Source organism: Giraffa tippelskirchi, chromosome 1, assembly GCF_054371585.1.
Source record: "Giraffa tippelskirchi isolate mGirTip1 chromosome 1, T2T-mGirTip1v1.2.pri, whole genome shotgun sequence".
NCBI lineage: Eukaryota > Metazoa > Chordata > Mammalia > Artiodactyla > Giraffidae > Giraffa > Giraffa tippelskirchi.
Window position 1 is genome coordinate 54,492,820 of NC_137275.1, and position 144,179 is coordinate 54,636,998.

The 144,179-nt window shown below is 41.4% G+C and overlaps 1 long non-coding RNA gene across 1 annotated transcript; it reads left to right on the forward strand.

Annotated features, from left to right (window-relative positions):
* Positions 1-67,757: 67,757 nt before the first annotated feature.
* LOC145546321 (uncharacterized) lies at positions 67,758-68,995 on the forward strand. The gene is made up of 2 exons (XR_014082749.1): positions 67,758-68,247; positions 68,807-68,995. It is a non-coding gene; the product is annotated as an uncharacterized LOC145546321 (long non-coding RNA).
* The last annotated feature ends 75,184 nt before the right edge of the window (positions 68,996-144,179 follow it).

Below are 144,179 nucleotides of genomic sequence, written 5' to 3' on the forward strand. Positions count from 1 at the left end.
TTGTGGCTACTGATTTTAAAATAAATTGAATAGGGCAAAGATGGAAGCATGAGAACAGGATACAAGAATCTAAGCAAGGAGGATGATGGCTTAGACAAGGGATTTAACAGATTCTAAATATTTTGAAGGAATAACTGGCAAGGTTTTCTGATGAATGGAATGTGAGCCTGGAAATAAAGGAGCAAAAAATGAGTCAAGGTCTTGGTTCTGAGCAGCTGGAGGAGTAGAGCTGTTGTTTACTAAGATGGGGATGCCTGGAGGAGGAACGCATTTGGAAATAGGGGAGCCAGAATTCCTCTTTGGAATTAAGTCTATCAGATGTCTAGTAGAGAGGTCTAATAGACTGTTGGATGCATGAGGGGAGGAGGGTGAGGTTAGAAGTATAAATTTGGGAATGGGAAGCACATAAAAGAATTGAAGCTATGGATGGGAGAATGTCACCTAGGAAGAGAGAGTATAGATGGAATGGAAAGTAACCTGGGGCTGAGCCTTGGGGACACCAGCATTAGTAGCTGAGAACATGAGAAGAGCCAGCCAAGGTGATAAGGAGGAACCAGTGAGATAGGAAGAAAGAGGAAAGTCCCAGGGACAAGGGGAGAAGCTATTTCAAGAAAAGTGGAAGTGTTAGTCACTCAGTCGTGTTAGACTCTTTGTGACCCCATGAACTGTAAGCCTGCTAGGATCCTTTGTCCATGGAGTTCTCCAGGCAAGAATACTGGAGTGGGTTGCCATTCCCTTCTCCAGGGGATCTTCCTGACCCAGGGATCGAACCTGTGTCTCCTGCTTTGCAGGCAGATTCTTTATCTTCTGAGCTACCAGGGAAGCCCCAAGAAAGGGCATGTCCTGATGGGTCAGAGGCTGCTGAGAGATCAAGTTCAAAGAGGACTTAAAGTTAGTCATTGTATTTGGAACATGGAAGTTGTTGGTAAAGTTCACAAAAACCAGTTTTAGTGAGATTGTGGGGGTGAAAACCTGATTTGGAGTAGTTTTGAAACAGAGTCAGAAAGGAATAAGTGGAAATTGTGAAGATATAGATAATTTTTCAACCAATTAAGTATAAAGAGAAGCAACCCCCCCACCCCCAAATTGAGGCAGTTGCCAGAGGGAGCAATGTGTCTCTAATATGGCCCTATCACATGCCAGAAGCTGCTTTTCAAATAGGAAGTCATTTTCCCCTCCAAAAGAGCTGTAAGAGTCTATGCTGTGGCTCTCCTATTGGGGCTTGCCAGAGACTCTACCCTGCATCCCTATCTGTCACGATACCTCTAGCATCATTGGATCTGTCAGATCACATGAGCTAAGGGCACCTCACATGGCAGCCTGGATCTACTGCAGAGCCCTCTCTTGCTCCAGACCTCACTCAGAACCATGAACGACTTCAATCACCCAATACATAGCAATATTCCCTATTATAGGTTATGTTTCTCTAAAACCTTAGCTAGCATTGTTATTTCTTTCTTAGTAGTAGTAAGCCCAATGTGTAATAATGTGTTCTTTATCATGTCAGGGGTTGTCCTGACATGCCTTAGATCACTGAACTCCTAAAGACTTCACTAGTGTGGGAGACATTGCTGGATCCTTTCTCAAGGGGACCCAGGTTAGGAGTCTGAGTACTGACTCAGATCTGGAAATTATGAGCACATCAACGTTCTTCTTGATAGCTCTTGACTTTTTTTTTTCTTCTTGTTATACAAGTCACACAATACCTTTATTGGTTGGTCTTCTATCCCAGTTCCAGGAACACCACGGTCTATTAGCCTTCATCAAAAACTTGTGGGTGGAGGCACCAGACATCTCTGGTTGTCCCTCTGGCCGTGTTGCCTTTGTGTTTTATGTCCACTTTGACTCTGGTGGTAAAGCACTGACTTCTTGGCCTTTGTTATTCTGGAATCCCATCATTCCCCCTGAGTCTAGGGAGCCCAGTTATATGGCAGAGTCACCTCTTCTCACCCTGGCCCACTATGGACAGTTATCTCCAAGCTTCTCAGGGATGTAGTTTCCCCTGACTGACATACTCCTTATTGCCCTAAAGCAGGGACTGTCCCCTGAACCCTCCCAGAAAGCACATGTCTCACATAAATTTGTTCTGACATTTCTGTCTCCCTGAACATTCTGATCCTATCCTCAATTTTCTGCCACGGTACTGCAGCCTCTCCCTGTAGTTTACTGTAAAGCATCATGCCCAAGCTTCAAGGAGCCATTCAGAAATGCATTCATTCTAGCTTTAACGGGGTTCCCAAGTCAACAACCCCTCCCTCACCTTTGTATTCTGCTCTCCTCCATCCTTTCCTGTGTATCATCCTTGAACTTGCTCCCACATGTGTCCCCCTAGCTCAGGCTGATACATCTTCACCAAGTCCTGCAGCTCTTTCTGAGGACAGGACGTTTTCTTCTGGACCAAACACTGCATTTCTTCACTTGGGCTACCTTGAAACCTAACCCCAGCTATTTGACCAGAGGTAAAGAATGGAGGTGGGGTAGATCATGAGGAAGGCAATATCTTTTTGGCATAGTCACTGTCAAGAATAGTCTCACCCAGATCTGCAGAAGAAAATAGAAGCAACATTCAGGTAAATATCAGGCAACTAATAGAATATTTTGGGTGAAATGAGAGAAGCCAGGGAATGTACCCTCAGGCTCCAGGCTTCTTTCTACAGGATTGGGAAGAAGCTGGTAGCGGCAAAATGTGGGTGAGGCAGGAGGAGACTGGGGAAGGAGGTTCAGATCTCTGGTTTTTGCAAATGAAACAACATGATTGATTCTTTCATTTGTCTCTTGGTTCACTCAGTATTTATTGGAAGCCTCTTGTGTCAATCACTCTGCTAGGTGCTTGGATTCAAAGACAAACACAACCCTGTCTTTATTTTTCAGAAATTCAGAGTATAATGTGACTGAGTGTAGGTGGACAGAAATGCGATTTACTATTTATTGCCTTACACATGATGGGAAGGAGGGATGTACAGGGTGCTATGGGAGTCCAGATGAAATAAAAAAACAAAACACTCTTGCCTGGTGTGTGTGCATATGAAGAAAGAGTTATATAAAGCCTTGTCTAGTTTCTTGTCGCCCCACACTTCCATTCCTCATTTCTAGAGCCACTTGACCATTGCTGGTCAGGGGTAATTTAAAGAATCCTGGTTTGGTAGCTCAGAGGACTATGAAACCAACCTTCCTTTCTGTTTTCAGCATCTGTATGTAATTTCTTAATCTGGTTTTGTGACCCATCTCCTCTTGTCTCCCAATTCCATTGTCTTAGATGTCTTTTGACTACTGTTGAGAAATTAGTTGTCAGTTTAATCATTGGTCCTTTGATGGAAATCTGTCTTCTTCCTCTGGCTGCTTTTCTCTTCTTTGTTCATGATCTTTAACAGCTTTGCTTTAAAGTACCCAAGTACTTTATTTTCAGTTTTGGATTTCCTGAATCTAACAGTTGATACATTCAATTAGTTTTAGAAAAGTTGCAGCTATTACCTCTTCAAGTCTTAATTCTGTTCCATTATCTCTGTCTTCACCCTACAGGACTTCAATTAAACATACATAAAACTTTTCATGGGTCTTTTATGTCAGTGCTATGGTCTGAGAAAAGTTAAGTACAAAACTTGAGAGTAAGAATTTTGAAGGTTTTATAGCAACTGACAGAGTAATTTTACGTCTTACAAATCTAACAAAATTTTGGCCTATATTTGAATATGTCTATTACTTATTTTATTGTTCTACTATGATTAAGTAAAGCCAATGCTTAAGAACAAAGAAAGCTATAGTTCAGTTCAGTCACTCATAGAGCAGCTATCAAAAGCAAGCACAAAAATCTCACAAAGAATAACCATTTTGGGACAATAAGTATAGGAACAAGTAGCTTTATCTGTTTTCCTAGACCCTCAGAACATGTCAGAGTCCACACAATGAGGATCATGAATTATTCATAAAAGGTCACATATTGTTTTTATTTCCTTTATTCCCTTTGTTTTTAAAAGATGAGAACAACACTGACACATATAATGCCCATTTTCTTATCTTCTTTAACAATGTGTTGTACTTACGGAAGTTTCAGTAGTCTAGAAAGTTATTTTCTCTGGAGCTGTAGTTCTCAAACTACCATGCATCAGAATTACCTGGAGGGCTTACTAAATACAGATTTCTGGACCCCACCTTCAGAGTTTTTGATTCAGCGGGTTTGCATGTTTAATAAATTCCCAGAGAGGTGCCAATGTTATTGGCCTGGGTGCTACATTTTGAGGACCTTTGTTTTGGAGCATTCTTGTCTCTGATAAATAAAGCATTGCAGTGCTAAAGAACCAGGAGTAGGAATATTTAGACAGAATATGGAGTAAAATAAAATTCAAATGCTTTGCTGTGATATTCAAGGCCCTGCATGACAGAGCCCTTGTCTATCTCTCCCACACTATCTCACATTGTGTTTTTTATTTTTTGCATTGGCCTCCATTCTGTTCCTTAAAGACAGCAGGCTCATTTCTGTCTCAAGGGTGTGCTTGCTGTCCCCTCTGCCTGGGGCTCTTCTCTGTCAGTTTATGGCTCTCTCTGTGTCATCACTGAAGGCTACGAATGTCTCCTTTTCAGAGAGGTGTTCTCTCCTTAAAGAAGCCATTCTCTATCACACTTCTCCTAGTTTATTCTCTTCATGTCACTTATGATCTAAAATTCCCTTTTTATTTCCTTGCTGGAGAATTCCAATATAGCAGACGTCTTGTCTCCTAGTTTCTTTTGCGATCTCCATTCTGGAGGCGGGCCTGATATGTTGTAGGTGCTCATTAAATACCTGTTGGTTGGAAACACCAGTGTTTGGCATGGGTCTTTTACTTTTTACTTTGTTTCTGAGGGGAAATGAAGGGCACTGAAAAAGGAGCTGATTAACCCGAGGAATTTAAAATGTGGTCCCTCCTCCATCTGTCTATATGTTATAGCTGCCAGGATTCTGCCTAGCTTATAATGTGAAGGAAAGGGGTCTGTATTTTTCCCTGCCCTTACTGTCTACCCTTGGTTGCCTCATAAGAAGACAATATGGTGACTTGGGTAGCACTCTTCATTTTCAGGGATTCTAGGGAGTTGCTAAATGGGTCATTTTTCTCATGCATCCAGCACACTCCTAACTTGTATAAGTGACTCTTTGCAGGATGGCTAGCCTCTGCCCAGTTGTCCTCAGCTTCAGGGAGGGAAGAAGAGCTGCTTCCCTACCTCTGTTGAGTGCCGGGTGGGCTCTGTGGTTGTTCCCCTCAGGCACCTCCAGCTATTTCAGATTCCAGGTTAGGAATGGACCTGATTGATCCTATTGGAGAAGGTCTGGGCCTCTAAGATGAATGAAAAAGTCAATTTGCTGACTCAGATATTTTAAAACTGTGTTTGTTTTCCTCCCAATGGTTTCCTCATTAAAAACTGAGTGCCTGTGCCCATGCTGGCTGCACACAAGGCCTGGACATTCTCTCTACAGACAACTGCTGGCGATCTGAGCTGACACATCCCTTCCCTTCCCTATGGCAATGCCCCTGGAGCCTGCTCTTGGAAGGCTGGTATTCTGGTAGTAGTCTCAGACTGCTGCCCTGAGCCATAGGCAAAAGTAACAGGGCTTTCCTTAGGGAATTCAGGAGTGAGCCTCATGGACTAGACACTGCCTTTTATTGCTATTTGCGTGAGGTTGGGGTGAGGGTTTATCCCAAACAGGGAGAACTGAGAGTCCTTTTGTTTGGGGGATGCTCTGGATCCCCATAGCACTAGAGTTGAAAATATTTTTACACAGGTATGATTTTATTTTATCTATCACTTAGATAAGCCTATAGAACATTCCAACTACACTAACTTCTTTCGCTTCTGCCCTTTATCTGTGTTAAAGCTGGTTAGAGACACTGGTACTTGATTGATGACTTTGGCATTGCTTATACTTTTTGTAGTGCTGGGAATGAACTGAAGATGGATTTGATGAGAAGCAGAGGTCATGGGTGGGAGGTTTTGACCGCTGCCAGAGGAGCTGCCTTGAGTGTTTTGTTAGGCCAGTTCACCTACTTCTAGAGCTTTCCATGTTTGTGTGGGAGTTCACACATCAACTTGTTAAGCACCTACTCTAAACCAGGCACTCCTCCCAGTTAGGTGCTGGGGGTACCAAGACTAATACAGAATTATCTCTTTGCCTTCAAGGACCTCAGCGTCTTAAGGGCAGAGGGACCTGTGGTGGTGATGTCAAGCTGGCTATACATTCTTTTTACTCCTTCTTTTGGATTTGAGCTTGTTCTATCACTTGCTTTGACTAATAGAATGTGGTGTAAGCAATGTTGTGTAATTTTCGAGCTTGGGCCTTAAGGGAGCTACAGCTTTGGCTTTTGCCACTTAAAATTGTTCTTCTTGGAAGCCAGCCACCATGTAAGAAGCTGATCCATCCTAAGCCCACAATCCTGTGACGAAGCCCAAGCTAGCCACACAGAGCAACAATGTGAGAGGACCGCTAAGGACACGTGAGTGCACCCATCATGGGCCTTCTGTTCAGTCCAGTGGCTGAATGAACTCAGCTGAGTAAATGACCTCAGCTGATGCCATGTGGAGCAGAAGAACCACCCAACTAAGCTTTATCTAAAAGCTTGACCCATAGCATTTTGAACAAATAAAATGGCTATTCTTTGACCCCATTAAGTTTTGGGGTACATTGTTATGCAGCTCTAGATAATTAACATATACACATATTTCCTTTCCTTTTTTTCCTCTTTTTGGTGGGAGTTTAGTTCCCTGACCAGAGATTGAACTTGGGCCCTTGGCAGTGAAAGTGCAGAGTCTTAATCACTGGGCTGCCAGGGAATTCGCTACATGTATTTTCTTGAAGGAGGTATGCATGGGATGTTATAGGAGCACAGAAAAAGATACCTGAGCCAGCATGTGTGAGGACAGGATGGACATGGAATGCCTCCCAGAGGAGGCTTTCTTGAGTAGAATCTTCTCTAAGGACCCAGATGTGAGCCAGACTTAGGGGAGGGTGAAGTCTGTCTAGATACAGGAGAATTGAGCAAAATATCATAGACGTGATTAACAGCATGGTAAAACATGTGGCAAGAATACACTGAAGAATTTTACAAAAAAATCCTAAAGATCCTGATAACCCCAATGATATGCTCACTCATCTGGAGTCATATATCCTGGAGTGTGAAGTCAAGTAGGCCTTAGGAAGCATTGCTATGAACAAAGCTAGTGTAGGTGATGAAATTGCAGCTGAGCTATTTCAAATCCTAAAAGATGATGCTGTTAAAGTGTTATACTCAATATGTCAGCAAATTTGAAAAACTTGCAGTGGTCACAGGACTGGAAAAGATCAATTTTCATTCCAATCCCAAAGGAGGAGAGTGCCAAAGAATGTTCAGACTACCATACAGTTGCACTCATTTCACATGCTAGTAAAAGTACACTTAAAATCCTTCAAGCTAGGCTTCAGCAGTATGTGAACCAAGAATTTCCAGATGTACAAGCTGGGATTAGAAAAGGCAGAGGAAACAGAGATCAAATTGCAACATTTGCTGGATCATAAAGCAAGAGAATTCCAGAAAACATCTACTTCTGCTTCACTGACTACACTAACGCCTTTGACTGTGTGGATCACAACAAACTAGAAAATTCTTTAAGAGATGGGAATACCAGGCTACCTAGCTGTCTCCTGAGAAACCTGTATGAAGGTCAAGAAGCAACAGTTAGAACCTTACATGGAACAATTGACTGATTCAAAATTGGGAAAGGAGTACGCCAAGGTTGTATAGTGTCACCCTGCTTATTTAACTTATATGCAGAGTACATCATGTGAAATGCCAGGCTAGATGAATCACAAGCTGGAATCAAGATTGCTAGGAGAAATATCAACAACCTCAGATATGCAGATGATACCACTCTAATGGTAAGAAAAAGTGAAAAGGAACTAAAAATCCTCTTGATGAGAGTGAAAGAGGAAAATGAAAAAGCTGACTTAAAACTCAATATTAACAAAACTAAGATCATGGTATCTGGTCCCATCACTTCATGGCAAATAGAAGGGGAAAAAGTGGAAACAGTGACATTTTATTTTCTTGGTCTCCAAAATCACTGCAGATGATGATTATAGCACAAAATTAAAAGACACTTCCTCCTTGGATGGAAAGCTATGAAAAACCTAGACAGCATATTAAAAAGTAGAGACATCAATTTGCAAACAAAGTCCGTATGGTCAAAGCTATGGTTTTTCCAGTAGTCATGTATGGGTGTGAGAGTTGGACCATAAAGAAGGCTGAGCGCCAAAGAATTGATGCTTTTGAATTGTGGTGCTAGAGAAGAGTCTTGAGAGTCCCTTGGATAGAAGGAGATCAAACCAATCAATCCTAAAAGAAATCAACTCTGAATATTCATTGGAAAGACTGATGCTGAAGCTGAAACTATAATACTTTGACCACCTGATGGAAAGAGCTGGCTTATTGGAAAAGATCTTGAAGCAGGGAAAGATTGAAAGGAACAGGAGAAGGGGGAGGCAGAGGATGAGATGGTTAGATAGCATCACCAACTCAATGGACATGAATTTGAGCAAACCACAGGAGATAGTGGAGGACAGAGGGGCCTGGTGTGCTGCAGGCCATGGGATTGCAAAAAGTCAGATGTGACTTAGCGACTGATCAATCACAACAACATATGTGAGGGTACTTCAAGGTCTGTAAGACAGGGAGTAATGGACAAGGTTGCAGAGATGTTCTTCATCATTATCATTGTCATTGATTACATTTCTTGAACTTTACTACGTGCCAGATACTGACCTATGGTTATATATATATTAACTCATTTAATTCTCACAACTCTATATTATTATTCCTTTATTACATCAGAAGAAAATGAGACAAAGAAATAACTTGTTCAAGGCTATATGGCTTGCAAGTGCACAGTAGAGATTTAAGCCCAGACAAGACTTGGAGAACTTTGTGTGCCTCATGAAAGAGCTTGGGATTTGTTCTGTAGGTGATGGGATGTGACCCCAAGGAAAGGTTTTAAGTAAGGGAGTGGAATGGCCGTGTTGAAAGGTTCCGTAGTCTTTGTAATTTCCCCGACTTTGGTTTTTTTCTTTGCCTGTTACTATTTCTCTACAGTGACTAGCAGTGAACTCTATAATAAGCAGAGCCTGTGAGCTTATCTATGAAGGCTACAAGGAAAGAGGGAGGTATGTGGGACACGTGCTGCTCCACAGCTGGTCATGGGGTGGAGGGGAGGACAGAACGCCCAGGGAGAGAATGGGTGTGGTGGCCACCAAGAGAGAAAGTGGGGTGTATCCTTGACCCCATGGCAGGAGAACAGCAGCATATGGGAGCCAGGCTGTTCTAAAAAGATTTTTTTAGGCCGAGGCACAGATAGGCTCATGGCTGTGCAGACAATCTGCCTTTCTCTCTTTCCTCCTCCCCATGGCCTTTCAGGTGATTAGCATCAAAATATTAAAAACAGCTGTTGAGTTCCCAGTGGCGGTTAGCAAAGAAGAGTGTGTTTCACATCGGTTCAGAAGTGCTCATCTGGCCGCGGCCATTCCTTTGTGAAGAAGCCCTCCTGGGTGAGTCAATGAATAGTTCCTCCCGCACACACCACACCCAGTTTCTCTCTGAGCCCTGCTCTGTCGACCATGGATGGTAGAACCATGGATGGTAGAACTGACTCAGTAGAGTCGTAATCTGTAGGCAGACTCGTCATGTTCTCACTTCAACAGATTTTGTGCAAGGAAAGAAGAGACAGAGTGAAGAAGAAAGAAGTCTGGTTTAGGTTCTAGCAGAATCTAGGAGATCCAGCCCTCAGACTTGGGTCAACTGACACTTGCTTTGTGTGATAGGGACAAATGTCTGAAAGTCTCTAGGTCTCAAGATCCTTGTCTGTAGTAGGAGGGTGTTGGGTAAAGACTAATCTCACCACAAATATTAAAAATAACCATAGCCAGTGTTTACTGAGCAGCTACCAAAAGTCTGACTCTGTGTTAAGCATTTCATACATCTTATTTATTTAATCTGCACATAACCCAAGCTCAGTGAAGTTCACTGAAGCCTTTCCTGATCATCCTATCTAAAACTCTGTATTAATTATTTATTGCCATGTACCAAATGGCTTCAAATCTTAGTAGCTTAGTGCACAGGGATGACCTGGAGGGATGGGATGGGGAGGGAGGTAGAAGGGGGGTTCTGGAAGGGGAAAACATGTACACCCATGGTGGATTCATGTCAATGTATGGCAAAACAAATACAATATTGTAAAGTTAAAAAATAGAAAATAAACTAATTAAAAAAAAACACAGTAAAAATGATAGTCTCATAGTTTCTGTGAGTCAGAATTCCAGCACAGCTTGGCTGACTTGTTATGGCTTGGAGTCTTTTATGAATATTCTAGGGTTGCAAGCATTGCTTTCAACATGGCAGGTAGACATCGGCTATTGGCAAGGTCGGTACTAGCTGTTGGCAAGGTCAGCACTAGCTGTTGGCAAGGTCAGCACTTGTCTTTCATCACCAGGTGATGACTAGCCTTTCATCACCACCTTGCCATAGGATTGTCCATGAAGCCATTTGAATGTTCTCACAACATGGCAGCTGGCTTCCCCCAGAGTAAGTGACCCAAGAAAGAGTGAGATAGAAGCTGCAATGTCTTTTGTGACCTGTCCTTGGAAACCACACACCATAATTTCCATAACATCCTATTGGTTACCTCAGCCAGCTCCATTCAGTGTAGTGAGAAGTATACAAGGAAAAATACCAGGAGGTGACCATCATGAATGCCCTTCTTTGAGGCTGGCTATCACCTCCTCCCTAAACTTACCTTATATTACTGTGTATTACTTTTAATAGCAATTCTCTGAAATTATCAAATTTGTTTCTTTGATGCTCATTTCCTCCCAACTGGAATATAACCTTGCTAAGAGCAAGAATTTCATCTTTTTGTTTGTTTGTTTTATTGTTGTATCCTCTGTACCTAGAACAAGGTCAGGTACATGGTTGATGCTCAATATTGAGCATAGGATAGGTACCATCATTATGCCAGTTTCAGATGCAGAGGCTCAGAGAAGTTAAATAATTTGTCTGAAGCCACAGAGATAGTGGAGGTAGTTGGAGCTGGGATACCAACTTATTCATAGGGACTGATAACAGTCTACATGGATAGCAGTCAATGAATAATTGAATAATTATAATCGAACTGGATAATTCCAGTGCTGCAATTATGCAAGTGAAATTATCTGTGGAAGTGGAGAGCAGGACAGCATGCAGGAGGACTGGGAGAATTCCTGGGTAATTGGGAGATACTAGCAGGAAATATGTAAGTGTGTATATAAATGGATGTGTGCATATGATTGAGATAGTCATGAGAAATAAATAGAGATAGGTAGATAGGTAGGTAGGTAGACAGATAGATAGGTAGATAGATAGAGAGGATATGTGGGCATGGTAGCTGGATCATTAAAGGGGAGATAATGTACTCAGAACAGTTGTTATGACATAGACCTAGAGATAATTCTTTGACCTTAGTCTTATTTGCTGCAAAATTCTTTGAAAAATTTGTCTCCCAGGAACATCCTTATTAAAATGACTAAGTAATTTTTCCTTTAAAAAATTCCCCAAAACAATTTAAGTCGTTATTTAACTAGGAAGCATATTGCCAAATTATACATGGATTGCTAACTTGATTATGTTTGTGGGAATTATCCATTTTCTGGATTACACACCAGAAAATAAAAGCACTGACTGTTGGCCACCCACTCTCCTTTCTTCTTCCCAGCCTCTTGAGGGAGGGGTCCTGGTATTTGTCAAACATACAATGGGTCCTCTTAGAACAATGCATCATCCACCCCCTCTCTTGGCCTGGGAGATGGAAATTTGGGGAGGAATGGAGGGAAATGATTATAAAAGTCCCTCACTTACTCTCCCTCCTCTGAAGCGTTCTGCATCATGAGTTTGGAGGCAGGGGGTCTTTGCTCTTAGGGCAAGTTGAGGGTGAGACTCAGGGGAAATGCTATAGAAGACTGATTCTGGTCTAGCCTTGAAGCCAAGGTGGTGTTGGTCCCTGAGTTTCAAGGTCCAGCTCAGCTCACCACAGCAAGAAAGCAGACAGTGATTCTATGCCAGAAGCCCACTTAGAAAAACAGAGTTTGAGTTTAGCTTGAAAGAATCCTCTGGAACCTGTGGGTAGCTGTGATTAGTTGGAGCAAACCAGACCTGGTTGAAAGATTGAAACAAGTTTCCCCTCAAATGACTGAGTTTCTCTTCATGAGCAGTATCTAGACAGAGACCCCATCGCCTTGTATGAAGGGGAATAGCATTCCCTGAGCTTTCCACTGAGACTTGCCACTTGCTTTAGTCAAAGCAGATTCTAGGAGGGCCCACCTTTCCCTTTTCCATGATTCCTTTAGGAGGGGGTATTTGTTGTTGTTCAGTTGCTAAGTCTTGTCTGACTCTTTGCAACCCCATGGACTGCAGCACACCAAGCCCCTTTGTCCTCCACTATCTCCTGGAGTTTGTTCAACTCTTGTCCATTGAATTGGTGATGCCATCCAACCATCTTGTTCTCTGTCATCCCCTTCTCCTTCTACCTTCAATCTTTCCCAGCATCAGGGTCTTTTCTAATGAGTCGGCTCTTGACATCAGGTGGCCAAAGTATTGGAGCTTCAGCTTCAGCATCAGTTTTTCCAATGAATATTCAGGGTTGATTTCCTTTATGATTGACTGCTTTGATCTCCTTGCTGTCCAAGGGACTCTCAAGACTCTTCTCCAAAGCATATTTCAAAAGCACCAGTTCTTCAGCTCTCAACCTTTTTATGGTCCAACTCTTACATCCATACATGACTACTAGAAAAACCATAGCTTTGACTATATGGACTTTGTTGGCAAAATGATGCCTCTGCTTTTTAACATGCTGTCTAGGTTTGTCACAGCTTTCCTCCTGAGGAACAAGCGTCTTTGAATTCCATGGTTGCAGTCACCATCTTCAGTGATTTTGGAGCCTAAGAAAGTAAAATCTGTCACTGTTTCCACTGTTCCCCTTCTATTTGCAATGAAATGATGGGGCTGGATGCCATGATCTTAGTTTTATTAAGGTTGAGTTTTAAGTCAGCTTTTTCACTCTCCTCTTTCACTTTCATCAACAGGCTATTTAGTTCCTCTTCACTTTCTGCCATAAGGATGGTGTCATCTGCATATCTGAGGTTATTGATTTTTTTCCCTGCAGTCTTGATTCTAGCTTGTGCTTCATCCAGTCCAGCATTTTGCATGATGTACTCTGTATATACGTTAAATAAGCAGGGTGACAATATACAGCCTTGACATACTCCTTTCCGATTTGGAACCAGTCTGTTGTCCCATGTCCAGTTCTAACTGTTGCTTCTTGACCTGCATACAGATTTCTCAGGAGGCAGGTAAGGTGGTCTAGTATTCCCATCTCTAAGAATTTTCTACTGTTTGTTGTGATCCACACAGGAAAAGCCTTTAGCATAGTCAATGAAGCAGAGGTAGATGTTTTTCTGGAATTCTTCTTCACTTTCTGCCATCAGAGTGTATTATCTGGATATCTGAGGCTGTTGGTATTTCCCCTGGCAGTCTTGATGCCAGCTTGTGATTCATCTAGCCTGGCATTTTGCATGATGTACTCTGAATGTAAGTTAAATAAACTGAGTGACAACATACAGCCTTGATGTACTCCTTTCCCAATTTTGAACCACTCAGTTATTCCATGTCTGGTTCTGTTACTTTTTGACTTGCATACAGGTTTCTCAGGAGACAGATAAGGTAGTCTGGTATTTCCATCTCTTTAAGAATTTTCCACAGTTCTTTGTGGTCCACACAGCCAAAGGCTTTAGTGTAGTCAATGAAGCAGAAGTAGATGTTTTTCTGAAATTCCCTAGCTTTCTCCATGATCCAACAAATGTTGGCAGTCTGATCTCTGGTTCCTCTGCATCTTTGAAACCCAGGTTGTACATCTGGAAGTTCTTGGTTCACATTCTGCTGAAGCCTAATTTGAAGGATTTTGAGCATAACCTTGCTAGCCTGTGAAATGAGAGAAACTGTACAGTAGTTTGAACATTCTTTGGCATTGCCCTTCTTTGGGATTGGAATGAGAACTGACCTTTTCCAGTCATGTGGCCACTTCTGAGTTTTCCAAATTTGCTGATATATTGAGTGCAACACTTTAACGGCATCATCTCTTAGAATTTTAAATAGCTCAGCTGCAATTTCATCACCTATACTAGCTTTGTTCATAGTAATGCTTCCTAAGGCCTGCTTGACTTCACACTCCAGGATGTCTGGCTCTAGGTGAGTGACCACACCATCATGGTTATCTGTGTTATTAAGACCTTTCTTGTATAGTTCTTCTGTGTATTCTTGCCACCTCTTCTTAATCTCTTCGGCTTCTGTTTCTTACTATTTCTCTCCTTTATCGTGCCCATTCTTGCATGAAATGTTCTCTTGATATCTCCAATTTTCTTGAAGGGATCTCTAGTCCTCCCCATTCTATTGTTTTCCTCTATTACTTTGCATTGTTCACTTACAAAGACCTTATCTCTCCTTGCTATTCTCTGGAACTCTGTATTCAATTGGGTGTATCTTTCCCTTTCTCCCTTGCCTTTCAGTTCTCTTCTTTCCTCAGCTTTTTGTAAAGCCTCCTCAGACAACCATTTTGCCTTGTTGCATTTGTTTTTCTTGGGGATAGTTTTGGTCACTGCTTCATGTACAATGTTATAAACCTCTATGCATAGTTCTTCAGGCACTCTATCTACCAGATCTAATCCCTTGAATCTATTTGTTACTTCCACTGTACTATCATAAGGGATTTGATTTAAGTCATACCAGAATGGCCTAGTGGTTTTCCCTCCTTTCTTCAATTTAAACCTCAATTTTGCAATAAGAAGCTCCTGATCTGAGCCACAGTCAGCTCCAGGTCTTGGTTTTGCTGACTGTGTAGAGCTTCTCCATCTTCAGCTGCAAAGAATATAATCAATCTGATTTTAGTATTGACCATCTGGTAATATCCATGTGTAGAGTTGTCTCTTGTGTTGTTGGATAAGGGTGTTTACTGTGACTAACATGTTCTCTTGACAAAACTCTGTTAGCCTCTGCCCTGCTTCATTTTGTACTCCAAGGCCAGAATTTCCTGTTATTCCAAGTATCTCTTGACTTCGTAATTTCACATTCCAATCTCCTATGATGAGAAGGACATCTGTTTTTGGGGGGGAAGGGTGTTAGTTTTTAATGGTCTTTTAGGTCTTCATAGAGCCTGTTAACTTCAGCTTCTTCAGGATTAGTGGTTGGGCATAGACTTGGATTGAATGGTTTGCCTTAGAAATGAACCAAGATCATTCTATTGTTTTGAGATTTCAGCCAAGTACTGCATTTTGGATACTTTTCTGATTATGAGGGCAACTCCATTTCTTCTAGTGGATTCTCTGACCATAGTAGTAGATATTATGGTGATCTGAATTAAATCACCCATTCCCGTCCATTTTAGTTCACTGATACCTAAGATACTGATGTTCATTCTTGCCATCTCCTGCTTAACCATGTTCAATTTACCTTGATTCATGGACCTGACACTCCAAGTTCCTATGCAATATTGTTCTTTACATCATTGAACTTTACTTTCACCACCAGACACACCCACAATTGAGCATCATTTCTGCTTTGGCCCATTCGCTTCACTCTTTCTGGAGCTATTGCCCTCTGTTCTTCCCCGGTAGCATATTGGTCACCTTCTGATCTGGGGAGCTCATCTTCTAGTGTCATATCTTTTTGCCTTTTTGTACTGTTCACGGGGTTCTCACATCAAGAATACCGTATGGGTTGTCATTCCTTCCTCCAGTGGATCATTTTTCTGTCAGCACTCTTTACTATGACCTGTCCATCTTGAGTGGTCCTGTGTGGCATAGCTCATAGCTTCATTGAGTTACACAAGCCCCTTTGCCACAAGAAGGCTGTGATCCATGAAAGGGATGAGGGGGCATAGCATGGTGGTTACAGAAAAGGCCTTAGAGTTTGCTTTAGTTTGTGCCCTTGACTCTGGCGCTTACTATGTGACCTTAAGCAAGTTACTTAACTTCTCTGTGCCTCCATTTTCTCAAATGTAAAATGAGAATAATGATTGATTTTACTTCATAGAGTAGTTGTGAAGATGAAATTGGTACAATATGCACAAAGCTCTTATAACAGTATGTTGCATCAAGTATTCATTTAACAAGCATATATGGAGCAATATACATTGCTGTGTCCCAGGTGCAGGAGAATAGTGACAAAGACCTGGTTCTGGTTCCCAGTAAAATTGCTATTTCAGTATGTGTGGAGGGGGGTAGGCAGAATAATGCCCCCTGCCCCCTAGATGTCTGTGTTTGAATCCCCAGAACTGGTGAATATATTAGGTTACATGGGCAAAAGGGAATTAAGACTACAGATGGAATTGAGCTTGCTAATAAACTGGCTTTAAAATAGAAGATTACTTTAGATTATCTATATGGGTCCAATGTAATAACAAAGATGGAAAGAGGCAGAGAGTATCAGAGGGATGCCATGTGAGCAAGACTTGACCTGCTGTTGCTGACTTAGAAGATGGAAGGGGGCAAATGCCAGGGAATGCAGATGGACATTGTGAGATGACAAAGGCAAGGAAATGAATTCTTCAAAAGGAACACAGCCCTGCTGATATCTTGATTTTAGCCCAATGAGGCCCATTTCAGACATTCAACCTCCTGAACTCTAAGATAATAAGTTTGCATTGTTCAAGCCAAGTTTGTGGTAATTTATTACAACAGCAATAGGACACTAATAGTAATGCAGACAAAAATAAATCAGCGAGTGAATATATATGTAATTTCAGGTAATGGTAAGTACCAGGAAGAAAATGAAGCAGATTAAATGGATAGAAGGTGATGGGGATGGGAGCTCTTTTAGATCGTCAGGGAAGGCATCTTTAGGGAGATGACATTTGAGAAGAGGCTTGAATGAAATGAGAAGACAAGCCATGGGTCTATACTCTAGGTAAAGGGAATAGAGCCTACAAAGGCATCAAGGAGGGAAGAACCTTGAATCATTGAAGAAGAGTCAGTGTGGCTAAGGTATAAGGGGCAAGTGGGAAAGCAGTAGGAGATGAGATCAGATGAGGCAGAAGTCAGATCTTACAAGCCCCCAGAGTTTTGATTTTATGGTAAGAAATTCAGATTTTATTCCCAGTGCAATAGGAAACCATTAGAGAGGAAACATTGGAAAGGGTGATATGAAATGATTTAAGTTTTACAAAGCTCATGCAGGCTGCTGTGCAGGAAATAAACTGGAAAGTGTTAAAGGGTGGAAGTAATAGGCTAAATCAGCAGGATGCCATGGAAAACAATGGACTAGTCTCCGCTGGTTGGAGAAGGAGGTGGAATCTAGGCATACCTTGGTGATTAGAACTGACTGGACTTTATGTTGGTTTGGATGTGGGGTTTAGGGGAAGGAAACAAATCAAGGACACCTAGCTCTGGGCTGGAGAAGCTGGATGAATAGACATGCCATTTACTTACATGAAGAAAACAGGAGAGGGGCAGGTTTGGAAGGTAAAAGTCTTGAATATTCACCTGATAAATGCTTAAGGATTATTTTCAGTATCTGATGCTCCTGACTCACTGATCTCTTTTTATTTCTCACCTGTATCTATGCTCAAGCTTCCCTGGTGGCTCAATGGTAAAGAATCCACCTGCCAATGCAGGAGATACAGGAGACACAGGTTCGATCCCTGGGTTGGGGAGATCCCCTGGTGAAGGAAATGGCAACCCACTCCAATATTCTTGCCTGGAAAATCCCGTGGACAGAGGAGCCTGGTGGGCTACATTCCATGGGGTTGCCAAAGAGTGGGACACGACTTAACAACTAAACAACAAGAACAGCATCTATGCTTATTATATTTCCTTCATCTGGAGCTTCTTCCTTCCACTCTGTTGTCTCAATTCATTCCCATCCTTCAGGGCCCACATCCAATGTCATCTGTTGCCTACTTCTGCTATAGAGGAGACCACTCTTGACTTCACAGAGGCTAGCGTTTGGGTCTCTGTTATCAGTTTGCTTTGGACCTCCTCTGTAATGCTTTATCTTCCCTGCTGGGTAGTAATCTCCTTGAAGGCAGGGATGTGCATTTCTCTTCTTGGATTCTCTGCTGCTTGATGACTAGCACGTAAGAGGGGCCCAGTAAATTATTGCTGAATGGAATTGGATGTTATGGAGAAGGCTGTGTTGTGTAAGGGAGCTGAACTAGGTGTTCTCTAAGGCTAGTTTCTGCTATAAGATTTCATGATTCATTTGAAACCATGGTTCAGAGGTTTCCAAGTTACCTAGTTTTGCACTTGATTAAGGAATGTATGGAGAATGAAATCTTCCCTCAATGCCAGTCCAAGGAACACTTTCATTAAGAAGGAAATTTGGGGTTTGTATTAATAGATACATTCAATGATGTTTTTCTGAGAGCAAATACAAATGGTTTCAGACTGTGTACAGTTTTATGCTATACCATGCCCACCCTTTCTTTCTATTCCTTTCCCTCTCCAATTAATGGGGACAATCTTACAATAGGTCAAAGATAGGAAACGAAAGTAGGATTCCAGCACTGCCTTCAATTATTCCATTTCCACAACTGTGCAAGAGTCTCACATGTACTATATATTTAATGATTTAATTTTGGCAGCACACATATGTATCCATTTCTAATGCCAAGATTGCTTAATGAAATGTGGTTAAGGGAAGTTATTCTTAGCAGCGATTTATACAGGAAGTTGTTCCTAGCAACAGTTTACATTTATGCATGTATCAGTTAGCTTTTGCTAGATGACAAATAATCCCAAAGCATCATAGCTTAAAATAATAGTCACTAATTTTATTCTTAATTCTGTAGTGTGCAGTTTGGGCTGAGATAGCCAAAAGTCTGGTCTGGGCTGGCTTGGCCAAGTCCACTATGTATCTGTGATCAACTCATGGGTTGGTCGGGCCTGGATGGTTTGATGGCTCGGTAGAGGTGGCCGGGAAAACTGAGTTACTCTCCACAGTTTTTCTCCTCCTGCGTAGGCTAGCCTGGGCTTCTTTATATGGTGGCAGCAGGATTCCACAAGTGAGAAGCCAACTGTGTAAAGCCTCTTCAGGATCAGGCTCTGAACTTTTCAACATTGTCCAAAGCAAGTCCCAAGCCCATATTCAAGGGGTGGAGAAATTATCTTCTGCTAGAAGGAGAAGCAAAGTTGCATTTTGCACAGGCCATAGATACAGCAAGTGGTGAATAACTATGGCCATTTTTACAATCTGTCACCATCAGTTAGGGTGCTTCTGGCCTAAGTAATAGAAAATTCAATTCCAGTTGCATAAATAATAAGGACACATTACCTCACAAAATAAGAAGTTTGGAGGAAAAGTGATTACAGGCTTATTTCAGCTACTTAGCAATGCCATCAGGGACCTAGGTTTTTCTTTCAATCAACTTTCAACTCTATCGTTCCCAACATGTTCATTTTTGTCCACATTTTAACAATATGTCCATGACAGTTTCAGGCTTTATTTATAGATGACAAAATCCAGAGAAGAATGGCATGTGTCTCCTTATAGAAATGAGAAAATCTACCCGGAAAAGGAATCTTGTGTCTCCTTTTAGAAATGAGAATCTACCCAGAAGCCCTTGTGGTCTTCCTGTTGGATCCCATTACATCATATGCCTGTGCCTGAGGATTGAATAGCCCTGCTTATTAATCTTATACTAGGAGCTTTTGGGCAGGAAAGATGGGGATTAGAGGTGGTGAGCTAGGGATACATTTCCCTCAATAATTATAGAAACTTAGGAATGTTGAATGGAGGGCAAGTAGTTCTACCCAGAAAGTGGCTTTGGATTTATCATTCTGCTATTCTTAGCATTTTCAGTGATTCCTTTCATCATCATCATCATCATAATAACAACAATAATGACAACAGGAAAAATTGATGGTAAACATGTGCAAGCATAAAACTAATTCAATTGGTAGGACATCTTTGACTCAAGGCAATTTCAAGTAAATTAAAACAAACAAAAAAACACTCTTATTAAGTGAGCCTTATTTTGACTACTTATGTGTGCTTCTTGAGCCATGTAACACAAAATACAATTCTTTAAATCTTAGAAGTCAGTGATAAAATCTGATTTTCACAGTCTTTAACAGTCAAAGAGTAAAGGGATGAAAAAAACAGCCACCAGCTAGGAAACTGTAAAGCTTTTGTTTACAAAGTACATTTGTCCTTAATTTAATTAAGTCAAAACAATATTTATTAGTCCTGTCTTCAAAATTTGACCTGGAGTGACATATATGGCAAATGCAAGTATCGGTTTTCTAGAAAGTTGTAAGTAAAATATGCCTCTCCTTTAACTATGCTCCATAAATAAAATGTCTTGTAAAAAGGCTATCACCTTAGCAACTGTCAACTGAATCAGCTTTATGAAGACAAAGTAAAACTACAAGTAAACCTGCAGATAAGGCCTGAGTAATTTTTTTTACCATTAAAGAAAGTGAATTTTTTAAAAAAAGTGATGTTTGACCATGCTTTGAGAAAGATTAAACTAAGTAATTTTAAAGTAAACACAGTTTTCAAAAAGAAGAAGTTACTCTGAAAGGCAAGCTTGAAAATCGCTTTGTTCTACAGTTTCCTTCCATTTATGATTTGTTTGACTATCTATTTTTTCTCCATGTTAAACTGCTTACACTTCAAAAGCTTTTCCTCTTTCTATAAGTATTACCATTAAAGTGAAATCAGCCAGAGCATTTAGTGAATCCCACACTTTGGATTTCTTTTATAGTGTTTTGATCCTTTGGTAGGATTTTGTCATGAGCATGCTTTTGCATATGGGGAATTGGGTTGTCAACCCTCCTGCCCAAACAACTTGAATATCTATGACAGGACTTTCAAAGGTAAACCACAATGATTTTAGAAAAGTATGAGCAACTTGGTTGATTGGTCAGTGATCTAATGTATGATCGACTTTTTTTTTTTCACAATCACATACTGCAGCGGTGATGTACTTCAGACACCAGGGTGTGATGCTGGTTAGGAGAAAATTTTGAGTAAATTTCACCTTAGAATATTCTTTCCTAAGAACAAAAAACTGCACTAAGAAATATAAAATCATCTTTTGCATTCTCACCCCCAGTGTATATGCACGGAAGAAAGCCTGAAAACGCTGCCTCCAAACTGTGTTAACTGTGATTGATCTCTGAGGTGATTCCTCTTTGGGAATCCCCACTATGTTGGGTTTTGGTAGAGTACCATGCCCTAGTTGTCTGTGGAAGTGAAAAGGGGAACCCCTTCCATGCTCACAGCCTAGCAACTAGAATGTGGTTGTATGAATTGGGCTGGTACACTGGAGCTTCCATCTGGAACTTCAAAACTTGAGTGTGTGTCACAGGACCTGGGGTAAGATGAGGCAAGTGAGGCATCGAGGGTGTTAGAGTGTAAAATTTAAGGAGGCACACATTTTCAAAATCTTTGAAGTGCTGATATGCATTTGTATGACCCTTAGGATATGTGCACTTGACCTGCATCCTCAAGTCCCAGCCATGGTTTGACATCTCGACAGTCAGAAAGCAGATCATCACAGTAGGGGTGGAGGTGATGGTAGTGAAACAATGATGGGGTTGTGCTTATGACAGAATAAATGATGATGGTGGCAGTGGCTGTGGTACTGCTGACTCCATTGGTGGCATCTTGTACCCTGGGATGAGCTTGGCACTGGATCCCATGGGAAGGACTGCTGGTTCTCCTGCCTTTGGATTTGTCATTTCCTTAATGATCCTTCCAATACATTACATGCATGCTAAGTCACTTTAGTTATGTCTGACTCTGTTTGATCCCATGGACTATAGCCTGCCAGGCTCTCCTCTCTGGGATTTCCCAGGCAAGAATACTGGAGTGGGTTGCCATTTCCTCCTTCAGGGGATCTTCCCAACCCAGGGATCCAACCAGCAGCTCTTACATCTCCTGCATTGGCAAGCAGGTTCTTTACCACTAGTGCCACCTGAGTGGAATGTTAGTCACTCAGTCATGTCTGACTCTTTGCAAACCCATGGACTGTAGTCTGCCAGGCTCCTCTGTCGATGGGATTCCCCAGGCAAGAATACTGGAGTCGGTTGCCATTCCCTTCTCCAGAGGATCTTCCCGACCTAGGGATAGAACCCAGGTCTCCTGCATTGCAGGCACATTCTTTACCATCTGAGCTACAGGAAAGTCCCTGAGCTACAGGAAAGCACCACTTGGAAGGCCCTCAATAGATTACATTTCTACTTAAATGAACCAGTGTTGGTTTCTATTGCTTGCAACCAAGCACTCTAATACAGCGAGATAGTGAGCAATTTATATTTTGTTCTCCTTTATCCTTTTCTGTGTTTCCATGTTTCACATACTTATAACCAGATTACTATTTCATGGAAGGCCAGATATTTTTATCAACTTGTTCTGTCATCAAGTTGACCAAAGTGTGTAGGATGCACTCCAGAGTGAGTTAATCCAGCATTTCAGTGATGTTAACATGAAGAATCTACATTCTTTTCATCTCTCCATTGTTCCGTAGTTGATGTTGGCTTTATCTTCAGGTTAGTGGCAGCCTGACAGTAGCAATTCCAAGAATTCCATGCAGAAATGACAATATCTAGAGGAAGAAGAGAAAGGATCTCTTTTTATGGTTCTCTCCCAGGATTGAGGCATGGTCTTTCAGAAGCCCTACCAATTTCACTCTCATTTTTTTGGTCCAAGTTGAGTCACATGCCTAAGGATGGCCTAACTCCTGACAAGGGCAATGTTCTCCTGAGACCAGTCAGACCCATTCCTGGAGCTGAGGTTAGTTTCCCCTGAGGCACATGACACTGTAGAGGAGAGAAGAGTAACTGAATAAAATGAAAATTCTCTTAAAGAAGAAGAAAGATATCAATGAAGGTTGGAGAGTTGACGTGCAGTATCCATAATTTATTTTGATTGCTTGTTGAATGCTTTTGCTCACTTTGGGGTGTGTGGCTACAATTTGAGCATTAATGTATATGTGTTCTCTTAAGCAAGAGTTAATCACATTTTCTGAAACCAGCTTGAAAATGCTGACCAAATCATAGTCAAATAGTGCAGTCACTGTGGAAAACCGTATGGCAGTTCCTCAAAAAATTAAATAGAATTACCATATGATCAAGTAATTCCACTTCTAGGTATTCAAAAGAATTGAAGGATCTCAAACAGAAATTTGCATACTCATATTCATAGCAGCATTATTCACAATAACCAAAAGATAAGAGCAACGCAAGTGCCCATGAATGGAGAAACAAAGTGGAGTTATATGCATGTAGTGGGATATTGGTGTTGTTGTTCAGTTGCTCAGTCATGTCCAACTCTTTGTGACTCCATGGACTGCAGCACACCGGGTTTCCCTGTCCTTCACCATCTCCTGGAGCTTGCTCAAACTCATGTCCATTGAGTCAGTGATGCTCTCCAACCATCTCATCCTCTGTTGCCCTCTTCTCCTCTTGCCCTCAATCTTACCCAGCATCAGGGTCTTTTCCAGTGAGTTGGCTTTGCATATCAGGTGGCCAAAGTATTGGAGCTTCAGTTTCAGCATCAGTCTTTCCAGTAAATATTCAGGGTTGATTTCCTTTAGAATTGATTGGTTTGATCTCCTTGCAGTTCAAGGGACTCTCTAATACCACAGTTTGAAAGAATCAATTCTTTGGCGTTCAGCCTTCTTTATCTCTCACATCCATACACGACTACTGGAAAAAGCTGAGTGGGATATTACTCAGCTTTAAAAAGGAAGAGAATTTTGACACACACCAAAACATGGGTGAACCTTGAGGATACCTTGAAGTGAAATACACCAGTCACAAAAGGACAAAGCTTGTATGAGGTACTTGTATCTGTGTGTGTGTGTGTGTTACTTGCTCAGTCGTGTCCAACTCTGCGACCCCGTAGACTGTAGCCTGCCAGGCTCCTCTGTCCATGAAATTCTCCAGGCAAGAATACTGGAGTGGGTTGCCATTCCCTTCTCCAGGGGATCTTCCTGACCCAGGAATTGAACCCCGGTCTCCTGCATTGCAGGCAGATTCTTCACCATCTGAGTCAGGAAAGCCTACATGTATCAAGTACTTAGTCAAATTCAGAGACAGAATGTGGAATAGCTTTTGCCAGGGGCTGGAGGAGGAGGAAATGGGAGTCACTACTTAATAGACACAGGGTTTCAGTTTGGCCAGATGAAAAAAATTCTGTACAACAGTGTGAATGTACTCAATGTCACTGAACTATACACTTAAAAATTATTAAAAAGGTAAATTTTATGTTGTATGTATTTCACAAGAATTTTAAAAGCCATAAATTTAAAAAAGAAAAAAAGCCCATTGTGAGGGTTAATTTTACTTGTCAACTGGCTAGGCTATTACACACTAGTTGTTTGGTCAAACATCGGTCTAGATGTTGCAATGAAGATGTTTTTTAGGTCAGATTAACATTTAAATTAATGCCTTTGGTTTTGTTTCTCTGGAGACTAATACCTCAGTTTTTCATAAGCATTATATGGTATTTACAGAAATTTTATGATTAAACAAATGCCTTCCTATTTGTGACTAGAGGACGTGGGACCCACGATTGTGAATCCCAGCAGGCCTGGACCTAATGCCCATGGAATGGGTGGAAGTCACATAGGAACAGAGGAGGAAGTGTGTGTGTTGGGAAAACCCCGCAGAGCTTTACCCTTGGCCTGGAAGTCCCTTGCCTTACACAGTCCTCTACTCTATTCTTTATGAAACTACTCAAAGCAATAGCTGGTATGACAAGCACTCAAACTATGTTAGTAACTTTTATTATGATTTTAGGGGAAGATGTGTCTTCCCCATTCATAATATTTCCTTTTATGTGGAGAAAGCTCCACAAAGGAAATAATCTGGCCTCTCCTTCCTCTCTCCTCTCACAGATGGTTAATTTAGAAGAAGAAATGGAGTTAGTCTCTGAGAATTGTTGTAACAAATTAGCACAGGTTGAGCGGCTTAAAACAAGAGGAGCTTATTCTTTTGCAGTTCTGGAGGCCAGGGGTCTAAAGCCAAGTTGTGGACAGGGTTGGTTCCTTTCAGAGGCTCCAAGGAACAACCTGTCCAGGGCCCCTCTCCTCGCTTCTGATGGTCATCCACAATCCTGGGCTTGTAGGTACATCACTTTATTCTCTGACCTTCTCCTCTCTATCTTTGGTCCTTTTCTTTTTTTTTTGGAAAAATATTTATTTATTTACTTCTTTGGCTGTGCTGGGTCTTAGTTGTGGCAAATGAGATCTTTAGTTGCAGCATGCAAACTCTTAGTTACAGCACTGGGATCTAGTTCCCTGACCAGGGATCGAACCCAGGGCCCCTTCATTAGGAGCATGGAGTCTTAGCCACTGGACCACCAGTGAAGTCTCTGCTCTATTCTTTTACGGATGCTTGCCATTTGATTTAGGGCCCACCCTACTACAGGACTGATCTCATTTCAAAATCCTTAATTACATCTGTGAAGGTTTTTTCCAATAAGGTCACAGTCATAGATTCTGGGTGGACATATCTTTTGCGGGCCGGGGCAGGGAGGTCACCATTCAACCTGCTATACCGAGCATGTATATTTCAGCCTCCTTCTCTCCTTTTATTTTTTTCTGGAGGGTAGGGAGTGAGCCTGCCTCGTGAGAATAAGTGTTCTGCTCTGATTCTCCTATTGTAGGTTTTATCAGAGTCTTGCTGTCCTTCAGAAAGCCTGTGTGGCAATGCAGTCCTTGTGACTGTATGGATAAATCTAATTCAGGGTTTAGACTTGGAAACCCACTTACCCACAGTCATAAAGCCTTATTCTTCAGTATCAACTTCATCAAGTAAAGGTGATAGTTTGGTCTCCTATCTACCCTATTCTTCTATTTCAACTAGTTTAGAATTTAGGGATAGAAGTAAGGTGCCCTTTATCCAGCTCCCTTGAAAACTCACTTAATATTTCTTAAGGCTCCCATCAGATGTCCACAACTTTCTAAATTGTTCCCTTACTCTCACAGGCAGAATTAGTCATCTTTTCTGGGCCTTAACCCTCCTTCGCATTATCTTCCGTTAGTATTTTTTCCTTGGGATTACAGTTGTTCACAGACCAGCTATCCCCCATTTTGCATCCCCTGAAATCCAATTCCATTGAGGTCTATGGATAAAGGACTGGGGCAAGCAGGGACTATATGTTGACAACCCAGACATCCTCTTAACAATACTACAGATTCGCACCGGTGGTTAGCCACCACCCCATTGTTCTGTTATGCTTTTGATTTCATTGTCATCTTTGTTTTCTTAGCTGTTACGGTCATGAATAAGAAAGGAAATCTCCCTTTTTTACTGGAAGCAGGATCCAAAGTATCTTATATGTATATTTTAATTTAATTAAGTTATTTATTTTTAGCTGTGCTGGGCCTTCATTACTTTTTTGTGGGTTTTCTCTAGTTTGGGAGAGCAGGGCCTACTCTTCAGTGCAGTGCACAGGCTTCTCTTACTGTGGAGCACAGGCTCTAGGGTGCACAGGCTTCAGTAGTCGCAGTACAAGGGCTCAGTATTTGTGGCTCGTGGGCTCTAGAACTCAGGCTTAGTAGTCGTGGCACACGGGCTTAGTTGTTCTGTAGCATGTAAAATCTTCCCAGACTAGGGATTGAACCCGTCTCCCCTGCATTGGCAGGCAGATCCTTATCCACTGTGCCTCCAGGGAAATCCCTCCTGTATTTTTTGTCAAACCAATTTGTGGGTTTTACCTACTAGGAAAGGGTGGTCTTTTATGCTATTTTATATATCTTACAATTGAGGTGTGTGGTTTTTTTTGCCTTTGAAACGTTGAGAAGTAAAAAAGTGCATATGAAAGAACATAAAACTCACACATCACCCTATCATCCAGAGTCCCTGTTAATTCATCTCTCTCAGTTCCAGAGGTGAATGTATAATTAATTCACTAATAATACTGTATAAATTATGTGTACTGCTTTTCATTTAACATTATATCAGTGAGCATTTTTCTTTGTTATGATATGTTCTCCAAATCATGATCCTTTGGAAGGGTGTATAGTATTTCTTCTCAAAAATACAATTTATTCAGCTATTTTCTTCTTGTAGAGGTATTCAAATTGCTTTTAATTTTTACGTATTTAAAGTAACTTTCAAAATGTGCCAACAATTTAATAATTGTTGTAACATTTTGTCTGACATTATTTGTAGCAAAGTTGAACAGCTGACATAGTCAAACTCGAGATGGCAAACAACACTAGGACATTGTTCTGGAGAAAAGTCAGTTGTGATTGCCAGGCTGAGCCACACCCTCTTGCCATGCAAGCTGCTGCAGACAGTGCTCTATGCATGGGTTGACATGATGTAAGTCAGAGCCCTGCTTCCTTGGCTATAGCAGATTGACCGAGAATTGATGCTTGACCCAGAGGCTGTGGTACTCGGGATGTCCAATAGCCAGTGAGACTGGCTGACGCAAGAACTCCGCCCAGTGTGGTCACTGTATCCTGGATGATGACTGGCCAATCAAACAAAGCCTCTTTCCCACAATTTGAATTTGAGACCTATTGGGAGTACTAAGCTGAAAGGTTGGGCAGAAATGGGCAGACACCCAGAGAGGAGTCTGGAAGCCCTGACTCCAGGCAGTGGGAGCCATGACACAGCAGGAGCAATGGAGTAGAGAAAGAAATACAGAGAGGCTGTGGCAGCAGGAGCAGAGGAAGCAGAGGCAGAGTGTAGCTGAATCACCATATTGGCAGAGCAATAGAGAGCAACAGATGCCCACTGCTGAAGCAATGTCAAGAAGAACAGGTGGCTGGAGATATACTGTGTCCTGAGTGACATTCCCAGCTCCGCCAGGCAGCTGCTAAAACTGCTTCCTGCTCTTTCCCACTTCCTCGTGTATCCTTACAACACACCACATTCACCCAAGTCCCCAGAGCACGTCTCTTCTCCTGGCAACCTGGAAGAGCCTCATCAACACCATGTAATATTCATATCTCTCTTATGGCACATATCAGGTGGCACTATGATGATTTGTTTTTATGATTTTCCCTGACTAAACTCCTGAGGTCAAGGACTATGTGTTCTATGCCTTTTTAAAACATCCTCTGTGACTAGGACATACATTATCACATAGTAGGTGCATATTAATTGTTTCTGAAAGCAGAAGAAGAGGGTGACAGAGGATGAGATGGTTGGATGGCATCACTGATGCAACGGACATGATTTTGGGGAAACTCTGGGAGATGGTAGGGCACAGAGAGGCCTGGTGTGCTTCGCAACATGGGGTTGTGAAGAGTCGGACACAACTGAGTGACTGAAAAACAACAATGCTAAGTAAAATTAGTCAGACAGAGAAAGACAAATACTGTATGATATCACTTATATGCAGAATCTAAAAAATATAACAAACTAGTGAGTATAACAAAAAATAAGCAGACTCACAGAGAACAAGCTAGTGGTTACTGGGCTGGAGTGGGAGGGAAGGGGAAAGGGGCAATATAGGGGTAGAGAATTAAGGTACAAACTATTGGGTATAAAATAAACTACAAGGATATGATGCACAATACAGGGAATATAGCCAATATTTTCTAATAGCTATAAATGGAATATAACCTTTAAAATTGTGAATCACTGTGTTGTATACCTATAACATAAAATATTATATACATCCACTATACATCAATAAAAATAAATGAATAAAATAAATGAAAATATTGTTGAATTTCTCATCATATACGGCAGATATATTTGAAAAACCTCTTCCCAGTGAGCACTTAAATTAGCAGAGGAGACTCTTCACAGTAGAAGGTAATCAAACTTTGAAATAGAATTGCCTATTACTCAAACTTTTGGCCTGCTTTCAAAATCTGCACAAATTTATTAAATAACTTAAAAGTATCCTAAATGTTCTAGTATGCTGTTTGAAAAACTTACTATTTGTAACTACTCACCTATGTGAATCAAGATTTTCTCAATACCGTGCAAATAAAATAAATGCAGAAGCAAACTGCCAAGTTAAGGCTGATATAAGCCTGCAGTTGTCATTTCTTAACCCAAATTTAGAACGTTTGCATATTATTTGCAAATTAGAATAGACTGTGTTATTTTAACCTGTCCAGCATCTTTCCTTCTTCTCCTGGCAATAGCACCTTGGTTTTCCTCTGAGATGCCATCTGTCCCCACTCTTAGTTCATGGAGACTCTGGGAGGATGAAGGACCCACCATGACCATTTCAGTGTGTACCATGGTCCAGGACACAGCGAACAGGTCTGAGGATGGGTGTGTGAGTCAACCGGGCCACGGAGACTTAGTTCTGAGATTGTGTTGGGTTCTGTTAAGAAGGAGATTGCAACTTGTAAAGATGGTTATAAGCCTAGATCTGCTGGGGACTGCCACAGGGAGGACACCCATCTTGCGAATGGAGCAGCCAACATGGAGGGACATGGAGCTGAGAAATGGACAGAAAGCTTTGATGATATTCCGTCAGCCCCTCCATCAACTGATTCCAGAATCCCAGAACCACTTCTAGATTTACATGAGCCTATTTCTCCTCCCTCACTTTTTGTTTTTCTTCCCTGAGTTAGTTTGGCTGGGGCTTTCTGTCATTTGTACTTGATTGATGTACAAACGTTTATTATACTTTTTTCTCATTAGTTAATTTAAGAATAAGCAAATGCAGTAAAGTTGAGATTATAAAAGTAAGTTTGCACTCATAAAACATCACTTCTCTTTGTTATATGGATTCAAGTTCCTCATAATAATTGCTTGACAATATAAATATTTGAAGTATAAAAATTTTAAAATAAATATGGAACAAATATATGAAATGTTTACAATTTGCAGACTACAAAATAAGCCCAAGTACATGTGTTGCGAGTCATCACAGGCCATTTGCAGTCTCTCCTGGCCTACTTTTCCAGTCTCAGGCCTTGAACTCCCTTCATGTCAGAATTCTAACATTCTCTCTCTAGCTGCCTCTGCCTCTCAATCTTCTGAGTCTTGCTTGGCTCCTATCCTCTACTCAGAATACCACCCTTTTCTAGATCTTGAATTTTTTTACTCATTCTTTATGGATCAGCTAAATAGCACTTCCTCTGTAAAGCCTTCTAGAATCTTTCCATGTATAGTTAGTTACTCTTTCTTCTGTTTAGTCCTCATCACAATCTGACCTGTACCGTGGCTGGGAACGCATAACTGACTTCCTTCTAGTCTGGAATTTCATGGGCTGGGCCTGCTTCTTACTCATCTGTGGATACTTCCTGCTTAAGCTCTGTCTGGCACCTGGTAGATGCTTGATGCATATTGTCAAATAAAATTTCAGTGCCAGGGCTGGGGGTAGGTATTGCTTTTTTTTTCTCTCTGAGGTGGGCTTCCCAGGTGGCACAGTGGTAAAGAATCCACCTGACAGGGCAGGAGGTGCCAGAAATGCAGGTTCAATCCCTGGGTGGGGAAGCTTCCCTGGAGGAGGAAATGGCAACCCACTCCAGTATTCTTGCCCGGAAAATTCCATGTACAGAAGAGCCTGGCGGGCTACAGTTAGTTCATGCTCAGACACGACTGAGCATGCACAACCTCAACCTCTCTCTGAGGTACAGACCCTTCTCATTTAGGGTGTAGAGGGAGGTGTATATATGGTACTTAGTAGTACTACTGTCAGCATTCCCAATCACCAAACACCATAAATGATCCGTGTTCCACTCATTCAGAGTCCTGGTCCAAGGGTGAGTCTTATTGGCTCAAACATAAACTCCTTGATTTTAATGGGTCCTTGAGCCAAACTTAGAAATGCACAAATCAAAAAGCTCCAAGGCCATTCAGTATTGTGGGTGGTTCCATTCTTCATCAGTTTTTATTTTGGCTTAGTGGTTTAGTATATTTTTCCCTTGATAATTTCCATTTATCACAAAAATTGGAGATGCTTACCCAAGTAGTTCACAAATATTTCAAAACACATTTAGCTATCAGAAGGCTTGCTTTGTAACCAGCCACACTGGGCGCGTCAACTTCTTTGGGCATCATTCATGACTCCTGTCACCTTCTTGGGCTGCTTAATTGACCTGCATGCTTTGGGCCATCTGACCTGGTAGTGACTTCCCATGTTGCTTTCCTGAGTAACTAATGATAGATACTATACCTACAAGTATTAACCACTCCCAATTTCAGTTGGACTTGTTGAACAGCATTAAATGCTCTTAAACTGGCCTTCTTTTGCTGATGGACTTTCTTGGGGATTGAGCACCTCATCCACTACCTCCCTGTTGAGGGAGAATATTGCTGTGGACCCTTTACCTTGTATCACAGGATACCTTCTATCCTCCCATCTGGAAGAGAATGCAGAGCCCATTCTATTGACCAGTGGGTAGTTAACTGTGATGACCTAGTTCCTACTGAATGATAAGGAACATTTTCTTTGTGGAAACAGCCACGCAGAGGGGAGTGACAATACAGATGCTAGGGTTGTTGGGCTGGCCCAGGTCAGTCCACAGATATCAAGACTAAGTTTGTCTCTTTGGGCTTGAATTCTGCTGGATTTTCACAGGGAGTAGGGAAGAAGATTGGCAACAGAGGTGATAAGGTTCTGTTCCCTTGGACCTTCCTACTTTGTTGAACAATGAAGGCAAATTATAGACTGGAGAACACTGTTTGGGATGCATGCTGACTTGTTAAAAAGAGTCAGCTACTCTGATTTTCCTGGAGTGGGAAATGACAACCCACTCCAGTATTCATGCCTGGAAGATTTCATGGACAGAGGAGCCTGGAGGGCTATAGTTCATGAGTCACCAAGAGTTGGACACGACTGAGTGACTGAACATTCATGCACTCTGCTTTTCCAGTAGTCAGTCCCATCTTAAACCATTTTATTTTCAAAATGACCTTTTCTGTTGATTTGGTTGTCCATTCATAGCCCTCTCTGAGTTTACCCAATTGCCCCTTCCTAGCATTTGGGGCTAGGTGAGCTTTACAAGAATCATAAAATCAAAGAGAGAGAGTGTGTTTGGAGTGGATGTGTTGCTTTTCATGATTAAAGTCTGAAAAATAAAGAAAAAAGACTTCCCTCCCATTCTCTAGAACATTTTTGTGTTGTTTTCCTGAAAATGTAGAATTACCCATATTTTAGAAGGTAGGATAAACTGATTAAGAAAATATGATCCTAAATGACTACTCTGGATCTCTGGAATCCAGTAAGGGACAGTCTGTTATTAAGGAAAGGGCAGGAGCCTTGGGGTCTGCTGGGCATGAGTTCAAATCCTATCATTGTCTCCTATTGCTGTGAATAGAAGGATTACTATGAGGTTCAGAGAGAGAATATGTAGCAAAGTATCAGATTTCTAATAGTGTAGTTTATTGTGTAATAAGAACATTTGAAAAAGTAAAATTAAGTATTCTCAAAACTTTGGTCAGTATATATACCATGCAAAAGTAAGCAGCTTGCTATCCCCAGGGATTCTGTTACTTTTGTAAGAAAAGGTGGTGGTGGGCAGCCCTTTCTTTGTTTGCAGTCTTTCTCTGGTGCATTTTGATCTTGAGATTGGTGGATGTCTTCCTGTATCCTCCAAGGACTTATGGTTTGGTGGACATTGAGAGCAGTACCCACTTGTTCCTGCAGAGATGGAAACAAGGGGCTTATTGGCCATGTCACTCAAAAGGCTCTAGACAGAGAAGGAGAAAGAGGAAGTGAAGAGGTTTAGGATTTGGAAGGAGATGAGTGCTCTCTGTATCTGCCTGGCGGAGTAAAAACTCGTAAGTGCAGAAAACATAATGACTGCCTTTGTTGGCTGGAAGGTTGTTGGTGCCTTTGGTTGTCAAGTTTTTGCCTGCTTCATAGAGGCAGGCAGAAAGCAAGAGATGCTAGATTCCCTTGAGTTAAGCACTTTGTAGTGCCAGGATATTAAAAATATTTTTTAATTTGTTGGAATGCAAATCTAAGAGGAAAATGTGGAATTGTTGCATAAATGCATGACATTTCTAAGTCTAATAAGTCCAAAGCATTATAACTTTGTGAGAAAACCATAAAACATAAATGCTATTAACCTAGCAAAGTCATCTTAATTATGTGCACTAATAATATTGCAAACATTTGTCTTCCCCACCTCCAACCTCATTTCTCTTAAAAGTAGGAGAAGGTACAGAAAAATTCTTCCCCCCACCTTTATGCATTAAAACATTTTAGTAGCTCCCTTTGTATAATTGATTATTGTATGAAGGTAAATGCATGGATGATGCCTCAGTTTGAGTGCCAGCTCCACCTTTTATAAGGAAATCCTTTAACCTCTCAGTGATGTGATTTCTTTTAAAATAGGATTATTGTAAGTATTAAATGAGTGAATACGTGAAGTGTTTGGCAAGTAAGTATTACATAAGTGTAATACTTTCTTTCTCTTCTTATAGGCCAGTTTATTTGTGAGGAAGACAAAGTAGGAGTTACTAATGTCCTGTGTGGAATATAAAGCTCAGAATGACAGAGTACCTTCTGTGGGATGAAATATTTAGTAAACTAAAAAAGTGGGATTCAAATTTAAGCATTCTAGCTTTCTACTCTATCTTCCTTAACTTCTAGAAATTTTACACTCTTGGTCTTCTCCTTAATGCTCTGGGAGTGAATTGAGCACAACTATTGATTGAATATGTCTTCTTCAAATATGTATTTATTAATTAAATAGAATAACTAAGGAGATATTGCCTAAAGGAATACTAGTAAACATTCTCTGATATAATAACACAAACATTCAAGCATTTTATAGAATTTTTTCCCCCTTAGAGTAATAAAGTATTTTGTTATTATTATTATTTTTAGATAAGATTGAATAAACACAACTGATGCTCAAGTTATCACTATGCTAAGTTCAACAACCAAGAGTGAACAAGTCCATATGCGTGATGAAATGACACAAAAGCCATGTTACAAATGATGCAGTCATTGAAAATGAAGCATTTGCACAATTTGAAAGTACGGTTAATCTTAACAGGAGATCTATTTCCATATCTTTTGTCCACACGTGGCTATCATTGCTTTTAATCAAAACACTGAAGCCTGAATCACCCTGAACAACAGCATATAAGACTGAGAACAAGATTTCAGAAAAAAATCCCTTCATTTTATCAATGTGTCTACTTGTAAGCTGTAGGAGTTGGAGAGGGAGTTGATGGCTATATTGTTTTATACATTGTTATGCTGAACAATTATAGAGGGGGCAGGGAGAAGAGATTGATGATAACCTGGAAGAGCAAAGATAAAGGAAAAGAGCTACTTAGGGCACAGTGCTTGTTCAGTTCAGTTCAGCCGCTCAGTCATGTCCAACTCTGCAACCCCATGAACCGCAGCACGCCAGACCTCCCTGTCCATCACCAACTCCCGGAGTTTACTCAAACTCATGTCCATTGAGTCGGTGATGCCATCCAACCATCTCATCCTCTGTTGTCCCCTTCTCCTCCCACCCCCAATCTTTCCCAGCATCAGGGTCTTTTCAAATGAGTCAGTTCCTCACATCTGGTGGCCAAAGTATTGGAATTTCAGCTTCAACATCAGACCTTCCAATGAACAGCCAGGACTGATCTCCTTTAGGATGGACTGGTTGGATCTCCTTGCAGTCCAAGGGACTCTCAAGAGTCTTGTCCAGCACCACAGTTCAAAAGTATCAATTCTTTGGTGCTCAGCTTTCTTTATAGTCCAACTCTCACATCCATACATGATTACTGGAAAAACCATAGCCTTGACTAGACAGACCTTTTTTGGCAAAGTAATGTCTGTTTTTTAATATGCTGTCTAGGTAGATCATAATTTTTCTTCCAAGGAATAAGCGTCTTTTAATTTCATGGTTGCAGTCACCATCTGCAGTGATTTTGGAGCCCCCCAAAATAAAGTCTGTCTCTGTTTCCACTGTTTCTCCGTCTATTCGCCATGAAGTGATGGGACCGGATGCCATGATCTTAGTTTTCTGAATGCTGAGTTTTTAGCCAACTTTTTCACTTTCCTCTTTCACTTTCATTAAGAGGCTCTTTAGTTCTTCTTCGCTTTCTGCCATAAGGGTGGTGTCATCTGCATATCTGAGGTTATTGATATTTCTCCCAGCAATCTTGATTCCAGCTTGTGTTTCCTCCAGCCCAGCGTTTCTCATGATGTACTCTGCATATAAGTTAAATAAGCAAGGTGACAATATACAGCCTCGACGTACTCCTTTTCCTATTTGGAACCAGTCTGTTGTTCCATGTCCAGTTCTAACTGTTGCTTCCTGACCTGCATACAGGTTTCTCAAGGGACAGGTCAGGTGGTCTGGTATTCCCATCTCTTTCAGAATTTTCCACAGTTTATTGTGATCCACACAGTCAAAGGCTTTGGCATAGTCAATAAAGCAGAAATAGATATTTTTCTGGAACTCTCTTGCTTTTTCAATGATCCAACAGTTGTTGGCAATCTGATCTCTGATTTCTCTGCCCTTTCTAAAACCAGCTTGAACATCTGGAAGTTCACGGTTCAAGTATTGTTGAAGTCTGGCTTGGAGAAATTTTAGCATTACTTTACTAGCAGTACTCTTGCTTGGAAAATCTCATGGACAGAGGAGCATGGTAGGCTACAGTCCATGGGGTCGCAAAGAGTCGAACACGATTGAGCGACTAGCGTATGAGATGAGTACAATTGTGCGGTAGTTTGAGCATTCTTTGGCATTGCCTTTCTTTGGGATTGGAATGAAAACTGACCTTGTCCAGTCCTGTGGCCACTGCTGCATTTTCCAAATTTGCTGACAAATTGAATGCAGCACTTTCACAGCATCATCTTTTAGAGTTTGAAATAGCTTAACTGGAATTCCATCACCTCCACTAGTGTTGTTCGTAGTGATGCTTCCTAAGCCCCATTTGACTTCACATTCCAGGATGTCTGGCTCTAGGTGAGTGATCACACCATCGTGATTATCTGGGTCATGAAGATCTTTTTTGTATAGTTCTGTGTATTCTTGCCACCTCTTCTTAATATCTTCTGCTTCTGTTAGGTCCATACCATTTCTGTCCTTTATCGAGCCCATCTTTGCATGCATTGTTCCCTTGGTATCTCTAATTTTCCTGAAGAGATCTCTAGTCTTTCTCATTCTGTTGTTTTCCTCAATTTTTTTGCGCTGATCACTGAGGAAGGCTTTCTTATCTCTCCTTGCTCTTCTTTGGAACTCTGCATTCAAATCTTTCCTTTTCTCCTTTGCTTTTCGCTTTTCCGGTGCTTGTTAGGAGTAGATAAAGTTGCCATAAGAAAGTTTGTTTTAGTTCTTTTAAGGTTTTAGAAAAGATTTCTAAGTTAATTTCATAGAATTTTATTATTGAGAAGAATTTTAGAACTTATTTGTCACAAGTTTTTCACTTTTTTGGTCAAGTAGACAATTGAGCTGTCTCTCTCTCACTGATGCAATGGACATGAACTTGGGCAGAATCTGGGAGATAGTGAGGGACAGGGAGGCCTGGCATGCTGCAGTCCATGGAGGCACAAAGAGTCGGACATGACTTGGCAACTGAAAAACAATAGGCGATTGAGATCTAGAGGGATCAGCAATTCCTCCAACGTCACAAGTTGAGTGTAAACCAAGTTGTGATTAGGTCTTTTGATTCCCCTTTTAGCTCACTATTGAATCCTGTGCCTGATATGTTGCTGGTATTCTGCAAATATTTGATGAAGGAAAGAAAGACAAAAAAGAAAGAAAAAATGAATGAATGACTCTATCTCTCATCCCTTTGTTTTTAGACCATTTTGTACCCCAAATTAAGAACAAGTCAAAAGAGATTGTCTTGTGCTTTGTAGTTGGGCATGGAGATGGGGAAAGGATAATTTCTAGTTCTGGCACAAACACATCAGAAAAATGACCCCATTTCTTTTTTATTTTCCTCTTTCTCAAGGGAGGAATCATTCAGCAGAGATGTGTCTGCTGGGAGGACCAGGTTCTGAAGTCAGCCACAGGATGAAAATTACAGATAAGCAAAACTTACCTTGAGGCAATCTTAGGGAGGTACCATGTTGGAGCTGGTGGACTATTTCTCATCCAGTTTTCCTTCTGTCTTTGGAGCAGACAACTGTTTTCTAGATTGAGTACCAGTGAAGCAGTTAGCTTAAATTTTGGGGTCATATATATGAAAAATGTTTCTTTTAGGCAAAAGACTGCACAGGGAAGGATCTGTAGGCATGGAGACAAACCTAGGGCAAGACACATATGCTGGTGGTTCTGTCTCATGTTCACTCTGGGGCATATGCTTTTTAAGACCAATACTCTCTTTCTCGCATATAATCCAACATGTATAAATTTAACGTATGTAAGATTTCACTCCACCATTCTATCTAGTACACTGGAAGAGCTGAATTAAACACTGACCCAGTATCTAGAATTAAGATCCACATTAAAGGTATTTCTTTTATCTTGTAGAACATCTTAGATAAAGATGAGATGGCTAAACTCTAGAATTAGATAATTTTGCTGACTATGCTATAAATTATTGTTACTTTTTTTTGCTGTGGAGGCTTAAAAAGGAATTTTTGGTATTGATATGCCTGGGAAAAGGAGAACATATTATATGATGACTGAATTCAGAGAAATTTAAATGCAAAAGGCAATCAGCTTCTGCCACTCTTGTCCCCCATCTCTGAAAAAAGCAAAACAAGATCCCTGGTTTGCTCAGACTCCCTCTTTAAGTCTTGGTTCAGACATCCAAGCTTTCTATCCTCAATAGGCTGTTTGTTGCTTTTTCTGCATCTCTCTCACTTCCTACTCATCTCTACTCCTAAATCTCCATTTCCATTCTTTTTTATGCTGCAGCTTCACCACGGACACAGACTATAGTATCAAGGAGGCTTTTGTGAGAATTTCTTAAATGTACTAAAAAGTAATCAACTCTTGCAGACGTTACAAAAGAAACCTTTGGACAGAGACACCTAGCTGATTTCCTGGAACAATACCTGGGGAATTATTTTTTGGCTCCCAGAGGATAATATTTTAAGTTGTTATATATTTGCTGATCTTGGGGGGATGGTTGGAACCATCCAGCCTGCAGAGGAAGCTTGGGCTCTTGGCCCAGTTGGCTCAGTCTAAATATTTGGAGGATGAATATTTGAAAATGCATTTAAACATTTAAAGCATTTTATTTGTTTTTCTAATAAGTTGCATTGTTAGTGCAATACACTTCTGAAGCAAGATTCTGTCTGCGGGAGGCATGAACTTCCTGGACAAGCCCAGGCTCGTCCTTAGGCTGTGGTGTGAAGCCAGAGATGTGCATGTCCATTGGTTAATGTCCACACCCATGAAGTGGGTTATTATTATAATCACTCACTTTCAATGCCTGTGTTCTAAAGTCATGCTAAGGGTCTGACCCAACTCTGCACTGAAGCCAGGAATGGAACTTCTCACATACACACACAGACACATACAGACACACACATAGACACAGACACATACACACACATGTACACACACACACCATTTTTCAAACCATTTGCTGCAGTGTTTCCCTCCTTTTGTTAGTGCAGTAGCTTTATTATTATTGCCAACTTTCAACTCTACACTGTGAGCTTCTGTGGTCAGTTTTCCTCTCCCACCTACTAGAACGTATCTTTGGACTGGTATGTGCTAAGAGAATTTAAACTAATACAACTGCATTAGATTATGTAAAACGTAATTAGGAAAGCAAATTTTCTGTAAAAGCAGCCTATGTGTTTATAGAACTTGTAACCAATTATAAGCAACTAGGGGATTTTCCATGTTCTTTAGACCCACGTATATATCCAAGGACCTCAATTATATCAACTATTTGCCTATCTAATCAAATGATATAGATAATTGCCAAATATCTACTTTGCTATGCTATCACATCCTAGACTCTCATTGTCTTGGTGGAATGGGAATGAGTGTCAGCTTCACTTCTGAAATTTGAAGTAGAAAGGTCTGGGGAGGCCTGGTGGGGTCGGGTAGCATGGGTGTGCACCCGGCCTGTAATTACCGTGGTAAGGTGTCTTAGACAACCAGATAATAACCCTCTCAATAGAACTGGGGATGCAGTAGCAACAGTAAAAATTATATTAAACTGGGCCCAATGCCCAGACTATCAGCCTCAGATAAACAAAGGGCAAGAGAAACATTTTAAGAGGGACTAGCTTGTGAATCAAGGAAGCTAAAACAGACCAGAGAGGTGCTCACTTGAGGAGCTTTTACCTCCTTGCAAAAGCCCTGCCCAAACTAATTAAAATGCCCAATCTAATTAGAAATCTAACCATAATCCCCTGGTGGCCCCTCACTCCACCCCCTTCCATTGTTAAGATGCTAATAGGGTCGCCTGGCTGAAAAATTATTGAACCGGTGACTGTGTGAGCACATACACATAATCCCCCGCCTACTGAGTTGGAGCAAAGATGCTAGTGATTTGTACAGTGATGGTGGTGTCTCCCTCAGCAATGATGTATGACATGGATTAATGCAGAGAGGCCATCTGCTGTTGAGGAGGGTGATAGAATCTGTTCCTCGGTGGCAGACAGCTCTGTGATGCCAGCCAGCTGGCTCAGGGTGGACAAAGTCGGACTGGGTAAGTGATGCCCCAGCAACCGTCTGGGGAAGTAACTCCAGGGCCTTCCTCTCAGGTGCCTATATTTGTCCCCATTGGCTTCATGCATACACATGCATCATAGAGCTGATACAACACAATCCACTTTGGAATGTGGAGAAGAGGAAAGAAGCACATGCCCTCCATGAAGGTTAAAAGTTGTTGGTCTAGAGCATGAGATGTGCGCTTGAGTTTCATGATTGTTGTTTGTTGTTCAGTGGCTCAGTCCTTTCTGACTCTTTTTGACCCCATGGACTGTAGCATGCCAGGCTTCCCTGTCCTTCACTATCTTCTGGAGCTTGGTTAAACTCATGTCCATTGAGGTTGTGATGCCATCCAACCATCTAGTCCTCTGTCATCCCTTTCTCCTCCTGCCTTCAATCATTCCCAGCATCAGGGTCTTTTCTAATGAGTCAGCTCTTGGCATCAGGTGGCCAAAGTATTGGAGCTTCAGCTTCAGTCCTTCCAATGAATATTCAGGACTGATTTCCTTTAGGATTGACTGGTTTTATCTTCTTGCAGTCCAAGGGACTCTCAAGAGTCTTCTCCAGCACCACAGTTCAAAGCATCAATTCTTTGGCGCTCAGCCTTTTTTACGGTCCAACTTCTTTATGGACAAAAAGAGGAAAACTGATAAGCACGTGGCTCATGTTATCTGGGAAAAGAAAGTTAGTTTCTTAGAAGAAACAAACTTTTTCTTACTTTTTCACATTTGACTTCATAAATAGGAGAAACCGAATTTCTCAGGGTGTTTATTACAAAAACGTCAAACTGATAGAGTGCTTGGCCTATTGACAGAGAAAGGACCTGAACGTGGGCCTCCAGTGACTAATGAAAAATAGGTAGCCCTCTGCAGTTCCCTAACAGGATCATGATTTTTACCTTTTGCTCTTTGCACATCTGTATTTTCTAAAATTTCCACTGTGAACATGCATAATATTTTCTTTTTTTAAAAGCTTTTATTTATTTATTATTTATTTTTGACCATGCTGCTTCTTCGTTGCCATGTGGGCTTTTCTCTAGTTGGGGCAAGCCAGGGCAACTCTCTAGTTGTAGGGCATGGGTTTCTCTTCGTGGTGGCTTCTCTTGTTGCAGAGCATGAGCTCTAGGGCGAGCACGCTCCAATAGTTGCAGCTCCCAGGCTTTAGAACACAGGCTCAGTAGTTGTGGTGTACGGGTTTAATTGCTCCACAGCATGTGGGATATTTCTGGAATAGGGATCAAAATGGTGTCTCCTGCATTGGCAGGTGGATTCTTTACCACTGAGCCACCAGGGAAGCCCCGACAAGACATTTTCATGCAGATGGCCTGGTTCTGGGTCTGTTTGACCTGAGATCCTTTCCTCACCCTTCTTTCCCTGGGTGTATTCAGGGGGCCTAACCCTTCAGACTGATGTTCTCAGGCCCCATGTCAGCTGGCTCCCAACTGGGTTTGGTCCATGAAGGCTCTGGTGGGAGTTTGGAGAACAGAAGGGAGGGAGAAGTCAGTGTATTTCTCTCTCTCTCTCAGTACTGGGTGATATCTCTGGCAGCTGCTGCCTTTCTTCCTTGGCTCCAGCTCTCACAGGAAACCTGCCATAGTTCCCGTTTCCTCTGGGTAATTCCAGGCCCAGGGCTTGGGTAGCATCACCTCCTCCCTTTGTCCCTCCAGCCTGGGAGTGGTGGCGACTTCCTGCCGTGGCTAGTCTCTGGATTGCCTCACTGTCCCTTGTTTGGCTTTTAAATTTCTTTCATCTCAGTGCATTAAACTTCCTCTGTTTTAAATATTCAGAGTGGTTTCTGTCTTCCTGGTTGGGCACTAACACAAAGAAACAAAAAGGTGTTTGAAACAAAAATGAATGGGGCAAAAGAATTTAGAGGAACATGAGTTGGAGAAGTAACCAAAGAAGCAAAAGACGACAGATTATGGCAGCAGACAGTGCAAAGTCCAGTCTTGGTATGCACCAGCCGGAAGGGACTTCCGGTCATGTAAGGGCCTTTTTAGGCACATTCACACACACATTAAAACTTCACTTTAGAGTTATCAACTCCTGAAGTGAAGGATAACAATATGTCTGTTTAGAGAAAAAACAACCTCACCCCAAACCCCCATAGGATTTAGAGTCCTAAGTCTTTCAAGTCCCGTAGAATTCAAGTCCCATAGAATTCAAGTCCTGGCTTATGGTGGACTCTGCAGCCTCCATTCCACTCTTCCCAAGTGGCATAGCAGCCATGGAATTTGGAGAGGACTGATCCAACCTCCAACTTCTGGGTTGTGGCCTTGATTGACATGGTCACTGGTTCCTGTACTCCAGGCCTGAGCCAATCAGTACATGGCATTCCTCTGGCCACTGGTGCAGTAGAAATGAAGCCTGGGTCCCATGTTTGATGACTGGAGAGAGAAAAGTCCTTTCTCCTTCTAGGTAGTGTTGTGGGCTCTGAAACTGTTCTAGCATTTGGCTACTAAATGAAGAAAGAACCTGAGAATAGAGCTGATGCAAAAAGAAGGATAAATTCAAGATAACCAAAATAAAACAGCTGGATTTCTGATCAAACTGTGCCCAAAGCCCCTGTACCGCTGACCTTTTCTATTACAGAGTTTCTATACTCGATTTACTGTTTAGTACATTTTGATTTGCGTTTTCTGTTACTTGCAACCAAAAACATGTGGTTTAGTGGTTAGGACTCTGCACTTTCACTGTTGAGGGCCTGGGTTAAATCCCTGGTTGTGGAACTAAGATCCCACAAGTCTCACAGTGCTCCTCCCTCCAAACAAAACAAAACAAAAACATGATGGTTGAGACACAGAAATGTTGTCTCATTGGCTGTGTGGCCTTGGGCTAGTCACTGAATCTTTCTGACATCACTTCCCTCATCTATAAAATGGAACTATCAAGACAATTTATCTTAAGGAATTTTTGTGAGGATCTAATGAGGTAATAAATGAGAAGGTGCTTTGTAAGCAATCTATAGATTCAATGCAATCCCTATCAAGCTACCAATGGTATTTTTCACAGAACTAGAACAAATAATTTCACAATTTGTATGGAACTACAAAAAACCTCGAATAGCCAAAGCAATCTTGAGAAAGAAGAATGGAACTGGAGGAATCAACCTGCCTGACTTCAGGCTATACTACAAAGCTACAGTCATCAAGATAGTATGGTACTGGCACAAGGACAGAAATATAGATCAATGGAACAAAATAGAAAGCCCAGAGATAAATCCATGCACCTATGGACACCTTATCTTTAACAAAGGAGGCAAGAATATACAATGGAGAAAAGACACTCTTTAACAAGTGGTGCTGGGAAAACCGGTCAACCACTTGTAAAAGAAGGAAACTAGAACACTTTCTAACACCATACACAAAAATAAACTCAAAATGGATTAAAGATCTAAACATAAGACCAGAAACTATAAAACTCCTAGAGAAAAACATAAGCAAACCGCTCTCCAACATAAATCACAGCAGGATCCTCTATGACCCACCTCCCAGAGTAATGGAAATAAAAGCAAAACTAAACAAATGGGACCTAATTAAAATTAAAAGCTTTTTCACAATGAAGGAAACTATAAGCAAGGTGAAAAGACAGCCTTCAGAATGGGAGAAAATAATAGCAAATGAAGCAACTGACAAAGAATTAATCTCAAAAATATACAAGCAACTCCTGCAGCTCAATTCCAGAAAAATGAACGACCCAATCAAAAAATGGGTCAAAGAACTAAACAGACATTTCTCCAAAGAAGACATAATGATGGCTAACAAACACATGAAAAAATGCTCAACATCACTCATTATCAGAGATGCAAACCAAAACCACAATGAGGTACCATTTCATGCCAGTCAGAATGGCTGCTATCCAAAAGTCTACAAACAATAAATGCTGGAGAGGGTGTGGAGAAAAGGGAACCCTCTTACACTGTTGGTGGCAATGCAAACTAGTACGGCCACTATGGAGAACAGTGTGGAGATTCCTTAAAAAACTGGAAATAGAACTGCCATATGACCCAGCAATCCCACTGCTGGGCATACACACTGAGGAAACCAGAATTGAAAGAGACACATGTACCCCAATGTTCATCACAGCACTGTTTATAATAGCCAGGACATGGAAGCAACCTCGATGTCCATCAGCAGATGAATGGATAAGAAAGCTGTGGTATATATACACAATGGAATATTACTCAGCCGTTAAAAAGAATGCATTTGAATCAGTTTTAATGAGGTGGATGAAATGGAGCCTATTATACAGAGTGAAGTAAGACAGAAAAGAAAACACCAATACAGTATACTAACGCATATATATTGAATTTAGAAAGATTGTAATGGTAATTCTATATGTGAGACAGCAAAGAGACACAGATGTATAGAACAGTCTTTTGGACTCTGTGGGAGAGGGCGAGGGTGGGATGATTTGGGAGCATGGCATTGAATCATGTATATTATCATATGTGAAATGGATCTCCATTCCAGGTTCGATGCATGAGACAGGGTGCTCGGGGCTGGTATATTGGGATGACCCAGAGGGATGGGATGCGGAGGGAGATGGGAGGGGGGTTTAGGATGGGGGACACATGTACACCTGTGGCGGATGTCAATGTATGGTAAAACCACTACAATATTGTAAAGTAACTAGCCTCCAATTAAAATAAATAAATTTATTTAAAAAAAAAGAAAAAGAAGGTGCTTTGTAAATTGCAAGCAGTTATGTGAATATTCTTATCACACATATAATTTATTTCAATTGTTAATGCTGTTCTATATCTCTCCTACATAAAATGAATCAATTTTATCAAGCATAAAGTTCTATAATACCTACCTCATTGCTGTATTGTGAGTGTTCACCAACATTAACCGGTAATAACCATTATTTCACTCTGGTGGTGGTTTAGTCGCTAAGTTGTGTCTGACTATTGCAACCCCATGGGCTGTAGCCCATCAGGCTGGCTCCTCCATCTGTAGGATTTCCCAGGCAAGAATACTGGAGTGGGTTGCCATTTCCTTCTCCAGGGGGTCTTCCTGACCCAGGGATCAAACCCAGGTCTCCTGCATTGCAAGCAGATTCTTTATCGATTGAGCCACCAAGGATTTCACTCTGTGTAGTCCTACATAGCTTACTTTTGAAGTCCCTGGTGACCTATGTAAACTTGAAAGGATTTACCTCAAAACCCTCAGCCAGTGAACATGAGTTGAGTCACCCCTCTGCGTGACCATGCATCACTCACTCGGAGAATGTGTGGTTTCATTGCTCCCCTGGAGCAGCCATGAAAGCGGGTATGCGACATTCCTCTCACGGAGTGAAAGTTCAGGCACATCCGAAAAGGAACAGCTGGTCAGTTGTGCCCTTGCATTTTCTTGGAGTTGCTGCCCTGAGGTTGTTTGGTAAGCTGAGAGAGTGGTTTAGGCATGAACCTTTAAAAGGGCTGCAAAACTGAAAGCTTCCCGGGAAACAACACTTAGTGTTTAGATTTTTGTAATAACAAAAGATTGCTGCTGCTGCTAAGTCGCGTCAGTCGTGTCCGACTCTGTGCGACCCCATAGACGGCAGCCCACCAGGCTCCGCCGTCCCTGGGATTCTCCAGGCAAGAACACTGGAGTGGGTTGCCATTTCCTCCTCCAGTGCATGAAAGGGAAAAGTGAAAGTGAAGTCTCTCAGTCGTGTCCGACCCTTCGCGACCCCATGGGCTGCAACCTACCAGGCTCCTCCGTCCATGGGGTTTCCCAGGCAAGAGAACTGGAGTGGGGTGCCATTGCCTTCTCCAACAAAAGATTAAGAGTAATTAATTTATCAAGCCTAGTTAGATAAGCTGTCTAACATTTAGGGCAATGAAAATAGAAGTGCAAAAGAAGTATGTTTGTTTGTCTTCCAATAATGGTATATCTTAGGACACGACTTTGGATGGTCTTGCGGGCTATGATGGGATCAGGACAGACCCATAATGACTGGAGCTAAGAACTTGACCCACCCACCCACAGGCTGGGACAAGCCCAGAGAACAGGAATTGCAAGTTCAGGCTTGATTTTTCCCACCAAGGACTGTGAGTTCTACCTCCTAACTTGACCTCACGTCTCTCCCTTCTCTGTCTGCCTCATCACTGAGCTGGGTCAAGTGCTTTATTACATGTCACCTGGGTTAGTCTCTCTGCCCCCAGATTTAAACCCCTCAAGTTGCCCTCAACTCACCTCTATTCATCCTCCACCCTGCTATAGGAGTCACCTTTTAAAATTACACTATGTGGCCCCACCCCCTTCCTCCCTTAAAGCTTTTCTCTGGTTCCCTGTGGGCTGATCCTATAAAGCCCAGAGCCCTTAGCATGTCAAGGAATTGTAGGATCTGACTCCTCTTAACAATCAATCCAGCTTCTTTCCTTCCTACCTCCCTTTCAACTCCCTACCCCCTCTCCCCACCCAAGTTCCTTCTGAACTGAATCAGAGACCTGGGTCACAGCTCTTCAAGGCTGTGGTTATCAGGGTTTGATGGTCGTAAAAATTACTGGATCCTGTTTAAAATACAAATTCCTGGGCTATATCCTCACATGATTATGATCCAAGGGGCCTTGTCTAGGAATGTGAACTTTCATATGAACTTTGGCAAAGTCAGGTGCAGCTGGGAAGACTTGAAAGTCCAGGCTCAACTGGGAATGTTGATTGAACACCTACCTGTGGCCCCTGGTATGGCTGGATTCTGAGAGGGACCATCTGGAGATGGAGCTCTGGAGAGTAAGTGCTGTCAGAGGACCAGGCAGAAGCAAGGAGACCTCCCTATCTAACCTGCCTTTAGAGGCAGGCAGCATCTCCCAACTACCCTTCCAGTGAGTGGCTAAGGCCAGCACCAAGCCTAGAGAAGTGAATGTACACTTTACCTCTTATAGGCAAGCTCACCTAAAGGCATTTCTAGAAAATGCAATTTGCCACAACTGACTATTAGATGGTATTAATAAATGATTGTCATTTTTTTTCTTGTCCTGTTTTCATGGATTTTTTTTTTTGAAGTATTTATTGAATTTGTTACAATATTGTTTCTGTAATTTATGTTTTGGTTTTTTTGACCACAAGGCATGTGGGTTCTCAGCTCCCCAACAAGGGATTGAACCTGCGCCCCCTGCATTGGAAGATGAAGTCTTAACCACTGAACCTCCAGGGAAGTCCCTTGGATTTATTTTTTCAAAAGTCCTTGATATATTAGAGAGTCACGCTAAGTATTTATGAGTGAGATGATATAGTTGATATTTGCTTTAAAATCCTACAAAAAACTACCTGCAATTATAATTACTCATGTTTACCTGATTGTTGTTGTTTAGCCACTAAGTCATGTCCGACAGTTTTTGCAACCCCATGGACTATAGACTGCCAGGCTGCTCTGCCCATGGGATTTTTCCAGGCAAGAATAACTGAAGAGGGTTGCCATTTCCTTCTCCAGGGGATCTTCCTGACCCAGGGATTGAACACACATCTCCTGTATTGACAGGCAGATTCTTTACCATGGAGCTACTAGGGAAACTCTTGTTTACATAGTATCATAACTTAAATGTGTGGTAACTTATGATTTCTGAACATTTATGTTTAGAGCGTTTTCAGCTTTTTGATATTAAGCATATTGACTGGGATAAATATCTTTGTTTCAATATTTAGTCTCAATTTTATTTCCTTAGTGTAGACTCTAAAGCTACACATGGTATTATAGTGAAAGAACATGACCTATAAAACGACTCTTGATATATTGCCAGATTTATCTTCAAAGAGTTTCTGTTCACTTATGGTTTTCCTCCTCACCCCCAGAATGTAGGAGTATCAAGTCTTAGGTGATATCTCAGTCTCTCATGGTCGCCTATTATCTTTCCAAATGAACTTCAGAATAATCTAACTAAGTGGAAAGAAAGAGAAAGAGGGAGGGAGAAGGAAAGAAAAAGAGAGCTAGAGAATTCCTACTAGGACTTTCATTGGGTTAAAAAAATCCTGTGGTGCTTAAAAATCTCCTACATAATGCATGAATACACACTTCCTTAAGAAATCAAATCAGAACTATATGGAGAGGTAAACATTTTAAATCTCCTTTCATTTCTATTTACCTCCCCTCTTTCAATTGCTTTTCCCTCCAGAGATAAAATTTTTAATGCTTATCATATCAGGCTTAAAAAATCCTTATGATTTTATATTTATATATGCAGATACATATACTTATTGTTAGATTGATTTTTTGTTTCTTGTTTCTATTTTATTCATTATTCATTCTCTAGTCCTCTAATGATTATTCTTAAAAACCTAGTACATTTATTTATACATCTTATTCATTCAATGTCTAAAGTTAAACCCTAGTTTGTCCTTGCCAAGTAATAAGACAAGTGTCACAGGAATTTCTTAATTCTCCCTTCTCTCCATTTCCTACCATAAGGAAATCATCTGGGGTTTTAATTCCAGATTTCATTAATTTATTATACTGTGTATCAGAACTATTTAAACTTAAGTACCCATCTTTCTACACAAGATTTTGTTTAAAATATATATATATATACATTGGCTGCTCTGGGTCTTAGCTGTGGGATCTTAAGTTGTGGCATGTGGGATGTAGTTCCCTGATCAGGGGTCGAACCTGGGCACCCTGCATCAGGAGCTCAAAGTCATAGCCACTGGACCTCAGGGAAGTTCCTATACAAGGGTTTTTTGTGCCCTGTTTTTTTCCTTCCTTACGAGTCTCATTTGTCTGAAATATGTTCTCAAGTATTTCTTTCAGAAAGGAGCTGAGCATGTTATACTTTCATGTTCAAGAAAATCTGTTTTTTCCTTCCATTTGAATGCTGGCTGCTGGGGTATATAATTTTAGATTAAAATTCTTTTGTCTGAGAATTTTGAGGATTTGCTCTATTTTTTTCCATCATCCAGTGTTGTTGACAAGAAGGTTATTACCAATCAATTTTTTTATGGTTGTTGTTTAAAACAGGTGATTTCCCCTCTCTGTAATCTTTCCAGCTTTATTTTCATGGTGTAAAGCATGAATCTCAAAGTGAGTCCTCCTTACATCTCTGCCCTTGGCCCACCACTGAAGCCAGGCACTGCACATATGTTCTCTAGAAATAATAGAAAACAAGGTAGACTCGGTCTCTGTGTGCATGGAGAATATATTTGAGGGTTGGGGTTATGGAAGACAAGACTGTAAACAAATGTATAAACAAAGTAATTGATGTGAAAAGAAGGAAAGGAACATGTTGTTATAAATGAGAACAATAGATTGGGTGTATAGCTTCTTAAAATGAAGGAACATTTAGGAACATGTAGAATTTAAAAAAAACAACAACTGTATTTGATGTGTCTCTTTAATTTGAAGACTTGTGATTCACTTCAGCTCTGGGAAGTCTCATTTTTCTTCAAAAAACTCCCAGTTTTGCTACCATATGCCTTTATTCTATTTAGGACTTTTGGCTGGGGGCAACTTTAAAAAAATATTTATTTATTTGGCTGTGCAGAGTCTTAGTTACAGCATATGAGATCTTTTAATTGTGGCATGTGGGATCTAGTTCTCTGATCAGGGATTGAGCCCAGGCCCCCTGCATTGGAAGTGTGGAGTCTTAGCCACTGGACCACTGGGAAAATGAAAGTGTAAGTCACTCAGTTGTGTCTGACTTTTTGCAACCCCGTGGATTGTGCAGTCCATGGAATTCTCCAGGCCAGAATACTGGAGTGGGTAGCTGTTCCCTTCTCTAGGGAATCTTCCCAACCCAGGGATTGAACCTAAGTCTCCAACACTGCAGGTGGATTCTTTACCAGCTGAGCCACTAGGGAAGCCTGGACCACTGGGAAGTCCCTGTTCAATACAGCTGGCTGTCCTTTTTTTGTCTACAATGGCATATCTATTAGGATTTTTCATTATACCCTCTGTCTCATGTTCTCTTTCCGTCTTCAACCTTTTGTTTCACCATGCTACACTTTGGCCATTTTATTCTTATATATCTTTTAGTTCACTAATTCTTTACTGCTTTGTCTAATCTGCTGTTAAACATGTTTTAAGAACGAAAGTTCTTAATTTTGGCCATTGTATTTTCAGTTCTAGAATTTCTATTTGATTGCTTTTCAAAGCTGTAGTGTCACTTTTATAGTTTACAGATCTTTGCCAACATTTTAAAGCTTATCTTTTATCTCCTTGAACATAGTAAGCATTGTTGTTTCAGAATCTATGCCATATCTATTAGAATGTGGAGGATCTCTGGGTCTGTTTCTGTTGTCTGTTATTTCTGTTGGTTCTCACTTATGGTGTTTTGTCTTTTGTGTGTCTGCTGCTGCTGCTGCTGCTGGTGCTAAGTCGCTTCAGTCGTGTCCGACTCTGTGCGACCCCATAGATGGCAGCCCACCAGGCTCCCCTGTCCCTGGGATTCTCCAGGCAAGAACACTGGAGTGGGTTACCATTTCCTTCTCCAATGCATGAAAGTGGAAAGTGAAAGTGAAGTCGCTCAGTCATGTCCAACTCTTCGCGGCCCCATGGACTGCAGCCTACCCAGGCTCCTACCTCCATGGGATTTTCCAGGCAAGAGTACTGGAGTGGGGTGTTTGTGTGTCTAGTTATTCTTAATTGTGTCCCAAACATCTTATTCTAGATACTTGTAGAAATAATTTAAGAACTGAGATATTTTCTTTTTACCATAAGACAAGTTTTATTTTTGTATCACATGAGTATATTAGCAGTCTGGGATCACCTTAATCCAAGTATGCATTGACTGATATTTTTTAGCCTCTGGATGTTGTAAAACTAAGCTGCAGTCAGTGTGACAGCTGATTTGCTTCCAGTTTACCTTTACACTTAGTGTGCAGGTCTTCAGGGTCCTACTTCAAAGTAGTGGGAGAGCATAAATTTTATCAGAGAACTGAGCTGACCTTGTTTTTTGACTTTTTTTCCTTGTCCCTGAGAGGCTGTCAGTAGCGGATGTGTCTTCCCAGCCTTTTCTTCCAGATTGGCACATGCCCCCTCCATAAAAGCGATTTGAGTTCCAGGATCACTTTCCTGGCTTCATTTCTTTTCCCAGATCTTGTTTCTTAAAGTAGAAGTCTTTCTCTCTCTGGTAAACTGAACGACAGTTTTCTTTGCTGAAAGGAGAATAAATTCTCCCTATGTAATCTCTCTATGAAATGGAGAACTCCTCTTGCATTGTAAGCAAAGTCTTGCAAACCAGGTAATTAAATCACTAGAGGAACTTTTAAAATGGCCCAACTCTGGGATGTGTATATGTCACTAAGTGAAGACTTTCTCAGGATCTGTGACCACAAATGATTTTAAGGTAATTTACAGATCCCTAATGTCAGCAATATGTGAACCATGAACTTCCAGATGTTCAAGCTGGTTTTAGAAAAGGCAGAGGAACCAGAGATCAAATTGCCAACATCCCCTGGAACATCGAAAAAGCAAGAGAGTTCCAGAAAAATATCTATTTCTGCTTTATTGACTATGCCAAAGCCTTTGACTGTGTGGATCACAATAAACTGTGGAAAATTCTGAAAGAGATGGGAATACCAGACCATCTGACCTGTCTCTTGAGAAACCTGTATGCAGGTCAGGAAGCAACAGTTAGAACTGGACATGGAACAAGACTGGCTCCAAATAGAAAAAGGAGTACATCAAGGCTGTATATTGTCACCCTGCTTATTTAACTTATATGCAAGGTACATCATGAGAAATGCTGGGCTGGAAGAAACACAAGTTGGAATCAAGATTGCCGGGAGAAATATCAATAACCTCAGATATGCAGATGACACCACCCTTATGGCAGAAAGTGAAGAAGAACTAAAGAGCCTCTTGATGAAAGTGAAAGAGGAGAGTGAAAAAGTTGGCTTAAAGCTCAACGTTCAGAAAACTAAGATCATGGCATCTGGTCCCATCACTTCATGGGAAATAGATGGGGCAACAGTGGAAACAGTGTCAGACTTTATTTTTTTGGGCTCCAAAATCACTGCTGATGGTGATTGCAGCCATGAAATTAAAAGACGCTTACTCCTTGGAAGGGAGGTTATGGCCAACCTAGATAGCATATTTAAAAGCAGAGACATGACTTTGCCAACAAAAGTCCATCTAGTCAAGGCTATGGTTTTTCCAGTGGTCATATATGGATGTGAGAGTTGGACGGTGAAGAAAGCTGAGAGCCGAAGAATTGATGCTTTTGAACTGTGGTGTTGGAGAAGACTCTTGAGAGTCCCTTGGACTGCAAGGAGATCCAATCAATCCATCCTAAAGGAGATCAGTCCTGGGTGTTCATTGGAAGGACTGATGTTGAAGTTGAAACTCCAATACTTTGGCCACCTCATGCGAAGAGTTGACTCATTGGAAAAGACCCTAATGCTGGGAAGGATTGGGGACAGGAGGAGAAGGAGACGACAGAGGATGAGAAGTTTGGATGGCATCACTGACTCGATGGACATGGGTTTGGGTGGACTCCGGGAGTTGGCGATGGACAGGGAGGCCTGGCGTGCTGCAATTCATGGGGTTGCAAAGAGTTGGACACGACTGAACGACTGAACTGAACTGAACTGAATGTCCATAGATACTTTTCCATCAGAAGCCACCTGTGCTTAGATACTCTCTTTTACAGAACCCTTTTCCTATTAACAGCTACCTGGGTGGACATTGAAACCAATCAGAGTTCTCAGTCCTCCTGGTATTCATAGTTTTTATCTGCCCATGAAACTGAATCAAGGACAATCAGAATCCTACCTGGGATTTTTTTTAAAGGGAAATCAGAAAAGATTTGTACCTTCTGCACTGTGATTACTGAGGTGTGGCGGGTGTGAGTCTTGCATTGCTAATGGTCATTTTTCTTTCTCTACAGAAAATCTGTTTAAGAAAAGAAGAAAGGAAGAGAGAGACATAGACTGCTGACTACATGGTGAAACTTCTACATCTTGTGCTAGATACCAATTGCATCCCTGGACTCTGTAGTTAACAGACAATACATCCCATTTCTTCTGCTTCAGCTAGTTTGAGTTGGGTTTGTATCACCCACAAACAATGAATGCTCTGTCTCTCCATTCCAAGGAGACTGGTGTGAATAGGCAGGTTGCCAAGACAAGAACTTGGGTACAGGAAAAGAAGGCAGGTGCTTAGCTATGATACCTGGGTCATCTGGGATAGGGCCAGAAGCACAAGATTGAACTGGGAGGATATAAAATAAAGTCAGTGCATAGATCCATCATCTCTGTCCTGTACTCATAAAGACATCACTAACTGATCACAGCATTCTTTCTACCAAGTCAGGACATCATCGCAATCCTACTTTTAACACTGAGCATCAGGCAATGACTATTACTGATTTGAATTTAATGCCTGGAGACTGAGATTTATTTGTCCAAGAACTAGGCTTGAACTTGGAGATTAACTTAATTTTAGTTGGGATTTCTGTGGATACTTTCAGAGTATGCCTGGTCAATTATTATTATTCAAAATACTATGAATATGTATGATGATAAATTATTGAGCTTTCTTTTTATATATTTTAAATATTCTACATGTAACTATAAATGTGGGCTTCCCTGGTAGCTCAGATGGTAAAGAATCTGCTTGCAATGCGGGAAACCAGGGTTCAATACCTGGGTTGAGAAGACTCCCTGGAGAAGGGAATGGCAACTCACTCCAATATTCTTGCCTGGAGAATACTGTGGTCAGAGGAGTCGGCGGGCTACACTCTACGGGGTCATAGAGAGTTGGACACAACTGAGCGACTAACACACACAGCTATAAATCTGGTTCCTGAATCCACGTCTTCCCACTGGTATGTTTGTTTCTTTTAGTTGTTCTAGAGTAATGATATTTTCAGTTGGTTTTGAAAGTTGTCAAGCACTGCTAGTTTTGGAATTGTCTCTGTCCTTTACAGAGAAAGCCCAGGAGATCTTGAAGCTGACACAATGCTACATCACTTGGCAGTTACAGATTTTCTTCCTGCAGTGGCATAATGCTTCCTTTTGCTAACCACCTTAATTTCCTGCCCTTATCAACTTGAAAATCAATGATAATTTTCTATCATGTGGATTTTCTTTGAATATTTTATGTTTAAATTCAACCATTTCTCCATAACCAAGCAAACAAAGCTGTCCTACTCAACGGATTCAATTGCAATTGCTAACTGTGGTGCTGGAGAAGACCCTTGAGAGTTCTTTGGACAGCAAGGAGATCAAATCAGTCAATCCTAAAGGAAATCAACCCAGAATATTCACTGGAAGATCTGATGATGAAGCTGAAGTTCCAATACTTTGGCCACCTGATGGGAACAGCTAACTCATTGGAAAAGACCCTGATGCTGGGAAAGGTTGAGAGCAAGAGGAGAAGAGGGCAACAGAGGATGAGATGCTTGAATAGCATTACTGATTCAATGGACATGAATTTGAGCGAAGTTCAGGAGATAGTGAAGGACAGGGAAACCTGTTGTGCTTCAGTTCATAGGGTCACAAAGAGTTGGACTTGACAGCCACTGAACAACAACAGGAGTATTTGTCACAGAGTTCCATGGGCTTTAGCAAAAAGTCCATACAGCCAAATATCACTCAGGTCTCTACCTATTTCTAACCCTTCTTAAAATTTGTTAAATATTACAGAAGAAATGTCAACTGTGTTATTGTAGAAATAGTAGTTTTTTTTGTCTCTGACCGATAGATTAAATTTAAGATGGCTTAGGACAAAATATAAAAAATTATTCAATACTTTAAAAAAAGTTAGTACATCAAAAGGATCTACATAAAATGTTCAATGACAAGGTTGAAAGTGCATTCACTTTGGCTAATTATAGTAGTTACTGTGACTCATTATCATCAATCTCAGCTTTAATAGCTAACATTTATTTAGCATTTACTTGTGCTAGACACTCTACCAAGTGCTTTACTTGAATTATTATATTTAATTCTCACATAAGAAGTATATACTTTTATTCTGTACTTGAGATATGGAGAGATTGGGTAACTTACCCAGTGTTACAAATGTTAATTAATTAATATACAACTGTATTCAAACCTAGATTTGTATGAGTGTGGAGCTTATGAATAAAATGTGACTATGAAGACTTGCATATATATTCTTTAGGATCAGACACAAGTAATAGAAAAACTCAAAATGACAGCAGGTTAGCTTATCCATTTCCCTTGCGTTTAAGGGGTCTGGAGAAAGTCCAGACCTGGTAAGGCATTCCATGGTGTGTGGGACTTAAGCTTATCTTGTTGCTCTGCCAATGTGTGACTTCTATTCCTGAAATCACCTTATGGATCAAAATGGCTGCTGGAGCACCAGTCATCATATCTGCATTCTAGAAAGTAGGAATTCACACATGAATTTTATTTCATGTTTTTGCTTTGAAGTTAGTCACAGGGTCACACCTAGCTTCAAGGGAGTCTAGGAAATATAGTCTCCATTCTGGGCAGCCATGTGTCCAGCTAGAAGTCAGGAAGAAGAAAGAACAATATGGAGAGTAGCTTAAATAACAGTTTTTATGACATCATATTTTCAGCTGTTTTCTCATAATTCATGTGAATACCGTAATTTTATATTTTTGTATTCGATACTATTCAGATTATTTTTAAAATCAAGAACGTCATTAAACTTTTGCTTATTATTATACATTCAGACATTTCACAAAACAAATTAAAATTCTGAATCTAACATGACATGAAGCAAAAGCTTGACATTATCATTTGTCTACTACACAGGAGTCAGTGTTGCCTTGAATACTAACATGAGAAGGGGTTCTGTTATTGAGGAATCTCTCTCTATATATTTACCTATATATATTTAATTTTGTATTGAAGTATAGTTGATTTACAATGTGTTAGTTTCTGGTGTACAACAAAGTAATCCAGTTATACATATATATATATATATATACATATATATGAATACATATGTATATATATTCATATTCCTTCCATAATATTTTATTATAGGATGTTGAATATAGTTCCCTGTGCTATATAGTAGAACCTTGTTGTTTATCTATTTTATATACAGTAGTTTGTATCTGCCAATCCCAAACTCCTTATTTATTCCTCCCCTACCCTCTCCTCTTTGATAACCATAAGTTCATTTTCTATGTTTGTATGTTTCTACTTCACAAATAAGTTCATTTGTGTTATATTTTAGATTCCACATATAGGTGCTAACATATGGCATTTGTCTTTCTCTTTCTTGTTTCATTGAAAGTGATAATCTCTAGGTCCATCCATGTTGCTGGAATGGCATTATTTCATTCTTTTATATGGCTGAGTAGTACTCCATTGTGTGTATATACTACATCTTCTTTATCCATTCCTCTTTCAATGGACATTTAGATTGCTCCCATGTCTTGGCTGTTGTGAACAGAGCTGCTAAGAACATTGAAGTGCATGTATCTTTTTGAATTAGAGTTTTGTCTGAATATATGCCCAGGAGTGGGATTGCTGGATCATATTGCAACTCTATTTTTAGTTTTTAAGGAACCTCCATACTATTTCCATATGCATTCCTACCATAGTGCCAACAGTGTAGGAGGGTTCCCTTTTCTGCAATGGAATATTTTAACCAGCATTCTTTCATGCTCTGTCTGTAATTTTTTTTTTTCTGCTTAACCATCCGCTAGAAGCCATGAGAGAAAAAAATTTCCTAGTTGTTCACTCTTTCCTTTATACTGTGCCAAATCTGAGCTGGAAAGTGTGTTACTTTAAACATTCATTCATTCAATAAAAAATTCCAGGTACGGTGCTGGGTGTCTCACTAGTAGCAGTGATACTAATATAATTCTGTGCTCTTGTTTACTTGTCAAGGGTTTTACACTCCTGCCATCTGCTTTGATCCATGTATATGGGAATATGAATGTTATAATCAGAGAAGTCCTGGAGCAATGATCGAACATTTTTTTCACTTACTTATTAAGCTCTCACTAGTCTCAAAACTGCTTAGATTCAGAGAAAAGAGATCCAATCAATGATAACTCTTCACACTGCTGAGTTCAGAACTAATTCAGAGACAAAATAAAGGAGTAGGACAGACAAGGATAAAACTGTCATCTTTATGACTGGTAAAGTTTATGTTAGGATGTGGCTTAGGTTTGAGACACAGGACCCTCAAGCTCAGTGGGCTTCATACATAGTTTCAGGCAATGCTAGTGATCATTATGGGGCTTGACCTTGTAAAACCTGTGGGATGAAGGAACCAGCCAATAGACTGGACTGAGATTTGCTCTACGTCCTAGAGGAAGGCTGAGGTTATACCAACGGAGTGGAGACATCAAGAGTGAGCAATGTTTCCCTCATCTGTCTCTACCCCCACAGAGATCAACCTAGAACCATCTGGAAGCACCCCATCATCTACAGAGGAACTGTTTCCTGTCTCTCCAGCTTTTCCCATCACCATCCTCCAGCTCCTCTGATGGAGGCAGAGGTTTCCTAGAGGTTGAGGTCCTCTCTTTGCCTCCAGGTACATCAACTCTGTAGCTGTCTTTTGGTTCACTGTCTCTATTGGCTGGCTAACCAGTCTCCTTCTACCATCTTTTCCCCTGATCATCTTTCATTGAGAGGTAGTCATGTGACACTTTCAGTTTGGGATACTGAGATGCAAGTGTAAGTTCTTGGGGGAGGCTGCCATTCTCAACCTACAGGGAAGAACCTTTCTAAAGGAGAAACTTTTGTGAGGGTGGGCCCTTCATTATTTTTTTATTTTCCTGCCTGGAATGTGAAGATGAGGTCCAGAGGAACAATGAGAAAGCACCTCATAAAAGGATGAAAAAAGGCCCCGTGCTAAGAACGTGGAGCAGACCTGGAAAGTGCTTGGATCCCTGACAACACTGCGAAGTGCCTTTATGAGATCTGGACCAGTTATCTCAAAGATCCCCAAATGATGTGTGAGACACACTGTGTACTATGGTCTGAATGTTCGTGTCCCCACCAAAGTCATATGTTGAATCCTAACCCCTCAAAGTGAAAGTGAAAGTGTTAATCGCTCAGTCCTGTCTGACTCTTTGCAAACCCATGGACTGTAGTCTGCCAGGCTCCTCTGTCCATGGGATTTTCCAGACAAGAATACTGGAGTAGGTTGCTATTTCCTTCTCCAGGGGATCTTCCTGAACCAGGGATGGAATTTGGGTCTCCTGCATTGCAGGCAGACTCTTTACCATGTGAGCCGTCAGGGAAGCCCAGTCCCTGAGGTGGTGGTATTAAGAGATGTGGCCTTTGGGAGGTGATTGGGTCATGAGGGCAGAACCCTCATGAATAGGATTAGTGCCCTTATAAAAGAGGCCCAGAGAGTTCTCTTGCCCCTTCCACCATGCAGACATAGCAAAAGGGACAGCCATCTATCAACTAGGAAGCTTGTTGTCATCAGACACTCTGAATCTTGGACTTTCTAGCCTTCAGAAGTATGAGAACTAAATTTTTATTGTTTCAAAGCCACTCAGTCTATGGTATTTTGCTATAGCATCCCACATGAACTAAGACATCATATATCAGAGCCACAAGAATCCTGAATTTTGCTTATCAGAAGCTATACTTAATTTATAAAATATTCTTTTGGAGACAGGTATTTGACTGGATGTGTTCTGACATTGAAGGCAAATATATGCTTTTGGAGTTAAATATTCATTAACTTTATTCTTTGAAACATGTATTTATACAGCTGATATGTCAGATGGGGATGGGGATGCATAGGTTGGAGACTGAGAACAATGAAGAACGGACCTCTACATCCAGCATCTCAATACTCCTAATGTCCAAGCCAGACAGGAACCTGGGGAGCTTCTAGTCTAGAGGGTCTCAAACTGTTTCACCAGGTCCTTGGACTTCCTGGAAGTGCTTCCAGGGCCGTCTTGAGGGGATGAGAGGAAGTAGAGTAAACAGGCTCTAGCCTTCACCCTGGTTTAACCAGAACATCTCTACATATATCTGTGCTCTCCACTGGGATTCCTTGTAAAATTCATTCAGGAGGAAAAGGTGGAGAAGGTTTATGTTGTCAAATTCAGTTTAAAGTTACTTGTTTAGTCAAAATTAAGTTTAAAGAACAACTTATGTTTCCCAACATCCTTATTTTATAAATAAGGAAGTGGACACCCAGCAAAGTTCAAATGATTTGATCAGTGGCAGACTACAACTGAGTTCCTCAATATCCTCACTTCCTGTTAACAGTATATTGCTATTCCTGAATTAATGCTCAATTTCCCCAGATTGTGAAAAAAAGAATTTCCTCCAAATGTTCGTCTCTACAGGAATGGATTTCCTTGGGACAGCTCCACATACAGGAACCTCACATTAGGAAAGCCTTAGCATTGTAAATGCCAGTCATCAAAAGGAAGGATACAGCCTGAAAATTCCAGATGTAGATGGGCTTCAGATTTGTTTTGATCAGGGCTCCCATCCTGTAGTCTTCCATGGGCTAACTCGGTCTGATTCCCCACATGACAGATGTCTGAGGGGACAAGCATAAGAAAATCCCACCCAACCTTTGCTCTGGACCATCTATGAACCAATAACTGCAGCAAGCTGTCTTGGTTGCTCAGGACAATTACCTTGCATTGTTGGTGTCTGCCTAATATTCTCTTGATCTTGCCTGTGCTTATTACAGTTTACAAGTATCTCTTTAACTCAATGATCTTACATGATCTAGTGATCAATTTCCTTATTTTGTTCCATTCTTCCTTTTCTGCTAAAGTATTACCTGAGGTGTTTTCTTCTTAGTACCTCGTGAGTCAGAGTTCCACATTGTGTCCCTTTAGTGCCAGCTTCATTTTTAACATTGTCTAACCTGAAAATTGAGGTGGGATTGCTCAGCTTTTGCAACTTTCACCATTCAAGTGATCTGGAGAGTGGTCTATTCATCTTCCCTAATTGATGGGGGGTGAGTTTGTATTCCCTGTGCACCATTTTATGAGTATCCTCTCTATGGAGATGATGTGGCATGTGAGAAACACAGCAAGCATCATGGTGAGCTGAGATTGCTCAGGGACACTCATATAACCAGATCTCTCTGGCTTCAAACACTGTGTTTTCAAACCCCCTTCCCCACCTCCCCAGCCATGAGTAGGGACTTGAGATTGGGGCTGTGGGATATGTCCCAGACTCTGAACTGTCGGGACATGCCTGCACTTTCTATCTTGTCTGGATTAGCAGCTAATCCATTAAATCAAAATGGCCTGAGTCTTTGTTCCTAAGGATAATGAAAAAGGATAAACATGGCTTGAGGAAGAGGAACCTTAAAGCATGAGTGAGGGGTGATGAAGGAGGTTGGGTGGGAGAAAGGGATGAGAGTAAGACTCCACCAGAGGATTTGGGAATGGAAGACCTGGGTTCTTGACAGAGTTCTTGCTCCTGAGGGTATGTAATGGGAGGATAAGAGAGACAGTTGGGGACTTTGGGGAAACTGTGAGGAATATTTTAGTCAAAACACCACCCAGTTATAATTTCATTTGCAGGAGGATGAACTTCTCAGGTGGCGCTAGTGGTCAAGAACATGCCTGCCAATGTAAGAGACATAAGAGGCGAGAGTTCGATCCCTGGGTTGGGAAGATCCCTGGGTTGGGAGTAGGAAATGGCAATCCACCCCAGCATTCTTGCCTGGAGAATCTCATGGTCAGAGGAGACTGGCAGGCTACAGTTCATGGTGTCACCAAGTAGGACACAACTGAAGCAACTTAGCATGCATGCATGAACTAAACAAATACATCAAAAGAAAAATATACCATAAAAGCAACCATTTTTTTTTTGGCAGTGTCTACGTAACTGTACTTTGCATTTGATGAAATAACAAAAAAAAGAAAAAAGAAAAGCATTTTGAATACCCAAGGACAGAGAAATAATAAAATAAAACAAGATACCAATACTATGAAATATTATATATCCATTGTAAGAAACACATACAGTGAGTCTTTAGAATTGTGGTGGCCAATAGTGGAGTCATTTACCCACAAGTGGCTGTCTACATTTGCATTTAAATAAATTAAAATTAAATAAGATAAGAATTCAGTCCCTCAGTTACATTAGCTCCACTTCAGATGCTTAAGAGCCACATGTGGCTAGTAGCTACCATTCAGGAGCAGGTATTAGGCATTTTCATTATCACAGAAAGTTCTATTGGTTGCTCATTTTTTTCAGTGATACTCTAGAAAGCTGCAAAAGTGTTTAATGTGACTGTTCACATGGAACAAAAGAAGCATAAGAAGCACATGCACTGATTATGCCAACATAAAAATTATATATATGCCTGGATACATATTAATCAAGACAAGGAAGCATTAAAATCATTTCCACAAGGGAAATAAATACACAAGGTGGATTTAAAAGTTACTTTTTAGAATGGTTTAGAGTTGAACTACTAATACATGAAATTATTAAGTACTATATTAATTTGGGAAGCCAACTGTTCCTGCTCCTCCTGGGCTAGACACTGAGAAGTTGTAGAGGTGGTCACAGAACATGGGAGTAAGATTCTTTTGCTAAAAGAGCTCTGTGATGTCACAGAAGTTACTGCAAGTTTCCTGGTTTTTTGGTTTAAAAGCAGAGACATTACTTTGCCAACAAAAGTCAGTCTAGTCAAGGCTATGGTTTTTCCAGTGGTCACGTATGGATGTGAGAGTTGGACGGTGAAGAAAGCTGAGCGCCGAAGAATTGATGCTTTTGAACTGTGGTGTTGGAGAAGACTCTTGAGAGTCCCTTGGACTGCAAGGAGATCCAATCAATCCATCCTAAAAGAGATCAATCCTGGGTGTTCATTGGAAGCTCTGATGTTGAAGCTGAAGCTCCAATACTTTGGCCACCTCATGCGAAGGGTTGACTCATTGGAAAAGACCCTAATGCTGGGTAGGATTGGGGGCAGAAGGAGAAGGGGACGACAGAAGATGAGATGGTTGGATGGCATCACCGACTCGATGAACATGGGTTTGGGTAGACTCCGGGAGTTGGTGATGGACAGGGAGGCCTGGCATGCTACAATTCATGGGGTCGCAGAGAGTCGGACACGACTGAGCGACTGAACTGAACTGAACTAGCCTCTAAGATCTCTTCCAGCTTAAAGGAATGGTTGTATTTGTTTTCCACGAAGGGCACATGTTCAAGGGACCTGTTATGCTAGTCCTTGGGAAGCCATACAAATGGAGAGATGGGGGAAAGTTATCAAGAAGTGGGGGAGTTCAGCAGAGTCTGGGGATAGATCTGTAGATCTATCTGTAGATCTAGTCTGTAGATCTCAGGGGCAAAGGAAGAGATGTAGGAAGGATTACTCAGGATTGAGAAGCTGGTCATTGACAAAATGGGGATTTATAGTCACAACACTAAAGACCTATAAGAAAAATTGCATCTATTTTTATTAAATGTTAGAGATGACTTTTATCAGAAGCTAAGTGAAACTGCAAACTCAGCTGAGAAAATCCCATTTCTGTCTGGTTCCTCAGAAACTCCACCCCCTCTTTTTCCGGCTGGCTCTCTAGTTACAAGTGGTTCACCAAATACCTTCCCATTGCCTTATTAATAACACTCCAGGGCAGGGCAATTCTTCCATTTTTTCAACAATTTCTCTGATGTCAGATCATAAAATCATACTTCTTGAAAATCACTTATTTTTGAATATTTCCTCTCTGAATTGATTTTACAGTTATATCACTTTATTTAAATCATTTTATACATCTTTTTAAAGTAGAAAAGTATGTAGTGTCTCATCCCATTTCCCTCCTTATGTATTTTTCTATTAAACATCACATGGAGAAATGCTTCTACCAAATAAGTGATGTTATCATCTACCTTTATGAGTTTTGATGCCTAATAACTACACATGTTATTATCTATAATAATTCACATGTCTTTGAGATGCCTCATATGGTGTGATTTCCTGTTTGTACTTTTATTGTATATGTGTGTGTGTGTGATCTACACATTCACTGGATAATGAGCCACCTACTATATGCCATGCCCTGTGGGAGATGGAAGTTGAAAACACATAGTCCTGTCTGCCAAGGAGCTTATAATCAAATAGACAAATACTTTGATCATTTCTGAACAATCTCCAAATTAAAAAAAAAAATTGGGTCCCCCAAATGTTTTTTTTTTTGGCTAGGTAGCCTGGCAATTCCCAGACCAGGGATCAACCCTATGTACCCTTGAGTGGAAATGTGGCATCTTAATCACTGGGCTGTCAGGGAAGTCCCCCCCAAATGTATTTTGGAACCCAAAAGAATTTTTCTTTACAAAAATTTTACACATTTAATAGTTTTCAGGTTCAGTCTCCCTCAAATGACTGAATGCATACTGTACTCTGCCTGAGTACAGTACAAGCTGTATTTAATATAATTTAATTACCAGTTATTTACTGACTTACCTTATAAGGAACTAGAATACAAAAATGTGTAAGATATTTCTTGCTTTCAGGCAACCAATAGTTCGATAGGAAAGGCAAATCAGTAAACAGGTAAGTTCTAATAGGCACAAAGGGTGCCAAGTTGGTCTGGGAAACTTCAGAGTGAGCACTGATTACCAACCTACCAAGTTCCAAGTTTCATGGACACCGTTGTTTAGGGACAAAACAGGAGGCTTGGAACGCATTTTCTACTGACAGAGCTCTGATGGTGGAAGAAGAAGAATCCATTTTTCTTACTCTCCAAATGTGCTGGTGAGGCTGTGGAGAAGCACAAGCTCCAAGGTAGTAGGATCATAGCCCAGAGCAAAGGCTGAATGACCTGTCAAACCAGGACTTCCTGTCAGCGCCATCCTGCGGCTAACTTCCTGTTTTCCCCTTACTCTACATCAGGAACCAGGAATGACCCCTGGTTTTCTTCCACTGACAGCACCATTGATTCCTTTCCAGGCTCACTGTACAGCTAAGAGTAGCCTAAGAAACCCATAAGAACTCACTGCTTTAGGATAAAATCCAACCTTCCTTCAGGGCTGGTCCTCCTCTACATCTCCATCTTCCCCAAACCACACCCCACTGTGTTCTGTTTTCTACAGTCATGCTCGCCTCTCTGCAGTTCCTTCAGCTCTGCGCTCTCCAGTCTTTTCTCCAACTACTTAGTTATACCCTTCCTTTGACCTCACGACTTTCGCTCCTGCTCTAGGACAGAAGCCTAGTCATTCACCCATCCTCAGCTTACAGGTTATCTCCTTAAAGAGTTCTTCATTGATCCACCATGAGGGAGCTTCCAGGTGACCCAGCACCTCCCTGACCTCAGTCTTCATCACGCTTCAGATGATTATTCCTTTCACTCCTTTCTTCTGTGCACTCCAGAGGGAGGACACAGACCACATGTCTGACTCACCACTGCATTCCATCACCTGGTCCATCATTTGACGGATGCAGAATGGACTTCATGGGTGTGCAGCCTGTGTAGTTGCACCAGGTTTCACACTCACAAAGGTGAGTTTAATGTTTGATTTAATGGTTGCCATTGCCATCTTGGAAATTCTTAGTAACGCAGAACAAGTGGTCCCCATTTGAATTTTGTAGCAGGGCCACACAAATTGTGAGACTGATCCTATGTGGATAAATAAGTGAATTAATGAATATGTATATCAATCTTCAGAATTTGTTGAACCAAGTCAATTAAGATTTCTGAAGTCCTAACTTCAAACAAGAAAAAATATTTTAGGAAGAAGTTTCAGTGTGTAGTTTAGATATCTTTATGATCTGTTTTGCTACTTTTTACATATTGTTTGTTACAGAGGCAGTGCCTGAGAGATGTACTTCATTGTTTTGTGAGAACTATTTTCATTTAAAATTACTTTTTATTCAACTACAACATTTATGAATTTCCAGAATGATTTACTTTGTCTTGTGCCTGTTTCATTCTAGTAATTGGAAAGATGAGTCTAACTTCTTAGAAAAGGAAGACAAGAGAGCTGGAAAATTCTACAAGGAGTGGGTGATACCTAGATTGTACCTCCTTAGGATGCATGAGCATCAGCAGGAATATCATAATTTGAGTAGTAAAAGCAGTATTAGAAAAGAATGAATCTCAAAGGAAAAAGATGCAAAGTGAGAACATTCCATTCATAAACTCAAGGATACCATTGAAGAGAAAAAATGCTGGGATTGAGCTTTCAAGGTCTGTAAAGGACCTTGTGGTAAACTTTGTGAGGACAGCTGGGGAGTCTTCTAGTTCTTTTATTAAGGGCCTTTCTAACTTTCACCACTTTCTCTAGCAACCTGTGACTGCCTTTACTATCTTTGAGAGACTATGGAGAAAGCAGCTCTTTGGAGGAAGGAGGATAGGAATATGGATTCCAGCAGAGAGGGACCTGGAGCTCTTCCCCATTTTGAGAAGCTAATGTCTTCTTACTCTTGTAGGTCCAGAGACCCAGCTTCAGGTCTGGCTATGCCGATCGCTCGCTGTACGACTTTAATGATTTCTTGCCTCTATAGTTCTGCTTTCTTGTGTGTAAAGCCAGAAGTGGATTAAGATTTCACATCACCTCCCACCTATCTTTCCAGTACCCCCAGTCTCCACTGAAGGACATTCCCTTCCCTGGCCCCAGGAGCTTGGAACTTACCGCCTGATCTCGTGCTCTGGGTTCTTCCTCATCAGATCTCAATTTGCCACTTCCTGACCCTCTGTCCTTTCTTGGATGTGCTGTGGTCTCTGTCTCTGTGTCTTACTGCACACTCTTCCTTGATCTCCACACTTTCTTGATGTACCTGCCTAATGCCTATGCATCCTTCAAGAAGTTAAAGTCCATCCTGCTCAGAGCTCTTTTCAGCTTCAGCCTCTAGTCTACATTCTACCTTGTCCTGCACTGATTCCCATATGTTCTCACAGCTGACATTTTCCACTTCCAGCTCTCATCACACTTTATTGTTGTCTATTTCCTTCTGGAGTCCCAGAGTTCTTTGAGAGCCCAGTTTATGCCTCTTCAACATGCAGCACAGTCAGTGGGACACAGTAGGTGTTCAATCAACATTTGTAGAATGAATGAACCTATGAAGGAAGGAATGAGACTCCATTATCATTCATTTGGCTTTAGAAAGCAGTATGCATTTAACTGGGCCTCCTGAAAACACAGTGTCTTAATGAGGGAGGGCCAAGTGGTAGAGGTTTGGGCTGAGGGGGAAAAGGGGTCTCTCTGCCCCTCAACTGGCTCTTCTGCTTGGCCTCAGCCCACTTGGCCCAGCTCATAGCACAGTTGTAGGGAGTAGCAACAAGAGGCATCAGGAAGCTCCTTGGGTTTTATTGCCCTTGCTCACATTTACTGGATGTTTTCACCCTGTCTTAATGGTACTGGCAGTAGGAAGGAGGGAAGGGGAGCAATTATCCCCACTCACCGTAGCTCCTGTCAGATTGGCACAATTCCTTCCTCAGAAGTACCCAGGACTGTATGTTAGAGACATGATCTTCAGGCTTGGTGAGGAGAGTGATGTAGTTGATGGATGGAAGTCATGTATTCAGCAAACACACAGGCAGCAGGCTCTGTGCTGGTGCTGGCATAGGTATGTGAGGACCAGATACAACTCAAGGCTTTGAGAAGCTATAGTCTATTTGGGGAGCCAGACAGAAACACTACAGTGGAATGACTGTTATGTAAACTTTTCTTTCCTCAGTATGTAAATAGCTAAGAGAAAGAGAAAGATATACCCAACTGAATGCATAGTTCCAAAGAATATCAAGGAAAGATAAGAAAGCCTTCTTAAATGAACAATGCAAAGAAATAGAAGAAAAAATAGAATGGGAAAGACTAGAGATCTCTTCAAGAAAATTGGAAATATCAAGGGAACATTTCATTCAAGGATGGGCATTATAAAGGACAGAAGTGGTAAGGACCTAACAGAAGCAGAGAGATTAAAAAGAGGTGGCAAGAATACACAGAAGAACTATACAAAAAAAGGTCTTAATGACCCAGATAACCATGATGGTGTGGTCACTCACCTAGAGCCAGACATCCTGGAATGTGAAGTCAAGTGGGCCTTAGGAAGCATTTTTATGAAAAAAGGCTAGTGAAGGTGATGGAATTCCAGATGAGCTATTTCAAATTCTAAAAGATGATGCTGTTAAAGTGCTGCACTCAATATATCAGCAAATTTGGAAAACTCAGCAGTGGCCATAGGACTGGAAAAGTTCAGTTTTCATTCCAATCTCAAAGAAAAGCAATGCCAAAGAATGTTCAAACTACCGTACAATCGTGGTCATTTCACATTCTAGCAAGGTTATGCTCAAAATCCTTCAAGCTAGGCTTCAACAGTACGTGAACCAAGAACTTCCAGGTGTTCAAGCTGGATTTAGCAAAGGCAGAGGACCAGAGACCAAATTGCCAACATTATTTGTATCATAGAAAAAGCAAGAGAGTTCCAGAGAAAAACATCTACTTCTGCTTTACTGACTACGCCAAAGCCTTTGACTGTGTAGGTCACAACAAACAGTGGAAAATTCTTAAAGAGGTGGGAATAGCAGGCTATTTTACCTGCCTCCTAAAAAATCTGTATGCAGGTCAAGAAGCAACAGTTAAAACTGGAAATGGAACAAAGAACTGGTTCCAAATTGGGAAAGGAGTATGTCAAGGCTGTATATTGTCACCCTGCTTATTTAACTTAGATGCAGAGTACATCATGTGCAATGTTGGGCTGGATGAAGCACAAGCTGGAATCAAGATTGCTGGGAGAAATATCAATAATCTCAGATATGCAGATGACACCACCCTTATGACAGATTTTATTTTCTTGGGCTCCAAAATCACTGTAGACAGTGACCGCAGCCATGAAATTAAAAGATGCCTGCTCTTTGGAAAAAATCTGTGACCAACCTAGACAGTATATTAAAAAGCAGAGACATCACTTTGCCAACAAAGGTCCATACAGTCAAAGCTATGGTTTTTCCAGTAGTCATGTATGGATGTGAGAGTTGGACCATAAAGAGGGTTGAGGGCTGAAGAATCAAAGATTTCAAATTGTGGTGCTGGAAAAGACTCTTGAGAGTCCCTTGGAATGCAAGAAAATCAAACCAGTCAATCCTAAAGAAAACCAACCCTGAATATTCGTTGGAAGGACTGATGCTGAAACTGAAGCTCCAGTACTTTGGCTACCTGATCTGAAGAACTGACTTATTGGAAAAGACCTTGATGCTGGGGAAGATTGAAGGAAAAAGGAGTAGAGGGTGACAGAAGATGAGATGGTTGGATGGCATCACCCACTCAGTGGGCATGAGTTTGAGCAAACTCTGGACGATAGTGGTGGACAGAGGGGCCTGGCCTGCTGTGGTCCATGGGGTCACAAAGAGTCTAACATGACTTAGTGACTGAACAACAACATAATAGGAACAGGTCTGGACACAAGAGTTGGAAGCTCCAGCCTGGGGTGGGGTGGCTGGTTGGGAGGAAGTTGAGACAAGATGTGGAACTCCTCTGGGGATAGGGAGAGACCTGGGTCCTACTCTGACTGCAGAGGCCTGGATGGGAAAGGAGGCCAGATGGTTTAGACATAGTGAGTTCAAAGGGCAAGTGTGTGCTCCAGCTAAGGATAGACCAGTGTTGGCACCCATTGGCATCAGGTAGTGTAATCCAGCACCTGGACTTTGGCCAGGATATTAGACTGTGGCCCAAAGCATAGCAGCCAGCATGTGGCTATGGCTAAGACCAAATCTGAATGCAGTCCCGCCTGATCCTCTTCCCCCAGCTTCCCCAGCAGAGCATGGGCAACAGTGCTTCAAGGGGCTCCAGGACACCCAGACTGCAACTCTACTTGACTCTATATCTGAGTTCTTAGGTCCTTGGTATATCAGAGGCCACTGACTTCTTGCCCCATCAGAAACAGAGGCGTGTCTGGGCTTGTAAGTAGATGCAGCCAATAGGAGAACTAGCCAAGGGTAGGCAAAGGCCAGGGAAAGAAGGAAGGGCCTGGGAGTACATGGGGTAACTTGCAATTAAGTGGAAGAGTAAATTACTCAGAAGACAACATTCCCCAACCATTCCAAAATGAGTTTACTGTAATTCTAGATAAAAACAAAACTTTCAGAGCTGATACTTAGACACTTAAGTCAAGGTTGGTTTGTTTTTTTCTCTACAGTTTCAATATAATTCAGCACTTTCACTTTGCGAAGATAGACCTGACCTTTATGTGGTCTGCAGAATGCTGATTCAACATCAGGGTAACCAGTGGTGCAATCATGACATGAAACAAGACTGGTGGTTGTCAGGGTTTTTAAACCTCCTGACTCGGGTTATCCCACGATCTCTTAACACTCTGCCTTTATCAGAAACTAGAATCCTTGCTAAAGCCGAGGGCTGGGTATGCGCACGTTCATTCGGAATCGTTTTTAAAAGGATTTTGTTGTATTTTATAAGAGGCAGAGTGCTGATGTGATGCAGGTCTTTCTTCCTTTTCTGTAGTAGCTGGCAGCTGAAGGGCTGATGAAAGAAGAAAAGGGGAAGGAAAAGGGGAGAGAAGAGGAAGAGCAGATGAGGAAGAGGAAGGGCCAGCAAGGAAGGCTCACTTTTCCTTCCCTGGAAACCTTGTGTTCATTTCCAAAACTCTAACTTGAGATTCTCCTGGAAAAGAAAAAGGCTTGGGTTCTTCTGCATGCTTGATTGTGTGATTTTTTTATCTGGGTTGATTTTATGGTTTCTCTGGAATCAAACTGGGAATTGAATTATTCCCCAGGTGAAAAACATAGACAAAAGTTCTACAGTGTTCTCCAAAACACAATGCAGTACCCACCCCTTACACCATCCCCCCCACCATACACCCACACTTCAAAGCACCACATTGACGTATTTGACATACTTACCGTAAATCAAATCTGCTGTGCACACCAGTACATGGTGCCAGTAATCCCAGTGTAACCAATTTGGATTTTTCAGCCTTGACTTCAATGGTGAGAACAAGTGAATGCTGACAGAGAGAAAAAGGACGAGGCAAGGATGCCCTGCACATGCCCTTTCAGAAGGCAGGAGCACCGCTGGAGTCGGGGAGGAAGGGAGCCTGAAATCAAGGTTGACCCAGTGTTCCTCCGGGACAGGCTGGCAGAAGCCAGACTGGGTCACGTGGCCTCAGGGTGCTCCTAGTAGGTTCTCTGCATCTTATCTGCAAGAGCAGAGTGAACTCTGATGTAGATAAAAGGGAAGATGCAAGAAGTGACCTGTCTTCTGGCTGGTGGGACCCAAGCCTTAAGCAGCAGCCCCTGATCCAAGTCTTCTCACTTGTCCTAACTCTCACACCCCAGCTCTGGTCCTTGTTCTAGAAACTTGATTTTTGCCTGAGTCCTTAGTTCACTTCTTGTGTCAAGTTGTATCCTGGGTACATACAAATTGAGATATTCTTCCTTGATGCTCACCACAGCTGATGCTTTGATCCTTCTGGTTCTGCTTCCTCCCTGTTCTCCACTTCTGTACCATCTTCCTTTCCAGCCCCTGGTACTCCCCACATCCAGCATGGGACCTCCCTCCAGCCGAGTCTCTTTAGGAACAAATATATAGGTCTATCATTGCCAGGCCCCTTTAGTCAGTACCCCTCCACAAAAGGTTTATCTCATTTCATCTTCTCCATAAGGAAACTCTTTCATCTCCTGATACAGCATGCAATCTGTGAAAATAGAACTCTCAAGTCAAATCGTGTGATCTGAATCACTTTCAGATTCCTCTTAACGTATTACAGACACATTGTTAGTAAAGAAAGAGGTTTTGCTCTGTAAATCCAGCTGTGGAGTTGTTTCTGCCATTGTGCCTGGCATGGTACCTGGTGTTCCACAGCACCTGCTTTGGGAAACATCACTCTTACTGCTGCTGGGCAGCGCGGTACAGAAGCTGAGTGCCTTGCTAGGGGGCCATGCTGCCTCTTACAGAATCACCTTGGGTGAGTTAATCTCATCTTCATCTGGAGATCGGGCTGATCATAACATATTGCTTTGTAAGGACACAATGAGATCACTGAAGCAAGGTGCTTAGACTATGACTAGAATATTGTACCCACTCAGTAAGTGACATTAGTTATTTTTCTCATTTTCTTTTGGGCCAGCTCCAGTTCTGTAGTCTACAATATTTTCAAGGTGCTCTTTCTTGGCAATAAGTAACACTCTGGGGTGCTATTCCATGCAAACATTTCAGATAATTTCCCTATAATTTATTACCTTACATGTGTATACAATAAAGCCTCTTAGCCATATTTTTGCTTACTTCTGCAACATCAGGAGGTTTTTCTGCACTTTACTTAGTCACTTGAAAAATGCTTCAGTTTAAACAAAATCTCCATGATAGTTGAAGGAAAAAAAATCAGCTTGTGTCTCTCCCACAAAACAGATGGCAAATGATTCAGAACAAGACAGTCTCTAGAGTTACAAATAGTGCCCTTTCTTTTGGGAGAAAGAATGACTTAGTTTTTTGTGCCTATGCCAAAGTCTGGGACAAAATTAAGTTACTCCTTGTTTATTTCCTTTTTCCTATGTTATCTCCAACTGTCTGGCTACTCTGCCCACTCTGAGTGAAATGTCCTTTCTCCACTCAGAGGTTGTAGCTCAAAGGAATAAAACACCTCTTTTAGAAACAGACGAACAACAGACAAATAAACAACTGCCCATGTGCCTGAAGCCTCCCAAATAATAAATGAGAAAACCTACTTTATTCTTAACTACAAGTGACACATCAATGTATTCTCTTACAGATAAACCTGAAGTCCCCATTGACTGTCAACTCAGTCTCGGTAATTAGTTTGCATGTACACACACACACACACACACACACACACACACACACATCATTGTCTTGTGTTTGCTTTTAAGTAAACTACATTCAGTTTTATGTTTCAGCCTATCAGTTCAGTTCATTCGCTCAGTTGTGTCCAACTCCTTGCAAGCCCATGGACTGCAGCACGCCAGGCCTCCCTGTCCATCACCAACTCCCAGAGTTTACTCAAATTCATGTGCATTGAGTTGGTGATGCCATTCAACCATCTCATCCTCTGTCGTCCCCTTCTCCTCCTGCCCTCAATCTTTCCCAGCACCAGGGTCTTTTCAAATGAGTCAGCTCTTCACATCAGGTGGCCAAAGTATTGGAGTTTCAGCTTCAACATCAGTCCTTCCAATGAATATTCAGGACTGATTTCCTTTAGGGTGGACTGGTTGGATCTCCTTGCAGTCCAAGGGACTCTCAAGAGTCTTCTCCAACACCACAGTTCAAAAGCTATTTCAGTTTATAGCCTTTGGTTAAAAAAACACCTTTCAAATTTATTTAAGTGATTCATGTGTTAGCCCCTGTCATTCACAGCTATAACTTCATCCAGTGAAATTGCAGTCCAAGTACTAATAATACCATTCTTATTGACATTATTATCTGCGACAACCTTTTCTTATTAGATTGCATAGGTCAGTTGTTCTCAAACTTTGTTACATATTAAACTCATCGGGAAACTTAAAAAAAAAAATCTTAATACCCAGGCTTTACCCAGGGCCAGTGAAATCAACATTTCTAGGGGTGGGCAGAGGCATCAGTGGTTTAAAAGATGACCAGGTAATTCCAATGTGCAGCCAAGTTTGAGGGCCAGTGGTTTAGGAGATGTCTTAATTCTGCCTCCTTAAACCTGATTCCTGTCACCTTCAAATCCATGTTTAGAGAGGCTCTGAACTGGTCCAGGCTCACAGGGATGAAACTTGGTTGGCCCAGGCAGACCCGGGGAACCTGTTCTTCTCTCCTGGCCACCATCAAAAATAAAAGCTGAGCAATAGCATTTTGCTGTCATTTCTTTTCTGATGATTTGGAAATATTGTAGCAGGTTTCTTCTGAGACACCAATGAAGCCTTTAGGAATATTCTGGGATATTTATGGAGGTTTTTCACCTTTAAAATTTACATACCAAAAGAAATTTGTTTTCCAGAACTCTGGGATCTGTCCACAGAACTATTCATTTAAATACCACTTTGGTTACAATACCATAGATCACAAACAGCACCAGAAAATGGAATTACAGATGCTCCGCTCATATAGGCAATGAAGGGGTAATGATGTAAAACGTTATGGAAAGCAGAATAGTGAAGAGCAAATGCAAGGACTTAAATTTAGACAGACTCACATTCCAATATTGGCACGGTCACTTGATCTGTGCATGCATGAATGCTAAGCCTCTTCAATTGTGTCTGACTCTTTGCGACCCTGTGGACCATAGCCTGTCAGGCTCCTCTGTCCAGGGGATTCTCCAGGTAACCTTGGTCAAATTATATCATCTTTTTGAGGTTGTTTTTTCAACTGTAAAATGAGCATACTTTTGTCTACCCCATATATTTGTACAGTTATGATTGTCAAAAAGTTTGTTAGAGTACCAAATATTTATTGGCACACAGAGGCAGTCAACAAAAGCCCTCTGATATTTCCATCTCAAAGTCTGAAAATAGCCCAATAACCAGTTTTGTGAGCTAAATAGAATCTGAATATTGGTTCCCCCTCCCCCATATTTGCATTCTCTAATTTAAAGAGTGGTGAGATGGTCCACAGGAGTAGGAAATAGATTCTTTTTGAAGCAGAGGGGACTGAGCCAGAGATGAAATATTTAGGTATCACTGGTTCTTGCTTTGTCTGGTTCTAATATGGGCAAAATTCAGTTTATCACAGTTTGGTTCAATAGCACCAGATCTCAATGACACAGTTTAAATTTCAGTTACATGACATATCGAAAAGTGTTCATCGCTCAGTCGTGTCCTACTCTTTGTGACCCCATGGACTGTAGCCCACCAGGCTCCTCTGTGTGTGGAATTCTCCAGGCAAGAATACTGGAGTGGGTAGCCATTCCTTCTCCAGGGGATCTTTCCGACACAGGAATTGCACCAGGGTCTTCTGCTTTGCAGGCAGATTCTTTATCATCTGAGTTGACAGGGAAGCCCTATGTGAGCAATTGTATAAGCACAAGAAATCACAAGCTTTGCTGCTAGCTCTTTAGTCCACAAATTCCTACATAGGTAACATGTGCAGTATGACCATGAACAATCACATCTCTTCTTTCGGAGTCTGTTGTGAATGGTCACTGGATATCTGTTGTTAAGTTCATATACCGACAGCAAAGTTTGCAGCTGCATTTCTTCCTTGTCTCCCAGTGATAAACCCATATGACATATTACAAACGTGGATAATCAGAAGAAGGAATTGGCCAACAAAAATGAAAGGGAAGCGAGAAAACAACAACAACAAAATAATGCTGGAAGTGAATTCGAAATGCATATAAATAGAAGAAATAGCTGAATGTGGGAGTTTCTAGACATGCAACCAGAGAAACTTACTGAAGGGTAACTTAATTAACATTAAATGAGGAATGTGGCTGTGATTAAAAAGATGAACAAAGATATCTGAGAAGTGATGGTAGCAAAAACTAAAGGAATTCTCGGATGTCTTTTGTAACATTGAAAATGCAAAGGAAGAAATGTTGGAAGCTGATCTAAACTTAGAAGTACGACAATGTGTGAAGGCATAGGAAAACAGGCTTGTTCTCTATCCTAAAGTTACATGATGAGAAGACAAGCACATTCACACGGCTCTTGAGAATTTTTTGACAAAGTTTCTAGATCTGGGCCAGACAAAATACTAAAACTACTGTAAGAAATTTTCTTGGGTTGTAGGAAGTAATTAGAAGAGAGAAAATTCCCCATGCATAATTTCTGGATTAGAATTTTAGGGGTAGAAAAGATTTTGCAGCCTGTGCTTCAACATCACACAGCAGGGACAATTCCTCCCATGCAGACTCTATTTTTGAAAGCCTACAAGGGAAGAAAGTAAATTACATATTCAACTGATAAATATTATTGAGCAATCACTCTGCCAAGTACTGCGGGAAACTAAGTGAATGAGACTCATTTCCAGCTCTATAGAAGCTTACATCCTAAACAGACAAAACACCAGTTATATGCACCATGAATTATCAAGAAACCACCCTTGACAAAGAACTGACACTGTGCAAGGTGCTTTAGAAATGTGATCTCATTTGTTCATTAGTCACTCAGTCATGTCTGATTCTTTGTGACCATGAACTATATAGCCTATCAGGCTCCTCTGTCCATGGAATTCTCCAGGCAAGAATACTGGAGTGGGTGGCCATTCGCTGCTCCAGGGGATGTTCCCAACCCAGGGATTGAACCCAGGTCTCCTGCATTGCAGACAGATTCTTTGTGATCACATTTAGTCTTCACAATAACCCCAACAAGGCATCAATAATATTTCCATTTTATAGATGAGGAAAGTAAGGTTCAGAGAGATTGAGTTGTGCAAATTCACAAAGCTAGTAGTTGTTATAATTGATCTCAGGACCCAGAGCATGAGCTCTGGAGTCTGCTAATATGTGTTTGAATCCTGATTTCCACTGTCTTGCTATATGACAAGTGCCTGTGAGCTGCTATTTCCTCTTCTGCAAAATTGAACAAATAATAATATTCACTTGTGTGAGTTGTGAAGATTAAGTGAGAAATGCCCTTAGTATGTGCTTAACATATGGTGTGTGTATTGTGTCTGACTCTTTGCCAACCCATGGACTGTAGCCTGCCAATCTCCTCTGTCCATGGAATTTTCAAGGCAAGAACTCTGGAATGGATTGCCATTTCCTTCTCTAGGGGATCCTCCTCACCCAGGGATTGAACCCACATCTTTTTCATCTCCTGCATTTAGTTCAGTTGCTCAGTCATGTCCGACTCTTTGCGACTGCATGAACCGCAGCATGCCAGGCCTCCCTGTCCATCAGCAACTCCCAGAGTTTACCCAAACCCATGTCCATTGAGTCGGTGATGCCATCCAGCCATCTCATCCTCTGTCATCCCCTTCTCCTCCTGCCTTCAATCTTTCCCAGCATCAGGGTCTTTTCAAATGTGAAAAGATGTGAAGAGTCAGCTCTTCGCATCAGGTGGCCAAAGTATTGGAGTTTCAGCTTCAACATCAGTCCTTCCAATGAACACCCAGGACTGATCTCCTTTAGGATGGACTGGCTGGATCTCCTTGCAGTCCAAGGGACTCTCAAGAGTCTTCTCCAACACCACAGTTCAAAAGCATCAATTCTTCAGCACTCAGCTTTCTTTATAGTCCAACTCACATCCATACATGACCACTGGAAAAACCATAGCCTTGACTAGATGGAATTTTGTTGACAAAGTAATGTCTCTGCTTTTAAATATGCTGTCTAGGTTGGTCATAACTCTCTTTCCAAGGAGTAAGCGTCTTTTAATTTCATGGCTGCAATCATCATCTGCAGTGATTTTGGAGCCCCAAAAAATAAAGTCTGACACTTGTTTCCACTGTTTCCCCATCTATTTGCCATGAAGTGATGGGACTGGATGCCATGATCTTAGTTTTCTGAATGCTGAGTTTTTAGCCAACTTTTTCACTCTCCTCTTTCACTTTCATCAAGAGGCTCTTTAGTTCTTCTTCACTTTCTGCCATAAGGGTGATGTCATCTGCATATCTGAGGTTATTGATATTTCTCCCAGCAATCTTGATTCCAGCTTGTGTTTCTTCCAGCCCAGTGTTTCTCATGATGTACTCTGCATATAAGTTAAATAAGCAGGGTGACAATATACAGCCTTGACGTATTCCTTTTCCTATTTGGAACCAGTCTGTTGTTCCATGTCCAGTTCTAACTGTTGCTTCCTGACCTGCATACAGGTTTCTCAAGAGGCAGGTCAGGTGGTCTGGGATTCCCATCTCTTTCAGAATTTTCCACAGTTTATTGTGATCCACACAGTCAAAGGCTTTGGCATAGTCGATCAAGCAGAAATAGATGTTTTTCTGGAACTCTCTTGCTTTTTCGATGATCCAGTGGATATTGGCAATTTGATCTCTGGTTCCTCTGCCTTTTCTAAAACCAGCTTGAACATCTGGAAGTTCACGGTTCACATATTGCTGAAGCCTGGCTTGGATAATTTTGAGCATTACTTTACTAGCGTGTGAAATGAGTGCAATTGTGTGGTAGTTTGAACATTCTTTGGCATTGCCTTTCTTTGGGATTGGGATGAAAACTGACCTTTTCCAGTCCTGTGACCACTGCTGAGTTTTCCAAATTTGCTGACATATTGAGTGCAGCACTTTCACAGCATCATCTTTCGGGATTTGAAATAGCTCAACTGGAATTCCATCACCTCCACTAGCTTTGTTTGTAGTGATGCTTCCTAAGGCCCACTTGACTTCACACTCTAGGATGTCTGGCTCTAGGTGAGTGTGAGTGATCACACCATCATGATTATCTGGGTTGTGAAGATCTTTTTTGTACAGTTCTTCTGTGTATTCTTGCCACCTCTTCTCAGTATCTTCTGCTTCTGTTAGGTCCATACCATTTCTGTCCTTTATTGAGCCCATCTTTGCATGAGATGGCAGGTGGATTCTTTACCACTGAGCCACCTGGAAAGCGCCTAACATATGGTAAATGTTCAAAAACATTTATCATGGTCACCATCAAACCAAAGTCGGAGTATTTACCCCATAGCAGGTGGACTCTTCCATTTCTACGCAAATCCTTAGGGGAAAAAGAAATCAATGAAATACTTTAAGAGTTCAGAGGTAAAGATGACTGTTTCAATTTGTGATGATAGATAAAGACCTCCTGTACAGTGGAATTTGATCTTCATAAATGAATAGACCTCAGTATGTTGAGGTTGGGGCAGAGAAAATATTCCAGGCAGAGGGAGGGATTTTAGTTGAGGCAAAGAATCAGGAAAGCACAATGAGTTTGGGGAACAGTAACTACTGATGGTTGGAGTGTAGGCATCTTTTAGGAGACTAGTGGAGAAAAGGCAAAAAGAGTGAAAACCTCATAACTCGAGTGATGTTCTAGGAAACATTACATGGAACTTTTCCTTCAGAAGCTGCTTTCACTGTCTTCTTAATTCTGGGCTCTCAAATGGACTGAGATCAAGAATTGGCTCACCTGGGCTTGGCTGGGACAACTCCCCTTGACCCTGCTATCTCACTTGTCTTCATGCCTCTTTTGTGGTGTGCGGAGCTGTGGTGTTGTGTTCCACCTTCTCCAGGGTGTTCACAGATAAGTTCACAACCCCTGCTGACAGACTGGGGTTGAGGGTGGAGCAGAGATTGAGAGAGTCTCAGTGGTCAAGTCCTTGGGAGAAAGACAGGAAAAACAGCACTTATTTCCAAAATGGACAAGTTTCAGGTTTCTTGGCTTTTTCTAGAGGACTCAGTTCAGTCGCTCAGTCATGTCCGACTCTTTGCGACCCCATGAATCGCAGCACGCCAGGCCTCCCTGTCCATCACCAACTCCTGGAGTTTACCCAAACTCATGTCTATCAAGTCAGTGATGCCATCCAGCCATCTCATCTTCTGTCGTCCTCTTCTCTTCCTTCCCCCAATTCTTCCCAGCATTAGGGTCTTTTCCAATGAGTCAACTCTTCGCATGAGGTGGCCAAAGTATTGGAGTTTCAGCTTCAACAGCAGTCCTTCCAGTGAATACCCAGGACTGATTTCCTTTAGGATGGACTGGTTGGATCTCCTTGCAGCCCAAGCGACTCTCAGCTGGTAAAGAATCCACCTGCAGTGCAGGAGACCTTGGTTCGATCCCTGGGCTGGGAAGATCCCTCGGAGAAGGGAAAGGCTACCTACTCCAGTATTCTGGCTTGGAGAATTCCATGGAATGTATAGTCCATGGGGTCACAAAGAGTCAGACACGACTGAGCAACTTTCGAATTTCACTTTCACTTTCTAACAATGTAGGCAGAAGAAGTAGTTCTGCATGGAAGGTATTTCATGCTGGATTGTGTTCCCTCAAAATTTGTATGCTGAAAATGTGACTGTATTTGGAGATGCGGTCTTTAAAGAGGGAATTACAGTTAATGAGGTCATTTGGGTGGGCCCTAATTCACTATGACTGTTGTCCTTATTAGCGCACAGACACACAAACAGAAAAAGTATGCAAAGGGGAAGGGAGATGGTCATCTACAGGCCAAAGAGGGTGGCCTCAGATGACATTTTGATCTCGGACTTCCATTCTCCAGAATTTTAAGAAAATAAATGTTTGTCATTTAAACCACCCAGCCCATGATCTGTTATAGCAGCCCCAGCAAACTAATACAGAGGGTAAGGGAATATTGTCAGCTCTGCTCCAATAGCATCTATTTATTTAATTTGTCAATTCTTTTTCATTTCTCTGTAATATGCTCCAAAGGACTTTAAGGAATTTATATGTTTATTTTTCAGGATTCTGTCAAAGGTAAAAATGAAGAAAATTAATTCCCTCCGCCCAGTGGATGGATCCCGATGACCGGCGTAGCCAGGTGCAGCCCCTACAGGGGCGGCCCTGAAGCAGGTGCTGAATAGCAAACCTTGGAGATTTCACTGGGGACCATAAGGTCTGAGAGGGTGGGTGTGGGTCTATTCCACAGCCAACTGTATAAACAACTCAGCCAATAACCCTTTAGGGTTTCTGACCCTTTAGGCCTCTTCTCCCAGGTCTTGGTTTCCACCCCTTCCTCAAGCAGCACCTGGACCTCACCTTGGTGCACTCAGGGTGATTTAGCCTGCCTACCCACAGCCCCTGAAGGCCCTGCCTCTCCACCTGCTCACTGTTAGTGTTAGTAGCTCAGTTGTGTCTGACTGTTTGCGACCCCATGGACTGTAGGTGCCAGTCTCCTCTGTCCATGGAATTCTCCAGGCGAGAATACTGGGGTGGGTTGCCATTTCCTTCTCCAGTGGATCTTTCCGACCCTGGGATTGAATCCAGGTCTCCCACATTGCAGGCAGATTGATTCTTTACCATCTAAGCCACCAGGCACCCTCTGCTTACCACCAAAGCGTTGACTCAGCACAAGTGGGTCTTTCCTGGGAGCTTACTCTGCTGCTGAGGAAACCATGATCCTTCTCTGTACGTGCATCTCCTACTGGGCTAGTATTTGCCCCCTTGGATTCATCTATCAGACTTTCCTCTGTAAGAAGTGTGAGAAGAGAAAACAAGACACAAGAGTCAGCTCTCCCTGGACTGTGGAGGGGTGCCTGGTGGGCCAGGCTGACGTGGGAGGCACTCAAACAGGAGGGATGGTGACCCACCTGGAAGCTGAACAAGTGGGCTGAATAAGAAGACAGGATATGAAGAGGAGTTCCGCCAGGAGAGGGAGAGGGAAGGTTGGCCGTGGATCTGAGGAGGGAAGAGTGAGTGCAGAGACCCTGTGGTGGGAATAAGCTGGCGTGCTAAGGGCAGGGGCCATGCAAGGACAGCCCATGGACAGGTTCACTTCAAGCATCAGAACCTCAGAGACCTGTGGTGTACTTCTTACCTCCCATCCCTAAACCCACACGGAAGCCTCAGAACCATGCTGCTCAGTTGTGTCCCCTGAAACAACACTTTTCACCATTGTGTACTTCCTCCTTCCAAATGAACTTTGCTATCAGGGGAGAATCTGGGAGCTCCCTGCTCCCTGGTGAAGTGGGTTTTTTTGTTTTTTTCTATTTTGCTATAAACACTCCCTTAGGCCTGATTTTCAAAATTGTGTTTACATAGCTAGGAGTAGCTGCGAAGTCTTTCGAGTCTGCCACAGAAGGGTCTTTGGCCTTTCTGTTGCTGTGTGGTCAGAAACCTGCCATATAGAAGCCAGCCTCTCACCACACCACCGTATGCTCGTTTGAGGGCCAGCAGGCGTTCTACCACAGAGAGGCCTCTGTGGCTTTGAGGCCTCATATAATCCCTAATACCAGAACCTTGCAAACGTTGCACTAATTTGTTGCTGCTCCACCCTGGGGTTGTGGGCCAGGTCTGCAGCATGCCTGCTGTGTAGTCAACCTACAGCTCAAGGCCTCCTCTGCAGTCCTGGCCTTCTGTTCTCCCCGAGTGTCCGTAGCCTTGGTTAGCACTTGCTGGGCAGTCAGCCCACGAAAGGACTCCAGCCCCAGGTAAACATGCAACACTGCATGGGGGGGCGGTGGGGCTTGGGAGAGGGCTAAGGAGCACAATTTAGTCTCTTGCATCTCCTGTCACCTTCTAGGTCAGAATCCAATTTCTCAAGAACTAAGGTGCTTCCATCACCAGTCTTCACACTGTCCACTGGCCTGGGATTTTCTGAGAGAGTTTGTGGGAGAAAGTGTGCTAATGTTGCATATACTGGCACGTCTGGATGACCTTCAGAGGCAGTCATCCCAAAGCTAGCATCATTTTAGAGCTCCCATCCACAGGTGTGATAGATCTGAAGATCCTCATGATGGCACCAGCTTGTCCTCTGGCCTCTCCGGTCATCGGGTTGAAGGTGCCCACCTTGCTCTCTTCTCAGAGGATAGTTTAATCTGAACTAGAACTGACTTCTCTGCCCTAAAGATCCAGGGTGGGACCGAGAACCATAGCCCAAGTATGGTTGACTTCTCACAGGAAGCCCTGGTTTCACCCTAAGCCAACAACAAATTTTGTCAATACATTTTCATATCTCCAAAATGAAATACAGAGTAACGTGTAAAGCACATAGAGTAATATAGATTACACTGAAAAGTTAGTAAGGAAGAGGAGAAAAGGGCTTATGTGACACACTGTGTAGCAAACAACAAAACTCTCTATAAACCACTTGATTTTGCACACCTCCAGCCCATTAATTCCCTCCTCAGCCAATAGCTCCTTGCTCTCCCCACCCCCACCCCCCTCGTCCTCTCTCTGAACCACTTTTCACATTTATATTCTGCAGTTGTTTGATGGAGTGTCCCATAGTTGCCAGTGAGGTCAAATTGGTGGGTAATGCTGTTTAAATCTTCTGTGACCTTCCTAGAGTCATTTTCCAGCGGTCTTTTGCTCTCTCTACCCACACTATTATTAGATCTCTGTTTATTCTGAGTTCCTCGTCCATGTGTTTATTTGGGGTTTGGTCTCTGTCTCTCACGGTTATTTGACTCAAGTGTCTGCTGATCCTAGGTTGTCCATTTATATTTGAGTTGAGGATGAGGCACTAGCAAGGTGGTGGAGGCTCTGTGTCTACACAGGACTTGCTGATCTACGGGCTATCGGGTGATTGAATGCACTCCGATGGGGAGACTCACAAATGCCTGTATTTCTGGGTCTTTTTCATTGAAAGTTCTGTTTCTCTGGAGAATAACTCTCTGGGGTCAAGAAGGGGAAGGCATAGGAGTTTCTCCGTTCAGTGTGCACTTAACCTCCTTGACATCAACAGGGAGCTCCCCACTCAGCCCCTCTCTCCACTGAAAATGCCAGTTGGTGTCTCTGGAGAGTAAACCCAGTAGGAGAAAGGCAACTGCCACACTCTTCCAGGTGAAGGTAGGAATCCAGGTATCTTGCTACCCTATATTAAAGTTTTGAACCAGTCTTGGTATTTGCAGCCCTACCCGTCACTGCAAACTGGTCTTCCAGTTACTGAGTCTTTCCAGGGTGCTGTGATTTGAATGGGTTTGCTTTTTATGTTAATGAATAAGTTTTATTTTATATTGTTAGCATATGACACATCATGATGATCTGGGCAATTCCTTTTTTTTTTCCTAATTATGTATAATTTATGACATAGACTGCCAAAAAACAACAAAGTACAGATAATAACGATTTTTAAGAAACAAAACTGAAGAGTAGATCTCTAAATTTTGGTTTCAGGACCTCTTGCAACTCTCTCTCTCTTTTTTTTTTTGAATGAGTTTGCTTTTATTGGTGCCATCTCTTGACCCAAGAGAGTTAGGTTTCAGCTTTCTTCACTTTTTATTTTTTTTCATTTAAGAGAAATTGGATGTCTGGCCAATAAAACCATCAATGGATGATGGAGAGAGAAGAGAAAAGGGGGCTTTGAAAGGTTTGCAAAGGAAATGGCATTTTGATTGGGTCTTGAAGAATTAGTAGATTTTGACTATAGTAAGACTGGCTGGGTTATTAGAATGTATGGAAGAAAATTCTAATTCAAAGATTTTTTTAAAATATTGCTTTTATTATTATAATATCAGGGTGTTTATGAGGAAGTAAACATTTTGAGTTATGAGGTACATAGAAATTCCATTTGATTGTCATTTGTTTCTTTTTTTATTTTATTTTTTTAATTAACTTATTTATTTTAATTGGAGGCTAATTACTTTGCAATATTGTAGTGTTTTTTCCCATACACTGACATGAATCAGCCAAGGGTGTACATATGTTCCCCATCCTGAACCCCCCTCCCACCTCCCTCCCCATCCCATCCCTCAGGGTCATCCCAGTGCACCAGCCCTGAGCACCCTGTTTCATGCATCGAACCTGGACTGGCGATCTGTTTCACATATGATAATATACATGTTTCAATGCTATTCTCTCAAATCATCCCATCCTTGCCTTCTCCCACAGAGTCCAAAAGACTGTTCTATACATCTGTGTCTCTTTTGCTATCTCGCATATAGGGTCATTGTTACCATCTTTCTAAATTCCATATATATGCGTTAGTATACTGTATTAGTGTTTTTCTTTCTGACTTACTTCACTCTGTATAATAGGCTCCAGTTTCATCCACCTCATTAGAACTGATTCAAATGCATTCTTTTTAATGGCTGAGTTAAGTCAAAGATATTACATGAGCAAATGAGGAGCAAAGTGATTTAGGTTAAATGATTTCTTTACTCTAAGGTAGTCATCAGCTTCACCATCTGCTTTCCATATGCAAAATTTGGACAGCTCTGGCTCACTTTTTTCTCCTCCTGAATTTTGGCCTTCTTCCATTTTTGATCTTTCCATACCTTTACTGTCAATTTAATAGGGCTTGGAAGTAGGGCAGTAATGAATGCAATTTTTAATCCAGGGCTTCTCAATCTCAGTACTGTTGATGTTTTGGGCCAGATGGTTCTTCATTGTGGGGAAAGGGCTTCCTTGCGCGTTGAAGAGGTTTAGCAGCATCCTTGGAGGCCAGCAACTCCTACCCGCAGTTGTGATAACCAAAAATGTCTCCAGACATTGCTAAATGTCCCTTTTCAGGGACAGGGGGGTAGGAGGTAAAGGATTGTCCAGTTAACCACTAGTTTAATCCATTGTCTTTATTGGATATCTGGAAAAATAGATTTATGAGTCGATGATGGTGAGAGGAAAGAATAGGGGTTCTGGAAGGCTTACTAAATACATTTTGACAGAGTCTAGGAAAATAAGTCGGATTTTGAGGATGGAAAATTGGCTAGTGTTAGATTCTAGTGTTAGAATGCAGGAAAGGAAATTCTAGGTCAAAGAAACTATGTAAACAAGGGGGAGCAAAGTGATTCAGGTTAAATGGTTTTCTATAATCTCTGTGTTGAGTACACGTGGTGGGGAAAAGGCTGCAAAAGTAGGAGGGCGTTTACCAAGTCTTCAACTGCAAATATCTGGAACCTGGCCCTTATCCCACAGTGATGTTATCACATCTTTGACCAATGACTCTTAACTTTAGAAACGAGACCTGAGGGCTTGGGATGAGTTAGGTGTTTAGGGCAATAGTCAGGGATGTGGAGCCTGGCTGGGGCAGTGGAAATTGGAACTAGAATCTTTAAGTGTCTTCATTTTCATGATAATGAAAGGGACTGAAGGGGAGCTGGGGGATGAGTTCATTATATATTTGCAGATTAAAAGAAAAACTATGTCTTCACTCAAGGAAAGTACCTTAACCAGTGGGAATTTCAGGGGGTGGATACCCCAAAAACCACACCCATGAAACAGCAGCCTGCTTTATTGGTATATTGTCAGCCCAGGGCCCAATTATAGTAATTGCCTATCACAGATGGCATTGATGCTTGAGGTTAAAAAGGGAACTAATACTTCCTAATGAAGACCGTTTAAATTTGCATTTGAAGGCAAGATGGTCTACAGAAGAGGTGAAATGCTTTTGGAGGGAACATCACCTCTGTCAGCCTTGACACCTCAGTTCCTAATCTTAGTAAGAGAAAGGGAACTACACTTTTATCTCAGGTCTGCTTGGAAATCAAGCCAATTTGGCTTTCTGACAGCTGCTGCTATTTTTTTTTAAGGTAATTGTAGAAACTGTCTTTGAATCATTTTGTTTACAAGTAACAAATTCATTAAAAACAAAAAACAAAAGAGGGTGAGAATTGTTCAGAGATCTTGGAATTTGGTGGGTAGAGAAGAAATATTTATAGAGGCAACCATCCTAGAGTTAAACTTGTACGTGAATAATTGGGACATTGGTGGTCCTTCTGGGGGTCAGGGGAGGTGCCGTGATCACACCCCTCTAACTACCCTCCCCACTTTCAATTTCTCCTTTCTATCTATCCAAAAGTTTTATAATTTTGACTTCCCGGGTAGATCAGCTGGTAAAGAATCTACCTGCAATGCAGGAGACCCTGGTTTGATTCCTGGGTCAGGAAGTTCCCCTGGAGAAGGGATAGGCTACCCAGTCCAGTATTCTTGGGCCTCCCTGGAGGCTCAGGCAGTGAAGAATCTGCCTGCGATGTGGGAGACCTGGGTTTGATCCCTGGGTTTGGAAGATCCCCTGGAGGAGGGCATGGCAACCCACTTCAATATTCTTGCTTGCAGAATCCCATGGCCAGAGGAACCTGGTGGGCTACAGTCCATGGGGTCACAAAGAGTCAGACACGACTGAGCGACTAAGAACAACACACGCACGCTGTCCTCCTCATTAACGAAATGACGGGGAAGTTTTGGTGTAAAGTGAATACTTCCTGATTTGAGTAAAATCAGAAAAAAGTACAGAAAGGATATATGGTTTTGAGAGCAAAGGGAAACTGACTAAATGTGAAATCTTTGGCGGCTATATTAACCTGGGAACTCTACTTGGAACCTCATGTTGCAGGAGGTTCTTGGAGACACAGATTCTGATATTCTCACATCTCCCAATGAACTGAGGAACCAGGCCTGATTTAAGTGTCTCCGTGTGACACCTTCACCTTAGACTGTATTTGCAGGCCTGGCTTCTCACTAAAATGTGTCACACATCTGACTATTACAGGGTTAGAAATCTGTTCTATCAATAGAGAAAGTGACAATCAACTTAGAAGATTCCAGTAAATCTTCATATAAATCTGATAAATAATGTTAGCAGTGACTTGCTGCTAGAGAGGATGAAACATCACCTATTGGAAGATATGTGTTCATTTAATTTCATATTATGTCCTCTGAATTAAACAAGAAGAGAGCAGATACATTTTAACAAATGATTCATCTAAGTCTATTCTCCTTCCATAAATATCCAAGGCAATTACATATATGTATATATATAATTTTCTACAAATTGTACTCATACTCTGCAAAGTTCATCTTTTCTTTCAGCTCAGCAGAAGTTTTAACTGTGGTGCACTATGCCATATCCAGTAGTCATGTATGGATCTGAGAGTTGGACCATAAAGAAGTCTTAGCACCAAAGAACTGATGCTTTTGAACTATGGAGAAATTTGAACTCTTGGAGAAGACTCTTGAGAGTCCCTTGGACTGCAAGGAGATCAAACCAGTCAATCCTAAAGGAAATCAACCCTGAATATTCATTGGAAGCTCTAATACCTTGGTTACCTGATGTGAAGAGCCGACTCATTGGAAAAGACTCTGATGCTGGGAAAGATTGAAGGCAGGAGGAGAAGGGTATGGAAGAGAGTAAGATGATTGGATGGCATCACCAACTCAAAGGACATGAGTTTGAGCAAACTCCAGGAGACAGTGAATGACAGGGAGGCCTGGAGTGCTGCAGTCCGTGAGGTCACGAGGAGTTGGACACAACTGAGCGGCTGAACAGTAGTGCCATATTGATGGTACAATGCCCTGCTGGTTGCAGGTGGGTGGAGATACAACAGTGTATATCTGTAAATCGCCCAATTTGAATTGATTATTGGTATAATAATAAGGGATTATTATACCCTTATGACATTGTTGACAATTCTACGTGCAATAGCAATTTGCCTATGTCGAGAAGAGTACTGTCTTCTGAAAGTAATTAAAAAAGAAGTAAACCTGATACAAATTGGACCTGAAAAGAGTAGAACATATGTTGGTGAACTTTGTCACAATCAACAAATGCTCTTGTTATGTTCTTGCAGTTGCTCAGAAGGAGGACAGTCATCATTTAAATAAATAAAATGTAGCAGGAAACCCTAACATCTACATAGACTCAATCTATCACTTGCTAATCATTGCTGGACTTCAGCTGGGTCAGGTACCATGACTTTGATAGGTGCATTGAGAGGAGTAATATTACTAGATGGTCAGTTTCTCCTTTTGCTCTTTCAGGATTCTCTAAATGTTAATCATTAAAATCAGTAAAACTTCTTGAACTATTTTCTTTTTCTCATGATATATTGAGGTGCTGATAGGAACTAGATCTTGACTTCTTGAAACCTGGAGAACTGCCATTTGGAATACTGAAAGCACTTGATGCCTGTTTGATGGAGTCTACAGTCTGTCTTTGGTACAGATTGGTTTGGCTATATTTGTCAGGCCGATACTAACAATAATGACAGCTAACATCTCCACACATATGTCAAGCAGCCTTCTAAGTACCTTACATGTGTTAACTCATTTGATCCTCAAATGGGCTGTTTGATGAGATATCGCCAGTTTGCAGATAAGGAGACTGAGGCACAGGGATGTTAAAAACATTGACTGCCAATACATGGTGCCATCCTCATCCTAACTATAGGTATCAGCCATTTCTAGCAACATTTCCCTTTCAGCTCCAATTCCTCCCCACTTCTTTTTTTAAATCTTCACAAATATGGTGTCAAAATTCCAGCTTGGATACAAATATCAATAAAGAAAGTCAATTTGAAGCAAATACATAAATAAAAACATTGTCTGTCAGTACATGGTAGAGCCAGAGAGCCAGAATTCAAAGCTAGGCTTCTCCATGCCTAAGTCTGCACTCCTAATATTGTGAAAGATATTCCTCTTGAGATAATGATGTCTGGGCGGATAGGATTATGGCCAATCAAAGGCACATGCACCAACCAGGATAGGCTTATGGAATACGGACTCCCAAGGATTCCAAGAAATAAGTGGGCAAGGGTAGAGCATGGGAAAGAGAATCAGGAACTCCCCATGTTTGAAGGACGACAGCGATTCAGACTATTATAGAGGCGTTAGGGATTGGAAGGATTGAGGAAACACAAACTGGAATCAAGATTGCCAGGAGAAATATCAATAACCTCAGATGTGCAGATGACACCACCCTTACGGCAGAAAGCAAAGAAGAACTAAAGAGCCTCTTGATGAAAGTGAAAGAGGAGAGTGAAAAAGTTGGCTTAAAGCTCAACATTCAGAAAACTAAGATCATGGCATCTGGTCCTATCACTTCATGGCAAATAGATGGGGAAACAGTGGAAACACTGTCAGACTTTATTTTTTTGCGCTCCCAAATCACTGCAGATGGTGACTGCAGCCATGAAACTAAAAGATGCTTACTCCTTGGAAGGAAAGTTATGACCAACCTAGATAGCATATTTAAAAGCAGAGGCATTACTTTGCCAACAAAGGTCCGTCTAGTCAAGGCTATGGTTTTTCCAGTGGTCATGTATGGATGTGACAGTTGGACGGTGAAGAAAGCTGAGCGCAGAAGAATTGATGCTTTTGCAGTGTGGTGTTGGAGAAGACTCTTGAGAGTTCCTTGGACTGCAAGGAGATCCAACCTGTCCATCCTAAAGGAGATCAGTCCTGGGTGTTCATTGGAAGGACTGATGTTGAAGCTGAAACGCCAATACTTTGGCCACCTGACACGAAGAGCTGACTCATTTGAAAAGACCCTGATGCTGGGAAGGATTAGGGGCAAGAGGAAAAGGGGACGACAGAGGATGAGATGGTTGGATGGAATCACCGACTCGATGGACAAGGGTTTGGGTAGACTCCGGGAGTTGGTGATGGACAGGGAGGCCTGGCATGCTGCGATTCATGGGGTCACAAAGAGTTGGACATGACTGAGCAACTGAACTGAACTGAACTGAAATTATGTATGTTATTATAGTCCACATTTTAACTATGTGACTTGTTTTTAAGATGGAGGCACAGGGAGCGCTCAATGTAGGGAGAAAATGCAACCTATAATTTCATGTGCTCACTTATTCAACAAATACCTGTTGAGAGTCTAGTGTGCTCTCTGTACCAGAGAGTTACACAAAGCAGAGGACACTGCAGCATTTCTCTAGGGGGACACAGTCAGGAACTGGGGACGCTGGTTCCCTGTGGCCTTCTCAGTGAGTGCAGCAGCTCTAGTGCAGCCCACCCTTGCCCCCTTCTGTACTGGGACTGTGTTCCAGGGAACATCCTCAGGTGTTGACCACCAACACAGAGAGTGGTGGTCCCTCGTAGGACTGGGGAAGGTGGAGGGGACACACCAAGCTGAGGGCACACACCCAGGAGAGTGACTTAGAAAGTACTTACCATAAAACCTCTCCTTTCCAGGTACAATTCTCAATTCCTTACCTATACTTCTAATGGATCTGGGGGCAAGTGGGGGCTCATCTTTATTTGGCTACAGTACTTGACCTGATAAGGGACTGTTTCCTCTATTTATTCCAGGCAGTATAAATTTTTCTATGTTTTGCAATAGAAATTTTAATATATTTGATTATGTGGCCTCCACCGAATCCCACCAGGTGTGAAAATGGATGATGTGCACACCAGATTCCTAGGCTAGATACCTTCTGTGTGCCTATATCCACTCTCTTTCCTTTTCCACTTTCCTCGGTCCCCGGGAGGCAAGTCATGTGCATACTTTAGTGCGTGCCTCTTGCCCTTCAGCTTCTGGTTGGGATCAACCAATGGGAGGTATCAGATGAGGCCAGAGAGCAGGAGGAGAGGGAGATGGGGTATCTATGCCCCTGGTTGCCCTGCTGCTGGACCCAGAGGTGGCAGTGGCCCAGGACTTCTATGAAAAGCTACAGCTCTGGTCACACAGCCTCTCCTAGAGCTACAGTCACAGTCCTCTCTGCATTCTTGTAATCACACCTTCCCCTATCCTTTCAGGCCTATGAATTACTAATGTGCTGAGATACTTAAAATATAAGATACAGTTATAGAACGTCAGGCACCATCTAAAAATTACCTAGGCTGGACAGTGAAATAAGAGGAATTACAGCTCGGAATGTGGTCTGAACCTTGTTGGCTCAGGAGAAAAAGAGAAGGAAGAAGTGGAGAAACAACTAAGTTCAGAGAATGGTCATTCACTGAGCATCTACTGTGAGTCAGGTTCATGTGCATTTATTATCTCGCTTAATTCAACCTACAGCCCCGAGAGATCTGTTATTATTCCTGTTAGGGATTAGGGACTTCGTTGTGGTTATGTAGATAGGAACTCCTGCTAATTAAGCGGCAGGGTCTGGGCTTGACTATGTGCCTCAAGAGGGGATAAAAATGGATCCTTCTGCCCAGGCATCTCCTATGATGCCCATTCTTGGCACTGTTGGACTAGGAGCAAAGGGTACAGGAAAGGGGAGGCTGGCATGTCATGATGGCAGATTCCAGAGATCAGAGCCTTTCCTAAGTTGGCAGAGGGTGAGCCAGCAGGAAGGGGGCTGGGTACCAGGGCTAGGGGAGGAATCACCTCTGGAAAGGGTAAACATGTGCACCGAAAGCTGCCCTCAAGTGTATCTTGGTGAAGCCTCCTCTAGACTCATCCTGTTACTTTCAATCATATTGCAAAAATAAGAGGAAAGTTCACCAGATTCTTTTGTTTAATGGAAACCATGAGTGTGAGACAGTTGGCCCTATTGATAACCTAGAAATGCCACACAAACTTTATTTTATAGAAGATTCATACCTAAAGGGTCTTTAATTGACACCATTACTCTTTAGAATCAAGTGTCAGAAAGTGGTCGTCTATTTTTAAGAAGCAATCACAAATACTTCTCCCATTAAGAATTCATACTGTTCATCTGATAATAGCACCTAGAGTGATAACTGCATGGTTATCATGCAGTTAATAAAACATGGTTTTATTAATAAAATCAGGCAGAACCAGGTTCAAATTCCAGTTCAACTTTGAAATAATTTGGGATATAGGTTGGCTATTTACAAGAAATCCAAATATCAGAGGTTTCAGCAAGAGAGAAGTATATTTTTTCCATTACTTACTAGTCTGAGGTAGGTGGCCCAGGAATGGTCTACACCACTAGGCTCCCAAGAACCAGGCTCATTTGATCTTATTCCACCATCTATAGGATGATGCCTTCAACTGTAAGGCCCAAGACGTCTTACTCTTTCAACATTTCCAGCAGCAGGAGGGTGGAAGAGGAGAGAGCAGGGATGCTCCTTCCCTTTAAAGCCAAGACCAGGAAGTTACCCAACCTGTACCATTTCTCCTCTTAGCCCATTGGCCAGATCTTAGTTTGTGTCTGTACCCAGCTGCAAGGGAGGCTGGAAAATGAAGTCTCTTTATTCTAAAAGGTTATGTTTTCAGAAAATCAGAGGTATGATTGCTATGGGACCAGCTGTGTGACTTTGGGCTAGTTAATTAACCTCTATGCCTCAGTTTCTGTATCTGTAAAATAGGAATAATAAAGTCTTACCTCACAGAGTTGATTGGTGATTAAAGAGGAATGTGTTTAAGCACTTAATAAATTGAGTTATATTTATTAGTGGCTTCCTGAGATTGGAAGCAGTGATGACACAACCCACCCAGCTTGCCAGGATCCTGACCTTTTCTTTTCAGTGAAAGCTCATGTTTGAATCTTCTAAAGACTTTTCTGATTAGAATTTAGTGACCAAAAAATTACCCTCTAACAATGATAAACAAGGGTATATTCCACATGATTCCTAGGAGAAAGGGAGTTGGTGGTGGCTACGGTTTCTTTCCCCTGTTTACTAGCTCACGGAGAACCATGGACTGGGGTTGGGGGGTGGAGGTGAGGAGCAGAGTTTGGCTCCATCTTCTGCTGCACAGTCATACCCAAAGCTTACCTTTCATCTCCTCAACCCAGCACTCCAGTTTCAAGCTGAAGTATGCCAACTCCCCACACAGCATTCTCAGTTCCATTCTCCACGGCCTGGACCCCGGCCAGCCCGCCACAGAGCCAGTCACATTTAGCTGGGAGTTAACAATGAATTATTATTAGAAAATAATTTTTATAGTTGCCCAGTTTGCCTTTTGCTGGCTATGTTTCAAGCGGCTGGGTAATAATGCAGGTGCTAAATCAGATCGTAGGGAGAAGCATCTTTCTTCCAGAAGAAGCATGGCCTCTAGAACCTTGTTGGGGAATGCATTTGCACTGTGACATGGCTAATCCACTTTAAAAGACCCTGTTAAATATTCGGTGTTCAGAGAAGCTACCCGAACCTCTCTGAGGGATATTAGTGCTGTAGTTTATAAAATACTAGCTCTTCCTTACATGTGACCTACCAGGCACATGTTTTCAGGTAGCCCCAGTTTTGCTGAATATCCTCATTTCGAGCTCTGCAGCCTGCTCTGTTCCAAACTCTTTCATAGCCCGTGGGCTCCCACCTTCCGGGTGGTGGGGGCATTGTCAGTCTGCTTTGCTGATGAGCAATCTGACCACTTAGCACAGTTCAACCTCAGAATTCTGTGGTTGTTCTTACTGCATTCTAGGATGTTGTTTCCTTGTCCCATTCTTCCTCATGGAAAGAATTATCTCCTTAACTTCAACACTGCATCTGGCAGCAAAGGCTTAGAGCCCAAGGCAGTTGAAAACATGCATGTATTTTCAGTCCACAGGGGATGAAGTTCTTCTTGGCTGTAAATCATCAAAGAATTCCTCAGCTGCAATGGTTCCATTGTTAACACATAGAGATACTAATGAAAGATGTTATAAGTCAACAGTGTTTCTGATGTTCTTTCCTTTTGTCCCTTCCTTTTTCCCTTTCTCCTCCCCTCCCCCCTTCCTTCCTCCCTCTCTCCCTCTCCTCCTTCCTTCCATTTCTCCATTTTTTCTTTGCTCTTTTTTCTGGGAGTGGGGGGGATGTATAGAAATCACTGCAATTGCAATAAACAGCCTAGATTGAGGTTTCAGCAAGCTAAGGTTTACAGATCACTAATCACTAGTTTGTCTTCACTACAGTAAACTTATTTGATGCCCTCTGGACAGTTAAGGAAACCAAAATGAATTCTACTCCACACTCTGGTTATCCACAATGAGGACCAATGCCTTGAGATGCATCACTTATAATAAAAACTTTGGTTTTTCAAATTGATTCAATGTCCCTCAATTCCATCTGGATAATAGAAGTTGTAATGTAAAACAAAAGCAACTCTGGTTTCTGCATAGAATAAGGGCCATGTGTGGAACTGAAACCACTCTTTTTCAATGTAGCTTATTTTCTAACAGTTTGGGCAATCTCCATTTGTGATAGCAAGGAAAACTCTCCCAAGGCAGCAAAGATTCCCTCCTCCCATTCTTTAATATTTTTATGTTGATTCTTTGCTACTTAGACCTAAGAAAATAATTTGGCTTAAATATAATAGTTATGCATTACCATAACCTGTTGCTTGGTGTGGTTTTAAAGCAACTTTTATTCTCAATATATATCCTTTGATAACAAAATAACATGACCCTTCTAGAAATTAGTAATGCTTTTCAACAATCACTCTCCCAAAGGAATTGGCATAACTCTGCAAGTATAGTTAAGTTTCATGTTAGTATTTGTACAGAGATACAGGGAGGATTTTATAGACTGGCAGAAATACTACTCTTAACAACACAGAAACCAATACGACCCCCACTGGAAAGATTCGTATTGTCCTGTTAGATTCAAAAGCAAAAGCCTAAAAGAGGGCAATCTATATTTTTAATTGTTTACTTATTCAAGAAAAAGGTCTTATTTCTTCAAAGAAATATAAGACAGAACATAAAGATGGTGGATAACTTGAAAGAACAAGACTGATCTTCTAAACTCATGGAAATTGGTTTCCACTACTTTCTTTTGTATTTTTTTTTTAAATGTATTTATTTTTAACTTTTGGTTGCACTGGGTTTTTGATGCTGTGAGGGCTTTTTCTGGTTGTGGTGCTTGGGGTGGGGGGCGGGTTACTCTTTGTGGCAGTGCGCAGGCTTCTCGTTGCAGTGACTTCTCTTGTGGAACACAGGCTCTAGATGCGCAGGCTTCAGTAGCTGCAGCACTCCGGCTCTGTATTTGCAGCTTGTTGGCCCTAGAACACGGGCTCAGAAGTTGTGGCACACAGGCTTAGCTGCTCCAAGGCATGTGGAATCTTCCCAGACCAGGGATCAGAACTTTGTCCCCTGCATTGGCAGGTGGATTCCTATCCACTGTGCCACCAGGGAAGTCTTCTTTTCTGTTTTTTTTCTAGACAAAAAGACCACTTTCTATCATGTGATAAAATAGCTGATAAGGCATTATTCAAGGAATGGAGAGAAACATTTCATTTTAGTTGACTTTAACATTGAAATGCGTGTAGGAAATGTTCATAATTTAAATTTAAGTGAAAGAAAGCAATTACTTTACCAACAAAGGTCCGTCTAGTCAAGGCTATGGTTTTTCCAGTGGTCATGTATGGATGTGAGAGTTGGACTATAAAGAAAGCTGAGCACAGAAGAATTGATGCTTTTGAGCTGTGGTGTTGGAGAAGACTCTTGAGAGTCCCTTGGACTGCAAGGAGATCCAACCAGTCCATCCTAAAGGAAATCAGTCCTCAATATTCATTGGAAGGACTGATGCTGAAGCTGAAACTCTAATACTTTGGCCATCTGATGCGAAGAGCTGACTCATTTGAAGAGACCCTGATGCTGGGAAAGATTGAGGGCAGGGACGACAGAGGATGAGATGGTTGGATGGCATCACCAACTCAATGGACATGGGTTTGGGTGGACTCCGGGAGTTGGTGATGGACAGGGAGGCCTGGCGTGCTGTGGTTCATGGGGTCGCAAAGAGTCGGACACAACTAAGCGACTAAATTGAACTGAAAGAAAGCAAAATGCCAAAATGCCAAATCAGGAGCTCAGTTTTGTAAAAACTGGAAAAACACACATTAAAAAGATTGAAAGACTATGTATTAAATGTTGGCATTTGTTTTCTCTGGATATTGAGATTATTTTGGGGGGATATTTACCTTTTTTTAGGGGCTTCCCCGGTGGCTGGGTAAAGAATCTGCTTGCAATGCAGGAGCCACAGGAGGTGCAGGTTTGTTCCCTGGATCTGGAAGATCCCCTGGAGGAGGGCATGGCAACTCGTTCCAATGTTCTTGCCTGGAGAATGCCATGGACAGAGGAGCCTGAAATAGCTACAGTCCAAAGGGTCACAAAGAGTAGGACATGACTGAAGCAATTTAGCATGCACGCACACACACCTTCTTTATTATTTTGTGCCACTTTTTATTTCTATAGTGGTTAAGTTATATTCTTTTAGGGGCTTCCCTGGTGGCTCAGAGGGTGGGGAATCTGCCTGCAATGCGAGGGACCCAGGTTTGATCCCTTGGTTAGGAAGATCCCCTCGAGAAGGAAATGGCTACCCACTGCAGCATTCTTGCATGGGAAATCCCATAGACAGAGGAGCCTGGAGGGCTACAGGTCACAGGGTCGCAAAAAGTTGGACATGACTGAGAAACTAGAGGAAAATATGAGTTTAAGAAAATACAAAATAATGCAAGGCCTCCTTTACCAACAGAAATAAAGCAGGAAAACAGTGGAAAAAAATTTCTTTCAGAAAATGAAACTTTGCATATTGTGTTTTCTTTCTTTATTCCAGGAGTTGACAAACTTTTCTGTAAAGGGTCAGTAGTGGGTATTTTATGCTTTGTGGGCCATCAACCTCTGTTGTAGCAAATTTACCCAGTCATTTTAGTACAAAAGCCAGTGTGGACAATACTTAAATGAATGGGCATAGCTGGGTTCCTAAAAAACTTTATTTTTTGATGCCAAAATCTGAATTTCATATAATATCATATATTATGAAATATTATTCTCCTTTTGATTTATCCCTACTATTTAAAAATATAAAAACCATTCACAGCTTGTGACTCATATAAAAACACATGGCAGGCCTGATTTAGCTTTCAAGACACTCTTTGCCAGCCCTTGCTCTATTCTATTCTGTCATGTTTTCCCCCAAAATGTAAACAGAGGTGCATTAATTTTTTTTCCAGTTTTTTTACTCTAGAATTTTAATGACATCAAAGCACATATCCCACAAACATAGAAAACAAACTTATGATTACTGAAGAGGAAAGGAGAAAGGAGGGATAAATTAAAAATTGGGGATTAACATATACACATTATTATATACAAAATAGATAACCAACAGAAACCTACTGTATAGCACAGGGAAATACACCCACTATTTTGCAATAAACTACAAGGGAAAAGAATCTTGAAAAAATAATATATGTGTGTATAAAATGGAATCACTGTGCTGTACTCCCAATACTAACATGGCATTGTAAATCAACTATATAAAAACATGTGGCAGGCCCAATTTAGCTTAAAAAAAAACTTAAAAAAATAAAAATTAAAAATGATTGCATATACTCAAGTCACTCACAGTACAAAAGTTTATTCCTATGGGTAGAAACTAAACTGAGTTCTGCTCCAACTGAAATCCTAAGTCTGGGTGGTCAAGTCTTAGAATTCCAAAAAGTGGCTGGTGTGGCTTCACGTGCTGATGAAAGGGAAGGGGGTCTTTCCCCACAAACATAGCCATGGCTAAGCCTCAGAAGCCGTTCCTCTGAAGGTATCTGGTGATGGTGTCAGTGACACTTCCTGAGGCCCTCGGCGTGGAGGAAACAACCATTCTCCCATGGTCACCACAAAGGCTGAAGCAGAAGTACTTTCCCCACTACAATGAGTCAGAAGTAACCCCACACTGTACCTCACTGGTTCAAAGAGGACGTTGTTTATAGGAGAGGGAGTATGTAAACCAGAGGTCAGTGCGGCTCAACGTCAGCAATTTTGTGGCCCTTCTAAGTGACTGTTGTCATAAGCTGTGGTGACTTGGGGGTGGGAGGGAGGGAGTAGAGTCAGACCCCAGTTGTTTATTTTTCTCAAATATTAGTAGACTGTTTCCCGGAGTCTTTTGTCATTAAAAAATAATCCCCCCCTTTTTTTCAACTGCTTCATTACCTAGTTCAGTAGAGAACAGAATCATCGTAGCAAGGTCAATGTAACTGAAGAGAGAGGGACAGCGGGTGTCTGGGGGAGGGGCACAGTTGTGGGAAATCGTGAATGCCATGAACCCAACAGAGATGGATCAAGGGAGGCAGGGCGTGTACTTCATATCATCAGTCAATGCATCTATTGCAAAGCACTCATTACTTACCTACTGTGCTCTAGATGTCTATGGCCCTGGTACATTCTGCCTGCTCTTCTATACCAAGGATGGTGGTGGTGGTTTAGTCTTTAAGTCGTGTCCGATGACAGACTCAATATACTTCCAGGACTGATGGAAGGTCTATCAGCTCAGAAAAGTACAGGAAACATTTTTTTAAAAATACAACTTTGCAGCTTACTGTAGAGTCAAAGGTCTGTTTATCAGAAAGGGGCTTAATATAGAAGACATTATAAAACTAATTATAGACAAATAGATTCACGGGATTAAATCTGATAGACAGAATGCCTGAAGAACTATGGACGGAGGTTTGTAACATTGTATGAGAGGCTGTGATCAAAACCACCCTCAAGAAAAAGAAATGCCAAAAGGCAAAATGGTTGTCTGAAGAGGCCATCCAAATAGCTAAGAAAAGAAGAGAAGCAAAGGGCAAAGGAGAAAAGGAAAGATTTATCCATTTGAATGCGGAGTTCCAAAGAATAGCAAGGAGAGATAAGAAGACCTTCCTAAATGATCAATGCAAAAAACAGAGGAAAACAATAGAATGGGAAAGCTAGAGATCTCTTCAAGAAAATGAGAGATACCAAGGGAACATTTCATGCAAAGATGGGCACAATAAAAGACAGAAACGGTATGGACCTAAGAGAAGCAGAAGATACTAAGAAGAGGTCTCAAGAATACACAGAAAACTATACAAAAAAGATCTTCATGACCCAGATAACCACGATGGTGTGATCACTCATCTAGAGCCAGACATCCTGGAATGTGAAGTCAAGTGGGCCTTAGGAAGCATCACTAAGAACAAAGCTAGTGGCTGTCATGGAATTCCAGTTAAACTATTTCAAATCCTAAAAGATGATGCTGTGAAAGTGCTGCACTCAATATGCCAGCTAATTTGGAAAACTCAGCAGTGGCCACAGGACTGGAAAAGGTCAGTTTTTATTCCAATCCCAAAGAAAGACAATGCCAAAGATTGTTGAAACTACTGCACAGTTGCACTCATCTCACACTCTAGCAAAGAAATGTTCAAAATTCTCCAAGCTAGGCTTCAACAGTATGTGAACTGAGAACTTCTAAATGTTAGAGTTGGATTCATAAAAGGCAGAGGAACCAGAGACCATACTGCCAACATTTGTTGGATCATAGAAAAAACAAGAAAATTCCAAAAAACATCTGTTTCATTGACTACACTAAAGCCTTTCACTGTGTGGATCACAACAAACTGTGGAAAGTTCTTTAAGAGTTGGGAATACCAGACCACTTGACCTGCCTCATGAGAAATCTGTATGCAGGTCACGAAGCAAGATTTAGAACCAGAAATGGAACAACAGACTGGTTTCAAATGGAGAAAGTAGTATGTCAAGGCTGTATGTTGTCACCCTGCTTATTCAACTTATATGCAGAGTACATCATGTGAAATGCTGGGCTGGATGAATCACAAGCTGGAATCAAGATTGCCAGGAGAAATATCAATAACCTCAGATATGCAGATGACACCACCCTTATGGCAGAAAGTGAAGAAGAACTAAAGAGCCTCTTGATGAAAGTGAAAGAGGAGAGTGAAAAAGTTGGCTTAAAGCTTAACATTCAGAAAACTAAGATCATGGCATCTGGTCCCATCACTTCATGGCAAATAGATGGGGAAACAATGGAAACAGTGAGAAACTTTATTTTCTTGGGCTCCAAAATCACTGCAGATGGTGATTTCAGCCATGAAATTAAAAGACACTTGCTACTTGGAAGAAAAGCTATGACCAACCTAGGCAGCATTATTAAAAAGCAGAGACATTACTTTGTCGACCAAGGTTCATCTAGTCAAAGTTATGGTTTTTCCAGTAGTCATATATGGATGTGAGCGTTGTACCATAAAGAAAACTGAGTGCCAAAGAATTGATGCTTTTGATCTATGGTGTTTGGGAAGGATTGAAGGTGGGAGGAGAAGGGGACAACAGAGGATGAGTTGGTTGGATGGCCTCACCGACTCGATGGACATGAGTTTGAGCAAGCTCTGGGAGTTGGTGATGGACAGGGAAGCCTGGTGTGCCGTAGTTCATGGGGTTGCAAAGAATCTGACACACCTGAGCCACTGAACTGAACTGATAGAACTAATTAATATCCCTTTGTGTAAAGATATGCTTCTTAATAGTCCATGTTAAAAAAAAAAATCACAAGAGCATGTCTCCAGTTTTCCTATCTTATTTGGTAGAGAAAGTTCCCACAGTACAAAGACATACCTTATTAGGATCTGGACAGAAGAACAGATGAATCCGATTCATTGGCTGAGGAAGGAGTCCTCGCAGTGTGTGCTTCTCTGCTGGTGATCTTCTGACAGTCATCACCATGATCTGTGTGTTCTTAAAGGGCATCCAGACACCACTGTGGCAGGAGACTGGGCTAGAGTGTGAGCCCAATAGCCCAGAGAACTGGAAGTATCATAGATGTCCTCCCTCCTTGACAGATCTGCTCTTTAATTTCACATTAAACCAGCAAGAGCTATAGGTGATAACTTTAGGAGAAGAAATAGATTTAGGCCCTTGGCCCTCTGCAGGATCTGGACGAGGGGTCACACGAAGAGGTTAAAGCTACTTCACACCTTGTCCTCTTGCAGGCTGGGCTTAGTCCCTTGCTGGCTCACAAAGTACAGCACTACTCAGGGATGAAGGACATTTCAACTTTTTGAACTAAATATTTTTTCTTGAAGTCAAAACATTTTGTGAGTGCATAGCTCTGGAATCACAAATGGGAAAATCTGACTTGTTTTGCAGAAATTGACTTTTTTTCAGGGACATTTTATTTTCTTTTAATGCAAGTCACTACTGTGTTATTATTCCCATCTTAGTGAATCTCATGATTTCTGGAATTTTTTAAGTTAAATGGAAGAGGTGGTCAAAAAGAAAAATGGGAGTATGTGTGTGTGTGAGCACGCATGTGCGTCTGAATGAATGAGAGTTGCTGTAATACAAATAATTTATGTAAAATAAAGGATTTGTGAATAGGATAGACACAGGTTAAAATCCTAACTAATTTCAGCTATTTTTAATGAAGTGATTTGGGACAAATTAGATGACCTCAGTTATTTCATCTGTAAAACTGGTATAACCTTAACTGTTTAGCAGTAACACAGAGGAGGTAGGTGCTCAATGAATGACAATGTTCATTATTACATACGGTGCAGTTATTACATACATACAATTATTACATTCATATATAACAATTATATTATTATATACATAAAATTATTGCATTCATTATCACATACCTCAGAAAAAATTGTATGGAACTCATGACCCACTTCTATAGTTTCAGAAGTTCTATAGTTTGATTTTGTTGTTGTTGTTGTTCAGTCGTTCAGTCATGTCCGACTCTTTGCGACACCCATGGACTGCAGCACACCAGGCTTTCCTGTCTTTCACCATCTCCCTGAGCTTACTCAAACTCATGTCCATTGATTCGGTGATGCCATCCAACTATCTCATCCTCTGTCATCCCCTTCTCCTCCTGCCTTCAGTCTTTCCCAGCATCAGGATCTTTTCTAATGATGAGTCGGCTCTTTGCATCAGGTGGCCAAATTATTGGAGCTTCAGCTTCAGCATCAGTCTTTCCAATGAATATCCAGAATTGATTTCCTTTAGGATTGATTGGTTTGATCTCCTTGCAGTCCAAGGAACTCTCAAGAGTCTTCTCCAACACCACAGTTCAAAAACACCAATTCCTCGGTGCTCAGCCTTATTTATGGATCATATTTGGATCACAGAGGAAGCAAGAGAATTCCAGAAAAACATCTACTTCTGCTTCATTGACTATGCTAAAGCCTTTGACTGTGAGGATCACAACAAATGTGGAAAATTCTTAAAGAGATGGGAATACCAGACCACTTTACCTGTTTCCTGAACTTTTGATTACTTTACCCAACTGACTAGCAAATCTTCATACCTGTTAACTTCAGTTTCAGGACTCCAGATTTTGAAACGTGTCTAGTGATAGGATTTGAAAGGGAAGTCCAGACCCATCGGTCAGGGATATGAAGGTGGGCCAACTCACTCTGCAGATCCCACATCACAGCTCTTAAGGTGGTCATTCTTGATGTTTAACAATGCCACTATTTAAGAAAACTTGGACTAACTAAAGTTATTTTTGTTTTCCAGAGTGAATGATTAAGAAAGAGTATACAATGTCTGAAATTTACTTACAGGCAGGAGAGGGCCCAGAAAGTGAGTCCTGGACAAGAGTTCTGGGGATCTGGGCAGAAGAGACAGGGGTGAGAGAGTGGAAAATTCTTGACGTCAGTGTTGACAGGTAAAGCCAGACTGAAAGACAAGCAGACAGCCCACCTGAAGTGTTACTCTAAAGAGGCTGAACAGAGCTGTGGACACATGAAAATAGAATCAGTGGAAAACCTCTGGACAAAGTAAGAGGTTTGGGGTGGAGATAGGAGAGGGACCTGTGAAAACTCCCAGAGATCTTAGAAAGTCACTGTAGGAGACCTGCATGTGGGAGGATCCGAGTTGGAGAGTCTGGGTGTCTGGTTGTGTAGGAGGGCAGGTGGGGTATCCAGAGTGCCAAACTAAGTCACACACACACAAAGTACAACCTTGATATCAGGTTCTACCAAGGAGTAAAGAGTGCCTCAAATATATTTGTTTTTCAATAGCTGAATTTTAATACTTAACACCTTAAAATGATAGTTCTCAACTTTGGTAATCATTTGGAATCATTTGAAGAACTTTATACAAATGCAGATATGCATGCCTGCGTGCTAAGTCACTTCGACTCTCTGTGACCCTATGGACTGTAGCCCTCCAGGCTTCTCTGTACATGTGATTCTCCAGACAAGAATACTGGAGTAGGATGCCATGCCCTCCTCCAGGGGATCTTCCTGATCCAGGGATCAAGCCTGCATCTCCTGCACTGCAGGAGGATTCTTTGTCCACTAGCCACCTGGGAAGCCCAGAAATGCTAATACCTGGGCCCAAACTCACATCAGTTGAATGGAATTTGGTGGGGGTGGGTCCCAAATAGGGATGTTTTTGAAAAAGCTTCTCCAAAGATCCTCCTATGCATCTAGGTTTGAGAACAACTGCCCTAAAACATTTAAAATTTAATATATTTTTTAATGGCCAGATTGCCACTTACACTGTATCAGGATTCATAATGCTTTTATTTGCTATTTAGACATCATCTTTTTCCACTGCTGTTGACACCATTCTAGCCCACCATTCTACTGCTAGGAGCTATCTGTCCTCCCTCCTCCTCTCCTGTGTTCTAATTTAATCTTTCAAATGATGTTCATATTATCTAGGGAAGCTGCTAACCAAACATGTTAGAATTGTGGTTCACGATCATTCTCCCTTTTGGCAATTGACTCTTTGGTCCTCTAAACTTCCAGCTTCAAGGTTTCCAAGTATTAAAATGTATGTAATTCTTAGGTCGAGAAGATTGAGAACTAAGAGCCCAGAAACATAAAACATGGACTAGAGGGTAGGCCAGTCCATTTGGTACATGGCAGCCTCACAATTCTTATATTGCAGAGTTTGAATTAAAGCCCAAGAGAATCTACTAGGTATGGAAAGGCAGAAACAACCCAGATCTCGGAGACCTGGGTTTTAATACTGTCTCTCTCATCAGCTGTGTGATCAGGGGTCAGTTTGGATCTCTGTTTCTTTAAAAAATAAGGGAGATGGACTAGATGGTTTAGAAAGCCATGAGATATTTTGAACAGAAACTCATATAGAATGACATAACATTTAGAGTGCCACCCACTCAAATAACTTCTATTCCTTTGCCATATTTCCTTCTTAAGATACTTTGGCAGCCTCTTGTGAACTCAGGCCTAATCCCATTCTCCTCTCTTCATCCCCAGAAACAATCACTATCTCTTTAGCGGGGTTTATCATTCCCTTGTGTATTTTTAAAAAATATTTGTTTATTTATTCGGCTGCATTCAGTCTTTGTTGCAGCATTCGGGATCTTTGATCCTTGTTGCAGCATGCAAATCCCTAGGTGGGGCGTGTGCAATCTAGTTCCCTGACCAGGAGTCAAACCTGGGCACCTAAGGTATAGAGCCTTAACCACTGGACCACCAGGGAAGTCCCTTCCATGGGTGCTTTTGATACTCTACACCTGATTGCAAACAATGTCTCACATCATTTTGCTCGCTTTTACACTTGAAATGAAGGGGATGGCTATTCTTATCCTTTTTCAGTTTGCTTTTTAAAGATGTAATCCCATGTTTGGAGGTTAATGGATGTTGACGCACGTTGTTCTGGTTTGTTCTGTACAACGTCATGTTAAATGAATATACCATCTGATTTAGCCATCTTTCTGATGATGGATTTTGAGTTGTTCAGAATGAGAAATTCTAAGGTGTCCTCTAGTTCTAACGGTCTAGGATTTGGCATAAAAATACAATTTTTTCTGAAGAAGTTTTGTAGCAACATCTTGGGCTTTTCCCATTGCTCTCAGGTGTCCACTTTTTCCAGTGATACCTTGTGGGTGTGTGTGAGATCACCAGAAGCCTGATCTTGGACCAGTGAGGTCATCCAAATGGCTAGTAAGCACCAGAGAGGTTGCATCATGCAGTGATTAAAAGCACAGACTTGGGAACCAGTCAGACTTTGTCTTACATCCTAGCTTTGCCATCTGTGAGCTGAATGGTTTGGGCAAATGATGTAACCTCTCTGAACCTGAATCTCCTCATCTGGAAAAAGTGGAAAACAACTTCTATTCCATATGGTTGTCATGAGGATTAAAAAAAGATAATGCATGTACAGTACTGGGCAGCATGCCTGCCACCTAGTAAGTGCTAGACAAAGTGATAGGAGATATTATATATAGATCTATAAGTTAGATAGATCTAGATCTAGATATAGTGACAGAGAACACTCTGCCAAGACCAGAGCTCATGTTTACTGTATTCTCTAAGGCATTTCCAGCTCAGCATGATGCCTAACACATAGTTTACACTTAATAAATATTTGCTAAAAAAAGAATGAATTTCTTGCAAAATTGAATGTAATTTGACTCTATGATCTGATCGCGTTACTTGGTATTTACTCAAAGAAATTGAAAGTCCATGTCTTCACAAACACCTACACATGGATGTTTGTAGCAGCTTTCTTTATACTTGCCAAAACTTGGAGACAACCAAGATGTCCTTCAACAGGCAGGTGAATAAATTTGGTACAGTCAGACAATGGAATATTATTTAGTGCTAAAAAGAAGTTGGACCATAAAGAAAGCTGAGCGTAGAAGAATTGATGCTTTTGAACTGTGGCGTTGGAGAAGACTCTTGAGAGTCCTTTGGACTGCAAGGAGATCCAACCAGTTCATCCTAAAGGAGATCGGTCCTGAGTGTTCATTGGAAGGACTGATGTTGAAGCTGAAACTCCAATACTTTGGCCACCTCATGCGAAGAGTTGACTCATTGGAAAAGACCCTGATGCTGGGAAGGATTGGGGGCAGGAGGAGAAGGGGACAACAGAGGATGAGATGGTTGGATGGCATTACCGGCTCAGTGGACACGAGTTTGGGTAGACTTCGGGAGTTGGTGATGGACAGGGAGGCCTGGCGTGCTGTGGTTCGTGGGGTCACAAAGAGTCAGACACGACTGAGCGACTAAACTGAACTGAAAAAGAAGTGACCTACCAAGCTATGGAAAGAAATGGAGGAAACTTCAATGCATATCCCTGAGTGAAAGAAGCCAACCTGAAAAGGCTACATATTGTATGATTTCCATTCTGGAAAAGGCAAAACTGCAGAGATAGTAAAAGACCAAGGGGAGAGCTGGAGGGAGGACTAGGTGGAGCACAAAGGATTTTTAGGGCAATAAAAATATTCTGTATGATATGATAATGGTAGATTCAGATTATGCATTTGTCCAAACCCGAAGAATGAATAACACCAAGAGTGAACCCTAATGTAAACTATGGACTTTAAGTGCTGTGATGTGTTAATGTAGGTTCATCAATTGTAACAAATGTACCACTCTGGTGGGGGATGTTGTTAATAGGGGAGGCTGTGCACGTGGGTGGGCAGGGGGAATGTGGGAAATCTCTTCCCCTCAATTTTGCTGTGAATGAATCTTACACTACTCTAAAATACAGTTTAACTTCAAAATAGAATAACCAAGTATGTAAATATGTAAGTGAAACTATAGGAAAGTGTATTTACCAGTAGGACTGAAGAAAGCTCAGCCTATGAAATGACACAGAAGAGTCTCCCAGAGGTTCCTATTAGTAAACTTTGAGTCAGAAAAGGTGAGAGAATTTTTTCTGAAGATCAAAAATTCTGTCATATAAACCAGTCATTTCTTTCGGTCCCCCAAAACAATCTTGCTTAAGCTCTAGGCAAAGAATAGCCGCAGCCTACAGCTCAGATATTACCTACAGTTTCCTATTTGTCACTGTCGCAGCTCCTGGCCCTAATTGCTCCATCCTGTCTGATCAGAGTTCATTCTCGAGACAGCCTGACTTCTTAAGTGAATGTCCACGTTTACTCTGGAACAGCAGGCACTTCCTGGCAGGCTCCTTCCAGACAAGGAGCCTCTGTTCGCCTTGGGACTGGGGAGGAAACAGCCTCTGACTGTCCCAGCTGGTGAGCGAGGAGCCCCAGCCCTGAGACAGCAGACTTTACATACATATTTTTGAGCCGTGGATGGGAAGCAAACCAGTAGGTTATGATGCCAGCCTTTTAAAAAAGTAGCACTCAGCAGTAGTGTTCACAGGCTAGCCTTTAGGACAACAAAAATGCCTATCTACCAGGAATTCCTTTTCAGTGGTAGAGAGTTTGCAAAGGTGTGTCGTTTGGGAATAAAGAGTTTCTGACAGGAGCTCGTGTTGAAAAAATGGTGGAGTACTCTCATGGTTCTCTGCTACTTTGGAGGCTGTGTTTATATACAGCTTCAGGCCTTTAAAAACACTGTATATAATTTTACTTGGCTTCTGTTTAAAAAAAGAAAAAAAAAGAAAAGGAAGAAGATAACTCGTGTTTCTGCCTGACTTTGGGGTTAGTAAATTGAATGTGGCGGGCTTGTGGTCTTTGGTCTGCTCAGCGAAATAGATTCAAATCCCCACTTTGAATCAGCTTTTGCCTGCCTTGGGGGTCAAACTGAGGCCTTTTGTTAGGGGGCATCCTGAGTAGGGGGAGGGCCAAGGAGGTGGCGGAATGACAAGTATTATAGGATTGTAGGTGGCTATTGTCTCACAAGCAAGCTCCTACAACCAAACTCCTTTCTTCGGTTGAGGGGAAGCTGGATGAAGCAGGAGAGTGAGCTCTGGCGGGTGGGGTGAAGGGAGGAGAGGTGAGAGGGGCAGTGTAGCCCCTGAGACCTGCCCGCCCCTCCCTACTCCAGCCCCACCCCCACCCCTCACCCCATCGCCTTTCTGCTGACCCAGAGAGGGACCACAGTGACGTGCTTTGCCGGTACAGAGCGCTAACTGGCAGTGGCCTGCTTGAGCTGAGGCTATTTTCTAAGCCACTCACTAATCAGAAGTGACTGAGGCTCTGAAGAGAATACAGCCCAGCCTGGGTTCCACCCTCCATGCTAATGAAGAAGGCAGTGAGGTGGATAATTAAGGGCAGTGATGTGAATAATTCCACACTGATAATCCAGAGGTAATGAAATGCATTATGAGTTTTGGGGACAGCAGATTTCCTTTACCAGCCAAGGCTGTTTCGTGATAAAATGAGCTTGCTTTTTCTAAGCCCAGAGCAGCTGACTCTGGGAGGAGCCACCCTGGGATTCAGGATTCAGGCAGCCATTAAAAACAACGTTTAGGAAGCCTGCATAGCCATACAGGGAAACATGTGTGATGCAATTTTAAGCGAGAAAATGAAGAAGCGTGCAAAGTGAGTATTTTGGACAACCACAGCCAGGTACAAAACAAACAAAACTAATACCAAGCAAAACATTACATGCAAAGAAGAAAGACTGAAAGGAAATGCACCGGAATATTAACAATAGTTAATGTAAGTTAAGTAGTGGTACTGCAGGGATTGCTTTTATTCTTCTCTATGCTAATTTTCTCTAAATTTTACATTAAGTTAAATTATTTCCTTAATGAAAAAAGGGAATGCACTAAAAAAAAAAAAAAATGGCTTGGCAGAATTCTTCCCCAGAATCTACATTGGAGAAGCAACTCTGATGCAAATTTTCTGACTAATGCGGATGGGTGTCCAGGCTAGAATTCACTGCACAAGCTCTTCCAGGTCCCGGCAGCCCTCTTCTGGATGAGAACATTTCCTCTGTCAAATTCAGACCGTGTGTGAATCTCCCTGGCCCTGCTTTTCTGAGAATCGAAGAGATGTTTTCAGTGGCACTAGCTCTTTGGTGTCTTTTTGGTGTAACCAGTTCCTACCACACTTAGTGGAACCTCCTCCTAGTTATGTTTCTTTCCCCAGTTTTCTGGTTTTTAGACTCGTTTAGAAAATAACACTATCAAATTAAATGGATTTCTTATTTCACAAAGTCATGGGATCGTGGGTTTTATAGTAGGTATCCAGGAGGAGATGACTCTTTATTCCTCACTCTTACTAATGAGACAGATGTGGGAGAGTTGGTAGCAAATTCTTTGTTTCATTAAGGTTTTTAATTAACGAAGAGGCTCTGACAGCCAAAAATAAAAGCCATACTTCCTTCTGTAAATGTTTGGGTGTTAAAACAGAAAATCCTTAGGGACCCTCTGAATATTCATTCTTACAATGTTGCTTTTGGCACTGGATCTGCCAGATGTTTATGCTGCCATTGGCCAGGACCTTCTTCAGGGTGGGGTGGGTGCACTGCTGGAGTTAAGGTCCCACAGTCTATTGGAGTTGATTGCATTACTTAGTGCAATCTTATATCATCCAGATTTTTCATTCTTGTCCTCTTAACATTCAAATTTGTGCTAATGTATCATCATTTCACAGTTCTATACAACCTGGAAAATGAGGACAAGAATACCTTTAGTTATTCAGAGAATTAAATGAAATGTGTGAAGTGATCAGCACAGTGTTGAGCAGACAAATTCTGTACTGGACCCATCAATCAGGTGTGTGTGAGTTATGGTGCTCACGTGGAGGAAGGCAAAGTGCTTACAGTGCTCACAGCCCCTCCTGAGCACGGCCTTGTGGAGTGCTGCAAAGTACTTAACGTAGTTCCTTATGTAGTACAGAGACTGTAACAGGGTTTTTTAATTTTGCTTTTTTTTTTAGGTGATGGGATGGTTTTTGAGAGATGATGATGCAAGAGTTTAGCGGGGAGAAATATAACCTTTGGGTATGTAGAATACAAAGTTGGAAACAGTCATAAAAGGAAAATTCTGAAATAGAAGCTTAAAGGGGCTTTTACTGTTTCCTCTTTTGAAACATACCATTGAATACTGTGTCTTCAGCATCCCACAGCATCTCCCTAGGACAGATTGAGGAAAACGTTAGAGCAAGGCTCCAGTTCTTCCAAATCCACTTTTTATGTGCTAATGTATTCTTGAGTGTGGGCTAAACTGCTTCAGTCCTGTTTCACTCTTTGCGACCCAGACTCCCCTGTCCATGGGATTCTCCAGGCAAGAATACTGGAGTGGGTTGCCATGCCCACGTCTCCTGTATCTTCTGCATTGGTAGGCGAGTTCTTTACCACTGGTATCACCTGGGAAGCCCATTAATGTATTGTTGGTTAAATGCATTTACTGATATTTGCTTCTAAGAAGTACATTCCCCAAATTGACCATGGAAATAACATGTTTCCTGGAGCTCCCCATGCACTGGCTCCTGTCACCTTCTGCTTGCTCAGCCCCAGACCTTCCAATTCCCCGGCACTCTACACCCTCAGCCACGCTCACCAGAAGCTGGAGGGGGCGAAGTCGTGCCGGCTTCTCCTGCATTTTCCTGACTTTTGCTGGCAGGTCAGGCGACCCTGCTGGGCTGCAGGCCTGGCCCAGCTGCTTGCAGCGCAGGTCAAGATCACTGCGCCCTGATGGCCACTGCCTAGGTGTCTGGGGTGCAAGGTTCCTCAGTCCCCAGGTGCACAGTTCACTCCTCCACACTCTGCCTGTTGGGAGGTTTGGAGTTCTGCAGATGAAACTTCCTATGTTTAAAAAGTTTATATAAATTACATGAATTGTAGTTTTCATATTAATAGAAGTCCAAATGAAACATTCTGCCTAGGCCAAAAGATATGCCTAAACAACATTCCCTGGTGGCTCAATTGGTAAAGAATCCACCTGCAATGTGGGAGACCTGGATTTGATCCCTGGGTTGGAAAGATCCCCTGGAAAAGGGAAAGGCCACCCACTCCAGTATTCTGGCCTGGAGAATTCCATGGACTGTATAGTCCATGGGGTTGCAAAGAGTTGGACGTGACTGAGTGACTTTCACTTTCAAGCAACATTCCTCATTTGCTCAAGGCCCCTGAATGTCATGGATATCAGTAACAATGAAAACGCTTGTCTATGGCAGGCAGAGGGAGCAAAGATTTCAGTGTGATATTCTATAAGCCAAGATTGCAAACCACTCTCACTTTTGTATAAAAATTCTAATGACGTAGAGTTTTGTGTAGGAAACTCTTGTGCTTCTGGTTGCCACATCACCTACTTTTCAATACGTGAAATTAATACAGAGGTTTTTGAGAGGTTGTGCAAACCATTGTATTTACAAAAACGGTACAGAGGTGAATTGGGTTGATGTACATGCACACTTCACTCACACCTTCAACAACAAAAGTTGTCAACACTATACAACTAAGAACACTCGCTCCAACTGCAGCTGTTAAACCAGAATGGGCAAATATTGTCAAGTAACATTTACTGTTAAAGCAGAAACAGGTGACAGTGTAGGCTTGCCTGTGTTCCAAGTCATGTCCCCTTGTCTGCTGCTGTTTGGATCAGAGGAAGCCACCAGACCTGAGGACGGTTCTTCTGCTGCTGCTGCTGCTGCTAAGTCACGTCAGTCGTGTCCGACTCTGTGCTGCCCCATAGACGGCAGCCCACCAGGCTCCCCCGTCCCTGGGATTCTCCAGGCAAGAGTACTGGAGTGGGTTGCCATTTCCTTCTCCAACGGTTCTTCTAGAGGCTAATTAATAGCTTATGAAGCTCTCCTCATCTCTGCTCATCTGGAGTATTGGCAACTCCCTTTCTCAGTCAGCTCTCTCAGTGAGCTGGGACTCAGGATGTTCTTGGAGGGTCAGTTAGCTGAAACAGTAGAGACCAAGTCAGAGGGGAACTAAGCCACTGAAAGAGCTATAGCTTTTGTCTGCTCAGCTTCTTTTCCTGTGCCCCTTTCTGGAAACAAGCCCCAACCTTCCAGTCATAGCTAACCAAGCCGTGTCAGAGGTCTTTCTCTGCTTTTCCTAATTTAGGTTCTCTTCCTTCTCTGGGAAGGAGGTCCTATGGACGCTGGCTCTACAAGCAGATGCCTGCCAGACTGGTAACTTCAGTGAGAAGTGTTCAGATGGAGGGAAAAAAGTGGGGCTGTAAAGAGCCTGTGACCAATGAGAAGGCACGTCTAAAGGCAATCAAATTAAAGAAGAATTGACACCTGGCCACACCTGTCCTGGCTAATAAAATAAGCCTTATCTTTCCCCATTTTTTTGAGACGTATTTAACATACAGCACTGTCTAGGTTTGGGCTTCCATGGTGGCTCAGTGATAAAGAATCCACCTACAATGCAGAAGATGTTGGTTCTATCCCTGGGTCAGGAAGATCCCCTGGAGGAGGGCATGGCAACCCACTCCAGTGTTCTTTTTTTATTCCCTATGTCTGTGAGTCTGTTTCTGTTTTTTTTTTTTTTTTTTTTATTGAAGGATAATCATTTTACAGAATTTTGCTGTTTTCTGTCAAACCTCAACATGAGTCAGCCATAAGTATACATATATCCCTTCCCTTTTGAAACTCCCTCCCATCTCCCTCCCCATCCCACCCCTCTAGGCTGATACAGAGCCCCTGTTTGAGTTTTCTGAGCCATACAGCAAATTCCCATTGGCTATCTATTTTACATATGGTAATGTAAGTTTCCATACATCTCACCCTCTCCTCCCCTCTCTCCATGTCCATATGTCTATTCTCTATGTGTTTCTCCATTGTTGCCCTGTAAATAAATTCTTCTGTACTATTTTTCTAGATTCCATGTATATGTGTTAGAATACGGTATTTATCTTTCTCTTTCTGACTCACTTCACTCTGTATAATAGGTTCTAGGTTCATCCACCTCATTAGAATTGACTTAAATGCATTCCTTTTTATGGCTGAGTAATATTCCATTGTGTATCTGTACCACAACTTCTTTATCCATTCATCTGTCCATGGACATCTAGGCTGCTTCCATGTTCTAGCAATTGTAAATAGTGCTGCAATGAACAATGGGATACATGTGTCTCTTTCAATTTTGGTTTCCTCGGGGTATATGCCTAGGATTGGAATTGTTGGGTCATATGGTGATTTTATTCCTAGTTTTTTAAGGAATCTCCATACTGTTTTCCATGTATCAATTTACATTCCCACCAACATTGCAAGAGTGTTCCCTTTTCTCCACATCCTCTCCAGCATTTATTGTTTGTAGACTTTGATGAGGGCCGTTCTGACCGGTGTGAGGTGATATCTCATTGTAGTTTTGATTTGCATTTTTCTAATAATGAACAATGTTGAGCATCTTTTCATGTGTTTGTTAGCCATCTGTATGTCTTCTTCGGAGAAATGTCTGTTTAGGTCTTTTTCCCACTTTTTGACTGGGTTGTTTGTTTTTCTGATGTTGAGTTGTAGGAGCTGCTTGTATGTTTTGGAAATAAATCTTTTGTCAGTTGTTTCATTTGCTATTATTTTCTCCCATTCTGAGGGTTGCCTTTTCACCTTGCTTATAGTTTCCTTTGCTGTGCAAAAGCTTTTAAGTTTAATCAGGTCCCACTTGTTTACTTTGTTTTTATTTCCATTACTCTAGGAGGTGGGTCATAAGAGGATCTTGCTTTGATTTATGTCATCTACTGTTCTGCCTAGTTTTCCTGTAAGAGTTTTATAGTTTCTGGTCTTACATTTAGGTCTTTAATCCATTTTGAGTTTATCTTTGTGTATGGTGTTAGAAAGTGTTCTAATTTCATTCTTTTACATGTAGCTGTCCAGTTTTCCCAGAACCATTTATTGAAGAGGCTGTCTTTGTCCCATTGTATATTCTTGCCTCCTTTGTCAAAAATAAGGTACCCGTAGGTGTGTGGGTTTATTTCTGGGCTTTCTATCTTGTTCCACTGGTCTATATTTCTGTTTTTGTGCCAGTACAATACTGTCTTGATGACTGTAGCTTTGTAGCATAATCTGAAGTCAGGAAGGTTGATTCCTTCAGCTCCATTCTTCTTTCTCAAGACTGCTTTTGCTATTCGGGGTCTTTTGTGTTTCCATATGAATTGTGAAATTTTTTGTTCTAGTTCTGTGAAAAATGTCATTGGTAATTTGATAGGGATCACACTGAATCTGTAGGTTGCTTTTGGTAGTATAGTCATTTTCACAATATTGATTCTTCCTACCCAGGAACATGGAATATCTCTCCATCTGTTTATGTTGTCTTTGATTTCTTTCATTAGTGTCTTATAATTTTCTGTGTACAGTTCTTTTGTCTCCTTAGGTAGGTTTATTCCTAGATATTTAATTCTTTTTGTTGCAATGGTGAATGGGATTGATTCCTTAATTTCTCATTCTGATTTTTCATTGTTAGTACATAGAAATGCAAGTGATTTCTGTGTATTGATTTTGTATCTTGCAACTTTGCTAAATTCACTGCTTAGTTCTAGTAATTTTCTGATACTATCCTTAGGGTTTTCTATGTACAGTGTCATGTCTTCTGCAAACAGTGAGAGCTTTACTGCTTCTTTTCCAATCTGAATTCCTTTTATTTCTTTTTCTTCTCTGATCGCTGTAGCTAGGACTTCCAGAACTATGTTGAATAATAGTGGTGAAAGTGGACACCCTTGTTTTGCTCCTGATCTTAGGGGGTAATGCTTTCAGTTTTTCACCATTGAGAACAATGTTTGCTGTAAGCTTATCATATGTTGCCTTTACTATGTTGAGGTAGGTTCCTTCTATGCCCATTTTTTGAAGAGCTTTAATCATAAATGGGTGATGAATTTTGTCAAAGGCTTTTTCTGCATCTATTGGGATTATCATATGGTTTTTATCTCTTGATTTGTTCATATGGTGTATCACATTGATTGATTTGTGTATATTGAATAATCCTTGCATCCCTGAAATAAACCCAACTTGATCATGGTGTATGAGCTTTTTGTTGTGTTGCTGAATTCTGTTAGCTAAAATTTTGTTGAGGATTTTTGCATCTATGTTCATCAGTGATATTGGCCTGTAGTTTTCTTTTTTTGTGTTGTCATTGTCTGGTTTTGGTATCAGGGTGACGGTGGCCTTGTAGAATGAGTTTGGAAGTGTTTCTTTCTCTGAAATTTTCTGAAAGAGTTTTAGAAGGATAGGCATTAGCTCTTCTCTAAATATTTGATAGAATTCTCCTGTGAAGCCATCTGGTCCTAGGCTTTTCTTTTTTGGGAGATTTTTGATCACAGCTTCAATTTCAGTGCTTGTAATTGGGTTGTTCATAATTTCTATTTCTTTCTGGTTCAGTCTTGGAAGGTAGAACTTTTCTAAGAATCTGTCCATTTCTTCCAGGTTATCTGTTTTATTGCCATATAGTTGTTCATAATAGTCTCTTTTAATCCTTTTTATTTCTGCATTTCCTGTTGTAACCTTTCCTTTTTTATTTCTAATTTTGTTGATTTGTTTCTTCTCTCTCTTTTTCTTGATGAGTCTGGCTAAAGGTTTGTCAATTTTGTTTATCTTCTCAAAGAACCAGCTTTTAGTTTTACTAATCTTTACTACTGTTTCATTTCTTTTTCATTTACTTCTGCTAAGATCTTTATGATTTCTTTCCTTCTACTAATTTTGATGGGTTTTTTGTTCTTTTACCAGTTGTTTTAGGCGTTAAGTTAGATTGTCTATTCGACGTTTTTCTTGTTTCTTGAGGTAGGATTGTATTGCTATAAACTTCCATCTTAGAACTGCTTTTGTTGCTTTCCATAGGTTTTGAGTTGTCACTTTTTCATTGTCATTGGTTCCTAGAAAATTTTTTATTTCCCTTTTGATTTCTTCAGTACCCTGTTGGTTATTTAGAAATGTGTTGTTTAATCTCCATGTGTTTGTGTTTCTTACAGTTTTTTTCTTGTAATTGATATCTAGTCTCATAGTATTGTGGTTGGAGAAGATGCTTGATACAATTTCAATTTTCTTAAATTTACTGAGCTTTGATTTGTGATCCAAGATGTGGTCTATCCTGAAGAATATTCCGATTGCATTTGGATGGAATGTCCTGAAGATATCAATGAGATCCATCTCATCTAATGTATCATTTAAGACTTGTGTTTCCTTATTAATTTTCTGTTTTGATGATCTGTCCATTGGTGTGAGTGGGGTGTTATAGTCACCTACTATTATTGTATTACTGTCAACTTCTCCTTTATGTCTGTTAGTGTTTGTCTTATGTATTGAGGTGCTCCTACATTGCTGCTGTGGCTGCTAAGTTGCTTCAGTCAAGTCCGACTCTGTGCGACCCCATAGATGGCAGCCCACCAGGCTCCCCTGTTCCTGGGATTCTCCAGGCAAGAACACTGGAGTGGGTTGCCATTTCCTTCTCCAATGCATGAGAGTGAAAAGTGAAAATGAAGTCGCTCAGTCTTGTCCAACTCAGTGACACCATGGACTGCAGCCTACCAGGCCCCTCTACCCGTGGAAGTTTCCAGGCAAGAGTACTGGAGTGGGTTGCTATTGCCTTCTCCTGCTCCTATGTTGGATGCATAGATATTTACAATTGTTATGTCTTCCTCTTGGTTTGATCCCTTGATCATTATGTAGTGACCTTCCCAATCTCTTGTAATCTTCTTTAAGTTCTATTTTGTCTGATATGAGGATTACTACTCCAGATTTCTTTTGCTTCCCATTTGCATTGAATATATTTTTCCATCCTCTCACTTTCAGTCTATATGTGTCTTGAAGTCTGAAGTGGGTTTCTTTTAGACAGCATATATATATGGGTCTTGTTTTTGTATGCATTCAGCCAATCTGTGTCTTTTGGTTGGAGCATTTAATCCATTTACATTTACAGTAATTATTGATACATATGTTCCCATTGCCATTTTCTTAATTGTTTGGGGTTGATTTTGTAGATCTTTTTTCTTCTGTTGTATTTCTTGACTATATAAGTCCATTTAACATTTGCTGTAAAGCTGGTTTGATGGTACTGAATTCTCTTAACTTTTGCTTGTCTGAAAAGCTTTTTATTTCTCCATCAATTTTAAATGAGATCCTTGCCAGGTACAGTAATCTTGGTTGTAGATTTTTCCTTTTCAGTACTTTAAATATATCCTGCCATTCCCTTCTGGCTTGCAGAGTTGCTGCTGAAAGATCAACTGTTAAGTGTATGGGGTTTCCCTTGTATGTTACTTGTTGCTTCTCTGTTGCTGCTTTTAATTTTCCTTCTTTGTGCTTAGTCTTTGTTAGTTCTATTAGTATGTGTCTTGGTGTGTTTCCCCTTGGGTTTATCCTGTATGGGACTCTTTGTGCCTCTTGGACTTCATTGACTATTTCCTTTTCCATGTTGGGGAAATTTTCAACTATAATCTCTTCAAAAATTTTCTCATACCCTTTTTTTTTCTCTTCTTCTTCTGGGATCCCTATAATTCGAATGTTGGTGCATTTGATATGGTCCTAGAGGTCTCTGAGACTATCCTCCGCTCTTTTCATTCCTTGTAATTTATTCTGCTCTTCAGAAGTTATTTCGACCATTTTATCTTCCAGCTCACTGATTCGTTCTTGTGCTTCAGATATTCTGCTATTGATTCCTTTTAGAGTATTTTTAATTCCAGTAATTGTGTTGTTTGTCTCTGTATGTTTACTTTTTAATTCTTCTAGGTCTTTGTTAATTGATTCTTGTATTGTCTCCATTTTGTTTTCAAGGTTTTTGATCATCTTTACTATCATTATTCTGAATTCCTTTTCAGGTCGTTTGCCTATTTCCTCTTCATTTATTTGGACTTCTGTGTTTCTAATTTGTTCCTTCATTTGTGTAGTATTTTTCTGCTTTTCATTTTTTTTTTTTTAAGTTATTGTGTTTGAGGTCTCCTTTCCCAGGCTTCAAGGAAAGTTGAATTCTTTTCTTGAAGAACGTTGAATTCTTTCTTCCTTTTGATTTCTGCCCTCCCAAGATTGGTCCAGTGGTTTGTGTGAGATGAGGATGAGATTTGTGCTGAGTTTTTGTTTGTTTTTCCTCTGATGGGCAGGAGTGAGTGAGGTGGTAATCCTGTCTGCTGATGATTGGGTTTGTATTTTTGTCTTGTTTGTTCCTTAGATGAGGTGTCCTGCACAGGGCGATACTGGTGGCTGGGTGATGCAGGGTCTTGTATTCAAGTGGTTTCCTTTGTGTGAGTTCTCACTATCCCATACTCCCTAGGGTTAGTTCTCTGGTAGTCTAGGGTCTTGGAGTCAGTGCTCCTACTCAAAAGGCTCAGGGCTTGATCTCTGGTGAGGAATGAAGATTCCACAAATGGTTTGTTATGGCATTAAGAGAGATTAAAACAAATATCCAAAAGGAGAAACCAAAGTTGAACCCCAAACAGTTACAAAATCAGTTACAAAATCAGGCAAATAATGATTAAAATAATGGAATATACACATATACGTATAAACCCATGAACAAAGTGAAAACAGTCCACCAAAAATAAAGTACAGTAGATTGATCCAGCAAAAAAGGGAATCAAAAATTATATTCATCAGTTAAGAATAAAACTAACTTAAGCACAAACTGGAAAACAAAACTAAAGCAAGGTACCAAGTGGGGAATAAAGAAATGAAAACAAAACTAACAAATATGTTGAAAGGAAAGAAAGAAAGAATAGATATGCAAAGTTAAATAGAGGTTGATGAAGAAGATTTATATACATTAGAGATTAGTTTCAAGGGGAAAAGAACCATAGGAAAGGCAAACAAAGGAATAAATGTAGGAACATATGATAGGTTTAAAAATTAAAAATTAAAATTATAAAAAAGAGAAAAGAAAAAAACAGAAGAAGAAAGAAAAAAGAAAAAAAAAAAAAGGAAAACTCCATAGAATTGCAAAAGCCCAACATAGAGGCAGAGGTTTATAATAACAATAGAAAGTGTGGCTGAATATACACATATACTTATATGCCCATAATCAAAATCAAAACAGTCCAACAAAAATAAAGTACAGTAGATTGACCTGGCAAACAAAGGAAACCAAAAATTATATCTATCAGAACAAAACTAATTAAAGCACAAACTGGAAAACAAAACTAAAGCAAGGTGCCAATTGGGGGATAAAGCAATGAAAATAAAACTAACAAATATGTTGAGAGGAAAGGAGAGAAAGAAGAGAAAGAAAGAATAGATATGCAAAGTTAAATAGAGGTAGATAAAGAAGATTTATATATATTAAAGATTACCTGCAAGGGGAAAAGAACAGTAGGAAAAGCACACAAAGGAATAAATGTAGAAAAAATAATAATAGGTTTAAAAAATTAAAAATAAAAAAAGAGAAAAGAAAAAAAAAAAAAGAGAAAACTCCACAGAACTGCAAAAGCCCAGTGTAGAGGCAGAGGTTTCTGACAACAATAAAAAATATGACTGAGAAAAAAATAAAAAAGCTCAAAAGCTTAATTGGATTTCTTAGTGCCAATAAAATCGACAACTACAACGTGGGGGACGGGGCAGGAAATAAAGAAAAAAGAAAGAAAAATCCAAAAGAATCTACAGAACAAGTGAAAAATTAAGAATAATGTTTTTCTTGAGTCACTGCTGTCAGAGTCCTTTCCCTTGCTGGGAGTCACGGTCCACCTTATCTCCCTAGGATGTCCTCCAACACTGTGCTGATCTCGAGACCTGCTGTGGGGGCAGCTTAGATTCTAATCTGGTCCTACTCCTGTGTGTTCTTGCCTCCAATGTCCGCAGCTATCAGAGTTAGTGTATTTTCTTTTGTGGGAGCTCTCAATGGCCTTTTATATATTCCATTGACACAGAGTCTGCTTAGTTGATTGTGTGGATTATACAGCTGGTGGGAAGGTTTGGGGGCTTCTTCCTTAGCCACACTGCCCCTGGGTTTCAATTGTGGCTTTATTTCCACTTCTACATGTGGGTCGTCCACTGGGGTTTAGTTTCTGAGGCTGCCCTGGAGGACTTGGGTTTGCACCTGTGAGGGTCAGGTGTGGAGGTGGTGCAGTTGCTAGGGTCTCAGGGATTCTGGCAGCGCCAGGTACTCAGGGGGGTTGGCAGCTAGGGAGGCAGGAAATGTAGTCCTCTAGAAGGGTATGGCAACCAGTATTGGCCAAAACGCTCCAGTATGCTTGCATGGAGAAACCCCTTTCTGACAGAGAAGCCTGGCAGGTCACAGTCTGCAGGGTTACAAAGAGTCAGACATGACCAAAGAGACCCTTGCATAGATGCAAGATTTTATTTTGCCTGTAGCAGCTCTGCCCCAGTGAGAGTTAAGTGTGCAGGTGGTGTGGCTGCTTGGCTTGCGGGGACCCTGGCGGCACCAAGTGTGCAGGGACATGGACGGCCTCCGACACAGGAGTTATGGCCCTCAGTTCAGTTCAGTTCAGTCGCTCAGTCGTGTCCGACTCTTTGTGACCCCATGGACTGCAGCATGCCAGGCCTCTCGTCCATCATCACCTCCCGGAGTTTACTCAAACTCATATCCATTGAGTCAGTGATGCCATCCAACTATCTCATCCTCTGTTGTTCCCTTCTCTTTCTGCCTTCAATCTTTCCCAGCATCAGGGTCTTTTCAAATGAGTCAGTTCTTCACATCAGGTAGCCTAAGTCTTGGAGTTTCAGCTTCAATGTCAGTCCTTCCAATGAATATTCAGGACTGATTTCCTTTAGGATGGACTGGTTGGATCTCCTTGCAGTCCAAGGGACTCCCAAGAGTATTCTCCAATGCCACAGTTCAAAAGCATCAATTCTTTGGTGCTCAGCTTTCTTTATAGTCCAACTCTCACATCCATACATGACTACTGGAAAAAATGTAAATTTGACTAGATGGACATTTGTTGGCAAAGTAATGTCTCTGCTTTTTAATATGCTATCTAGGTTGGTCATAGCTTTTCTTCCAAGGAGCAAGTGTCTTTTAATTTCATGGCTGAAATCACCATCTGCAGTGATTTTGGAGCCCCCAAAAATAAAGTCTGTCACTATCAGAGTCTTTTTTTGAGCCTCTTGTAGCTGGCGATCAGAAGGCCTCTTTGACCAGGCTTTCTCTGTAGCGCCGCTTGTTCAGGCACTTGGAGGGCTCCCTTGCCTGGGGTCCTTCTCTGTTGTTCAACTTGTCAGTCACATAGAGGGGCCCCCTGGCTGGGGTTCTGCTCTGTAAATCAGAGCATCAGGCACTGAAAGGAGCACCCTGGGTGGGGTGCTACTCTGTAGTTCAGTGCTTCAGGCGTTTGATGGGCCAGTCTCTTTATTGTTCAGCAGCCGATGCTGGTGTGTGGGGAGAGAGAGGCTATCCTAATGGCTTCACCTGCTACACGTGACTCAGCAGTATCACCTTGCTTCCATGGCTGCCTGGCTTGCCTCCACCAGCGTTTTCCACCACGATCTCCTCCCTCACATCCCCTCAATCCGTCTCTCCACAGTCAACATCAGCCCTGGCCCTGGGATTGCTCCACAACCCCTAAACTCCAGCTCCCAGCCACTGTGCCTTCCAGGAGGCCAGCGTTCCTGTCTAGGGTATGTATGGCTGTGGCAAGGACTGTCTGATTCTCATTCCATTTAGGCTGCCACAGATCAGCTGTTTCACTCTTGGCCTTAAATTGTTCTCCTCTGACTCAGACAATTGCCATGCTGTGAGGATCAGACCCCTGCTTCAGTTCCCCCACCCGCTGAGGACAGGTCCAGTCCTACTAACACTCCTGTTTTTCCTCCTAGTTCCTTCATCCTACCGAGTTTTGCATGGTTTTTATATATTCTTTTCCACTTGTTAGGTACCCTGTCCACTCTCAGCTGGTGTTTTGCATGCACTCCTTGTCTGAAGGTGTATTCCTGATACATCCGTGGAGAGAGATGTACTCCACGTCCACCTACTCCTCTACCATCTTATTCTCCCACTCCAGTGTTCTTGCCTGGAAAATCTCATGGACAGAGGAGCCTGGCAAGTTACAGTCCATGGGGTTGCAAAAGAGTGAACATGACTTAGTAGCTAAACAACAACAAACAACTAAGTTTAAGGCATACAGCGTAATGATTTGACTTACATGTATTATAAATAAAGGAGGTCTTAACATGGCCCTTGCTGGAGATTTACTGTCCCAGATAATGTCAGCTCAGAAGCCTGGGTCTCATTCACTCACCCTTATAAATGCTGTAAAGAGCAATATTGCATAGGAACCTGGAATGTTAGGTCCATGAATCAAGGCAAATTGAAAGTGGTCAAACAGGAGATGGCAAGAGTGAACGTCGACATTCTAGGAATCAGCGAACTAAGATGGACTGGAATGGGTGAATTTAACTCAGATGACCATTATATCTACTCCTGTGGACAAGAATCCCTTAGAAGAAATGGAGTAGCCATCATGGTCAACAAAAGAGTCCGAAATGCAGTACTTGGATGCAATCTCAAAAAAAGACAGAATGATCTCTGTTCGTTTGCAAGGCAAACCATTCAATATCACAGTAATCCAAGCCTATTCCCTGACCAGTAACGCCAAAGAAGCTGAAGTTGAATGGTTCTATGAAGACCTACAAGACCTTTTAGAACTAACACCCAAAAAAGATGTCCTTTTCCTTATAGGGGACTGGAATGCAAAAGTAGGAAGTCAGGAAACACCTGGTGTAACAGGCAAATTTGGCCTTGGAGTACAGAATGAAGCAGGGCAAAGGCTAGCAGAGTTTTGCCAAGAGAACCCACAGGTCACAGCAAACACCCTCTTCCAACAACACAAGAGAAGACTCTACAAATGGACATCACCAGATGGTCAACACCGAAATCAGATTGATTATATTATTTGCAGTCAAAGATGGAGAAGCTCTATACAGTCAGCAAAAACAAGACTGGGAGCAGACTGTGGCTCAGATCATGAACTCCTTATTGCCAAATTCAGACTTAAATTGAAGAAAATAGGGAAAACCACTAGTCCATTCAGGTATGACCTAGATCACATCCCTTGTGAGTATACAGTAGAAGTGACAAATAGATTTAAAGGACTAGATCTGATCAACAGAGTGCCTGATGAACTATGGACAGAGGTTCGTGACATTGTACAGGAGACAAGGATCAAGACCATCCCCATAGAAAAGAGATGCAAAAAATGCAAAAAAGCAAAATGGCTGTCTGAGGAGGCCTTACTGGGAAGGAGGCCTAGCTGGGAAGAGAAGAGAAGTGAAAAGCAAAGGAGAAAGGGAAAGATATTCCCATCTGAATGCAGAGTTCCAAAGAATAGCAAGGAGAGATAAGAAAGCCTTCCTCAGCGATCAATGCAAAGAAATAGAGGAAAACAACAGATTGGGAAAGACTAGAGATCTCTTCAAGAAAATTAGAGAAACCAAGGGAACATTTCATGCAAAGATGGGCTCGATAAAGGACAGAAATGGTATGGACCTAACAGAAGCAGAAGATATTAAGAAGAGGTGGCAAGAATACACAGAAGAACTGTACAAAAAAGATCTTCATGACTCAGATAATCACAATGGTGTGATCACTCACCTAGAGCCAGACATCCTGGAATGTGAAGTCAGGTGGGCCTTAGAAAACATCACTACGAACAAAGCTAGTGGAGGTGATGGAATTCCAGTTGAGCTATTTCAAATCCCGAAAGATGATGCTGTGAAAGTGCTGCACTCGATATGCCAGCAAATCTGGAAAACTCAGCAGGGGCCATAGGACTGGAAAAGGTCAGTTTTCATCCCAATCCCAAAGAAAGGCAATGCCAAAGAATGCACAAACTACCATACAATTGCACTCATCTCACACGCTAGTAAAGTGATGCTCAAAATTCTCCAAGCCAGGCTTCAGCAATACGTGAACCGTGAACTTCCAGATGTTCAAGCTGGTTTTAGAAAAGGCAGAGGAACCAGAAATCAAATTGCCAATATCCGCTGGATCATTGAAAAAACAAGAGAGTTCCAGAAAAACATCTATTTCTGCTTTATTGACTATGCCAAAGCCTTTGACTGTGTGGATCACAATAAACTGTGGAAAATTCTGAAAGAGATGGGAATACCAGACCATCTGACCTGTCTCTTGAGAAACCTGTATGCAGGTCAGGAAGCAACAGTTAGAACTGGACATGGAACAACAGACTGGTTCCAAATAGGAAAAGGAATACGTCAAGGCTGTATATTGTCACCCTGCTTATTTAACTTATATGCAGAGTACATCATGAGAAATGCTGGGCTGGAAGAAACACAAGCTGGAATCAAGACTGCCAGGAGAAATGTCAATAACCTCAGATATGCAGATGACACCACCCTTATGGCAGAAAGTGAAGAAGAACTGAAGAGCCTCTTGATGAAAGTGAAAGAGAAGAGTGAAAAAGTTAGCTTAAAGCTCAATGTTCAGAAAACTAAGATCATGGCATCTGGTCCCATCACTTCATGGGAAATAGATGAGGAAACAGTGGAAACAGTGTCAGACTTTATTTTTTTGGGCTCCAAAATCACTGCTGTTGGTGATTGCAGCCATGAAATTAAAAGACGCTTACTCCTTGGAAGGAAGGTTATGGCCAACCTAGATAGCATATTAAAAAGCAGAGACATTACTTTGCCAACAAAGGTCCGTCTAGTCAAGGCTATGGTTTTTCCAGTGGTCATGTATGGATGTGAGAGTTGAACGGTGAAGAAAGCTGAGTGCCGAAGAATTGATGCTTTTGCTGTGTGGTGTTGGAGAAGACTCTTGAGAGTCCCTTGGACTGCAAGGAGATCCAATCAATCCATCCTAAAGGAGATCAGTCCTGGGTGTTCATTGGAAGGACTGTTGTTGAAGCTGAAACTCCAATACTTTGGCCACCTCATGCGAAGTGTTGACTCATTGGAAAAGACCCTAATGCTGGGAAGGATTGGGGGCAGGAAGAGAAGGGGACGACAGAGGATGAGAAGTTTGGATGGCATCACTGACCCGATGGACATGGGTTTGGGTGGACTTAGGGAGTTGGTGATGGACAGGGAGGCCTGGCGTGCTGCAATTCATGGGGTTGCAAAGAGTTGGACACGACTGAGCGACTGAACTAAACTGAACTGAACTTATATTTATAGATGGACTTTCTCCAAGAAGTGCCCATTGTGGAGGATGTCATTGGCCAAATATTTGCATCCCCATCAAGTTCATAAGCTGAAATTCTAATGATCAGGATCATGCTATTAGGAGATTGGGCTCTGAAAGGAGATCAGGTCAAGAGGATGGGGTCCTCATGATTGGGATTAATGTCCTTTAAAAAGAGACCTCAGGGAGCCCCCTCAACCCTTCCGCCATATGAGGACATGGTGGGAAAGTGTCATCCATGAACCAGGAAGTGAATGCTACCAGACAGGACTGCCAGCATCTTGCTCTTCTTGGACTTTCCAGTCTCCAGAACTGTGAGGAATACATTTCTGTTGTTTATAAGTTACTCAGATTATGGTATCTTGTTACAGCAGCCTGGATGAACCAAGACAGAGTAGTTAATCTGTGTTTGGTGACTGGCTGTCTAAGTATTAAAGATGAAAATCCTAAAGGAATAGAACTATTTAACTGAATAAAAGAGATAAAACTTCTGAAAATTAATAAATAAATTATAAGGCAAAAGAGAAACTAAGAAAGTACTTGCAATAAACAATTTTGGTGCTGCCAACTCTAGCTGAGCATTAATGCCACAGGCCATTTCTCTTTCCTTCTGTGGTTTGTTAACTTACTCAGGCTGTCAGATACAAACAACTCTCTCTGTGAGGCAACAGAGATCTATTAGCCTGTGGGTCTTCTGTTCTACTTCATCTGGTTCTAAGACTGAGGGGGAAGTTAAATATTTCATTTTTGAACTTTTAATTGTTATTTCTATATGTTATCTCCAAATGGAACTCTTAGATATTTTGAGGTGAACTTTGAAAACTTGAAGTTGTTTTCTGATATTTGATCTTCTTGGGGTATAACAACAGAACACCACTGAATGATGATGTCATCTCTGAGCCCCTGGTTCTGAGTCATATAGGATTGGAAGGGTCATGATACCTCCATGCAAAAATGAATGTTTCTGTGTAAGTAATACATAGTTTAACTGAGCTCAGTTCAGAGAAAACCCCCACATTTGCTGCTTCTCTTGGTGCTATCTTCTATCCTGTGAGAATTAAGTAAAGTACCTGAGTTTTAAACCAGCAGCACCATTTCCCAGCTATGATTTCCTTTGTGACCCAGTAAACCCCATAACTGATACATCTACCTCATAAAATTAAAAATACTTATTAATATCAAACAATAGAAGCCATTATTTTTCTTTTGAATGCACTGGACCTCGTAACCTCATCCATAATATCACAGACCTTGAACAACTTTGGAAAATAAGCTGTGAATGGGATGTTGGAAACACTGTTTTAAGGAAAGATGGAAGTAGAATATATACTCACAGAGATAATCTCACTAGTAGAGATTGTCTATTGGGGTATTCTTAAAAAACAGATATTTTAGAGACATAAGACAAGAAAACTGGTGGACAAGCAGGGGAAATCATCACTTCTTTTTTACAGATAAGGTAGGGCTAATTCATGTTGAAACTCTTAGGAGGATCCCCTTTGGTATGGGGACCCGAGTGTCAGCATTCAAGAAGATACCTGAAAAGGGGAAAGGAGAATAAATCACAAAGGGGAAAAGAAAACCATCATTCTAATCATCTTGCTGCATAATAAGCCACATGAGAAGTTTGTGACATAGCACATCAATTCATTATTATTTCTCATGATCCTTTGGGTTGACATGGCTGGAAGAGCTAGAGGCAGTGGGGGCACTGCTGTCCATGCGACCTCTCTACATGACAGGCTGGACTTCCTTACAGCCTGGAAATCTCAGGCTAGCTTGATTTTTTTTTTTTTACATGATGGCCAGCTTCTGCCTGAGCAAATGTTCCAAGGGGCCAAGGTAGAAGTTGTCAGTCCTGTTGAAGACTGGGTCCAAACCAGCATAGTATCTCTCTGCCATTCTGTGTTGGTCAATGGCTAGTCACGGGTCAGTCTAAACTTAAGAGGAGGGAAATTTAATCCCACTTGGATGGAAATAGTGTCAAAGAATTTGTTACCATATTTAATCCACCACCACCATCAAGATGATCTTGAAGGATGAAAGAAGAACCAAATTAGAGCCTGAAGGAACTAAGTAGAAAGGATGGCTTTTTCCTCCCACCTACTGAGCATTAGGGTATGTAGTTGTGATTTCAATAACAGGGGAGGGAGATAAGAAATTTGGAGATGTTTCAGAGAGATGAGGACCCCACAGCAATGATTTGAATGTTGAAAAGTGAGATCTGTAAAAGGGATTAAATGACATCAGATTGATTTGGCCTCAAGCAAGGAAGACTGAGGAGTAACTGAATGATCATCTTCAAATATATGAGGGTTATTACAAAAAAGGTGCATGAGCACTGAAAGTTGAGCAAAATGGGACTGGGCTGAAAACACTAATGATTTCCCCACCAAGAAATGGGTATCTTTGGGACCTGGAAGAAAATCTGCTTTCTGAAGCTATTTAAGGAGAACATATTATAAGCCTGTAAAAAAAAAATTAGGATTAGTTATACTGAAGATGGGCTTCCCCCATAGCACTAGTGGTAAAGAACCCGCCTGCCAATGCAGGAGACATAAGAGACATGGGTTCCATCCCTGGTTCAGGAAGATCCCCAGGAGGAGGGCATGGCAACCCACTCCAGTATTGTTTCCTGGAGATTTCTATGGACAGAGGAGCCTGGCTGGTTATGATCCAGGGGTCACAAAGAATCAGACACAACTGAAGTGACTTAGCATGCATGCACACACACATGCATGCATACTGAAGACAGAAATATTAGACCAGACCTTTTTATTTTTTTTGGTAGAAGAGCTATTTTTTTCAAGGGAAACCTTGCATGAAACAGATGAATGAAAAGTGATGCTGTTTGTGTTAAGCCAATGGTATGGCCCTAACGACATTTACTCTCTTCCCAACACTTAATACCCCAAGTGGCCCTAAGGTCACCATATGAGACACAAAGACCCTGTTAAAATTTGTTTGAAAATAACTAAAACCAATAAAGAGCTTTCTAACTTTCTACAGAAAGTTATGGGTGCTTGGAGATCTTTTTTTTAATGGCAGTTCAGCCTTGAGGATTTTTTGAAAGTGCCGTATTCTTTTCTTGGTTCAATTTTTTGTTTTGTTTTGTTATGACTGTGCTGGGTCTTCGTTGCTTCATGGGCTTTTCTCTAGTTGAGGTGAGTAGGAGGCTACTCTCTAGTTGCAGTGCATGGGTTCTACACATTGCAGTGGCTTCTCTTGTGGAACACAGGCTCTAGAATACAAGCTTAATAGCTGTGGAGCATGGGCCTAGCTGTTCCTCAACATATTTGATCTTCCCAGATAGGAACTGAACCCATGTCTCTTGCAGTGGCAGGCAGTTTCTTTACCACTGAGCCACCAAGGAAGCCCCTCTTGGTTTATTTTTGTGAAGCAGTGCTATTTCTGAGCTTAAGTCCTATTCTTCTGCATATTGTCAAATGGAGCTCTTGTATCCACTCTCTTAGTAGCACATTTGTTACTAAGTGTACCAATGTATAAGGGGAAAAAAGGTTGAAAATTTTAATTTTTTTGTAAATTTATTTAATTTGCTTAAATAAAGTTCCAGTAAATGAAATTAGCAGTTTTACTTCATTAATGGTCAATGAAATTAACTGTTTACTTTATTAACTCTTACAAAAACATTCTTTACAAAAAGGAGAATATCTTATAACCACCAAGACTGTCATCCTAATGTTCAGTCAGTTCAGTTCAGTTGCTCAGTCATGTCCGACTCTTTGTGACCCCATGAATCGCAGCACGCCAGGCCTCCCTGTTCATCACCAACACCCGGAGTCCACCGAAACCCATGTCCATCGAGTCGGTGATGCCATCCAACCGTCTCATCCTCTGTCGTCCCCTTCTCCTCCTGCTCTCAATCTTTCCCAGCATCAGGGTCTTTTCAAATGAGTCAGCTCTTCACATCATGTGGCCAAAGTGTTGGAGTTTCAGCTTCAACATCAGCCCTTCCAATGAACCGCCAGGACTGATCTCCTTTAGGATGGACTAGTTGAATCTCCTTGCAGTCCAAGGCACTTTCAAGAGTCTTCTCCAACACCACAGTTCAAAAGCATCAATTCTTCGGCACTCAGCTTTCTTCACTGTCCAACTCTCACATCCATACGTGACCACTGGAAAAACCATAGCCTTGACTAGACAGACCTTTGTTGGCAAAGTAATGTCTCTGCCTTTTAATATGCTATCTAGGTTGGCCATAACCTTCCTTCCAAGGAGTAAGTGTCTTTTAATTTCATGGCTGCAATCACCATCAGCAGTGATTTTGGAGCCCCCAAAAATAAAGTCTGACACTGTTTCCACTGTTTCCCCATCTATTTCCCATGAAGTGATGGGACCAGATGCCATGATCTTAGTTTTCTGAATGTTGAGCTTTAAGCCAACTTTTTCACTCTCCTCTTTCACTTTCATCAAGAGGCTCTTTAGTTCTTCTTCACTTTCTGCCATAAGGGTGGTGTCATCTGCATATCTGAGGTTATTGACATTTCTCCTGGCAGTCTTGATTCCAGCTTGTGCTTCTTCCAGCCCAGCATTTCTCATGATGTACTCTGCATATAAGTTAAATAAGCAGGGTGACAATATACAGCCTTGACGTACTCCTTTTCCTATTTGGAACCAGTCTGTTGTTCCATGTCCAGTTCTAACTGTTGCTTCCTGACCTGCATACAGATTTCTCAAGAGACAGGTCAGATGGTCTGGTATTCCCATCTCTTTCAGAATTTTCCACAGTTTATTGTGATCCACACAGTCAAAGGCTTTGGCATAGTCAATAAAGCAGAAATAGATGTTTTTCTGGAACTCTCTTGCTTTTTCAATGATCCAGCGGATATTGGCAATTTGATCTCTGGTTCCTCTGCCTTTTCTAAAACCAGCTTGAACATCTGGAAGTTCACGGTTCACGTATTGCTGAAGCCTGGCTTGGAGAATTTTGAGCATCACTTTACTAGCGTGTGAGATGAGTGCAATTGTATGGTAGTTTGAGCATTCTTTGGCATTGCCTTTCTTTGGGATTGGGATGAAAACTGACCTTTTCCAGTCCTGTGGCCCCTGCTGAGTTTTCCAGATTTGCTGGCATATCGAGTGCAGCACTTTCACAGCATCATTTTTTGGGATTTGAAATAGCTCAACTGGAATTCCATCACCTCCACTAGCTTTGTTCGTAGTGGTGCTTTCTAAGGCCCACTTGACTTCACATTCCAGGATGTTACTTCATAAATAATCATTTACTTTGGGATTGTCTCTATACATAAGGAACAAAATGTATTCTGGCACCTCTTTAACATACATGTATTATTATGGGTTAATAATTTATAAAATTTATATGAAATTTTTAAATATATGAAGATTTCATGGTTGACAACTTCTAGTTTCATGATGGTGAACTGATTACCTGCCATTCATACCAAGGCCATGTAATTGGCAAAAATATAAAAATACACACAACTGCATTGAAAATCAAGCACAGCCTTCAACTTAGGATGATTCAACTTGTGATTTTTTGACTTTAGTATGGTGTTGAAGTGATAATGCATTCAACAAAAATTGTACTTTGAATTTTGATCTTTTCCTGGGTGATAGGTGGTACAATCTTATCTCATGATGCTGGGCAGGGCAGCAAGTCACAGCTCCAAGTCAGCCACGTGATTACAAGGATAAACAAGTGACACACAGCTTGTAACAGTTCTATACCCAGACCGCCATTCTGTTTTTCACTTTCAGTGTGGTATTCAATAAATTACATGACATATTTAACACTTCACTATAAAACAGGTTTTGTGTTAGATGATTTTGCCCAATTAGGATAAAAGAAGTGTTCTGAGCACGATTAAGATTGGCTATGCTAAGATAAGATGTCCTGTAGGTTAGTTTTATTAACTGCAACATCACACACAACTTAGTGACTAAACAGCAGCAACAAAGTAACAATAGTTTTAACTTAAGATAGGCTTATTGGGATATTATCTCATCATAAACTGAGGAAGATCTATACAGTCAGATTGTATTTAAAAATATACCTACATTTTTTACAAGAAATATCTTAAAGAAAAATAACACAGAACAGTTGAAAATACAGGAATGCAGCAGCTATTATGGAAAACAGCATGAAGATTTTTCAAAAAATTAAAAATAGAACTACCATATGATTTAATGCTTTCATTCCTCATGATATTCTCAAAAGAAAACAAGAAACTATAGAAAATATATAAGTACCCCTCTGTTCACTGTAGCATTATTTACAATATCCAAAATATGAAAGCAACATAAGTGCACATCAGTAGATGAATGGATAAGGAAAACATGGTATATACATATGTAATAGAATATTACTTGCCATGAAAAAGAATGAAACTTTGCCATTTCTGACAACATGAATGGACCTAGAGAGTGTTATGCCAACTGAAATAAGTCAGATACAGAGAGACAAATAATGTTATTATTTTACTTACATGTGGAATTAAAAAGAACAAATGAAAAACATAACAAAATATAAATACAGTTACAGATACAGAGAACAGGTGGTTTCCACAGGAGAGGCAGCTAGAGGGAGGGAAGAAAGGGTGAGAGAGATTCAGTATCAGTTCAGTCGCTCAGTTGTATCTGACTCTTTGCAACCCCATGGACTGCAGCACACCAGGCTTCCCTCTCCATCACCAACTCCTGGAGCTTGCTCAAACTCATGTCCATTGAGTCTGTGATGCCATCCAACCATCTCATCCTCTGTTGTCCCCTTCTCCTCCTGCCTTCAATCTTGCATCAGGGTCTTTTCCATTGAGTCAGCTCTCCACATCAGGTGGCCAAAGTATTGGAGTTTCAGCTTCAGCATCAGTCCTTCCAATGAATATTCAGGACTGATTTCCTTTAGGATTGCCTGGTTGGATCTCCTTGCAGTCCAAGGGACTCCCAAGAGTCCTCTCCAACACCACAGATCAAAAGCATCAATTCTTCAGTGCTCAGCTTTTTTTATAGTCCAACTCTCACATCTGTGCATGACTACTGGAAAAACCCTAGCTTTGACTAGATGGACCTTTGTTGGCAAAGTAGTGTCTCTGCTTTTTAATATGCTGCCTAGGTTGGTCATAGCTTTTCTACCAAGGAGCAAGTGTCTTCTAATTTCATGGCTGCAGTCACCATCTGCAGCGATTTTGGAGCACCCCCAAAATAAAGTCTGTTACTCTTTCCATTGTCTATTTGCCATGAAGTGATGGGACTGAATGACATGATCTTAGTTTTCTCAATGTTGAGTTTTAAGCCAACTTTTTCACTCTCCTCTTTCACTTTCATCAAGAGGCTCTTTAGTTCTTCTTCCCTTTCTGCCATAAGGGTGGTGTCATCTGCATATCTGAGGTTATTGATATTTCTCCCTGCTGTCTTGATTCCAGCTTGTGCTTCATCCAGCCCAGCATTTCTCATGATGTACTCTGCATATAAGTTAAACAAGAAGGGTACATAAAAGGGTGCATATAAATTAAATAAGAAAAGTACAGCTTTGACATACTCCTTTCCCAATTTGGAACCAGTCTGTTGTTCTATGTAAGGTTCCAACTGTTGCTTTCTGATCTGCGTACAGATTTCTCAGGAGGAAGGTAAGGTGGTCTGGTATTCCCATCTCTTGAAGAATTTTCCATAGTTTGTTGTGTGCACATAGTCAAAGGCTTTGGAGTAGTCAACAAAGCAGAAATAGATGTTTTTCTGGAACTCTCTTGCTTTTTTGATGATTCAACGAATGTTAATCTCTGGTTCCTCTGCCTTTTCTAAATCCAGCTTGAACATCTGGAAGTTCACGGTTCACATACTATTGAAGCCCGGCTTGAAGAATTTTGAGCACTACTTTGCTAGAGTGTGAGATGAGTGCAATTGTGTGGTAGTTTGAGCATTCTTCAGCAGTTTGAGATCATAGATGTTCACTAATCTTATTGTGATGACCACTTCATGACATATATGAGTCAAATAATTATGCTGTACACCTTAAACTTATATAGTGCTGAATGTCAATTATATCTCAATGAAACTGGAAGAAAAAGGTAATCATAAAGCTAAAAAACACAGGATTTAAAGAAAAATTTATAAAGTAAATGCTAACAAAAAGAGACTAAGCAATATTGGTGGTCATTTAGTCACTAACTCTTGAGACCCCATAGACTGTAGCCCTCCAGGCTCCTCTGTCCATGGGATTTCCCAGGCAAGAATACTGGAGTGGGTTGCCATTTCCTTCTCCAGGAGATCTTCCCATACCAGGGACTGAACCCACGTCTCCTGCATTGCAGGATTCTTTACCAACTGAGCTACAAGTGAAGCTGTCAGACAAAATGTAAGTCAAAGTGAAAAGATACTATCAGACAAAAAAAGAATTTGAGGATGAAAAAAGATACTTCATGTTAAGGAGAGTAACAAGTCACTGAAAATATATAGCATCATGCGCTTTTAATGTACCTGATAATGTAGCTTTGACAGACAAGTTTGAGGAGATAGGTCATAGCATTGTTGATGGTTATAAAACATAAATTAAAACAAAATTGAAAAGAACCTAAAAGTCCATCAACTGATGATTGGCTAAGTATGCTGTGGAATAGTAACACTTTGAAGTATTTAGTAACAAAGAATGAGGTCAGTCAATGTCCTAACATAGCTAGCTCTCTAAAATGTATTGTTGTCTGAGAAAGCAACTTTGCAGAAAGATGGGTACAATAATATAAAACCACTTACGTTAACATACACCCAATGTTGCTATGTATTTACTTTGGATACAGAAGTCTTTATGTAAATAAATAAGAAAAAAATCAGAAAAGAACACTTACAAAAGACATAACTGTGATCACCTCTGGGGAGGGGAAAAGAAGTAGACTTGGGTTGGGATGCTTAATCAGAAGGGAGTTAAGATTTTATTTGGAATGCTTCCAAAGAGAAATTAATTTTATTATTACTCATGTTGCTGCTAAGTCGCTTCAGTCGTGTCCGACTCTGTGCCACCCCATAGACGGCAGCCCACCAGGCTCCCCCATCCCTGGGATTCTCCAGGCAAGAACACTGGAGTGGGTTGCCATTTCCTTCTCCAATGCATGAAAGGGAAAAGTGAAAGGGAAGCCACTCAGTCGTGTCCGACTCTTAGCGACCTCATGGGCTGCAGCCTACCAGGCTCCTCCGTCCATGGGATTTTCCAGGCAAGAGTACTGGAGTGGGTTGCCATTGCCTTCTCCCATTACTCATGTTACGAAATTTTTAAAAAAGTTTCATGATTTCAGAAAGTTTTGAAAGCCCTGTACTAGTTGATATGTTAAATTGGGCACCTTTGGATGCAAATACCACAAAACCTAATCTAAACGATAAGGCTTGAAAAGTAGTGCAGTTTATATTATTTTGTGTAACAAGATGTTCTGCAGAGTAGAGGGTTAATTGAGTACAAAGTTCACCTGTGTCATGGAGGACCCAGCTTCCTTCTATTAATTTGCTTCAACACATTTTGAAGAAATTTACTTCAAATTCTCCTTGTATCTCTTGAGAATGCTTAATCCTCAGGCTCAAAGCGAGATCATGCCAGCAGTTTCAAGCAACAACATTCATAATAAAATAATAATAAACAGTTATACAGTGCTTTCTGCGTGCCAGTGTTTTACATATGTTAATCCATATTTTGTTCTCATAACTCTTTTTGCTGATGAGAAAACAGAAGCACTGAAATTTGCGGAATGTTACATAATTATAAGTGGTAGATTCAAATCCAGTCAGTCTGGCACAAGAATACATGCAATTAGTCTCTGTACTTTATATGTTTTCCCTGTGACTTTTGTTTCTTTCTTTCTTGTCTTTTCTTGTAGTTTTCTCTAAGAAGTAAGGAAACTTTCCCCAGAAACTTCCCAGCAGACAATTCTACATCTCATTGTAGATGCCCACTCCTGAACCAATAAATTATCCTCAACCCAAACAGACCACCCTGGAGTAGAGAGTGGGGTCACCTGACCCCAGGGACATTGCTGTGTGGGTAAGTGCAGGCATATGAACCAAATCTGGGCTCTCTTTGGATGGAGAAGGGAGCTGAGAGGGCTGATGCTGAAAAGATAACCAGCAGTCTCCAGTGAAGGTAACTTCTATTAGTCCTTTGTAGCTCAATGACTCATTCATTTGAATGCCTGTTATGTTGGGCACACAAATGAAAATTTCCAGGAAGAGTATATGATTTGAATCTTGAGGAGGAGAATCTAGGCTAGAGATAGAGATCTGAGTATTGCCAATGCATAGATTATAATTAAGTCACCAGAATGGAGAGAATTCCCACAGAAGATAGTCTAGAGGTTTGAGAGTAAAGGGTCTATAGTGTTTGTAAGATTTAGTGTTTTCTAAGATTTACTGTTTCCTTCTTCCATGTTATTAGATTAAAAGTAGTATGATTTAGCAGCCATTCTGACTGGTGTGAAATGATACCTCATTGTGGTTTTGATTTGCATTTCTCTAATAATGAGTGATGTTGAGCATCTTTTCATGTGTTTGTTAGCCATCTGTATATCTTCTTTGGAGAAATGTCTGTTTAGTTCTTTGGCCCATTTTTTGATTGGGTCGTTTATTTTTCTGGAATTCAGCTGCAGAAGTTGCTTGTATATTTTTGAGATTAATTGTTTGTCTGTTGCTTCATTTGCTATTATTTTCTCCCATTCTGAAGGCTGTCTTTTCACCTTGCTTATAGTTTCCTTTGTTGTGCAAAAGCTTTTAATTTTAATTAGGTCCCATTTGTTTATTTTTTCTTTTATTTCCAATATTCTGGGAGATGGGTCATGGAGGATCCTGCTGTGATTTATGTCGGAGAGTGTTTTGCCTATGTTTTCCTCTAGGAGTTTTATAGTTTCTGGTCTTACGTTTAGATCTTTAATCCATTTTGAGTTTATTTTTGTGTATGGTGTTAGGAAGTGTTCTAGTTTCATTCTTTTACAAGTGGTTGACCAGTTTTCCCAGCACCACTTGTTAAAGAGATTGTCTTTTCTCCATTGTATATTCTTGCCTCCTTTGTCGAAGATAAGGTGTCCATATGTGCGTGGGTTTATCTCTGGGCTTTCTATTTTGTTCCATTGATCTATATTTCTATCTTTGTGCCAGTACCATACTGTCTTGATGACTGTGGCTTTGTAGTAGAGCCTGAAGTCAGGCAGGTTGATTCCTCCAGTTCCATTCCTCTTCTTCAAGATTGCTTTGGCTATTCGAGGTTTCTTATATTTCCATACAAATTGTGAGATGATTTGTTCTAGTTCTGTGAAAAATACCATTGGTAGCTTGATAGGGATTGCATTGAATCTATAGATTGCTTTGGGTAGTATACTCATTTTCACTATATTAATTCTTCCAATCCATGAACATGGTATATTTCTCCATCTGTTTGTGTCCTCTTTGATTTCTTTCACACCAGTCAGAATGGCTGCTATCCAAAAGTCTACAAGCAATAAATGCTGGAGAGGGTGTGGAGAAAAGGGAACCCTCTTACACTGTTGGTGGGAATGCAAACTAGTACAGCCACTATGGAGAACAGTGTGGAGATTCCTTAAAAAACTGGGAATAGAACTGCCATATGACCCAGCAATCCCACTGCTGGGCATATACACCGAGGAAACCAGAATTGAAAGAGACGCGTGTACCCCAATGTTGATCGCAGCACTGTTTACAATAGCCAGGACATGGAAGCAACCTAGATGTCCATCAGCAGACGAATGGATAAGGAAGCTGTGGTACATATACACAATGGAATATTACTCAGCCATTAAAAAAAATACATTTGAATCGGTTCTACTGAGATGGATGAAACTGGAGCCCATTATACAGAGTGAAGTAAGCCAGAAAGAAAAACACCAATACAGTATACTAATGCATATATATGGAATTTGAAAGATGGTAACGATAACCCTATATGCGAGACAGAATAAGAGACACAGATGCATAGAACAGTCTTATGGACTCTGAGGGAGAAGGTGAGGGTGGTTCGTTCTGAGAGAATAGCATTGGAACATGTATATTAGCGTATGTGAAACAGAACACCATTCCAGGTTCGATGCATGAGACAAAAGCTCAGGGCCGGGGCAATGGGATGACCCAGAGGGATGGGATGGGGAGGGAGGTGGGTGGGGGGTCCAGGAAGGGGAACACATGTAAACCCATGGCTGATTCATGTCAATGTATGGCAAAAACTATTACAATATTGTAAAGTAATTAGCCCCCAACTAAAATAAATAAATTTATAAAAAAAAAAGTAGTATGATTTAAAAAAAAGCTTTAACTTCATCTAGTATACTTAATTGCTGTTAATAAAATACCCACTCGTTTGTTCATTCATTTGTTTATTAGTTTATTTACTTTATTCTAAACATCATAAATAATCTTGTTCTTCACAAACCCAAGATGTTGAAGGGTCCAATAATCAAACTTTCATAAAAGTAACCTAAAGCTGTCCCTAGCTAAATACAAAGGGTGAAGTAATATTGGAGCAGAGATGACAACAAAGTTATACCCTGGTACATGTAGCCTACCAACTTTGCCTTGGATGTTTCCTGTACTCATCCATATTGAGGTGATAACTCCTCAGTGGGTGTTAGTTGGGCTAATCTAATAAGCCCCATAGCTCAGTGGTTTAATCCAGTAACGGTTTATTTCTGGTTTATACTGTAGTCCAGCTCAGTATGGCAGGGATCAGTTCCTTCCATTCAGCAGCTCCACTAAGACCTTGAGCCCCAAAGTCTTCCCCTGGATCCTCATCATTTGGCTAGGAAATGACAAAAAAAAAGAGAAAGAGTATAGGGAATTGCATAGGAGGCCTTATGTGCCAAGACGTGATGTGGTAGATACCATTTCTGATCCACATTCTATTGACTGGGGCTCAGTCACATGATCACAGTGAGTACAAGGAAGTTTGGGAAATTTAGTTCGTAGCCATGCACCAGGAAGAAGAGGGAAATAGGGTTGGTGGGTACCTGATTAGTCTCTGACATACGATGGATTGAGTGAAACACTTCTACCATGTTAAAATGTAATGTTTTTGTTTATTTGGTATTTTTACTGTTTCTCTGCAATATCTTGTACCTATTTATGACATCTTTTTTATGTTGTATTCTTCGTTCCTGATTATAGATTGATCATTATTTGTATTTCATGCTTTTAATTATTTGGAGTCCTCCCAGTTTTGCTTTTTCAGTCTCTAGCTATTTTCTTCTTTCTTCAGAGTTCTCTGCCTTCCATGTTTTGGACTTACATTTCAGTCAGAATATATTTATCTTTCTTCCAATGCTTCAGTAAAATTTTTTTCTGTTTCCTATAATTTTTACGTATGGATCAGTTATTTCATGCATCATAAAACTTTTAAACCTTGCAGTAAATGGACATTCAAAATACATTATTTGATTAATTAAATAAAACCTCAGACATGCACCCAACTCTTAGAAACACCTTAACGTACTACACTGAGTTCAAAGTAGATAAATTGTATTTAACATCATGAATTGTGGAAATTATAAGCTTGATTTTTAAAAGATTAAATAAATGCTCAGAAACACACTCTTGAGAAACAATCATTACATACCCATCAACTGTCACTGTTAGCATTTAAAAATTAACCAAAGTGGTTTTCATGTAATCCTGGCAAGATTAGGTAAAAACCACACCCAGCCGAACCTTGGAGAAACATTCTTGAGCAATTCAAATATATTGATATTATTTTTTTCCATCGTTGTCATTACTGTCAAGATCAATGAGGTGCTTAGGGACAGATAAAGCCATAGCTGTTGCAATTAATTGTACCCTTATAGCCTCAAGAAACAAGCCCCAGCAGTGGCGACCAGAATAGTCCCAGGGAGTGACAAGTCCTAACAAGGCCACCTTGGCGGAGCACTCTCTGGGTCCCTCCCTGAAGACAAATCAGTAGCTTGATTAGGTGTGGCTGGGGCCAAGCCTCCCTGGGGTGGGGCTGGGGCTGGGCTGGGGCTGGGCCTGGGCCTGGGTGGTGGCAGTCTCTTAAGTGCCGGCTTTCATTGGCTTGGCTACGCTCCACTCTATTACTCTACCTCGGTGACTTGACTCAAAGCCAGGTGAAGCAGCTTGGGAACCACAAACAGGGCACCTGATAATTAGCTACCATTTTATAAGAGTGAGTCTTAGGGTCATCAGTCCCCATTTTACAGGCCTGTGTGAGATCATGCTAAGTTACTTCAGTTGTGTCCAGCTCTTTGTGACCCTATGGGCTGCTCTGTTCATGGGATTCTCCAGACAAGAATACTGGAGGGGGTTGCCATGCCCTCCTCCAGGGGATCTTCCTGACCCAGGGATCAAACCCACATCTCTTATGTTGGCAGGTGGGTTCTTTACCCACTGAACCACCTGGGAAGTCCTTTAGCAGACCTATTGGCTCACTATCAGAACAGCAGGGAGTGGTGGCTGCAGCTCTTCATGGCAGAGCAAGCATGGCAATGTTAGATTTCACTGAATTGTGACCCTCATTTGCCCAGTACTTGATCAACATTTGACTACTCACATCATGTCACACAAATGATGTGTAGTATATCTTAGGTTTTTTCTCTTTTAATTTGTTTAAATGACTTGTTTTACGGTTTGCTCTGAAGCCAGAATTAGATTCTTAAGTGCTGTATGAAAAGAGTTCTAAGCAGAATTAAATCTAACCTGACTATTTCATTATCTGCTAGATCTAAGTACGTCTTCCTCATATTGTTCTCATCTCAGTGAGATAATTAATTAGCAATTCCAGGAGGTGTTTGTGGAAAAGCAAGGTTTTGGGGGATGGGGACCCTGCGTCAAACAAATGCCCAAAATGAAAAAGAGTTCATCATTTTATCACCTGCCTCTTGGAAAATATAAACCTTGTTTTCACGTAGCCAGATTTCCTGGAGGCAAATAGGAAACTGGGAGAATCAGATGGAGATGTTAGCAAACAATTTAACCCTGTGTGCCAATCCCTGGGGGAGGGGAGAGTGGGAGGAAGGGAGAGGGGAGGGGGGATGGGGAGAGGGGAGGGGATTACCCGCATGTGCAAGGTGCTTGATCTAGAACAGTGTTTCTTTATGCCATTTTTTTCTGGATGGAGCCTGCCAGCTCGGACTCCTGACTATGCAACATAGTCATTCAGCTCCCATTAAACAGGTCATTGCTAAAATGAGAAAAAATAGACATCATTCTGGGTTGAAAAGGGAGAAGAGTTGGAAAACTGGGGTTGGTCTTATGGAACTTCAGCTACTTGGAAAGCTCAGTGCCAACTCAAAAAGTGTCTTTAAGCAAAATGACATGAATATAGATGTAAGTCAAGAAGGGCCACAGGATCACGCATCTGCCTTTAAAAGTAAAGTTACAACATAAGCTACCCAACTTGGTAGAACAACTTTCAGAGACAGGGAGGCTCACCAGAAGGTTAAGTGATTGAGTGGAATATGTAATAGCTACAGTTGGGTTGCTCTGGGAAATTCTGAGCTTTTTCCTCTGGGGGCTGAGGGTGGGGTTGGGGGTCATGAATCAGGGCTTGGCTGGGCAGGCTCTGAGTCTCTTAACTTCTATAGATAGCGCCCTGGTGCCCAGGGACTGGGAAGCTACATCATGAAAATTTCTGACTGCCAACATCAGGGTGTTAACTGGTTGCTTTTCCTTTAACACCAATTAAGTGTTCACTTGGATGTTTTAATTTAGGAACCTCTGAAACTTCTACTGTTTTAGCATCATCAAGGTAGTATTTAGCAATTTTGATGCTTTAAGAACCTGGCTCTATTTATGTCTAAAAAGCTTTACAGTGCCTTTTAAAAAGTTCTCACTGAAACACTTCAGATTATATCAGCACTAGGTATGTCATCCACATGAATATCCTTAGAGTCTCACCGTGAATAATGTGATTAACAAGCATAATGTGTGGCCACCTGGCACATCAGGTGCTTCATCAGCCTGACTCCTCAGCTAACTTCCTGGGAGGGACTGGTGTAAACATCCTAAAAGATGGCCTCCATCTTGCCTAAGAATTTTCACTGGCAAAGGGGATGAGACTGAGTGGTCCTTCAGACTTTCAAGCCCTATGATAAAGGAACACTAAGGATTTAACATTTTTATTTCGCATAGATCTTTTTGTTTGTAATGGACAGAAGTAAATGTACCCTTTGAGAGAAGACCTTGGGAGGCAACTGAATCAGTCTTTCTGGCTAGCTCATCCCTCTCCTCCTCCGGCCACAGAGGAAGGGGGGGGGGGTTGGGGGGGGAGAGCATCACAATAACCACCACCATTTTCTCTAACCTCTGGGCTCACTCTGACCTCCTGGTGTCCTGATGCAGGAGAAGGCAAAGCTATATCCATAGTCAAAATCTGTCAAAAGAGGTTTTGCTTAGCAAATGAAGATAGATACTCCAACCTCTCCCCAACTCCCTAGAACCTAAGGATAATGTAAACTATGAAGCTGGTCACATTTATAGGGGGCCAGATCCTGGTAGAAAGCAAAGAGGACCTGAAGAGCCTCTTGATGAGGGTGGAAGATGAGAGTTTAAAAGGTGGCTTGAAATTCAACATTCAAAAAACTAAGATTATGGCATGCGGTCCCATCACTTCATGGCAAATAGAAGGGGAAAAAGTGGAAGCAGTGACAGGTTTTATTTTCTTGGGCACCTAAATCACTGTGGAGAGTAACTGTGGCCATGAAATTAAAAGACACTTGCTCCTTGGAAGGAAAGAGATGACAAACCTAGACAGAGTATTAAAAAGCAGAGACGTGCAGCTGAATTCCCGAAAAATAAACGACCCAATCAAAAAATGGGCCAAAGAACTAAACAGACATTTCTCCAAAGAAGACATACAGATGGCTAACAAACACATGAAAAGATGCTCAACATCACTCATTATTAGAGAAATGCAAATCAAAACCACAATGAGGTATCATTTCACACCAGTCAGAATGGCTGCTATCCAAAAGTCTACAAGCAATAAATGCTGGAGAGGGTGTGGAGAAAAGGGAACCCTCTTACACTGTTGGTGGGAATGCAAACTAGTACAGCCACTATGGAGAACAGTGTGGAGATTCCTTAAAAAACTGGGAATAGAACTGCCATATGACCCAGCAATCCCACTGCTGGGCATATACACCGAGGAAACCAGAATTGAAAGAGACGCGTGTACCCCAATGTTGATCGCAGCACTGTTTACAATAGCCAGGACATGGAAGCAACCTAGATGTCCATCAGCAGACGAATGGATAAGGAAGCTGTGGTACATATACACAATGGAATATTACTCAGCCATTAAAAAAAAATACATTTGAATCGGTTCTACTGAGATGGATGAAACTGGAGCCCATTATACAGAGTGAAGTGAGCCAGAAAGAAAAACAACAATACAGTATACTAATGCATATATATGGAATTTGAAAGATGGTAACGATAACCCTATATGCGAGACAGAATAAGAGACACAGATGCATGGAACAATTTTATGGACTCTGAGGGAGAAGGTGAGGGTGGGACGTTCTGGGAGAATAGCATTGAAACATGTATATTATCATATGTGAAACAGAACACCATTCCATGTTCGATGCATGAGACAAGGGCTCAGGGCCGGGGCAATGGGATGATCCAGAAGGATGGGATGGGGAGGGAGGTGGGTGGGGGGTCCAGGAGGGGGAACACATGTAAACCCATGGCTGATTCATGTCAATGTATGGCAAAAACTATTGCAATGTTGTGAAGTGATTGGCCCCCAACTAAAATAAATAAATTTATAAAAAAAAATAAATAAATAAAATAAAAAAAATAAAAAGCAGAGACGTCACATTGCCAACAAAGGTCCATCTAGTCAAAGCTGTGGTTTTTCCAGTAGTCAGGTATGGATGTGAGAGTTGGACCATAAAGCCCAAGAATTGATGCTTTCCAATTGTGGTACTGGAGAAGACACTTGGGAGTCCCTTGGATTGTACAGAGATCAAACCAGTCAGTACTAAAGGAAATCAACCCTGCATATTTCTTGGAAGGACTGATGCTGAAGCTCCAATAATTTGGCCACACAATGTAAAGAGCCAACTCATTGGAAAAGACCTTGATGCTGGGAAAGATTGAGGGAAGGAGGAAGAGGGGGAGATAGAGGATAAGATGGTTGGATGGTATCACCAACTCAATGGACATTTTGGGACATAGTGAAAGTAAAAGTCGCTTAGTCATGTTCAACTCTTTGTGACCCCATGGACTATACTATACAGTCCATGGAATTCTCCAGGCCAGAATACTGGAGTGGGTAGCCTTTCCCTTCTCCAGGGGATCTTCCCAACCCAGAGATCAAACCCAGGTCTCCTGCATCACAGGCGGATTCTTTACCAGCTGGGCTACAATGAAAAGGTCAGTTTTCATTCCAATCCCAAAGAAAAGCAAAGCCTAAGAATGTTCAAACTACCATACAATCGCACACATCTCACATGCTAGCAAAGTAATGCTAAAAATTCTCCAAGCAAAGCTTCAACAGTACATGAATCATGAACTCCCAGATGTTTAAGCTGGATTTAGAAAAGGCAGAGGAACCAGAGATCAAATTGCCAACATCCATTGGATCATAGAAAAAGCAAGAGAATACCAGGAAAACATCTACTCCTGCTTTATTGATTACAACAAAGCCTTTGACTGTGTAGATCACAACAAACTGGAAAATTCTTCAAGAGATGGGAATATTGGACCACCTTACCTGCCTCCTGAAAAATCTATATGCAGGTCAAGAAGCAACAGTTAGAACTAGACATGGAACAATGGACTGGTTCCAAATTGGGAAAGGAGTCTGTCAAGGCTGTATATTATCACTCTGCTTATTTAACTTATATGCAGAGTCAGTCATGCAAAATGCCGGGTTGGATGAAGCACAAGCTTGAATCAAGATTGCCGGGAGAAATATCAAAAACCTCAGATAAGCAGATGACACCATCCTTGTGACAGAAAGCAAAGAACTACAGAGCCTCTTAATGAAAGTGAAAGAGGAGAGTGAAAAAGCTGGCTTAAAACTCAACATTCAAAACACTAAGATCATGGCATCTGGTCCCATCACTTCATGGCAAATAGATGGGGAAACAATGGAAACAGTTACAGACTATTTTTTTGGGTTCCAAAATCACTGCAGAATCGCTGCAGATGGTGACTGCAGCCGTGAAATTAAGATACTTGCTCCTTGGAAGAAAAGCTATGACCAACCTAGAAAGCATATTAAAATGCGGAGACATAACTTTGCCAACAAAGGTCCATCTAGTCAAAGTTAATGATTTTTCCAGTAGTCACATATGAATGTGATAGTTGGACTATGAAGAAACTAAGCACCAAAGAATTGATGCTTTTGACTTGTGGTGTCAGAGAAGACTCTTGAGAGGCCCTTGAAATGCAACATCAAACCAGTCAATCCTAAAAGAAATCAGTCCTGAATATTCATTGGAAGGATTGATGCTGAAGCTGAAACTCCAATACTTTGGCTACCTGATGTGAAGAGCTGACTCATTGGAAAAGACCCTGATGATGGGCAAGTTTGAAGGCAGGAGGAGAAGGGGACGACAGAGGATGAGATGGTTGGATGGCACCACTGACTCAATGGACATGAGTTTGAGCAAGCTCTGGGAGTTGGTGATGGACAGGGAAGCCTGGTGTGCTGCAGTCCATGGGTTGCAAAGAGTCAGACACGACTCAGCAACCGAACAACAACAAATCCTATATGCTGCCATGACAATGTCTGGTCAGAGCTTTGTTTACCAGCCTTCTCTATGGAACACTTCCCCACAGTTCTACCCACTCCCATTCCTATCTTCTACAAAATTCTTCTCACTTCGAATTTAAGGTCAAAAGCTTAGGCTCCCATTATGATATATTTCATCAAAATGAAAGTAACAACAGCAGCAAAATGTTCTAACCAGCAGCAGCAATAGGTAGTAAGAGTAAGATCACTTCTGGAACAGAGAAGTCAAAGTCACAAAGTTCGCCGTTTTTGCATCATCTGACACAAAATTTCTACTCTTACCTTACCAAAGAACTTTGGTGAGAGTATAACCTTCCATATTTAAAGTTGGTGTTCACTAAGCACTCACTATGTGTAGGGTGTCTGCTGGGCACTCTACCCTCTTTTCCTCTATTGATTCTCACAGTATCCCTCTGGGGCGTATAAAAAGCATGTGTTATTGGTTTTGCCATTGTACAGATGAGTGAACAGAGGTATAAGGTGATTGGGGATCTTGCTAAGAGTCACCATGGCTGATCCATGGCTCCCCAGATTTGTGAGGCTCCAGGTCTATCCAAGTTCACACTCTTCATTACTACCAGGTGGCATTGAAGTCTCATGAAGTGATACTTTCCATTGAGGGTCATGGAGGTTAAAGTCAGCATACAGAGAGAGGAAGCTGATAGGGAGCTTGATTTGCAATTCCGATTTTTGTTTCTTGGTTCTTTCTTTCCCCCTTCAACCCAGATGTCTTAACAAAACCAGCTATGTAATTTTGCCTGGTGCAAAATGAAAATGTGGGCTTCTTCAAAAATTATGAAAAATTTTAAAATGGTGCCTGTGAAGCTGGCTCTTCATCTAGCCCTGATTTAAGTTGGTTATTTCTAGTATTCTGTCTCTAGGACTCTCAAAACCCCATTTGGGAGGACTTCCAGAAGAGTGGCTCCAGGAAGTAGACATCTAGATGGAGATGTAGATATTGCTGAGTCAGCGTTTGTGGTATTTTTCTTGTGTCCCAGGTCAATGAAGCTTATTCACGTTGCCACCATCACTTTGGCAGCAAAGTGATGTTATACACCTTTTAAACCTAAACACTTAAATGTGGCTTTTATTTGTTAGTTTAATGTGTATATCACCTTGCTGACAAACATCCATATAGTCAAATTTTTCCAGTAGTCATGTATGGATGTGAGAGTTGGACCATAAAGAAGGCTGTGCACTGAAGAATTGATGCTTTTGAACTGTGGTGCTGGAGAAAATTCCTGAGAGTCCCTTGCACAGCAAGGAGATCAAACCAGTCAATCCTAAAGGAAATCAACACTGAAAAACTGATGCTGAAGCTGAAACTCCAATACTTTGGCCACTTGATACAAAAAGCTAACTCACTGAAAAAGATTCTCTTGCTGGGAAAGACTGAGGGCAGGAGGAGAAGCGGACAACAGAGGATGAGATGGTTGGATGGCATCATCGACTCGATTGACCTGAGTTTGACCAAACTCCAGGAGATACTGAAGGACAGGGAAGCCTGGCGTGCTGCAGTTACAGGATCACAAAGAGTCAGACACGACTTAGTGACTCAACAACAACAAATAGTTGACAATAGCTAGGTCAATGGATTCTACAGATGAAATGGTACAAATTGATGTCTCCCCAATTAGCTAAAAACAAACCAAAACCACATCCATTTATTTTA